Source organism: Macrosteles quadrilineatus, unplaced genomic scaffold, assembly GCF_028750875.1.
Source record: "Macrosteles quadrilineatus isolate MER2022 unplaced genomic scaffold, UCM_ALF_1.0 Scaffold_3__2_contigs__length_128488019, whole genome shotgun sequence".
NCBI classification, from domain to species: Eukaryota; Metazoa; Arthropoda; class Insecta; order Hemiptera; family Cicadellidae; genus Macrosteles; species Macrosteles quadrilineatus.
Genome location: NW_026542596.1, coordinates 28060070 through 28173290, shown reverse-complemented (window position 1 = coordinate 28173290; position 113221 = coordinate 28060070). Strand labels below are relative to the sequence as shown.

Here is a 113221-nt window from a genome sequence, read left to right as displayed (position 1 = left end):
TGGATTATCTTTATATTGGATAGTAACAGTCATTAAAGATTGAATCCATTCTTTTAATAGTCCAATCGCCTAAGCTAATTAGATATACACAGGACTACTGAATTAAACCATAGACAAAGATTTAAATATAGACCGTCAGCTGTGCTGCGGTTACCATAGGTTCTGGCGCACACCGCTTGGAGCACCACGGTAGTCACGGCGTACGCGCTACGTAAACTACAGCGGTGTGCGCAGGAACCTATGGTAACCATGGCAACCGCAGCACGGCTGACAGTCTATATTTCATTCTTTTTGTCTATGATTAAACTGAGGGAGAAATTCTTCATTTGAAAAATTAATTGCCTTTCTACCAAAAGCTTTGTATCACTCTCTCGGGAAAAAAATGTAATGTTTTTTACCAAGTTACTACTGTTCTACCTTATTGCAGTAACATTTATTAAGGATTAAATCCAAGTGTGTATATAGCTAAGATTGGTTGGGTTGTAATACAACGATAAGATAAAACGGGGTCATCTGTCAAAGAAATTACAAAAGGAAACCACATAGCACTTGATTTACTTTTAAGTTCAAAACACAAAATTATATGTGTCTATATATTATATTCATCTATCGTTTTTCAGTGGGGTATGTCTTTTTAAGGTTTATTAGTACTATATTTCTGGTCATTTGAATGAGCTGACTAAAATGCCAAAATATTTAACATTAATTTCTGTGTACACTTTCACAACAATGAATAACCAACGAAATTCGCTCCCCATGTATTTCTTATGGGAGTTGAATTTGGGGTTTCTTTTCCGAGTTTGTTCTCTTCTACCTGACCGATTTTCATCATTGAGGTCTCAAATTGAAGGTATGCACACACAGATTTCCCACAAGCATCGGAATATCATTTTTCTACAGTCCCACTCGGCTTAGAAAAACTTGAGACCCAGACTTGAGGATTTCGACTAAAAAAAGGTATGCCTATTGTGTGAGTAGAGTTTTGTAGAGTTTTGTTGAGTATATACACCTCTACTAGATTGAACACTATACACACTGGTAGAGGTGTATAGTCAATGTTAGAACCGTAGAACGCATGGTTTTGTACCGTACCACTCAAATCTGTATTTTTGCATGGTTTGCTTTGTAATATGATGAGTGACTTTAACATTGACGATTGCAATGCATGTTTTTCATGTTAAAAGCAAATAAAGACATTTCATTAACCGCATGAAAATTCTTGCATAATATGTCACTCATTTAGTAAGCCTGTCTGTATTATTTATAATTTATCTTATAGGTACCGGTACTGTACTTATTTATTGTGCATGTAAACCTTAATTGATGTATAGCTTGATTGCATGTATCTCTCTGATTACCTTGTTTACTATTTAGTATTTATATTGACATGATCTATTGCATTTTATGTATAACTAGCTTTGCCCCGTTTAACTTCACAAGTGAGCTCGTTCGCATGGCTCAATCACGTCCTGGTTGAAGTTCGTTCGCTAGCTCACTCACCTTTAGGTTGGAGCTCGTTCGCTCCGCTCACTTGCCTTCAGTTAGCTCGTTCGCTACGCTAACTCGCTTCCAGGTTGAAGTTCGTTCGCTACGCTCACTCACCTTTTGGTTGCAAATTGGCTGTAGTCATAAATTTAAAAATAATGTGCTGCACCCTGTTGGTACTCCTTGTAACTTTAATGCTATTGAACATCATAGAACAGAACCAACTTGTTTAATTGAAACAGCTGTTAAGAAATTCCTTTTAAATATAAAAATCATAAGGTAAACATGGGAAACTCCAGAGCCACTGGGGCGGAGCCCGAAAGCCCGATCAGAATAAAAACTACTTAGTTTTCCTATTTAATGCCCAAAGAATCGGTATACCGAACTTCAGCCTCCTAGGTAAATGGGAAGTGGGAGAATTAGTGATGAGTGAGTGAATGAGTGAGTCTGTCAGTGAGGGCTTTGCCTTTTATACACCCTGTCCCAAAAAAACTGAACAATTTTAAATTGTTATATAATACGTCCAGGCATACCTAGTCTACTTTGAAGGTGATCATATGATAACTGAGCTCATGAAGTTTTGTTCAATATCAATTGTAACTATCAGCTGATTCATTGTTGTCACTTGAAACTTGAAATTTAAAAACATTGCCCTGTCATTAAGCAGGCACCATGAACGCACGAGAGAAAGCGCAATGCGTTGAGTGGTATATTCAAAGTAAGTCAGATATTGCAGTGCAAAAAACATTTAGAAGACGCTATATTGTCGACGTCCTCCATCACGGAACAGCATTCGAGCCTGGTATGACAAATTTATGTTAATTGGAAGCGTGCAACATTTAAAAGGTATAGGTAGGCCGAAAATCCAAAATGAATTGATTGAAAACGTGCAACAATTATTTCTTCACGACCCTCGAAAGTCTGTTCCCCACACAACACAAGAATATCCTTGGAATGTCCTGGGGATATCCCAGTGGGATATGGGGGATATCCTCTGTATGTCCCGCAATGTCCTCGGGATATCCTGGGGAACTCCCTATGTCCGCCCAAATCCTGATCCCTGGGATATCCCACCAGGATATTCCTGGGATATCACTAAATAATAAATATTTCGTCCGAAAAGCACTTTTACCACTTAAGTATTTTAATTAAATAGCTCATAAAAACAAATTTTTGGAAAAATAGAAACAAAAATATTTTTGCCCAGACGAGTTTTGAACCGGGTAACTCTGACTTATGAAAGTCACCTTACCTCCTGAGCTATTTGTGATTGTTGATATTACTAGTTTTCAATCAGTTAAAGAGGAGCCGACGGCTGAAATGGTTGCAACACTTAAATATTTTTGATACTATGATTCTGTTTAGGCATCAAGTTGTTAAATTGTTTTTCTGGGAGTTGTAGAGGATACTGTAATAAGAATATAGATTATAATTGTTATATGATTAATTAATATTTCCCCTTAAATTTTCAACCAATAAATTTTATTAAATAAGTTTGAATTTAAATTAAAAAGAAAATATTTGCATTATTATTATTATTGTAAGCAGGTGTATTATTGTTATTATTATTATAAAATGGTAAAAATGTAGAGTTTGATAGTTACTATGCCCCACGGGGATATCCTACGGATCTCCAAAGGATGTCCTAGGGATATGATCGGAAAACATGATTCATTTTTATAAATCATTAGTAACGTTATTAGTTATTTTAATTCGAAATAGTAATGAAATACTTTTTAATAACGTTTCTCAAGCACTTGTCACTTGAAAAAATACATCCAATACTATAAAATATGTTTTAATATAGGTAGCCTACCGAGAATATCCATAGGAAGTCCCCAGGATATCCTCAAAATGCATTCGTTTGTGTTGGATATGTGCAATATCTTAGAGTGATCCTAGGCAGGGCCGTATTTCCCTAACGGCGGACACGGCGGTTGCCGGGGGCCTCGGCCTAGAAGGGGGCCTCACTTGGGGCCTCAAATATTATTTTCTTGATGAATTTATTTCACTAATCATCTTTTTCGCAGCGATAGCGGGAGCTGTTGATGAAATTTGAGAGACCGCAAAAGATCCTCGCTATTTCCCCGTTAGCGTAGGAGTTGTCTCTATTCGCCCGTCATCGCGGAAGAAGTCCAAGATTGTATCCCGACCGCGGGAGACGATGATGGCGTTTACACGGCCACGGGAAATGAACTTGATTTTGCCGCGATCGTGAAATACGATGACGTTTGCACGGCCACGGGAAATGAACTTGATTTTGCCGCTATCACGCAAGAAGACGATCACGTTTTCGAAACCGCGGGAGATGTTCATGATTTTGCCGCTACCACGAAAGACGATGATCACGTTTTTGTGACCGCGGGAGACAATGGTGATGTCCACATGGCCACGGGAAATGAACTTGATTTTGCTGCTATCACGCAAGACGACGATCACGTTTTTGGAATCGCGGGAGACGTTAATGACGTTTACACGGCCGCGGGAGACGTTCATTATTTTGCCCCTATCGTGAAAGACGATGATCACGTTTTTGTGACCACAGGGGACGATGATGATGTCTAGGATGGCTGAGGGAGATTTTCATGATTTTGCTGCGATCACAAAATACGACGATCACGTTTTCGAGAACGCGGGAGACGATGATGACGTTTACATGGCTGCGGGAGATGTTCATGATTTTGCCGCTATCACGCAAGACGACGATCCTGTTTTCGAAACCGCGGGAGACGATGATTGTGTCTACAAGGCTGCGGGAGATGTTCATGATTTTGCCGCTATCGCACAAGACGACGATCACGTTTTCGTGACCGCGGGAGACGATGATGATGTCTTCACGACCACGAGAGATGTTCATGATTTTGCCACTATTGCGCAAGACGACGATCACGCTTTCGTGACCGTGGGAGACGATGATGATGTCTACACAGCCGCGCAAGATGTTCACCATTTCTCTGAGACCACATGAGTCGTTCATGAATCCGCCGCGATCAGAGGAGACAGAGATAACGTCTCAGCGCTCACGCAAGATTTTCACCATTTCCCCGCGGCCACATGTCGAGACGTTCATGATTCCGACGTGATCGGAAGGGACTGAGATGACATGTCAGCGTTAATGCAAGAAATCAATGGACCCTTTTATTAGCTAGTCTCCTAGGACTCTTTCAATCAGATTGTTGGAAACAAAAGGTCAATTGATCGACTTGAAGCAATACCATGTGTATTTCTAAACCCTTAAGCTCCAACGTTTGAAGAGTCAGAATATAGAGTGGGGCCTCTCTGGTGAGAGCCGCCGGGGGCCTCATAGATTCTAAATACGGCCCTGATCCTAGGGACATTCTCAAATCCTGGGATCTATGTGGGAACTGGTCAGGATCCTGTGCTGTGTGGGGAAGCTGTATTCGGTAGCATATTTCGAGAAGTACTTGAGTTATTAGTGGATTTTACAAATAAATTATGAAAAAAGGATATCGTGGATATTCTAGGGATGATATGCCAAAGATATTCCTGTCCCTCGATCAAAAACCCTCAAAAAATTAAATTAATTATTGTAACGGGAATGTTCCAGGGATATTCCTATATCCCATGTGATATTGGAATATCCCAGGAATGTCCCAGGGATATTCCTATATCTCATGGGATATTGGGACGTTTTGGGAACTCTGTGGGATATCCTGAGGATATTCTGTGCTAAGTGGGTCGCTGTGCAGCATGTGAGTTAAATGTGTCAAAATTATAAGTTTATAAGACAGAAGTTTCCGATGTCCGAGAATTGAGGCAAAGAATAAATGCAGCCTTTACTAACATTACTGACGAAATGCGCCATAGAGTGTGGGCTGAATTGGACAGCCGTATTGACTATCTTTTTGCCAACAATGGCAACCATGTTGAAAATCATTAACACATATGATATCATACAAAACTTAGGAATATTTGTGTAAGTTAAAATGTTATTAGTTTATCGTGTGATTGTTAATGAACTTTTTATAAGTAAATAAAATTGATCAGTTTTTTTTTGGGACCCGGTGTATATTTAGATGTTGATAATGTTTAATGATCAAATAAATCTATCTATCAAACTGGCACGGTATACGTATACAGCACTAAGTGCTGTACATTTATCCTATAGTAGGAGTAGGCCTACTAAACACATTTCATTTATTTTTATTTTAAATGAACAATTCAAATATATAAATATATAATAAGAGAGAAAAGAATTTATTTATAAAAATAAATAACTCTGCCTTAAAAAATAAGGTTGCCAATGACACAGAAAAATAGTACACATAAAATATCGAAGGATTATACAGCTATAAGACTGATTAATTTTGATGTTTGCCATATAGATGATCACCTCTTAATGCTTTATCCATCTATCTATATATTAATAGGCAAGCATGTTTCTTTAAAACCTTTTTTCTCCGCTCGTGTGCATCGTAGGGAAAATCTACGCATACCGTTAGAAAGCTATTTTCCTGTAGGTGTGCAGAATCCCTTTATACATTTAAATAGGCTCAAAGATAAGCGCAAAAAATGAGTTTAAAAATTTGAAAAAATTTACATGGATCTTATGCGTTGCCATGCTGGTGACGAAATAACAACGAAATATAAACAGAAAATCAAAACAAATGGAAGAAACTCCAATCACATGTTTTATTTACAGTGTGGGGTGAAACATTAACATAAGTGAGTACATTACATATTTTTGGTCGAGTTTCGACCACTGGACATTACTCGTACTTATTTAATACGCAAGCACGATTTTTGTGACAATTACTCCTCCGAAACTACTGAACCGATTGACATGTTTTTGGTGTCATTGGAAAGAGCGTAGCGTGAAGTTGTGCAGGAAACCTTCTTTTTAAGGAAATAATTAGAGAGTTAGGCCCTGGGGCCCTTTAAAGTTTCGTATTTCTCCATAAGGATAACAAGGGAGATAATTTTTATTTACAGAAACATATGTTTGTTACTTGAAAATAGTCAAAGTCTACTACATAATAATTGCTGTGTATTATGACTGTTAATGTATACTACATTTCAATCAAGGATTGTGTGCCTTAAACTTGACTCATAATGGATCTCACTACTTTATTTTCATGCTGGGAATAGTAAGATTTTGTTGAAAATAAGTTACCATATTTAGAAAACTTTACTAATAATAATTTATGTCTATTTAAAATCACAAATCTTTAACATTAATAATTCATTAGAAACGAAACAGCTGATCAAGAAATCAAACAAATCATCTACTTTATGTGAATAATGTTTTTACACAAACATAGTTTTTTTTTACCAATAACTTGATTCTTCTTTACTTGTGGGTGTATTTTGAGTTTGCAGTTATGAAAGCACCAAGCCACAAGATCTTCACTTTTATCTAATTTTCTTTATAAACTAACAGTATTTATGAATTACTACATGAACTTTACAAGTTAGGTAATTAATTGTCAGTATGCCAAGGGGAAGAGTGGGTCCTTGAAAACAGTCGAAGGCAGAGGCACCCATCTAGAAAATCCAACTGAGTTTTTAAATATAGAGGTCAGTAGATTGCCAAGACACAGATTATACTAATAAAAGGAGGCAGTAGTTTTATTGATATTAATACATCAAAAAGGGCCTCATTAATGGCACAAGGCTTCATGTGATTAGAACGGTTAACAACAATGTAAAGTAGAATGTAAAGTCCTAACATGGAACAAGTGAGTAAGGAAATATTTTGATTTCGAGGATAAAAAAATTGCCCGTCTGAAACAAAGTTACCTTTTAAAATGGAAAGATGCTAATTTCTGTTATCTTTGGCATTTGCAGCACAAGCACTTTAATTAAAGAGCAGCAATGTTCTTAGCCAGACCAATTTCAGTCATGAGCAACTATATACTGTATATGTTGTTTTAAGTAAGGCTACATCTTTTAATAGTAGGATAAGCACATTCATTACGGAAAATTCTGACCAGGGTAATATTCCTGAAGGTAACTTTAAGACTAAAATCGTAGTATTTATGGAAGTGATTTTGTGAAAAAAAGTGTTTTCTTCAAGCAGCATTTTATGACCCTCAAAATATGCTACATAGGTATATGCTACATTCACTGCCTATTGGTTTGATATGATAAAATGTTTTGTTAAATGTGTTTTTAAAGATCTTAAAAAAATAACCACCCTGTAACATACTTGAACTTGAACACTTATTATTATACAGCGAGAAAATGGCTGGATTGCTTCCCTGCTAATGCTTTATTATTACTGTATTTAATTTTCGACGAGCCAATATATAACACGATGAATTTGTTTCCTGAATTCATATGTTTTTGCGGGGCATTGAGCCGCACAGGTTCACTAGTAAATAATAATTTTCAAAAAGGATCTGTCCAAATCATATTGTTTCCTAAAGTTCACAAAAAATGATAATGATAATGTTCCTCTAGAACCAATAAACAATTCAATCACCTCAATTTTTGAAATTTTGCTTGAAATATTAAAAGGTAGAATCATATTTTTTTTCCTTTTCTTCATTTACTTCGTTAGCTTGATATTGTACATTTCACAAACTTCACAGTTCCATTCTCAAATTAAGTGTTTAATCCTGGTGATTAATAATAATAAATGTCTACTACTTGTAAGTTAATGCTTCTTTACAAGGTGATGGGAGTGTTTTCAGTGTTTTGATGTGATTGAATTTCACATCTTCCTATTGGTACATTGCCTTGCCGTAGGATGCGCGGTAGCCAGTCGCTATTGGCCCGCCATCTTGTCTGTCAGTAGAATGTTTTGAAACAAAGTGGTGTAGTGAAGTGATGTTGTGTTCTTCAATATTTCATAAATCGATTAGTGAAATTTATTCTCGCTCTTGGTTCTGGATTATTTCGACTGCACATTTTATTAGATCAAATATGTGAATCACAACACATTGTTGTCAACAACGTAAGTTGAAGTGAATCTGTTTTACATTTCTTAGAACAAATCGTTGTGTTCCGCTGTGCAGAGAATTAAGATGGAGGATAAACTTCCCGTTCAATTGTCTTTATTTTTACATCATACATAATGATTCTAAATATTACTATATTAAACCAACTATGTTTTATTAAATTGTTCCTTTCCAAATACATCTTTATATGGTCTCTTTTAGGCCTAGGTATGCACTCTATCCTAATAGATTAAATCGTATGATGTGTACTCGGCGCTCCGCTTTCTTGTCATCTGACGTTTTTGCCGTTGGTGAAGTGCGAATTAATCACAATTAATTAAGTTATTAGGTGTTTTAATTATTAACTGTAGATTTTTAATGCCGACAATAATTTTAAACGGACATTTGAATTGTTTGGTTGATTTATTGATCATCTTCAAATTAATACAAATCATAGAGGGGAGCTGAATACACAAATGCCGACTGGATATCGTTCGTTGGCTATTGACCATGGATGGACACGGAAATATCAGATTGGCGGTAACTTAAATCGTAAGGTCACTTTACTTTTCCGTAGGGTGGGCAATAGGTATGAGAATATCAATCAATATCAATTCAATTAACTTACATGAAATTAGCCTGGTAGACATAATTTATATCTGCTCTGTTATGTTTTGTAGGCGGTAGCTTAGGCCCTATAGGCCTAAACTACTAAGTTATCTTGGGCCAACAAGTTTAGCCTATGCCCAAGATTCATCCTATAGACTGAGTTATTTGAATGATTATGATAACTTGCAAGACCTATCAAATTTGCTGCAAAGTTAAATTATTTTAATTCTTCACCTAACATAGCCTAACTTAACTTAAGTTAGGCCTAAGTAAGATACGATCCCTTGTTAGGGTAATGGCCTACCTAAGTGTAACTTACCTTTTTCATATTAAGCGAGGGTATTAGGAGTCAGGGCCTTGACCTAACTTAACTTATCGTATTTAAGTTAAGTTACCACAACCTTATAAATTGGCTTAATTTTTTACTTATTTTTACCACAAACTAAGAATTTTGTGCTAAACTGGAATAAGTATATAGGCTAACTTAAGTTAATTAACTTTACAGTAATTAAGTAAGATAAGTAAGCAGTTTCATTTAAGTTAGCCTAATTTTTTATAGGGAAAATAAGCCTGCCTAAGGTAACTGAAATTTAAAATCAACATACGCAAAGGATACACGTCCGGCGTGGATTAACTTAGGCGTCTGGCAGTGACGTCACCTGGTCGTGGGGGCTCGGAAGACCATTAACACAACGATACGGTGGAATGCCGTCGGTGTTCATTGTGCAGTGGATAAGTTAGAGTAGCCTACTCGGCTAATTTTCAAGAGGTACCTAGGCCTAAGTAGATTGAATCTCAAAGGTGTCACTAACTTTTTGTCAAAGATTTTGCTTAGAATACCATTTCTTCTTAACTTAGAACATCTTTTGTTAGAATTTGAGGCATTTATGATTTTATTTTATGAACAGAATTTAAACTTCATCCGGATTTTTTCATTACCGTATCAGCAAGTCTGGCTGGTTAGGTTATGACAGTACTTAACTGCCGGACGCCTAATCCACGTCCGCCATCAACATAAACTTAAGTTATGGTTGTAAACAAAAGTTAAAGTTGTTCGTAATTTCCCTAATTGGCTAAGTTATAGTACCAATATTTTTATAGTCTAGGCTAACTTAGGCCTATAAGTAGGTAAACTTAGTGGGAGTCCTAATTTAAATAAGTTAATTTAAAACAGAGCCTAACTTATGATAAAAACATGGGAATTAAACCCCCCTAACTTTGGAACACTGACCGAGGTAGCCTAACTTAGGCTTAGAATTTAATAGAAATGTATAGGTAATTTATTTAAAGCTTACGTTATGAACTTATGCCTAAGGTAAACAGCCCAAACGCCAGCAGCGGTGACTGCTAATTCATTTAACAACACTTAAAAACATTTGGAATAGGCTAGAGCTTATTTGTTAAACCGGGTAGAATTCCATATATCTGTTGGTTGGCACAAACAACTGAATGAAAATATCGATCGATATATTGATTATTTGATAGGCTATAAACCTATGCCCGGTACATCAACTATTCGTCTGTTGAAGAAAACAATTGTGACACCGGATTGGTCTATTTCACACATGTAAAGTTCGGCCAAAGTTTCTGTGCGCGCGACCAGATCTGGTTGGGTCTAGTCGAGAGGGTTGGCGGGGGTACTTTTGTGAAAACATTTCTGTCTTACTACTCACTCACCTCTACCCCCAGCACTGCCAATAGCAGGTACCCGTATGTTTTAGTTCGTCTAGTAGCAACCCATCCACGCGCACAGAAGTTTTGGCCGAACTGTGACTTAGTGACAGAATGTTAGTAGGTACCCGGTAGGTCAAGAATTTGTCACCTAGTTTTCTTCTTGATTTCTCAAGAACTTAAGTTATTAACTAAGGTACCTACAAACTAAGTCATTTAGAACTGTTTTAGATTAAAAGACATTTTTAAAAATATTAGCAAATCCTCTCAATAACTTTTAAAGTTATCACTTAAACATAAACCGACTTAGGCCTATTGAAAATTAGTCCTATGTTTCAAATAATTTGTAACACTAACTTAGAAACCTTGCTGACGGTAAACTTAGGCTAACTTAAGTTAAATAAAAGATTTTGGCTTCTAAGCAACTGACAGTAGGCCTACAGTAAGCTAAGCTTAATCTTTCCTTGTTGTTTCAGGTGTAAAATTGATACTGACGGCTAGCCTATCCTGCAGGAAACTAATGGCCTTTACTTGGAAAGTTCATGTGCATCGGTGGATGGAATATAAAAAATGTGACAAGTGTAAAGTGTACTAGTTTAAAATGGTAGCAATGCTGCCTACATTCATAAAGGACATATCAACTCCCCTTGTACCCGGGTAGGATTTACGTTTAAGAGCTTTGATGTAGGTTTAAATAAAAATGAGAGAACAGGTTAATGTTAGCTTATCAGATTGGGAAAAATGGATTTTAGACGCAATACGCAAAATCCGAGCCCAGAAACAGAGACCTTCTGCCGAGAGAATTTGTCATGCTGTGCGTCAACACCATCCCCACAGCGAAGAGGTGATAAGAGAATACTTGGAGCAGTTGGTCAATGCTGGAACAGTTCTCAAAGTTTTTAATAAAGGCCAGAATACTTATAAGGACCCTGGTGGAGTACAACAGACAAGGCAATTAAAAATAACCAAAGATTCTGATTTATCCAAAGTAGTATATAGAGCAGCTCGGGAACTTCAAGAACATGATGGTTCTAGTTTAAAAAGTATTGAGAAATACATTCAGCAATCACATACATTAGAACTATCTGATCCGGATGTTGATCTGAGTACTGTGATAAGATTATCAGCAAAGCGAGCAGTTGACAAGGGTTTGGTAGTGCTTGATGGTAAACTTTATAAGGCTGTGGAACAAGTTGCTGAAAAACCAAAAGTAAAGAAACTTAAAAGTGAAAGTGTTGGAACACCAAGTGATGATATTCTCAAACAAGAGCGCTCAGAAGACGACGATAAAACATTTAAAACGCCTAAGTCTTGTGCTAGGAAGAAGAGAACTTCAGACAAACATAATGAACCAGCCAAGGTATGTTTCATCTTTGTTCATTATCCGTTATGATTTAGTAACTTAGGCGCTCCTTGGCCTATTCAACTCACCGATACTGATGCATTTCAGAGTAGAGAATAAAGGGTTAAAAGTTGAGTACCATATACTTTCACTGATTAAAATCTATTTTTATAGCCTATATCAAACTTACCAGTAATTGAAACAGTTTTTATTCACGCTGAATTCAAAAATGCAATAATCTTTTGTCAGAAGGCAAAAGTGTTTAAAATATTAAATGAAAAATCACAAATTTAAGTGTCAATCAGCGGTTCTGATGGTGGTTTAGGCGAATTCTAATGGTGACTGACACTTAGGGGAGGAAAGTGTGTGTGGAGAGAAAAAAGCTGTTAAGTTATCTGTTTACACGCGATGCAAAACAAACAAAACCCCTTGGCCTGAACTACAACATGTAAACACAAATACCCCCGCTGCAGCAAACTTGCAGACTAAGCGGATTTCCATTTGCCTGTATTTTTAATTAGCCTACATTAGTGTTAACGAGTACCTAGGTTTGCTATTACAGGGAGGCTAATAAAATGAGGGTCAAAAATAAAAAAAAAAATTTTTACCCCAATAAACTCTGTTCCCATAGTCCGATCATGCTGGTTCTCAAACTCATTCATTCGAGTTTAATCCCGCCTTAAACCTTCAAACCGAATTTTTTATCAAAACTACCAGTACCTAAATTTAACTCAAGTTATTGATTTCACAGACGTGTATCGACATATATAAAAATTTGAAAGAAAAGTATTTTTGGCCTCTAAGTTAGGGACATCAAAATGAAAAAGTAATCAGTCCCGGCTCCAGGTCCTAATTTAACCTAGTACCGTACCATTTTAAAAATATTTATTATTTTATGTGAATTATAACTTTTAAATATCAAAATGAAACTGTTCCAACCTAACCCTACAACCTTTTACTTGTAACATTTCAAAGTCCCATTTTGATTTAAAAGAGTTTGAATACGAGGATGATATGTTGGGTTAAAAATAGGATAGAATTGGTTTCACTGGTAAACTACAGTAGAGCATCGAAAATCGTAACGTAAAAAATCAGAAACCTTAAAAATCCAAACTGCTCCTGAGGGTTTTAAAATATTTAGGCCTAATTAGCACTGAGGCAACAGATGTTTTACAATTTCGCAACAAACCATTGTAGTAGGTACCGAAGTACATTTACCTACTGTATATCCTAGAACTGTATTTTTAATCATGGTGGCCTAACTATGTGGCCATTAGGCATTTATAGTTTGTTTTGCCACACAATGTTGGGTTTTTGGACGTTTGTAATTTTATTTCCTAAGTAGGTAGGCCATGTATTCTAGGTAAAAATACCGGTAACAAGGATCGTTGTCGAAAAGGTTGTTATGAATAATTGGTTAGGAGCCTAAGTGCCCAAGAGATGGGCTAAGGGCCTATTGGCTGTATGATCCAGCGATTGCATCACATAGCGGTGAGAAATAACAGAAAGTGACGCATTGGAAAAGCAAGTTTATGTAATAAAAACGTTTTTAATCTCACTTGGTTAGAATTGACTTTCACAACGTGATCGGAAATGTTTGCGGTATTTAAACAACAAATAATGTACAAACATATCAGTGACAGCTAGAAAAAAATAATCTTGATCCGAACATCTGTTCTTTATTTCATAGATGAATAAGTTATGTGATAAACATTGGGAGAAAACATGACAAAAATTGCTCAAAACTGCGTTTTTGAACGTCAGTAATTTAATTTATGAAGTATTGAGGCCATATTTTAATGGCTAAAGACACTCTTGCCAATCCAGTGAATACATTTAAATGATTTGGATCTTGATAGGTTCTATCGTTTTTTGGGAGAAGGCAGTGTAAAATGCCTCTTTGGCTATGATTGACAGACAGACAGAAATAGAGATAAACTTGTTTCAGCTTCTTTAATGTATAAAACATAAAAATAGCCTAAATATTTACAAGTCTGAGCAATGTACAGACAAAACTCTAATTTTATTTATATAGCCTAGATAAGCCACGAATATTAGTAATTCTTAACTTTATAGGTAGTTTAAAAGAATGCACAATGCTATAAATCTAACAAAGTATGCCTAACTAGGCCTAAAAGAAATTAAAACAATTTTCAAATATTATTTTTTATTTTTATATATCTACAGCTATCATAAAAACAATGTTCAAAATGTAGAATACTTTACAACATTCCTGTATCGTAAATCGTGAAGTATTCCGTTGTAGCACAAGACCGTAGATGAAGTATTGATAAATTACAAACATATGACTAAATATATTAATATATTATATTACTTCATCTATGACAAGACATTTTCTTAGTGTAGGCCTACATTACCACGGTCATTATTACGGTCGGTAGATCCGTTTTGTTATTTTGTCGTAATGTGTAACTCAATGTTATTCGAATGTATCTTAATTTTACCATTGCCAGTATAGTTAAAATAGAGCTTCGTTCGATATTTTTCTCTTGATGTTATTTACTTGTGTTCGCCACATCAAAGACGTTCATATTGTTGTTGTTGTTGAATGTAGTATGTGAGATTCGTTTTGTGTATGCATTCAAAAGTCCCAGGTTATGTCATGCAGTTGAAAAATTATTTTGTAAAGTTTCTGAGACTTTTGGTGGTTTTAAAAAGATTAGTAGATATTGTTTTAATTTTGTTCACATTACTTACGCTCTTGGTCAATTCAAACCAATTAGTGTTTTGTTGGAATAATTTCCAAAAATAAGTTGAATCGTCATTTTACTCTGGTCAATATGTTTTTCGTAACATTTTGTAACTATATGAGGAAGTTACATAGTATTTTTTAGGCTGCTGCTCAATGCACTTTAGGAATATATTTTTTAGAGATAAATTAAATTTTTTGTACGGCTAGTAAACATGCACCATTTTATCATTAGTCTAATAACATTCAAAGGCTCTCTAAGAGTTCAAGAAAATAACATTGCAAATACTTCCTTTGGACAATTCAGTAACTCTCAATACATGTGTGTTGTAATTATACAATTTAAAAATTAACAGCTGTTTCATTAAAAAGTATTAGCCTATCCACACATGGCCAAAATGTAAACAGATCTGTGGAGGAATCTTTTAAAGGCTTCTGGGGCAGAACCCTAATTAAGGGAATTTACTTTGTTTTTCTTTTGATAACTCATCTACAGACTAAGACCTTTCTTTGGACACCTCTACCAAGTTTATACGCCCAGCCGGTCTCTTCTAGTGGAGACAAAGTTTCCAATGAAATATTTAGATTCCCCCATGTTAATCTTATGGGAGAAACCCCATCTTTGATGGAAGATCCAGCCCGAACTAATAAAAATAAAAATAAATAAAAACACTTTGCAAAAGTACAGATCAGGGCTATCCTTTTGACACTTCAATAATCAAAATCGGTCCAAAAATGAGGGAGGAGTTCTGTTCACAAAAATTGGCTTAGCGTATTATATATTTATATATAGTTTGATATATCTTCAACTAAATAGGCCCTATACACTTTTTATATAACAATTTGAACGTATAGTTTTTGGCCTCTGGGGCGGGGACATCAAAATGAAAAAGTAAATCGATCCCGGGCTTAGGTCTTACCCTCCACCTACGATAATAGCCACTTCCCTATAGGGAAATGGAAATTCACTAAAGCTCCAAACTTTTGAAAGGTTGCAATGAAAACGCGTACTAGAGGAACTAGTAGTTGGAAGATGATAAAGAGGTTGGTTAATTAATTTGTGAGCGCAGTTGGGATGGCGAACGAGGCAGTGAGGTATCTAGGTAGCAGTGGCAGCTGGCCTTGCACAATGTGGCAACACTGTGTCATTCACACGCCGCGCCGGCCGCCAGCCACCCGCCGGATACCGCGACAGTCGACAGTACCGCGTACATTGCACATTGCAATACCGCGCAACGAACAGGGCATTAAATGCCTCAATACCGATGATCAAAAATTCCAATGGTACACCGCACGTAACTGGTAAAGCAGTAACTACACTGAGCAAATACTGAAGGGCATACAATCGCCATGTATCTGTCAAATACTGTGGCAGTGCTACTGAGGAGACTAAAATAGATTTCAATAAAATGTATTCCTTCTGATAACTTAGAATGTGTGCATGTTCTTTAAACACCAGCTACTTCGTCTTGTAATACTTGAGGAGATTAGTTGCTCATGAACATGATTAGGTGCAAACATTGGTACATTATCAAGGAACTGCGTGTGTGTGTTATTAACTCATTGCTGTTTTGTAGTTCTGTACCACATGTGTACAAATAGCTACGCTGTAACTGTTGAAGGGAGGGGAAGGTGATAAGAGACGCCATTACTGAACTGATAACAACACGACTATGGACACTAGTGAAGCACGATTATCTTGGACGGGCGTTGAAATGAGTCTCTCTAGTTTGTTACAAGTTCGGTAAATGTATCGGTGACCGCGAGTGTATTGTGTTTGGAATTATGTTCATCAATGTGGACAGCTTTAAGGAATTTATTGAGGTAATGTGTGCTTTCTTATGAAGTAACGGGTGTCAAATGGCGCGCATAATATGGCACTGAATGTTTCCAGACGAATAGTTTAGTTTCTTATCTTTTGTTTTACAACCAGACGACGCATATGTGGGTGCTTATGTTTTCTATTGAACGTAGTATAACGTGAGATGTATTGTGTTTGTGTAACTTGTTACTAAAACCAGTTCTGTTGATCTTTTATCCAAGATCGTCAAATAAAATTAAAAGATAATCAGTTATAATGCCTATATGTACGGAGTTTGGACTGTACCTAGTTTTCAATCGTACCTCGCCTCCAAGGATTAGTTTTCAATTGTGCGTAATTACTGTATCTACTCTCGTGTGCACGGGTTAGTAGTTTTAACTAAAATCGTATTTTATAGTCTCGTAGTAACTGTATTCGCTAACGCTATTAAATTTATAATGGTCTTACATATTTGGGTTAATAGATGAAATTACTTCCTCTTGAAGATGAAGCCAAGAATAGTGCAAATACAACTAATCTTACTGGTATTAGCATAACTTACAGAAATGGATAAAAATACACAAGGTGTTAAAATAATTAGGCATAGCTCTTTGTTATTTAATATAAAATAAACTATATTAGTTAAAAGCTGTCCTTATTTGTAATTTCTTTGTGAAGATTACTGACATGGTTTTGGATTCTTTGACATTATAAAATCCACACATTGTAACACTATCAGGTGTAGGAGACCGCGTATTGAGTTTATCGAGTTGATAAGCAGTGTCTTATCTTGGAAGATAACAGATGACCTTAGTCCCTCAATAAGTAAGCCAGAATTATAATATTTTGTGGTTGATATCCATTAATTAATGTATTTATGATTAAATACACTAATAAATTTCCCTTTATGTAGAGGTTTTACAAATTTAACAACATCTTTAGGTTTAGGCAGCTACGTTGATCATAATATACACAATAAGCTAATCTATTTAATTGTTCAAAAACATATTAAGGCGAGATCTTGCTCTATTCTCTATGCAATGCTTTGATATTTCATACAAGTGGATCCACTGTTCGTCTTGTAGTCTTCTTCTCCTGACATGATAATCATATCGACACACTAGGTACCACAGCTGTATAGAGTTTAGTACATAGCAAAACTAAAATTTAAAATCGATATTTTAAAACCGAACTTGATTTGAAAATAAGGGTAATGTTTTGCACTACCCCTACACTTTTTGTTTATTTAACAAAGCCCGTTCGAGCGAGCAAATGTATGAACCGAATTGTAATATTTTATTTTGACTTTAATTATCTGGAAAATAATTGTCAGTAAACATGGGAAAGCATCGTGCAAGCAAGACTCGTGAGGAACGAGTTAATCTCTTCAACTATTATTAATCAGTTGAAGGTTTTTAAAATTGAACACTTAAACCCAGCCCAGTCACAAATCAGACATACTTTTCTTCTGTGGAGTCTAGGCGCGGCGGAAGGATTTCTCACTTGACCTACTTGTCGGCGGAGCCCCAGCGATGAACATCATTATGCACCCCTCCATTCATTTTCAATCCTCGCTTAACTACATCACTTAAAACTACCACTGTTCATTTAGGGTCGGTTCAATTCTGAACAATTAATGCTTTTGTTTGCTCCTCATAGTTTATTTGCATCAATATCAATACTAGGCCTATCCTACTTGGTACATTGTTTTGAAATGCTATAATCAGTAGACAGCTGAACCCGACGGAAGCCAATTTTTGGCCGACAAAATTATCCTGGTAAAAGAATCAGCTTTATTATTGCCAATTACGATGGGGAAGCTAATTGGCGTATTTTAATCCAAATATGAGCAGTTTTGTATAGTTTTAAACAATTTGAAATACCGATTTTACCCAGGATTGAACCGGGGAACTCTAATTACTAGGTGAGCACTGCGATAACTCACTATGCGGTTGATCTTGGCCAGTAACAAAACATGAAGTTAGTTGTTCATTCCTTTGGTACTGGAATTGTTTTTGACGGTCGCGGCCGGTTTACACGACCTATTGACCAGTACAATATCACTATAGTCCCTAATCACTTATGGTATTTAGTATTATCTTTGACTATGGACAGAAACAGCCGTTCCATTCCATGTTAAAGTTATCGCTAGTTTTAATAAAAATACTGAGTTGAATGGATCCACCGTCAATGTGGCTAGATGAAGCCAAAATTACTAATTTCTGCGATACCATTGACTATTGGATAGTCAAAGGCGATATTATTGTCTATGTGTATTGTGTTGTGGTGGGATGGGTGAGGGGTGTGTAAGTGACCAGGTGCTGCCAAAACAGCTGTCTAATTGCCGCCAGTGAGCATCTTGTCCCCCCTCTCGCCACAGACAAAGACACTTGCCCGCCCGATCACGTCTGTCGAGCCCCACTTGCGCGATTTCTCTTTTATTGTTTTAAGTTGGTACACTTGCCCGCATTCTGTACTAGACGCTACGTGTACTTGTACCTGTCTGTACCGCCGAAAATTTACGACTCGAATGAGCAATTTAGGCCTAACTACAATTCTAACTAGGTCCAGCTTTTAACATAGGAATAAAACTCCATAGTTCCATAGTTCTTCACTCTATAGTTCTATTCATAGTGAAATATTTATGTTAATTATATATTTATTGGAAATCACATTTATACATGGAAAGTTGTGGGTCATATTGGGCTTGAGTCCCACTGCGCGCGTACAGATTGGCCAATGGTTTAAGGGTCTTTTCTAACATACAGATTGACCAAAGGTCCTAATGAGCAGGGGCAAAAAATGGGGGAGGAGCTTACAGCAGTGATGTGTCTGGGGGAGGAGCTAGTCTATTCAAGTAAACTGTTTGTTAACGTTTTCTTATCTTACCAGATACAGAGGTGGTCTCTTTAATGCTATTGAATATCGTAGAACCAACTTGTGTAGTTGAAAAAGCTGACTACATTTTTTAATTCATTTTATTTATAAATACTCATTAGGTTAACATTGGAATCTATGGAGCCATTGGGGCATAGCCCGAAATTATTTTTGGTATAAGAATACGACTAGATATGTTAATCGGGAATGTGAGCTATCTTCATACCAAATTTCAACCCGATCCGACCGGTACCTAGTTAATGCGTGATTGGATATCAAACAAACGAACAGACTCACAAAATTTCACAATATTAGTACTACGATATATTGTAGTTTTTAAGGGTGAAAACATGATGTCTCATCATATCTCTATTATTTTCATTGCGTGAGCGATCTCTTCAAGGAAACTTCAGAAAGATTAATAATACTAATGACACATACTATGAACACAAAAAATCTAACGTGAACCATTTTCTTCTTTACATTTTATACAAAACTAGCTGTTGTACCCGTGCCTTGCAACGGGAATAGGACACAAAATAGAAACATTTTAATCTTTACATCTGTTGCATATAATAGTTACACATCCGCAAACGCTTTTAGAAACAAAATTCAACTTTTATGGCCTAAATAGAGAAGTTAAAGTTATAACTTTTAAATGTGGTAAGTAGTGGATAGTACCATTTTGGTTTGGATTAATTTAAAATCTTGTGTAGACTGATATGAAAAAACCTGACAAAATCTTCGAATAGAACTTTGACATACATGTTTTACCTTTATCTCCCTTAATTAAATATCTTTTAATTTACTATTGACATTTTAAATTTCAATTTTGAAGTTGCAAAAATACTAATTTTTACACATACAGACAGACACCATTAGATTTTTATATAATACTGTAGTATAGATAATACAAAATTTTCTTTTAACTTAAACATCACCGACTTACAGATAACCCAATTTTCGTATGGATGTAAACAAAATTGTACTATGGACATATGTTTTGATTTAAACAAAATTTCATTGTAAACTTGAACAAGTTCAGATGATTGACAACAGAATTCAGCACAAACTATGCAATTTTAAAAGCTAATATGACGAGATTATATGCTTTCACAGGATATCATCCAAATGGAATAATACCTCCAATTTGGAGTTATTATTTTCTTTTAGCGGCAACTGAAAATGTAGCTGACTGAATATTAATAACAAATTATTATTTATTTCAGGATTTTAAGGCAAAATGTTAAGAATTATTTGAAGTTTAGATTTTTAGCACAAACTAAGCAATTTTGAAAGCTTATATGACGAGATTATATATGCTTTCACAGGATATCATCCAAATGGAATAATACCTCCAATTTGGAGTTATTATTTTCTTTTAGCGGCAACTGAAAATGTAGCTGACTGAGTATTAATAACAAATTATTATTTATTTCAGGATTTTAAGGCAAAATGTTAAGAATTATTTGAAGTTTAGAATTTTTATTATTGGTTTACGTAAATGTTGAATAAGTGAGTAGATTTTTAAACTCTGTGGTAGAACATTTTATTCAGGTTATTTCACTTCCAATGGAATATCTTTTTCCTTTTTTAACTTTTGTTAAAATACTACTCCTATAATGATGAATATTGCTAGATTGGTTTTGTGGACTTAAAAATTAACATCGTGTGCGAAATACTAAGACAGATATTCAAGGTAATTTCCAAACAATGGGTATACACATAAAAACGTGAATGCTTATGTTTTGAATCTTGAAAGAACACTTCAGGACTTTTAAATGGTAACATTATCCTTATTGCTATAACTAGGTCAAACAAACTAACAATTTCGTAACCAACTCGACCTCCCAAAAAATGTAATTTGTGTACTTGAAAAGAAATTGATAGTGAGTTAATAAGCAATTAGTTTGATTTTATATCCTATTATTTGTATTAGATTACCGCACTGTTTAGTTTAAGCTACAGTTGAATGTAAAAACCTTATTTGTTTACTTAACAGTTTACATAAAACTTGGTGTTTTAAAAAGTAAAATTCGTCTCTTGAGCTTGGCCACCTCTGTTACTGGTAAGATTAGAAAACGTTAACAAACAGTTTACTTGAATAGACTAGCTCCTCCCCCAGACACATCACTGCTGTAAGCTCCTCCCCCATTTTTTCCCCTGCTCATTAGGACCTTTGGTCAATCTGTATGTTAGAAACGACCCTTAAACCATTGGCCAATCTGTATGTGGCCGTCCCACTCTGTGCACCAAGGCAGGTGGTCTACGTTCTACAAAGATTCTACGTCATAGTCGTGCAATATACCGGGTACGTTGCCCGAGAGGATGTGTGATTGTATCTTGCATTCGCGAAACCTTGAGTTTAACTAATTACCATGCTGTTATCTACACAGTAGAAATGTGTGTGTTGTGTTGTATTTCTTTGTATCGCTCTCCCAACACAGTTTTTAAATCTCGAGTTTAAAGGTTACTTGTCATAAAATTTAAATAAAACTTTTACCGAAGAGTAAAGGATTCACTCTTTATCTGTATTATGTGACATTTCAATATCCAGTCTTTGAAAAAATTCAGGTTTTGGAAACAGAAGTCCCGAAAATTTGTATTTTGACGGTGGTACACTTAGGTAGAGACTGGGTGCTATCTCTTGCAACAGATAGTCAATTAAAATATATTCTTATCACACTATGATCCAACAATAAATAAGTTCAGTTTATAGCTAGGCCTTGAGAACTTGTATAAAACTAGACATTCCATCCCCATGTCACATTTATAGCCAGTTTTTTTTTTTTTTTTAAATCGTCGTAGTTGATGTGAGCCACCTACAGATTGCGCTGATCTAAATTACTAAAATCTGCCGAATACACAATCTCAAACATAATCTTAACTTTAACCAACTTAAACTTAGGGCATGACTTATGATGAGGTATAGCAACTGTTATGACCCATCAACCTGGTCAGCTACAAAAAATAAGGTATAAAATATAATTTTAGTCACTAGCGCATTCTGTGACTGGCTCACACAACTCTATTCTTTTTCAATAAAAAATTACTAATTTAGCCTATGACTATGAGTAATGGAGGCATTCGGGTTTAGTTAATTTTAATAGTTTAACCCATGCTATGCTATCGATCCTGTATTTAAATGTTGTCTGTAATTTAATATGCATATTTGCTAAATCTGATCTCTTATCTTTAAAAACCAAACTGGTCTCAGAAGTTTTTTGTCCACGTACACTGTTTATTGTGAACTTAAGATACCGTGTTTTTTTCATTTGCGATCAGATATATAGAACATGCTTTGCTTGTGTGTGACACTGATAGAAGGCGCTAAATCGCTCAACCAATTAAAATACAGTATTTCTTTTTCACATTGGCATATCGTAGAATATCAAGCGATTTGATGATGGTACCTGCATAAATATTTCTAAATCTTTTGCGGTTCGCACGACTCGACACTTGAGTTTATTTTGTGTCATTAGTGTTGTATAGATTATAATGTTAACTAATACTAACCACACATAAAAGGTGCCAAATAACAAATTCAAAATCACGTTTCCATTTGAGCATTTTGGTTAAACAATGCTTTGAGTTTCGACCTTGACGATTTGACCTTGCGTAAACAGGTTTGGCAGTGGGCTTTTAAGGTTGAGTTTTTACGATCGGGGAAGTGACCTGATAACCGATTCTATCCGCCACTCCCATGCACATGGTGGCACGAGTGTTTCTGTATTAAGCTAGGCGCCCACCGGGCAACTCAGCGGGTGACGCGGCGCGGCGCGACGCCGTGTAAAAAAGTTGCCACGTATCCGTGCCATGTTATCTTATGGACTGACGCCCACCTAGCAACCCAGCGGGTGGTGCAACGCGGCGCGGAAAAAAAACTTCTTCTCGAATCCGGCAGTGAGAATTCGGTGGAGAATTTCTTCCTCTCGTGTTGCCGCGCCTCCGTTGAGTTGCCTGGTGGGCGCGGGGTAGAAGCACGGAAACGGCGTCTGCCCCTCGTCTGCCGCTCATTCGGGTGTTTTCGGAAAGTATCGCGAGCCCTTCGGGAGTGTTCGGGTCCGAATCGAAGTGCACTGTGCATCCCCTCCAAAAGAATAATTCTCCGCGCTGCCCCGCGCTTCCGCTAGAGTTGCTTGGTGGGCGCGAACCCTGGAGAAGCGGACGGAAGTTTTTCTCCGCGTCGCGCCGTGCCGCGCCGCGCCGCGTCACCCGCTGGGTTGCCCGGTGGGCGCCTAGCTTTAACCGTCCAGGGTTCCCCGCTGAACCACTGTTGTGCTATCTAAATGAGAGGATTTCTGCTTGGGCCCTGAACAATTCATGTCTCCTTGAAGAGGATGGAAATCAATACTCATGGGGACGTATCTTTACAGTTCCGATAGCATTACATTTGTCGTTGAAAATATGACTGTAAAATAGCTGAGTGATTGGAGACTTTTTCTGGTAATTTCGGAGGTTGCCGATTTGTCCGTGAGAAAGGTTGGAAGCGCTTTATGAAAGTTTAATAGTGATCCGAACTGTTATCGATCAAGAATGGTCTTCAGGAAAAATCAGCGTGGTCGTAAGTCTGTATCAAAGCTTGAGTGTTGAGTGCCATTTCATACCCATTCTCAAAATAGGCGATTTGTCACATATCGCCTATTACATTATGACCACGTTCATACGATTTTACTCTTTCGTCTACTTACTCATACAATTCACCGTCTCATTTTATTCTGAGGGTACGATCTAAGACTACTACGTCAATCAGTGTCCATCTTGAACCCTGGCTTAAAACTACCCCATATTCCACGATGTTGTGATACATCGAACACGGTTGGTAACTAGCAGAAGCTCTAGTGTGGTACGAGACATTCCTAGCTCCAGGAAGGTCAACGTCGTGACAGAGCGGCCACCACTTTCACACACTCCACTGACATGTGCTCTACAACTACACTCTACCGGCACCGCTCACCTAAACTGCCAGAGTCGTGCACATTTACTGGGAATGAACAATTTTACACTAGTGTGTTCGAAGAAGCCTAATCCTCGCTGGTGGGGTGTCGAACTACAACCTTTAGCTTCTAGGATGAAGTAACGCCGTGCGAGAAGTTATACTAAGAATAAATTATAATTTAGACATAAAATTGATAGAAGAGATCCTTTACAGTGCATATTAATGACATTAGTCTGTGACACTTATACCTGGTTTATTACTTCACATCTTTCTTATACCGTCATAACGCCGTGGAAAAATCTAATGAGGTAAGGTGAGTGTGCCCCTTCTCCGTCCTGCTTGAAACATGGCTCCACCGAAACGAGAGAAACATACTTGTCGTTGGTTCACACAAGTAGACAATGACAATGGTGATGCCCGTGAAACCCTTAAATTTTGTTCTTAGCCAACTTTATTGTATATTGTACAGAGTGCACATCAAACCGAAGACAGTTTTTCTACACTCTAACCTCGGAATCAGCCCAACCTTTTATCTAGAGGCAGTCACAATCTACTCTAAAATACAATTCCTGATTGTGAAACCTCTCTGTTCAACGGTATGACTCACTCGTGCTGTGACAAGACCGCTCCTAAACGGCGCCGAGAGGTGGCTAGGTGGGGGACAATTATGTAAACTAGTCCACTGAGTGTCGATACCATCGTGTTCTTTGTCCGCTCCTCCGCTGCCACTAACCAACATTGGTTCACTAACAGATACCGATACCAGATTGTAAGCTGATTGGTTTCCGGTTCACTACTTTCCCCGGATAGTTCACTGATCCGGTCCAACAACTATCGTCTTGTTCCAGAATTTCCACCGAGGGGGATTTCTATGAATATTGGGTAGAATGGAGGAATCATGTCAAAGGTTTACTGATCCGTTCCAACAACTATAGTCTTGTTCCAGAATTTCCACCGAGGGGGATTTCTATGAATATTGGGTAGAATGGAGGAATCATGTCAAAGGTTTACTGATCTGGCTCAACAACTATCGTCTTGTTCCAGAATTTCCACCGAGGGGGATTTCTATGAATATTGGGTAGAATGGAGGAATCATGTCAAAGGTTTACTGATCTGTTTCAACAACTATCGCATTGCCTCAGTCCACGTATGTGTTTTTGGCGACTGTGGAATGAAATTTGATAAATGATCAAAGTTGCTTACTGGTCTGGCTTTGGCTTAACAATCTCGGAGTTTCTACTATAGGGTATTCGGAGACTACGGGATAAATTTGGATCATCATGTCAAAAGTTAACTTTTCAGATTTAAAAACTATCTATTGGGTGTTTCCGGTGACTGTAATAAAATGGATACATTTTGTCAACGATTTACTGTTCTGGCTCAACAACAACTACCAACCTGTCTCAAAATTGCCTGTGGGCTATTTTCGTTGTCCGTAGAGACAGACCTGGCCCGTTTCAATCTATTTACTGTGTATCAGTGTACCGTGTACGATACAGGCGGGTCAGAGGGTATAGTGATAGGTAGTGGCGTAGTACAACCGTGTAACTGACCTTGTCGCTCGGCTACCCAGCGACGCAGGGGCCTCTTCGTCTTCAGCTGTCTTCCACTTTGCTGCTCGTCTCAGTCGTTTGGCAGTTGGCTATCATTTTGTTGTGCAGTATTTAGACTAGATCTACATCTTGATCTCAGTTAGCTTCTGGTGGCGAGCCAATCGTCTCCGCGCAACCTTTGAGTGGGTTAAATATTTTTGCACCTGCAAATGTTTCTCGCAACGTAATGACCATTCTTCCAAACAACAGATTAGGTTATATTTTTACGATTCTGGCATCCCATGGACACGGTGCGTAAATGCGAAGATAGTTGAAGGAGGAGTGTTAACTGAATATTATGATACTGTTGCTTTGTTACTGACCAAGATAAACTGTTTCTGTAGCTAGGACGGATGTGTCAAATGTTAAAGGAAGCTTTTCTCAGGAGTCGGGAGCTAACCGGCCGCTGCGACCTACTAATTACTAGACAAACACGATAATGAATATACATACAAAATAAACTCATCACTCTTTGAATTAATTTTTAAACAACTCATTTTTGTGTCATTTAGGTTATTTCGTGGTCATATAATTACTGTAGGTTCGATAGTTTACTTAGCTAACACATTTTAGGTTAATAAAAACAACCAACTGGGTTTTAACTGATTTAATGTTAACATGATTTGGCGTTGAATGTATGATAATTTTGTTACAAATACCGACAATATCGATCAAATTAAGTGACCGAACATTAATGTCTCGAGTACAGTCTACTGTGACCCAAGTGTAGAGTGAAGAGTATGGGGTCTAACAGGCGTTTAGCTGTCAAGGGGATCACGTCAGGCGCTGTATCGACCCCGGGGGAGGGGACACTGGTACCCCTAATTATGCCGCCCCCGCCCCCCACTTGACTAACCGTCGTTTACCCGCCAGAGTTGATAATTGCCAACGCTCTTAAAACTGACTGTGCTATTGGTATTTACCTTGACTTTGTATTGTGAAAAAATTGTTCCTCAGTTTGGAGAGGTTAATTTATGTGCAATATGGTTTCCAATGTTGTCAGCTGGTAGTTGAGTGGTTATGAAGATCCCTGGTTCGATCCCGAGACTAAGTCACAGATGCTCTTGTCTGGACTGTTGGGTAAATGAACTAGCTGATCCTCGTCAGTTATATAATTGGCCGGTCATCTAATTTATTTTTCACCTTAAAATACGCACCTTGGTGTGTCGGTATCGTAAAAATCTGGTATAATTTAAACAAATCGCACGCTTTACGTTGTTAATCTTAAATCATTGATGTTTTACGTACGTATAGGAGATTCCATCCAACAGGTACAAGTGCTGGCCGGCTCTCAGTTTTGGCGCTCAGTCAGCCAGCGGCATCGCCAGAAATAATCTTTCTTCACTTCGTAGTTCGCGTTGTTTACGAAAAATATAAATGCCGTTTGAGCCATCTTGATTTACTCATTGCATCGTTACTCGAGGATTGGGTTTTGTGCGTTGGGGTAGTGTTTTATTCTTTAGGGTTATGGTTATATATTTTCTGAAAGATTACTAGAGAATTCACAAATTAAAAATGTATATTAAAATGTGAAAACTCTGTACGTTTCAACTCATTACTCATTTATTGAACCAAAATAACAAATACAAAATTTGCATTGGTCATGTCAATTAATATCTTAGAACTAAAATTCAAAAGATTACCAAAGAGGCGTTACCGTATCAAAGACGTTGGTTACGGGTTACGCCGCTGTATTGCCATTTTTTAGATTGTCTATCATCCAATTGATTCGCACTTGACTGTAAATGTAAAACTGTGAAGGCAATTTTGTAGAACACTTTTTGTTTATTTGTTTTAAATTTACTTTTGTAGCCTATATCCTAATTTAGAACCAAATTAATGACCGATTTTTTGTTTTATTTTACTTCCTTTATTTTACTTTATTGTAAGTTGTTACACGTTACATGAGGAAATACTGCATTAGGTAATAAATGTATTTAAGCTCTTCGTTACTGTTACCAGTGTAATTGTATTTGAACCTCGTTTTTATTTCCGGATTATTTTTTGAGAGAAAGAAATGGTACAGTGTACAGTCTTTGTGGGGATTTTTTTTCCATTGTGTACATTGCTTTACAAGCCACGATTGTAATTTTTGTAATTTGTAATTTTGGAAATAAATATATTCTTATTCTTATTCATAACCTACTCAATGTATCAATGCACGATGTAATGGTATGAAATATGGAAACTGCCTCCTTTTAGATAGCCTCATCATGTAAAACAACAAAATTCAGATTGAATTCATGATTGTTCTTGCTCACATTTATATTGTTTCATTGTCTGTTGTTATTAGTCCAGCACATTGTTGAACGCGTTATGCCTAAAACGATGTTTATAAACAATGTTGGCCACATTTAGAAGTTATTGTTTAACCAAAATGTAGGTCTAATGTGTGGTTTCAGACATTTTCATTGTATGGATCCAAGATAAAAGATTTAGTAAATTTGGTTTACTTTCCAGACATCTATCTATCTATCTAGGCCTATATTTATATTATTAATACGTTCATGAAACGTTTGTGAACAATAAGGCTTTTTTTGTTTTAAGATTTAACATCGCATACCAAAATATATACCAACAGTAATACATACCAAAATGTTCGTCTGGGTGTGTAGATTTGCAAACTGACCTTACATTTTTTTTAATATCCCTTGGGTTCTGCCCCAATGGCCTTTAAAGTTCCCATATTATCCTTGTGGCGAACGTACAGTATTTGTTTACATTATGATGAGCTGGATAATTTCATTGTTGTTAACATTTTAGTTACAATTTCAGGAAACGTGTGCTACAAACATTTGCTGACTTGGTTGAAATGAAATATTTGTACTGTATTATATTTTAGTTTGGCGTTGATATGACAATGGTAATAAGCGAGAAAACCTGGACAATTTGATATACTAAAAATAAAACTGAATTAACACTGTGCTGCCAGGGTTGGTACGGTCATGGAAAACCTGGAAAAGTCAGGGAATTTTGTTGGTCTGGAAAAGTCAGGGAATTTTGGAAAAAATCTGGAATTTCTCTTGAAATACTACATTTTTTACAGATATGCTACATTTTGCATCTATGTCTCAATACTTGGTCAAAAACATCAAAGTTTGACGAAAACATCGTGAACCTACCATCGATATAAAAAAACATCGAACATCGACAGACATTCTATCATCACCCTCTGATTACTGGCTTTAATTGAACGCACCGAGCTAGTTAGTACCGTGATGCGCGGAAGGATAGGCCTACATTCATCGTTTCAATTTCAATACGATACTGAATACAATTCCTCATTGAATTTATACCAATACTGATTCAACCTTTAATAAAGTGAAAAAAACTGCACATGTAGGAGTTTATAAAAAAATATTTATCCTGTTAGTTCAAACATTTAATAGTTTAGTTTGTTACTACTTTTTGTCTCCGGTACAAGCATGGTAGTTATTTTTCCAATATCAAAAGTTTCTACCGATATAAACTGATGATATCGCAAGCAAAATATCGATATATATCAGTATCAGAAGCACCGTATCGTCTATCTGCCAGTGTCAAGTAAGGCCCCAGATTCCAGATGTTTAATTCTTTTCTTATTAGTTTTATGAGTAACTATTTAGGCCTACATTTTTCCTAATAATTCTTGATTCTGACTATTCGATATCGTCTTACGGTATACAGTACCTGGAAAAAGTATAATATCAGTCTGGAAAACCTGGAAAAGTCAGGGAATTTCATTTTCCAAAATCAGTACCAACCCTGGCTGCATTTCTTGATCAATCATTAAAAAAAAGGTTTGCAAACCATTGTAACAGAGGAAAGTCATAGAACACCACCAAGTAGAAGAAATAAAATAAAAATAATGTTTTTCCTACAGTCACCCGACAAAGTGGGCTTCCTTGCACAGATTATAGTACAGAAAGACTTACTTTTGCGCACAGTTTTTTGCAGCAGTATTCCAATCAATAAACACAAAACAGTGTGTTTTCATTATACACGTAATCCGTGTACGCTTGAAAATAAGTTGGTACACTTAAAGATATTACGTCGATCAGCTGGTGCAGCATTTCCCATTTCCTTCAATGTTTGGATTTAACCAGCGAGCACACAATTGTACATATTATGTGCTCGCTGGATTTAACCTAATAACCTAAAAACGTGTTGTATAGTGTTTGAAAGACTAATTATTTATACGAGAGGTTGTCCAGTGGTCGAAACTCGACCAAAAATATGTAAATGTACTCACTTCTCTATTTTCACCCCACACTGTAAATAAAACATGTGATTGGAGTTTCTTCCATTTGTTTTGATTTCCTGTTTATATTTCGTTGTTATTTCGTCACCAGCATGGCAACGCATAAGATCCATGTTAATTTTTTCAAATCTTTAAACTCATTTTTTGTGCTTATCTTTGAGCCTATTTAAATTTATAAAGGGATTCTGCACTTCTACAGGAAGATATCTTTCTAACGGTATGCGTAGATTTTCCCTGCGATGCACACGAGCTGAGAAAAAAGGTTTTAAAGAAACATGCTTGCCTATTAATATATAGACGAGTAATGTCCAGTGGTCGAAACTCGACCAAAAATATGTAATGTACTCACTTATGTTAATGTTTCACCCCACACTGTAAATAAAACATGTGATTGGAGTTTCTTCCATTTGTTTTGATTTTCTGTTTATATTTCGTTGTTATTTCGTCACCAGCATGGCAACGCATAAGATCCATGTAATTTTTTTCAAATTTTTAAACTCATTTTTTGCGCTTATCTTTGAGCCTATTTAAATTTATAAAGGGATTCTGCACACCTACAGGAAAATAGCTTTCTAACGGTATGCGTAGATTTTCCCTACGATGCACACGAGCTGAGAAAAAAGGTTTTAAAGAAACATGTTTGCCTATTAATATATAGATAGATAGATGATTTATAGACACTGTAGGAAAAATATAATGTGTAACACGAGTGCAAACTGCACCTAACCTTTTAGAAAACACTGAAAATAAGATCAGATTTTGAAAAATGATTAAATATTTTCAAGAAATGTTGATTATATTTTAACTATTATGTACATCGTGAGTATTTCCATAATCTTTGAGTCGTCTCCAATTAAGTGTTTAACTATCAAACAAACCACAGTAAAATGCATGGCGTTAAGTACAGTTGGTGAAAAATATATACGTAAATAATAGGCTACATTTCGGAAAAAATAAATAATCTAATGCATTTTTAGTACGGAGAGTTATCTACAATATACTCGTATGTTATGTTTAAATTCGTGTCAGTACTCAATTAATATTTTTTAATGGTTCTACATAAAAAGGACTAGAACTCATCCATTCATAGAATTATAAATGGTTATTTCCTAAAACCTTAAACCGAGGTCAAACCTACAATCGAACCTAGAGTGATTACAATCCGCCGCAACTCGAGGGTTACATTTACGCCGGGAAGTTAACAATCGGTGAGTCAGGGGTGTACGTGTAATGGTCAGTTACGAAATGGCGCGAAACCCGAGTGTTTTGGAGGGAAGGGGTGGATAAAGCCACCGACCTGAGATCAATAAGGCCGCGTGGAGCGCGAACTGTCACTCGCTCACCCGCGCAAACTCTTTCATACCAATCCGACACATTGCCCTCTTTGTTGGTTGACGGGTTCATTTCATAGTTTGATCGCAACGATAACGAGTTGGTTAAATACCAATGCGTCAAAATTAGTTGGAATATTTAATTTTTACTCATTATTTGTTTCGAGTTCGATTTAATAATTAAATACAATAGATTACTGCACCGAGAAAATACAACTTACAACTTCAGTTATTTAGTTTCATGTTTTAGATTAATTGAGAATTATTTGTCACTTTAAATTAGATTTAACGTTTATTACTTTGCAACAATATTTACAAGTATCAACAGTTAAAAGTATTAAAAGTAAAACAAGTTTAAGCAGGTTTATACGTGACCCAAATCCAAGTGGAAAATACCCACTAAAATGGTTATTGAAGTCGTCCACTCCTTATTTTTCTGACCTGTGTGTTGTAAACAAGGACCAACGATGATTTGACATATATTACGGTAATATCGGTTCGTAACATTAGTTAGTGTTGATTGACGTCTCATTGCAACATATCTCCAAGTAGAATGTGCATCTACTGCTACTGAGTACTGACCAATCAATGGGTCCGCGCAGGTAGGCGCTGTGCCTGTTATCATTGTTATCAGTCGTGAGAAGGCGCCCGGTCTGTATCGACCTCCCCCCCCACACACCGTCTCCTTCTCTTTGTTTACACTCGTGGTTTACTAATGAGCGAATTCTGCGCATGTATCAGTCACCGGCCCCGACTCTGATGCTGTTTCGATTGATCGGCTCCTTCCCCACATGTGTGCTGTTGATTAATACTATGAATGTTGATTCAAAAAATGTAAAACTACAGTAATTTTATCATTTTTTGGGAGCGCGGTGTTTTTTGACGGGGTTTTCCCGAATTCAAGCAACAGGCAACAGGTGTGCCAGTTATTTTTTATTGAACTTGGATCTGTTTACATAGTGTGTATTGTTATAATTATAAGTGCCAAACTCCAATCCGTAACCCTTTATATTCCACCCACTAACCCCGCGTCCAATAAAAAATAAACGGTATCAGCAATCTAACACATACGTTCCCATAAGCTTGTCAACAACCTTTATTTTGGGTAAGCTGTGGGAGTTACTATGATATTTTATAGGGGAAAAATCACAAAAGGTGCAATAACATTTGAATCGTAATTGCTACAGCAATACAGTGGGGGGTTTCACTATCTATTTTTTTTTTATTTTGTGTAGCGGTGCTACGGTTGTGCTTCGGTTTTTTGTGTAGTCTTCTTGTGTAGGCACGTAAGCGGCGGTGTTGGCTACGATACAAGCAGCACATTTATAACGCTCATCCATGTTTCCCTGTCATTTTAGGCCAAACTGAAACATGACTCACCTGAGCGGCGAGCGGCGTTTTCGCGAAAGTCGGGTTTGAACCGCTCGCCGCTCAGACGTATCGTGGCCACCCTCAACAAGACGTATTGCAACTATTTTTGCTATCTGAATATTTTTTGCCTTTAAAGAAAAACTTAGTTTTTAGAAAAACCTTAACCCTAACTTGGTCCCATACTTTTCTGGTGACTGAAGTGTTTTAAAACTTCCGTACTGATCATTCCACAAACATTCCCTGGACTGCACCTCACGTATCGACCCGTATCGCATGTTTGCTGCTGTTTCCCTGTCATTTTAGGCCAAACTGAAGCATGACTCACCTGAGCGGCGTTTTCGCGAAAATCGGGTTTGAACCACTCGCCGCTCAGACGTATCGTGGCCCACCCTCAACAAATTTACACGCAACTAAATGAGACCCGATGTCAGAGCGGCGCCGCTCGCCTCTCACCGCTCGCTGCTCGTATCGTATCCGGGGCCTTAAAAATCAAAATTTTGAAAAAATGAAAAAAAACACCTGGAGATACTACGGATTAGTACCTACATACCAAATTTCATAATAATCGGACTACATGTGTAGTCTGTAACTCTGTACACATCCACACAGACATCACTTTGAAAACCACTTTTTTTGGTTCAGGCCCAAAACGGATGACGAAAACGATACTTTCTCCATATTACTATGTATATGGGGAGAAACTAAAATGTATGTTAGTTAAAAGCTAAATGAGCTAAGATTTTTTTAGGACGCTAGGCAGAGCCCGGTGTAGTTTTTCATATTGCTTCACACAGTGGCTACACATATAGGGGTTGCGCCAGATAATATCCATTGGTGTTTTGGCAAAGAGATTTGGTAAATGAGCTAAGAATAACAATGCTAGTTGTGTGAATAAAGGAGTGTCAACTGCAGACTGAGCGAATTTCCATTTACCTGATTGGATTTGCACTAAAATGTCTTCTTAAAAAATATCACATTTATTCCTTATTTAAATAGGATTAGTTTAAAGAGTACTTAGGTTTGCTGCAATAGGTAGGGTAAATGTGTTTTTTTTTGTAAAATGTTAATACTGTAGTTAAGTAATAAATGAATGTATTTTCCGAATTTAAAAAACAAGCAAACAAAAGTTTGCTAAACAAAATAACAAAATTTTTGCATAAACAAAATAATTTTGTTATTTTTAGGAATGAGGATGGTAAATATGACTTGATAATGGACTTCGTTTCCGAAACCTGTCGTCAGTCAAAATAAAATAAATTGTTAAAAAGGGTACTTTGTTAACTATGTTTTAAATTTTGATTATATATTAGTTTTAAACATGCAAGAAAATAATAATATATGATATATTTCAATAATAATAATAATAATATATAGGAATTTGAACGGATGGTGTTTTTGGCCTCAAGGGACCTCAAAACGAAAAAAGTAAATTAGTCGCGGGTCCAGGTCTTACCATGAGTTCTGTACAACGGTAATAGCTTATTCCCTATACAGTATGGGAAATTCGCTAAAATTCACTCTGCCAATTCCTATAACTAGGAGACTGTACCGTTTAACCTATATACTTACAAATATCCATCAATATTGTGGGTACTTAATGTTTACGAGATCACAAAAATATTTCTTAGACTTGAGGAAGTCAGGCAAAATTTTTTTGTGATTTTTAACTAAAAAAAATTACTAAAATTTTGAACTGTCGTTGATTATTAATAAAGTAGTTACAAATAGTCATGGGTTCGTAATATACCAATTTTTTAAATTGTAACTAGCAGAGTGTGTCCTTTGTACGGGTTTGGCGTATAAGTATAAAATGCTTGTTGCAGTTATACTCGTGTTTTTCGTTGTATAAAAAATTTGGTTTATTATAATTTACGGTATACTATAGTATAGCACATCTACCATAGCCATAATGTTCTGCCACTACACTTAAAATGACCACTTAGTGGTTTGAATACCAGAAAACAGGGTGTCTTTAACATTTAAAACATAGAAAGCCGGTATGTATTAAGCAAAAGTTGTATTTTTGTTTCAGCTTGAACAGTAAAAACAGTAAAAAAGTTCCCTGTTTTCTGGTATTCAAACCACTAAAACAAACAACAGAATATCTAAACCTCAATAGTGTAGCATATGTTTGGAAAGCTTATAAAATGGCACAGTTTTTAACATATTCGGACACTTTCTTGTATATAGGGTGTGAACAAATACAATAGACCAATGTTTTTATTTTTATTTTTATCAACTTAATTTTTATCTTTGAATCTATTTACAATGGAGTTTTAACAACTGATTCTCCGTCATTTTCTATTATTCTTATTCAAAATTTAATGTAGAACACGAAAATGACATTGTCTACTCAAATCCATTTACAGGTAATTGAGAAATAGCTGTATAAAGTTTGAAAACATAGTTATTTTTGAAAAACATAAAATAATTCTTTGGGAAGCTAATTTTTTTACTTGGAACCTTTTTATATGCATCATTACACTGCATTTACTTTGTACTTACGCCGAAAAAATTTTGTCACAATGATGACCAGCCACCTTGTATATAAGCTATTAATAGACAAGCATGTTATTAAAAATGTATTAAAAAGATTTTTTCTCAGCTCCTGTGCATCGTAGGGAAAATCTACGCATAGCCTACCGTTAAAAAGATATTTGCCTGTAGATGTGCAGAATCCCTTTATAAATTCAAATAGGCTCATAAATAAACCTAAAAAATGAGTTTAAAATAATAAAAAATTACATGGGCCTTATGGGTTGCTAAGCTGACAAAATAAAAATAAAATAAATAAAAACAAAAAAAACAACAATAAACAAATAAAAATAAAAATAAATAATTGGAAGATAACATGTTTTATTTACAGCGTGGGGTGAAAATAGAGAAATTTGCACAATATATACTTTTGGTCGAGTTTTCAACCATAGGGCTCTAGTTCAACTGTAAATTTTATTTTTTTCTTAATTGTTTGGCTTTGTGGATTTAACCATATAGATTATACAACTTGTCCTTCTGACAGCCTATTATGGTGTCATCTTCCCTCATTTGGTCTACGCAGTACCAACATGGGGATACGAGAATGATAGAACTAGATTTTTATTTCGACTCCAAAAGAGAGCAATTCGAACTATCTTTAAAATCAGTCCAAGAACTTCTTGTAATGATTTCTTTTTGTGTTCACGCATTTCAACTATTCCTTGCTTGTACATTCTTGAAACACTCTCTTTTTTGAAAAACAACTTCTCTATCTTTGCAACGCGCAGATCTTGCCTATATTCTCTGCGAAACTGCCTCAATCTCCAGATACCTAAACACTCTACAACTTTTTTCAAGAAACATCAATATTATAACGGAATCCTGCTCTTCAATGCTTTGCCAAATCATATAAAAATTGAGTCAGACCCTGTAATTAAAAAAAAAATCTCTGGAAATTACTAATATCTAAATGCTACTACCGTGTCTGTGAGATTAGGCTATTGCTGACGGGCAGTCATGGGCATAATGGGTGAATTAAAAAAAAAATGTAAAATGTAAATAGCTTATGGCGTATTATAAGGAATTTTGTAAATATTTTATGTATTACTGTTGACATAACCAATGCATGTAAATTATGTAAATCTGGTTGAATAAATGACTTATGACATAATAACTTAACTTCCGAGCTTATTAATTTTGAATGTTTGGTCCGCTTCAAAAGGCAAGTAAAAAAATTACACTTGGCCAAGAGATGCTACAGTATCCGTGAATGTGTCGCTGATGGGTTTAATTAAGTTTGAAGAATCTTGTCACTCGTAAATCTAGTTTGATTAAAGCACAATTGTTTTTTTTATTATTTTAGACGTAAAGATGTATTTTGTTTGACATGACTAATGCAAATCTGTATTTGTTACTTTGGTTGTATAAACGAGTAATTGAGTAATTAATGTTGGCATAAAAAACTATGAATTACTCTCCTTGATGCACAATCCTACTATTTTGTTTTGTTTGGTTCTATGTGTTACCAAATACCGTAAAAATACGTTTTAAAACATTATATTTCCAGAAATCTTCTCGGGGAAGGCGGGGAATGTTGGTGCTGTATTCTATAGCCATGTGTTTGATGCCCGGGAAAAGCCATAACAAGGTGGTGAGGGGAAGTGTGTCATTGAACCCCACCCCTTCACTTCCGGTGCACCCCCTTCCCTCCCTTCACCCTTCACAACATCGACCATGTGAACACCTTGAGTCATGAATCACACCACGTGACCTACATGTTGCGAATCATTTTCTATTTTGCACTATTTTCTACTTTATCATTTATCCTTACTTTTTAGACCTATGGTTCGGTTCAACCTAAAATATGTGGATGGATTTTTACTTTCTCCCCCTGTACCATAAGTAGGGTAGAAGGGGGAATTGGGTTCTAAGTTTTTAACATTTTATTATAAAATCAACCCTTCATATTAGAAAGAATTTTTTAATCTGAAGTGATTGTTAGTAGTTTTTTACATCATTTTTTTTTTTTTATGTTAGTAACCTTTAAATTTAAACCAGTTAATCAATAATTTGTGCGACCTTTATGTTTTTTGATATTGTAAGTGCCTAACAAACATTGCCCGAGAAACCTTGGCAATATTATTAAAATTATAATTGATATAAAATATTTGCACTTACCTACTTAATTGCACAAAGTATACTTACTATAGTGATTTGCTATAGTTGTGGAATTTTAAAATTATCTTTGAAGGGTTGTTTTTACAGGTTGAAAAAAAATTAGTAGGCAATTGCCCCCTACGTGAAAACCTGGGCCAACTATATATTTTTTATGTTTATAACAACAAATCTGTTGATTCGTGTTTTAATAATTAAGTATTTATACTTTTAACAAATATTTTTTTTAGTATGACAACTGGGTATTTTACATTTGAGAAATTATAGCTTAGTATCGGTACCCAATTACCTTTGGGAAATTTGCTACTATTTAATGGGGACATTTTTAAAGTTATAACCTCTTGTAAAACTGTATGTGTAAAACTTAGAAAAATCCTACTAATCTTACATGTTTTAGTACCTCTATTAAACTACACTTAAATACAATTTTAACAACCCTAGGTCATAAGGATTTATTACTATTAGATCTTTGAAAATCTGTAAACTTTTTCAAAATTAACTTTAACACACGATAAAACTGTCAAAAATAATGATAGGTTGGTGAAACTTGTCTTAAAATGTTCCTTGTAGTTTTTCTAATAACACCAATTTACCCACTACTGTATTTAGATCTAGTCTAATGTTTACCAGGTATAGTACCCAATTACCTATGAAAAATATATATTTTTTTAGAACAACATAAGTTGTAGGATGAAAATTGGTGAGATGATGTCTATCGGAAGCCTTTAAATGAAGGGATAATAATTAGAAAGTGTTTCTATTTTGTTTAGCCTACACAGTACATTTTACAAAACCTAGTACAGTATAGTCCCGCAAACTCGGCGTAATGTGGAGTAGAAGGGTGCCAAGTTTGTGAAATACCGGGTTATCGGGAACTAGGGTTAAAAATAAGAACAATACAATTTTAAAGCTTTCTAACCGCCTTTTTTATTTATATTTATTAACTTAAGTCATCAGATATAGTACAACAAATCCTTGGTACGAGTTGTGAATGATTTGACTTGAGGTGGCTTGAGTCCATGTTTAACTCGGACTCAAAAAATCACTAATTATCTGAGCCAGGTGATGGCCGAGCTATCCAGACTGCCGGAAAATTATACAGAAAATCCATTTCTCCTATTTGTTTTGATTTTCTGTTTACATTTCGTTGTTATTTTGTCATCAGCATAGCAACCCATAAGGCCGATGTAAACTTTTGTCAAATTGCGAATTAATTTGTTGTGCTTATTTTTTAGCCTGTTTTAATTTTTAAAGGGATTCCGCACTTCTGCAGGGAAATATCTTTCTAACAGTATGCATAGATTTCGCCTGTGATGGACACGAGGTGACAAAAATGTTTTAAAAGAGGTTTGCTTGCCTTAAAAGGGTTTAGGCCTACATCACTAATTTTCCATAGAAAATTCTATGTACAAGGAGAGAAAGTGATTTTAAGTCAATTAACTCACATAATGAGTCACTGACAGGTTGGCAACAAAAGCTATTATCCTTGACATGAATAGCAACTACACAGCTACTGTTGGTCTGGTGCATAACTTTGAAATATTATTCAATGAATACCTTTGCGATCGTTTACTAAACCTCAACTAATATTAGTTTATTTACAGTTTTGTTTAATTGATTTGATTAAATTGGATCTAAATATCTTTATGCCAACTAATTTAAAAATATTAGATCCGATATATATTAAAGCTCGCCAGGTAATCAACAGGTCACCAGTTTGATCCTGTAAGAAACTCAGTAGCTTTTTGATATTCCAATCTGGCTGGCATTGATGGCTAAAGCAACAGCAGATCTTTGGCTGCGTTTACATTGGAAGCACGCTTGGGCAAGTTAAATGGTGGTTAAATGGCAGTTGCCGATGGTGTGGTTATACTAGAGCAGAGCAACCAAGAACAAGTGGTCGCCCCCGCTACGATCAGTAGGACTACATCATAGATCAGTCAAAATTGAGATGTCAGATGATGCGGACATTGTGCTTGAAAATGGAGTTAAATTTGTATTATTAGACTCCGAACGTGTTGGGGGGAACGGAAAACTTTAGGAGTCAATGTAATGTTTGTATAATTAATTATTTTATAAAAAAAAAACATAACTATACCGACTAAAACAGTATAATTTTAATAAGCCTAGAGGAACTTAATATTTTTTATCATAGCATTACTACAGGTCTATTTTGATTGAAAAATAGAATTCAATATATTTTGATTAACAAGTTAAAATTCATTTGCAAATAGCGTACAGCAATGATAATGCTGTAACTATATAAAAAAGTTATAAAAAATAACTGTTTCAATCAACGCCTCGGTATCCATTTTGAACAATTAAACAACTTATAACAACACTTAAATATAAAAAAAAAACAATAGTTTTCAGATACACAACCTATGCTTCTTTGTCAGTGAACCTCAACAAACTGAGGCACGCTTGCTTAAAAACAAATTTATTTGTTTCGTGATTTGAGAAGCGCAAGCTTGTCCCAGAGTGCGCTTGCTAGTGGCGAGCACTGTAACCATGACTGGTCAAGTCGCCACCGGTTTCCAGTAATCTGCTACAATTTTGTTTCAAAGGGCAAGCTTGGCCAAGCGTGCGCCACCATATTACTTGCCCAAGCGTGCCTCCAATGTAAACGCAGCCTTAGGACTAACAAGGGTATTAATGAATCTCTTCTTATTATTTTTGCCTCCTTCGTTCCCTTTTGGGGTTAAGACAGCATAGCTGCATCCCTATCTTCATAGGTTATAATACAGGGTGAATTTTAAATGAGTTCCCCCCCTACTTTTTTCTACATTTCTTAAGGTATCAACTTCGGACCACGTCAGATCATTGTAGTGTAGTAAGTACTTCATTTTGACTGGATAAACATTTTTGGCCGCCATCTTGGATCCGCCATATTGGATACAAAATTTTTTTTCAAATGTAAAGGTAGGGTTGTGACCCATTGTTTCAAACTAGAATTTTACGCTGATTACAATGCCGCAATTAGTTTAAAAAAATCTTAATCCGTTCTAAAGTTATGAGGACTTTTTATAACTTTATTTTTAGCCCATTTTAACATTGTGCATTTACAAACTTAGGCCATAATCTCAAAATAGTGCTAGATAAAGATAAGTATACACCACCATTTATTGTCGACCTATTATCACTTGGTTATGACGGATGTATTTTTTTGGCCGCCATCTTGGATCTGCCATTTTGAAATGTGGTAAATTAATTTAAATATGAAGGTGGTGTTGTGACCCATCATTTCAGACTACTTTTTTATGCTGAATTCAATGCCGCAATCCGTTTTTGTTTCTCAGACTTTCTTGATGAAATATTAAAATTATCTTACTTAAATTTCCAATATTTCAAAAAACAAATATGAAAATGCAAAACGGATTGCGGCATTAAATTCAAGTTGAAGAAATGTAGAAAAAAGTAGGGGGGGAACTCATTTAAAATTCACCCTGTATAGTAATCAATATAATACAGTAGGGCTATAAATAAACACAAGTACTCTTTAGTTGTATACAGACAGGGTGGCTGAAAAGTAACTTGCACCCCACCTTAACTTTTAAACCTTTTGAGATATTTGAAATTGGTTTAAGGCAACCTTCTTAGAAATGAGGGGCTACAATAATTATGGCTAATTTTGAAAATTTTGCTCCTAGTGGTGGTAGGGGGTAGTTTAAAATGTTCAAATGGCAAGTATAGTCGAGTTTGGTATAATCATTGACTATTGGATACAGAAGTTGTATTTATAGTCAAAGATGTAATCTTACAGGTCTTGACAAAACTAAACAATTGACGTAAAGAGAACCAAAATCAGACCACTCATCACAAAATGGCACCCTAAAACGTTTCAAATCCAAATAACCATGAGGGTGGCTGAAGATTAACTTGCACCCCCTTAACTTTTTAACTATTTGAGATATTTGAAATCGGTTTGCGGCAACCTGTTTAGACACAAGGGACTAAAATAATGATGGTTAATTTTGAAAATTTTTCCCTTCAGCTAAGCTCAAAAATTTCAAATAGGAAGTATGGTCGAGTTTGGTATCATTTTCCAGGTCTTAACAATACTAAACAATTAACACAAAGAAAATAGAAATCGGACCACTAATAACCAAATGGCAGTAAAAAAATACTTTTAATAACCATTGTCCTAATCATTTTTAGCTGCCATTTTGTTATTAGTTGTCTGATTTCTATTTTATTTACGTTTATTGTTTAGTTTTGTCAAGACCTTTAAAAGGATACCAAACTCCATACTTTCTATTTGACAATTTTGAGCTAACCCTCCCCTTCCCCCCACCCACACTAACCCTAAGGGCAAAAGTTTCCAAATTAACCATCATTATTGTGGCCTCTCATATCCAAACAGGTTGCTGCAAACCGATTTAAAATATCTCAAAATGTTATAAAGTTAAGGGTGGTGCAAGTTAATTTTCAGCCACCCTCATGGTTATTTGGATTTGAAACGTTTTAGGGTGCCATTTTGTTATTGGAGGTCCGATTTTGATTTTATTTATGCCAATGTTTGGTTTTGTCAAGATGTGCAAAATGATACCAAACTTGACTATACTTGCCATTTGAAAACTTTGAGCTACCCCCCCTACCCTTGCAACATTTTCAAAATAACTATAATTATTGTAGATCCTCATTTCTAAGAAGGTTGCCGCACACAGATTTCAAATATCTCAAATGGTTGAAAAGTTAAGGGGGGGAGGTGCAAGTTACTTTTCAGCCACCCAGTATATCCTACTCATTGTTAACATTTTCCCTATAGTAAGAAAGCTTTATATGAATAACAAACTACGAGATACATTAAACAGTCAAAAATCCGAACCAATTGGGACCAGACAGTGTTCAGACTATCTATTTGTTCAGATTTTCAAACTTATCTTTGAAATACTGACTAGGGCTCTGCACTTACGCATATGATCTATTGAAATGCTTAAATCAAAAGGGGAAAAAACACATATTACATTCAGAAAAAGTCCAGCCACTGAAACCTTATTTAAAAAACAGCCGATTTTTGGCTCCTTCAGGTTAGTGACTTGTTTTATGACAACCAAATCCTTGATACAAAATCTAAAATTCCAAAGTTGTCAATAGGCGTTTTTATTTTACCATCTACTATTAATCCAAAGAGTTGAATAGATGAGTAATACCATAGACTAACCAACACAAGTAGACTTGTCATCCCATTGTAAATTTTGACGCACGTTTTTCGAGTCTAGTTCATGTACGGTGACACTGGGTGCTAGTGTCGACAACATTTTGTTTCTATTATTTTAGGGTTAATTTCTTGATTTGTGCTTCACTGTTTGCTTATATAACTAGGAGACAAGTTATTGTTTATGATTGGATTGTATTATTTGGTTAAATGAGGTTTTAAATGACTGTAATAACGGGAAACAAATTGTAAACAAAACACGACCTCTACATAAACCGTACAGAACTAACAATAAAATTGTCTTCAGCTGTTCCATAAGGATGAGAAATCTACTTGGGGGAGTATGTTTTATCTATGGTAATACCAATGGTTATACGGTACTGTGTTCATGATAGAAATGTTAGTGTGCTAATCATATCGCCACTCTTGTTGCAGAAGACAGCGTTACCCATATGCAGCGAGTGCCTGGGGACAGCAGACAAGAACCGCGCTGGGGAGGCAGAGGCGCTCAGTTGTTGCGCCAGCTGCGGAGTCGGCGTCCACCTCAGCTGTGTGCCTCAGTCCAAAGACCCCAGCCTGGCACCACTATTGTCCACGTGGTATTGTGAGGACTGTCGTCTGTGCGCTGCCTGTAGTCAGTCCCTAGAACAGGTACATTTTAACTAGATAACAGAGTGTTTTTGTTGTTGTCATTAATAGTAAACATTTTTCGTCTTCTGGTTAGGAGGTTTCTAAATGTGAGGAGAAAAAACAGTAGTGAGGATAAAACACAGTGTAAAGCGAGAATTGTTAGAAATAAGTTTATTACACTAAAGAGATTGATGAAATCATAATAAGAAATGTAAATTAAACCTTGAGAACAGAATTAGATGACATCTCCAACCTTACTGTTATAAGTTGTATAAAATATGGTCCAATGGTATGTGAGGAGTCTGCAGTGAATCCTTAAATAAATCAAAACCCAAAATCAATAAAAAATTTAAACATTGAGTACAGTTATAATATAAATTCATAAAAAATATCAGTGGTTCATATCAATATTACCCACTGCAACGTGTGACATAATAGGTATTCTATGTAACCATGAATACGGGTTGTGTACAGCTACAGGATATCTCTGATCACCTGCAAATGTCATTAATATTTCATTGGGGTCCCAGATGTCCCTGAAACCCCCAGAATTTTGTAATAAATGTATCTATGTTTTATATAATTTATTGGAACTGTTTTAATTCTTTTACCAAGGAAATAATAAATTATTTAAGCCATGACATTTTAAGTTGATCATTTTAAACTTTTCTTGTCTTGAGTTTAATCATGATAATTAAAGTTGGAGGTATCTGGAAGCCTTGTTGTCATCTTAATTTAATTTAAATAATAACTGTGTAAAGCCAACAAACTAATGCTTTAGAATTGGTTAGTTGATAAAAATATGTGCCTTGTATGTAGCAAATATTTTATTTTCATGATGGGTTAGCCCCTGGATCAAGATAATGCAAATATAATAGGTTTAATTTACCTGTTGCGTCGATTGATCCTAAAGCTATAAAGTAACTACGGCCGTTTCTTGCTGCTAAGCGAGCACATCTTCAGGTTGTAGGAACGTTAAAATACGGTCTTCTCATCCGTGGATGGAGTTGTCAGCACATTTAGGACACATAACACGAAACACGTACGACAGTATTTACAATTAAAAAACTTGGCCAAGTAGTCCGAACACGAGTTGCGTAACTGGCAGATGATTCATGACATGTCATGAAGGTAAATTTAACCTTTTATATTTTTATTTTATTTGACTTAAGAGACAAAAGTAAACATAACAAAATTCGCTTCTGTAGCATAATTTATATGTATTTTACTCATAAATAGTTTGGTAAGAATCCCTCAAAATCCCTAAAAGCCCAACTGGTTTTGGTATGGTAGATGTTGCAGACACCATGTAATTATAATGAAAATTAAACCTGAGGCACTTGAAATGATAATGTGTAATAAATAAAGCTTATTGGATAAAAATTCAATTGCCATTGTAATAACAAACGTTGTTGACAGACGTGTCTGGTGCCATGTGCGACGTGTGAGAGAGTCTATCACACAGGCTGTCTGCAACCTCCTCCTGAGCGCAAGCCCAAGTCATCTTGGAGATGCACGTATTGTCTGGAGCCTCATGACAAGCCGCCGCCTCCCCCTCCCCCGGCTCACGAACCTTCGCCTCCTGCCAATACACCAAACTCTTCACACAAGACCCCTAAACGCAATAAGGAGCTCAGAAATCAAAGGTAAGCTATAGTTTGTATCTGGTTTGATGTGCTTTTAGTACGGGTGGTGGTGTGTTTTTTTTATTATTCAGTGATGTGTTTTTTTTTCCAAATATATGAGTGGATACACCTAACTTTAAGGAGAGTTAGTTCTACCATGTTGTATGGTAACGATTTATTAACCTAAGTTCCTAAGAAAGGGGGTAACGTTTAGTTAAATTGGCATAACTTTCATGAGCACATTTATGTTACTGGACAGTTAGTAAAAGACAACATAAGGGATAATTATTGATATGCTAGTTGGTCATAGCATCAGTAAATATCAGCTCACAGAGTAAGCTACAACTGTATCACTCAAGTTCGATTCAAATTCTTCAAGAATCAAGAATTTATTACAACAAATTGCAAAAAAGAACATTTTGTATTGTTGAGGTAAAAATGAGGGTAACTTAGGCTAAGAAGTCTGAATAATCTGCAAAGATAAAATGTCCAGTGGTTAGCATATTAATTAAGATTCAATAACTTAGGCTACAAATAATTTAAACAACAGTGTAAGTTACACATGTAAGGCCTACATCAGTCAAAAAACTAAAAACTAATAGTGTAGTTGTAAACATCAGTGTAGTTGCATCAGTTCCATCACAGTACAGTCTCAGTTGCATCTGAAACTTGTCAGTTAACTATCTGTCAGTTGGTTTCAGTCAGTCTTCCATCACTTTATTTACCGTGATGTTACAGTCAAGATTATTTATAGAATATCAATAGTTCCTTCAATATTTTAGGATGACACAAGAATGAAAAGTAAAGATCAGTAATACACAAGAACATCAGGCGTCCGAAAAATCCCAAAATATCAGTTGGAAGAAATCTAAAATTGACTGACGGATGTTGCCTGAGCAACTGACAGACCTGCATCGGAACTGCGCTGGAGGAGCGTAGAAAACGCAAAAGGAAATCTATTAAAGAATACATTGTTTGACTGTGACGTGACTGATGTGACTGAACTGTGGTGGAACTGATGTGTGTGAATCGACGTTAATGCTTGGAAAAAAACTATACAAGCTTATATTCAAAAGAACTCATTGGCATTTTTTTTAAATGTCGGAGTTGAATGCTTATAGTTATTACAGAATAGTCATGATTTTTGTTTTACAAGTGTAAGTGTAATTTGATAATATTTTATTTAGCATTGTAGGAATTTAAAGATTTGTAACATTTTGACATATTGCTACAAGTTTGCTATTGTGGTATACCGAGTACCGTCTGTTGCAGGTTGGCGGCGCGAGGACTGACAGGACGCAAGGGCAAGAAAGCCAGTGTTGTGGAGGAGAGCAGCTCTGAGGATGGTAATGAGTCCCCTCCTCCTCCTCCAGCCCCTGTCCGATCCTCACCCTCCCCTTCCTCTCCCGGTGGGGGTCCGGCCAGTGGCCAGCGGGAAGAGACTAGCGATCGAATCTCAAAAGAGAAACAAAAGTTCTTTAGAACGAGTGCATTCTATGCGATGCGCCAGGGTGGTGTGGGTGCGGGCGCTCGTACTGTGCGGGACTCGAGCTCTAGCAGTAGTTCCTCCGGTAGCAGCAGTAGTAGTAGCAGCAGCAGCAGTGACGAGTCCAGTAGTACCTCCGACACGGAGCAGAATACCAAAGTGCAAGTCAGGACTCATAGTGAGGCTAAGAAATGTGATATTATTGTTAGTGAAAAAAATAAAGTAGTTAGGGATGTAGTTAAAGAAGTGAAACCGCCGGTGGTGAAGAGTGGAGATGTAGAGTTCCGCAAATCGGTACCTCTGAGGTCCGCGACCAATCACGATCGGTGTAAGACACCCAGTATTGGTCACAAAATAACAGAGACTCTGCCTAAAAGTGCCGGGTCGAATAATCAAGCTGATACTCCTGCAACTGCCCTCGACACTCCTGTGTTTTCTAACCTTTATAAGTCATCATTGCCAGACAGCTTTACACCACTTTCCACCAGTGCTTCTAAAGCACCAGCACCTCGCACAGGGAGCCCCACTAAGTCCCCCAGTGGATCCAACGGGAGGTTAACTTCAAAACCCGGAGGTAACATGTCTTCATTGATCAGTAGTTTGTCCAACAGCTACTTGAACAAGTCATCGTCATCACCAGCAAACAGTCACTCTGTTACATCATCAAAAACTGACAAAGTAAACAACCATAATTCTTTTGTCGAAGAGAAGGAAAAACCCTGGGGGTTTGCGGCTGCTGCAGCCCAAGAGAAGGCAGATATTTTTGGTTCAAACACAATCGAAGCCTTTACTCCCCTCAGTGGTCTCATCAACCCCAAGCATTCGGTGACTACTCCACCTTCATGTAAAACTAGCCTGAGCACCTTGTGTTCGCCTCTAGGAGCTACTCTTCACACACCACTGACTTCTACGTTGAAAGCTCCCTTAGGAGCTGCTCTGGACAAACCCATGTCCACAACCAGCTCGTCTGGAACAGCACCAGCAGACGACAGACCGGTGAACAAAGAAATGTATCGGCCCGGTCTTGGACAACTCAAGGGACTGTTTGACGGACTAAGCCACTTGTTCACTACTCCGGCTCACAGCCGCTTTAGAACTGGAGCAAATACACCTAATTATAATCCTGGGAGGCGGAAACCCCGTTCCGAGTTACCAAAGAGAAAATATAAGACTGTTAATGAAATTAAAACGTCGAATAAAGTGCCTAAAACGGGAACGATCCCGCCCTCCAAAGAAGTTGTTGTACCTTTAACTCCTCCTGCTCCCTTGCAATTACCACCTCCCCCCGAAGTTAAATATTTAAGCCCCTCTTTTCTCGTTAAAACGGCAGCAAATGCTAAAAAACATGAAACAGAAAGAAGACGTATGTTTAAAGAAGAAGGTCCCCACATTGTTTCCGACAGTACGTTGATGTTGCACAAAAAGCAAGCCCAAAAGAGAGAACTTATCGCGGAAGCCACTCTCCGTGACCACCACCACCCTGTGCCTCCATCTCATTTCCGAGCACCTTCTCGGACCGACCACCTCAGGCCGACCGACTCTAACCGCTCGGGTAAGACACTACCCGCCCCCTCCTCCCGTCTGCTTGCCTAACATGCACCCGGTTGTGGTGGAATATACACTGTAACATTCTCCCCTCCTTGTAGCATCCTTCCGTTTGTGTTACCAATAGACACGTCCCATTTTTCATTTTGTCAAAATATTTTGTTTCAATAATTTTATTTTAAACTGTTGAAAGGAAGATGTCATTCATTTCAGTCAAGGTTTTTCATATATGTCATGTTTTAAGACTTCATTTTTGTTCAAAATCCTTACATCGTTTTTGGCTTTCACAAGGTGTCTTATGAAGGGAAGATTTTTGGTTAGGTGGCGTAACCTGGACGGACCCTCCCCTCATTTCATTCATGCTTGCTGTTATTTTGCTTTGTATATATTTAAGAATGCTTAAGCTATTTCCAACTCATATTTTGAATCATTTTTAAATGTCTTTCCTTGGTCATATTATTTTAGCAAGTTAGAATAAAATGTGTTAAGCTGCAACAACTATTATTTAAGGTGAATTTAGTAAATATTTGAAAATTCTACTTTTGATAATTTAAGACACATCTGAAAATGTTTAAGCCATATAATCCATTCACCATAATCTATTTTGTATACATACAAAAAATAAGTAATTCTTAAGGTTTGTTCAGTTTCAATCTACATCTTTCCTAAAAACATTTTTGAATACAATTGTTTGGGTATAAAATCTATTTGAACTTTGTTTGTTTGTTTTATGAAACTAAAGTATAATGTCAAAAGACTCTACATTTTAATGTACATTTTTCAAGATAAAACAAAAGACTTAAATATAATATTAGTTTTATGAGTAAATTTTCTAACTGTGATAAGGATTATGCAACATTTCTGGGCAAAGTGAGGAAACGGGAAACTCTTCTGTATAATATTATCAGGCAATAGTCATCTTGTAATACAAGGAAGAAAAAGATAATAACAAGTTACATATTTAACACTTATATAAAACTTAGTATTGCTAGTAGCCTGAATTATAACATTTTTTAGACTTTTCCACATCCTCTAATTTTTTAAAATATATCTAAATGGTACGATAAAGTAAGATTATTTTACTAGGTTGCCTAATTAAATTTTAAATAATCCAATCAAGTCTGTGTTAAGCAAATTTTGCTTAGCATTAATACTGTAGCCCATTAGTGTATGATATCAATCATGGTAATGGTTTTTTATAACAAGTTATTGCTTCATAACGGAAGAAGGTTTTTTAAAAGATAACCTACTAACTCATGTAAATAAGGTGTAAATGGGTTTGTTAAATATAGTTTCATAGTACGGTTATTTAAATTATTAAAAAATTAATTATTTTTGCACAAGCTTAAATATGTTTTAGTAGTATAAGTAATCGGATATGACCAAATAAGTTTCAAATATATCCATTAAAAAAATGACTAAAATATTAAAAAAAATCTATTTCTATAAACCACTTAACACGTTCGCTACCAATCGCCTCATATGCAACACTGCGGTCATTGCTACCTACCGAGGTATACATTTTTATATTACACATAGACCAAGTGTCACTTAGTTAACAGTACACGCAGACCACGGAATAATGATTCAGCAAACTAGCAAAGTAATAAACTGTTTTGCCAACTATCGTATGACGTTACTAATCATCATATCCACAGACCAAGACGCACATATGCGACAGACAGCCCTGTAGACAACTGCAGAGAATTTAGGGCCTTCAAACAGACTGTTACAAAGATATAAGGTTTTTTAAGTCCATGGGTAGAAACCAGCCATCGCAGATGTGCATCGCTGGTCCATATGAATGAAAAATTTAGTAATATTGTGTTAGTGAATGTGTAAAACAAATTGTCTAAATTTAAAGTTGGCCTACCTAATTTTTTTAATGAGCTTTATCCAGTAATGATTTTCTTGATTTAGAACCTAATTTTTTCAATGTGGCATTTGTGCCATATAGTTAATTTACACTACCGTATTTCTTCTTTGTTTAAAAACTTTTTCTATATCTTTGTCAAAACTGTTTGATGTTGCGTATTGTCAAACCAATTCTAAATCATCTTAAAACTTACACTCCAACCCCTATCTCTGGTTCTTTGTCGATGTAGTTAAATTTGATGAGTAGCAATATTGTAATTATCACTATTTAAAATATTTATATTCCAAAAATTCTTTGTTTTTACATCAAGTTAACAATAATACATACAGTAATTCAGAAATTAAAAATTGTGGGTATCTAGAGGCCATTCTTTTGGTAAAATTGAATAAAATATACCTGCAATGCTTCAGATTAATTCCTTTTAACGTTCATGTTTTAATATTATTGAGGCTTTTTTTTAATCAGCTAACAAATGTTCTAGGATGTTATAAGTTTCTAAGTACCTATGCAAAACTGAATAGGTTATTGGATTATTTATAGCTAAATTTGATTTTGCCTTAGAACAATATTGTCAGTAAGCATTTAACATTTTTGAGAACCAGCTTCATCGTGAAATGGAAACACAGGAGTTGTTTGATATCATTTCACACAATCAACCTTATGTTTTGTGGTCATGAAGATTTCAGCTTTATATCACCTTGTCAGTGGCTAAGGATCTAATGTAATTTTTTTTTCTTAAGACAAGTTTTGTTTTATATTTTATATGATGTTTTGTCACAGTGTTCCAGAGAATCAACAGCATGCAGGATTTGCCACAGTTTGTGTCACAGAAAGATGTGGAATTGTTCAAACAAGCGATTCAGCAGCGTATCAGTTCGGTAAGACAAACAACCAATTATTGTTGGTTAAAAAATTATAGTAACTGGTTAAACTCAAGAGGCTTAAAAAATCACTATAAATAACAGGGTGTCCAGCGAACGGGAAAACCGAAAAAATTGTACGGGAATATTATAACGCCGGAACTATGCGGGAATTATACGAAAATTCTGTAATAGGCGGGAATTTGTTTGGGATTGATTTTTAATTTAAAATATTCAACAATTATTGAGAGTCAAATAGAACACATGTGTAAAGTTTTTCTCCAACTGGAAATATTTATTAGCGTGAAAGCAAAATCAACAAAGACGACAGGCTACAAACACCATTTACTCGAAGCCGTCCAGCCCAGGACCAGGATTCGAGCTACTTTGTCAGAGATCGGTTCCCGAACGACAACGCAACGCGTGAATACACAACTCTAAAACTAAACTCTATGTCTAGTCTAATGTCTTGGCTGTCTGCTACTCTTGTCTAGATTGACAACTCAGTCAAACATTTATTAAAAAAATTATTACAAAACCAAGTATTAACTATTAAGTTAAATGTTTGGAAACTAGGGTTTGTTAAAATTGATTATTACAGTACATCTCTATTTTATTTAAGGTCTATTTATTCAAAGCACCATGTACATGAATCGTGCCATACAATCTTAAAAAGGAGCCCATCAAGACCCTCAGAACCGTTCAGACTATACTTCAACAAAAGGGAATTTCTAATGAATCTACCCTTAAAATAAACTCTTAGTTAAATAAACAAATGTACAATTGTTCTGATGACTAGACTATTTTTAAAGAATACATATAATAATCATTGTATTTTGTTCATTCGTGATGGTTTGTTGCAGACGGTGGAGTCAGCTGAGCCTGTGGCTACGACGTCCACTCCAGGTGGGTCGCTGCAGACTAGGTGTCCAGCGGCCATCGAGTTTGGAACCTATGAGATTCAAACCTGGTACTCCTCCCCCTTCCCCCAGGAGTACGCAAGGTAACCACTACACAGAAAGATATCACTAATGATTGTTTACCAGGAGGATTGTGTTGTATGGTAGGAAATTAATGTATAATTAACTAAATTTATGTGACTAGATGTCATTTAAATCGGCAAGTAGTGGGGATAGAAAGCAGAAAAATAATTCAGTTCTGGCGGGGAACATCCCTCTTGGGGTGGTGATAATATATAATTCCAAGAATGTAAACCGTCCAGACCCCAAATTTTGAGGACCTTTATCCGTAATGACGCTGTGATGGCACTAATATTCACCTACCAAATCTATTGCATTTACTTTGCCCTAAAGATACGTTAAATGTCCTTCTACATTACCTAAACAACTTATCACATTTGTCTTGTTTGTTTGCCAGATTACCAAAGCTGTTTCTGTGTGAGTTCTGCCTCAAATACACCAAAAGTAAGGCAGTTCTGGAGAGACATCAAGACAAGTGTACATGGAGGCATCCCCCCGCCACCGAGATATACAGGCGTGATGATCTCTCTGTTTTTGAGGTTTGTGGTTGTACTAGTACTTAGTTGACCAAGAAATTTCTTAGAATTTTTTTTCTACCCATGTATTACAATGTTGTGTTTGATATTTTATCTTTACCGTCCAGTTTTCTAAAAAGTTGGCTAACCTAAAGAATTCTGAAACCGTTCCTTACAGAAACCGTGATCTTACTGGTCAAAGTCAACCAATAGTAGATTTTCCACCATACTACCCTTTTTGTTTGAAATGTTCAAGGCACAAATATTTGGCACTCTTAGGGAAATTTTTTCCTGGTTTTTATTGGGAAGGAAATCTAGCGATATAATTGCAATATTGAAAGATATCTGTGAAGGTTGTGCAATAACTGAAAATTTGCAATATCTCGTTAGAAGAATTGAATGAGCCATGCAGCAACTTTTTCGGTATTTGGTATTATTGACTCTCCTATCCAACATGGTTTAAAAGTAGTAATGATCATGTTCAACAACCTTCAAAGAAATTATCATCAGATCTTCTACAAATCATTAGGGGTGGGCGAGTACTCGACCTTCGAGTAATTACTCGAGTTTTTTCAAATACTCGACCTCGAGTCGAGTAGTAATTACTACTCGAAAATTGCGAGTCGAGTAGTTATAAATAGTGCCAATTCACGATTTTCTACATCCATATTTAATAAATTATATTTTGTTTTGTGTTGATGCCTTATTTAATCCCCATTCCTACAAAAAACAACTATCTAACATCATATAGGTTAGACAAGCGTAAACCAAATGTTCAACAAACACCCATCGTCATTCGGCAGAGCTAGCAAGAGGACTACTACTTTCACTTTCCTACAACAGTCAACAATACGTCTCGATAACGATACAGTAAGTTGAAATAAAGCATTGAATGAATCTATCGAATTGCAATAGTCGATAGTCAACAAGGGAGTCTCGTGACTAGTAGGCCTAACAATGGCAGACGATTCTTGAAGATATTATAAAGTACAGTATCAGATTTAGTTTGAACTGCCATGAAAATATTTTATACCAAAATATAGAAATAACAAAATATTTTATACCAAAATATAGAAATACAACAAATAAAAATAATCTATTGTAGCATAATATTTTTTCAAATTAATCGGTATTGGTGTTTAGTTTTACAAACCGATAAGTTACTGCAAGGAACATCGATGCATCTGAATGACGCAATCTCATTGGGTCTAGGCAAATGGCAGAAAGAAAAGATCAGTTCCACTTTAAACTCAGTGTTGCCAGATGGACGATAACTTTTGTACTTTTACAACTGTGGTATTGGCGTAAACAAACTATAAGTATAATTTTCTAACGAGTTTACAGAAACATGATTTAAATTAGTCAAACTATTAACTTTTTTTACGAAATAAAAGCTATAACAATTTTATGATAATTTTGCCGACATTCACCATAATGGTGTAATGATAAATATGGCAACGTCAGCCCTGCAAAACAGCTGTTTGATGGGAAAACAAAGCAGAAGCAGACAGCAGGAGCAGACCGACTAGAGAGAGAGAGAGAGAGAGAGAGATAAAGATGGTGACACATAGCAACAACAAGAACATAACAAAACAATGGATTGGAGTGAAGTTATGTCATGTCAACGTCAGTTTTGAATGTTTTTACTTTGAAGTGAATTTGTAACTTAAAATAAAATTGATTTTGGTAGTGGAAGTTTAATAGAAAGTAAAATAAACATATTCTGTTTGTGATTTTGATTGTGCAATTTTCAATCTGGTCGCAGAAACATGACAACTACAGTTTGAATTGTAACTTAACCTAGAAAATGTGAGTTTCCTTATAAAGAAAGGCCAAATTAATAGGCTATACCAGGCTACAGTGAAATGTGTTTTAATTTTAAATTAAGTGTTTAATGTGGGATTTTATTTCGAGATAATAGGCCTACTATGTTTTTATTTGATATTTTCAGTCTGTCAGAGACAAGTTACTTGATCATTTTTATAAATGCACTGAGTGAAGAGGATAGCCCTAGTACCCATAACCTTCAAACTTCAGACAGATGAAGTGCTTATCCAAGTGATTACCTATTTTAAAATTGATGTTGTACCTCATTGATGTTTTTAACTTGTGATACAATATGTAGTTTGATAAAAGTTTTCTGTTAAATAAATAAATTTATTTTTATAAATTCTGTTTCTTATTTGAATTGAAATTATTCTTAAAGTTAGGTACCTTATTAAGTTAGTTAGTTAGGTTGATTATCATGTTAGTGAGGAGGAATTAAAGGCAAGAAAAAGTAAAACACACAATAACAAGTGATGTGTAGGCCTAAATGATTTAATGCTGCAGCCAACAAGTAGTTTAGGCCAAATTTTTTATTAGGCCTAAGGTAGGAGGTACTAATAATTAGTAACCATATAACTTAGAAAATTTGGTATAAGTACTTAAACTACCTATTTAGGCCTAGGCAGGGTTTAGGCTAGGATGAAATTTGTTTCAGCAAAATACTGCAAACTCTATGCAAAGACAAAAACTAAGTTAGGCCTAACTGTAGAAAAAATATTATTAAATAACTTAAGCATTTAAAACAAAAAATTCCAGTGGGCTAATATTACATTTGTTTGAACATTACATCTTTCAATTTTATTTGTAGAAAATTTGCCATAGGCCTAGCCTGCAAAACAATGTAAACTTAGCATTTTTAAGTTGTGAATAGCAAGATGCTAAAAATACTACCGCAGCATAAACCCTGGGCCTAGGCCTACTTAACGCGCAACTACTCGACTCGACTCGATACTCGAGTTTTTACTCAAATACTCGACTCGACTCGACTCGAATTGAAAAATCACTACTCGCCCACCCCTACAAATCATATCCTATTTGTGTTAACTAGACCTATCTCTATAACCTATTTCCTAATTTTTTTTACAACACACTATTGTGTTACAGGTTGACGGGAATGTGAATAAAATTTACTGTCAGAATCTCTGCCTTCTAGCCAAGTTGTTCCTAGACCACAAGACTCTCTATTACGATGTGGAGCCGTTCCTGTTTTATGTATTGACCAAAAATGATCACAAGGTATGTAAGCTACTATTTTACAGATTGTTTAATGATTTAGTTAAAGAAATCACAAATCATGGACGTTGCCACGATCATGGAAAATCGTCCTAGGGTAATTTTTTTTGGGCAGCAAGTTTTGGCTTAGAAATTTTGAATTTTAACCTGAAAAACATGGACTAGTCCTTGAATTTTACTTCGATGGGACACTGGACACTCTGTACAAGTTTTTATTAATTTTTAATTGACAAAAAACATACTATTATTATTATCGCACAATAAACCATCCTAAAGGTATGAAATAAGGATCCAACCTAGGGCAGTTTAACCAAAATTACGTGAACAGTAAAGATACTATTGATGAATCATGGACAGTATCCTACATATGTTTATTGTACACAATAACTTTATTGTGCTAGGATGGACTTTTTCCCATTTAAATAATAATATTCTTCAATTTTTGTTAGTCTCTGACAGAATTTGAAACTTGTACATCCTTATACGTGTTTGAATTTAAATAAACACTAAATATACTCTGCTAGAAGTCTTCTAGATGGTCAAAAACTCAACCAAAAAATGTAATGTACAGAGTTCTCTATTTCCACCCCACACTGTAAATAAAACATGTAATTGGAATTGCTTCCATTTGTTTGATTTTCTGTTTATATTTCGTTGTTATTTCGTCACCAGCATGGCAACCCATAAGGCCCATGTAATTTTTTTTTAATTTTACATCCATTTTTTGTGCTTATTTTCAAATCTATTTAAATTTATAAAAGCATTCTGCACATCTACAGAAAAATATATTTTCAACAGTATGCGTAAACTTTGAAAAAAGGTTTGAAAAAAACATGCTTGCCTACTAATATATAGAGATCACTTGTAAAATTAGTTTAAGTTGAAATATCCAATTTTAAGTCAATTGTTAAGTGCCTTAACAGTAACACACTTCATTTCCTGTTTGTAGGGTTGTCATCTAGTGGGGTATTTCTCCAAGGAGAAGCACTGTGCCCAGAAGTACAATGTCTCTTGTATCATGACCATGCCTCAGTATCAGAGACAAGGATATGGCAGATTCCTCATAGACTTCAGTAAGTCTCAAGAACATTATGTTCAGTAAAACTAGGGATGGGCCGATTCCGATTCTCGATACTTCGCTTCATTGTACTCAATACGGATTCTGAAAAGTGAGGTTAATTATGATACAAAATTCGACTGACGTTGAAAGTTGTAAAGAGTAAACACATCATAGTTTATTTGGAATACTCCGAAGTCAGAATAAATAATTCCAAGTTCATTAGCTCACATTTGTAATATAATATAAAATAGTATGCCTTTGCCTTTTGCAATGTACAACTTGAAGTTGAATGATAGAGGCTTATCACTTGCCGCCATGTTGTCAGATCGAGGGCAATGTTGCCAGATTGGCCACATGGTACAAGCATTGAATATATAAATACTGTATAATACAAAGTGTACATAGTTAATGGTACTAGTATAAATCACATTTGTTAACTCGTGATAGGCTTTATGTACATTTCATTAGCAGCTAAAGAGCTTGATAGCTTGCTGATCATAGTGTATAATATCATTGACTATTAACACACTTCGTGAGTATATATAATCAATGGTTGATCCTTTAACCCTCTTAGCCCACCACATATTGGATGGGTTTTCTGATGCGCATGAATGTCTCCCGCCCAAAATCAGGCGACTTTGTTGGCGCTAAGTTTTGTCATTATTTTTATATATGCGTGATCAATGCCCAAGCTTACTTATACCAACTGTTCAGCTAATTCAGGGCTTCATGGTGACTATTGGAGATGGCCGTTTATCGATGTATTTTATGATTGTCTATATGTTGTTTCTCTCTGACTAAACTAAAACAGCTGTCGTGAGTTTGCGAATAGTGAATTGTTTATGTTTTGTTTTTGATTGCTATGCCTGGTGCGTTGTGAATTGTTCAAAAATGGGTTATGATCTCAGTTCCAGTGATGTGATGAACTCCATGACTTTATGTGATTCTTTAGGCAATATAAGTGATATTGATTATGACAATATTGAAGATGACTTTGATATTGACTTTGAGTTTATAACTCAAGCAATAATATGGAACATTCAATGAAGGACCAGCAGATGTATGGATGCTTATGAAAACAAAAAAAAACTCAGTGAACATTTTAGGCCTACCTAAACCGGTGTTTGTTGTTTCAATTTAATTTAATAAAATATCTTAAAATGTATGTCTTCTTGAAGTACCTTATTTTCCTTATAAGCTAACGTAATCTATGTAACCTTATTTAATAGAAATGCAGTTATGTTTGTATTAAGATTAAATAAAAATAACACGCTCCTTTATTTATAGGGATTGCGAGAAGCACACATATATGTGTTATTAAATGAATTTATAACAGGTTTAGGTATCGGTATCAAGTGCGGAAATCGATGCGCAAATCGAAACCAAAGTTCTGGAATCGGCCCATCACTAATGTGATAGGTCCCTCAACTTGAGGTTCCCACTGTTACTTTGGGTAACAAAACGCAACTTTATTAAAACCCAAAACAATACAAAGAACACCTAGATTAACACTTTAACCGAAACACCGGTCTGTGAGACCGGAGGGAAAATTGATTTTCCTGTAGTGGCAAAACTGCTGGACGTGCATACCCCTAACCCTCAGTACCTTAGCCCCTCCTACTCTTCTCCCTACCCAACCCATCAGCATCAGTCCCCAATCAGGGGTCATTGAGTGAACGTCTCCATTTTGAAAATGTGCCGGTCTCTAGTGCCGGATCTTTCGAGTAATGTATAGCGCGCTGCCAGTCTTTGTAGGCAGTTGTTTATGCAAAATTGCAAAGGCTTCTTTTTTTCCAAAAAACCCGTAAAGTGTGCCTAGACTGTGACTGAATGTAAAAGACAAGTTCAGATAAGAAGATTTTTATTTTTTAATTTATGTCTCCAGTATATTGTATGTTTTATGTTTTTTAACATTTTATTACATTTTTTGTAAATTAATATTACTTTTATAATACATATATTTGTACGAAAATGTATGTTTTACTTTCCTTAGCCCGCATATACTAAAAAAATGCTAAATCTAAGATTTTACATGCAATTTGTTGATGAAAAATCGTTCGGTCTCTGAGACCGGATGTTTCTATTTACGTAAGTGTCACCCATGTTTCGGTTAAAGTGTAAAATCAAACGAAAAGGTAGAGTAGACTGGAACTGTATAAATCATTTAGTTAGAAACTGAAACCCCAATTTGGAAAAGACTCCAAAACCTCAATTTAGAAAAAACCTTAACATGGTCTTACCTGGACCCAAGGCCAAGGGCAGGAGCTCCCCCAGAGTACCCTGTCCTCCGGTACACCACACTCACCACTCCACACAAAACTCTCCCCTTGATCAAGTGCACTGGCCTACTTAAAGCAACAGCCTTCTGTAGGTCAGCACAACAAGTTATCGTTTAACAACAGTACCAGCCTACTCACACAACATTGCCAAACACTTCATCCTTCCATCACACTAAGTAAAACACTATTGGCCAGAGGTGTTTGATATGAAAGATATCTTTTTAGAGTGTAGATATTTGGCTATCTAGGTCTGCTTTCAATTTAAACTCCAAAGCCTGTTCAAGCTTGAGCTAGAAATAGTTATTTGTGTAACTAGTGAGCAAAGTGGCACTTTGCTGCACACGAGAGCAACGTTTACTCGCCTGCGGCTCGTGCGGAATGATCTCGAGTGCAGCAAAGGCCTTTTGCACTCGTGTTTCACATTATATTTTTCCTACAGTCACTATAAAGCATATAAATAATTAGTCTTTCAAACACTGTACAACACGTTTTTAGGTTCAGCTGGCAACACAAATAGGTGCCCTAGAGAAAGTAGTCCCCGGTTCGTATCACTCTGCTATTTTTTCCTTGGCAAGCAATGTGCTCCGCGACTTGAGAAAATAGTTCCGTATATTTTTGTAATTTGCAGTGGTTTCCGTGCCTAAAAAATGCTTTAAAGGTACCTATTTTCTTGTTTATTAAGATCGTAGGAATGTTTTAAAAACGTTTAAAAGAAAAGTTCAGAAATACCGAAAAGAGAACATAAACTATAAACACGAAATGACAGGTTAAATCGTAGTTATAATAGTCAATCAGCTGCTCATAGTATTATTATCTTTAAGTGTTGCCAACCCATTTCCAAGCGTACACGGATTATGTGCATAATAGAACCACGCTGTTTTGTGTTGTTTCGTTGGAATCCTGATGTGCGCCAAAGTATAAACCGTACGACAAAGTATAAATATGCAGCAATTAGCAGCTTTCTGTATAAACAGTACAAGGAAGCCAACTTTGTCGGGTGACTGTAGGAAAAATCTATTGTGTCTCAGCAAATCACACTCAACTCAATTATTTCAATTTTATGATGTTTTTTTTTCAAGGTAATTTTACTAGTTTTGCTATTTTTTTTTGTCAAGTAAGTTAAAAATCCTATTTACCAAATTGAAAATTAAAAAGAATTCAGGTTAAAGTTATGAATGTAATAATTTGTTTATAATCAGACAAAGAGCTCAAATAGGACACATAGGTTGTTTACATGTTTTGGCTTGTATCCGCCATTGTCAAAACATTGTAGTTGAATGAAATTCATGTCATTAATTATTAATAAACATACACACAAATAAGGACAGGACGAAGACAATTACGAATAAAAACTACTAATAGGCCTATTACAAATTTGGTAAAAAATATGGTGGGATTTAAATTTAAGTTTTTTAAGGTTGTTTTTAAAAGTGTAAAAAACTCAAGTTAGCTGCTTGTTGCAGGTTACTTGTTGTCCAGAGAGGAAGGCCAGCCCGGGACACCTGAGAAGCCATTGTCAGACCTGGGCAGAGTGTCGTACCATGCCTACTGGAAGTCAGTCATACTGGAGTACCTGCACAGGCACAAGGACGAGCCTTTCTCCATTGCAGCCATCAGCAAGGAGACTGGTAAACAAGCTGAAATATAGTCTGATTGAACTTACAGGGTATCCAACCCACTCATTTGTGGAAACCTTAAAACTGTGAACGAGTTGTGAATTTTGTCAATCGTTAAAACATGTGGATTGAGCCGCAAGTTTTGTGGTTAAACCTTAAAAGCGGACTAGGTAAATTACAATTTTTGACTACTCAACAATGTTGTTATCAAGGATGTGTTGATTCTTTATACTTTGTGACTTCATGGATTCAATACCAATCCCAGTACCTTTGATTGTGGTGAATCTTGATCATTTATTGTGTTTGATATAACATCATGATAAATTCTTGATAATTTCTTATATAACTCTATTAAGGTAATCTCTTGTCATGATAATTCCTCTATTAAGGTAATCTCTTGTCATGATAATTCCATCGTCAAACTTTGCTGATGGCTTACATGTACGCTGTAATATTTTGAAGAAACTAGTCGGCCTATACAAGTTCCTCGAACCTTAAGATCTTTAACATCCTTAAACCATTATTATTTTTCATTTAATTTTTGAATGCTTTCAATAATTATCATTTATAAATAAACGATACATTTAACTTTTCAAAATTATTCTGTTAATAATTTAATGAATCTTCCTACATCGTTTTAACAGCTTTTTTATGTTTATATTTAAATGTGGTCTGGAATTGGAATAACATCTATTCATGCTAATGGCTGTTGTTATATCACAGCAATGTTATTTCCACCACGATTATGCCTGTACCCCATCCAAGTTCCATGAACCTTAGCAATGTCACAAATAATATGCAATATGACTTTGACAGTGATTAAACTGTGAACTTCATTTGCAAGTTTGAGTAGAGGCCCTGTCTACAACGTAATTATGTAGGTTATTATTTGACTATGTGTTCTCTGTACAGGTGTGTTCAGCCACGACATCAGTGTGACATTACAACAGCTGGGGATGGTGGCCAAGAAAAAGAGCGGGGAGATCATCATCACAGTGGATTGGGACATGGTGGAGGCACACGCTCGTCGTGTAGCCACCAGCCGCTCTCGGATACACATAGAGCCCGAGTGTTTGCGGTGGACACCTCTCATCTCACACATTGCCAACCCCTTCAAGACCATCGAGGTAATAACTCTACCAAACACAAGAAAAGAAGAGTACAGCTCGTGCCATCTAAGCTGGCACTTGGCCGATCGCTACTAGCCTAGTTCAAAAACATCATGTGCCGTCCTGCGGGTTGCGTCAACTGTCCTCGCGACCCACGTGAAGGCGCTCGAGTACATGCAACCACTGCAACTTGTTAAATAATGTGTATAAAAAATTCTCTTACCTATGTTTTTAATAAATCGACGACAATTGAGTTCCCAAGTCTGCTAATCTTAGTATAAATAGCCGCATGAATATTGAATAAATGATCTGATTAATATCACAGACCCACTCAAACAATATTTATAGCGGCCTCTTGGCTTTTTATTATTTATTTCGTCCAATATTTACAACCCTATCACAATCATAATACATAAATAATAGATGAGAGAACTATTAACACTACAATCATTTTTATAACACAGTCATAATAAAAATAACAATAAAATATATCAAACAAGTATTGTTTATAACCGAATAAAATTTTGAAACAATATACACTAGAGAATTATTTTACAGTACAATTATATTTACAACAAAAATATATTTATATAAAATCACAATAACAATAATTAATTATATATGAAAACAATAGAATATATAAAACCGGTAATCTTTTTAACCCAATAAAAAAATTATGACACAAAATAGACTAGAGAATTATTTTACAGTATAGTTATATTTACAACACAAATATGTTTATACAAAATCAATCACAATTAATTATATATGAAAACAATAGAATATATAAACCCGGTAATCTTTTTAACCTAATAAAAAAATTATGACACAAAATAGACTAGAGAATTATTTAACAGAACTATTATATTTACGATACAAATATATTAATATAAAATCACAATCTCAATTAATTATATATGAAAACAATAGAATATATGACACCAGTAATCTTTATAACCCTATCAAAATCATGGTGATGATAATAATAACAAACAATTATTAATCATTGCATGAAAAATGCATTTTGAGCAAACGTTGATAACATATTCCTACTTAAAAAACGTTTTTACTACTTCATTTAACATGCAATAATAAACATCCTCTTTTATTGTTTATAGTTCTTCGATGCCTGACATGTCACTCAAGTCTTCACTGGATCCCTCATCGTCGCTGCTGCTGCCCACATGAATAATAAAATTCTCGGTAATTTCGTCAATTGCTGGCTCTTTTGCGGCGTATTCCATTTCAATATTCATCACATGTCTGCACCTTGATTCCCAATCCTCCCTTGTTATCGAGGAAAACTTTTGTTCACACAGCCTTTGCACATCAGACAATTTAAACGTTGTGTTGTGTGAAGCAACGAAGTTTTTTACGTCCGCCCAAATCATTTCAATTGGGTTTAAATCTGGATGATATGGAGGAAGACGCAAGACGCTGTGACCTTCTTTCTCCAGGATCTCATCTAGTGCATATTTAATGTGTCGTGGCTTATTATCTTGGATAATTTTGTATAGTTGAGGTTTTAACATGAATGGGTCGTAGGAAATATTTCGTTCATCTAGCCAAATTTGCATCTCTTCCTTTTTGCTATTTGACGTAGGCGCTTTGTCTAGTTGCTTGTTGTGATATCCCGCATTATCTATCACCAGGACTGAGTTAGGCTGCAGATTAGGAATCAACTGATTTTTGACCCAATGCATGTAGTTTGCGTGGTTCATGTTGTCGTGGTAATCACCTGATTTTTTCCCAGCCTTCCACATCGCCAAAGCGTTGGGTATAAAACCTTGGTCCCCTCCAGCATGCACTATAATTAACCTCTCTCCCTTGGATACTGGAGTACGTAAAATGTTCGTGGATCCATCCGACCACATTTTCCCAGATATATGATCAGAGCACACATAGCTTTCATCCATATATACAATAGGTCTACCCTCTAATCTAAACTTTTTCACAGACTGTAGATATGCTATTCTCTTTTCCCTAATCTCTGATTTTTCTATTAGGATCCTTCGGTTGTTTTCCGATCTCTTCCATGAAAATCCTATTTTTTTTAAGATTCTACGAACGCTTTGTTCACTCCCTCTAAAATTAATTTTGTCTCGTAGAGAGTTCTGAAGCAATTTAGCCGTTGGCAGCCTTTTTTCGGAAATGTAAAACTCGTAGACAGCCCGTCGGACAACACACTCATCAAAATGGTCTAAATCAGTTACGGGCTTATATTTTTTCCTATTTTTTTGAGGAGTGATGAATGATTTGTTTTCGTTACCTTCACTCACTTTAATGGCGTCCAATTCTCTGTTTATCCTTGACACAGTACGAAGCGACACTCCAGTTGCTGCTGCAGTCCGCTCTCGTGCCTTCTGCATCGGTATTGTAACTCCACTATTACACTCTTCTTTCATAAATTTAAACACATTTGACACAATTTCCCTGCTTTGGCTACTTAATACTTTCCCTCCGATCCCTACCTTGGATTTAAAATCAGTCATTTTACACTTATAACCAGACTTAAAACACGTTAACAACCACTCCGGCACTCTGCTAGTAACGCGAAACACCGACTAACTAATTTAGAATGATAAGGAATGTCAGAATTTGTCATAACATCGTCCCCCCTCCTATTAGTCATCCACCACGCCCGGGCGTCAACCCCATGAGTCAGCGGAAATGTTTGCAGAACGGTCTTTTTCGTACCTCCACCCTCCTCCCGCCTAAACTGCCCGCGCTAGGCCAAGTGCCAGCTTAGGTGTCACGAGCTGTACAGTTTGAGTATTGTTAAATATTACTTTGGGATAAAGCATGCATTCAGTGCTATCAAAAATGTCTATAGTTATAACTGGATCAAGTGGTTATAATGCTCCTCTTCAAATCTGAAGGTGGCTAGTTTGATTCCAAGCGAAATCAATTCTGAGACCAGATAACATTTATGATAGAGGTCTAATAATTAATTATACTACCTAACAAAAACTTGACGTTAGATACAGTAGAACCCCTCATATCCGACCTCGGAATAACCGACACCTCGGTATATCCGACCTAGTGTCTGACCAAGGCCAATCGCGGATGTTGCCGTAATCGTGGCAGGCGATCATCATTGTTGTTGATGACGGGTGTTGCCGCCGTCGCAGGAGACGATTACCAAAGTCGCGTATACTGTAGGTTATCCTCCTCCCGAGATCCAACCTTTTGGTCGTTCTGACCACGGCCTGGTCCCGTAATGGTCGGGTATAAGTGGTTCTACTGTAGTAACAAAAAATACAGAGGCGTAGTTAAATGCTGAATCGACTGACTAATTCCAGGGAGAGGAGAGCAGTAAGGTGGATGTGGAGAGTACAGACCCTACAGATGAAGAGGCTGAAGACACTAGTGAGCCTGTGTCACGGGGGAGACGGGGCCGTGGACGGGGCAGAGGACGGGGCCATCGCAGACAAGCCAGTCTCCGCCACCTGCAGGATACTGTGGGCACATCAGACACTGACCATAGTCCCAGCCCAGCACCACGCAAGCGCAAGTTTAAGAACAGGTTCGTGGCTAAAAGGGTTGTAAATTTACGTAAGAACTATCTTTTATCTTTCTTGAGATTTTGTTCTACTGTATGCTCCTCAATTCGGGTGGCAAATGCCCTGACTGTTGAGATAACTAAACATCCCTTGTCATATGGACTAACTGGAGGCAATTTTTAGTTTCTCCCCCTATATATCATATAAGGAGAAAGTATTCTTTCCGTCAAAATTTTAGAATTTTGAGGGGACATATCCGTTTTGGTTTGCCATGAACACAAAAAAGTTGTTTTCAAAGTGATGTCTGTGTGTGTGTATGTATGTCTGTCGTAATGTTTGGATGTGTACAGAGCTACAGATTTTGATGAAATGTGGTATGTAGGTACTCCATATATATGTTATGCAGGATCCATGGGTATCTCCAGGCGTTTTTTTATTTTTTTAACTTTTGATTGTTAATAGTGATTTCCCCATAAAATAACGAAAAACTTGAATTTTCTCAAAATTGGCCTGATAAATTTTTATAATAATTTAATATGTTGTAGCCCTTTAGATTCTAAACAAAATGGTGAAACTCCCAGTTCCTGTAAAAATAACGGTTCAAAAGTTATTTCGACTCATGTTATTTTCCTTTAAAATAAGAGATTTTCAGATTCTTGATGAAAACCGGTTTTGATTGAAATTAGTATGTGATTGTCCTCAGGAGGCTAGATGCTCTAACTCATCAAACAATTATGAACTACGAAGCAAATTTCTAATCCCACAGTATACTAGATATTTCAATTACAATCACTCACAGTGTTTGAAGAAATATTTTTGGACGGTATAAATGTTCAGCGACTGTTTTAAAATTAACGAAATTAACATTGCTCTTATGTCGGGCAAATCCAAGATGTCCGTTAGCTTTCATGGGCTCCCTTGGCGAACAATTCAAAACTACAAAGAACATTTCTACTCTCACAGTATACTAGATATTTATATTAAAATCACTTTGGTGTTTGAAACAATATTTTTGGACGATAAATAACTCTTCAGCAGCTGTTTGAAATTATCCAAGATGGCCGCTATGAAAAGGTTTTGGCCGACATTTGACTTTAAGTACCGATCCATCCCTAGTCAGATTGCTGATACCGTTTATTTCTATTATAAAAAATATTGATAATGAATATGAAGCCTACAATACTGCTTAGTAATACGAGTGCCGTTCAAAATTAGGTTGCTTTAAGATGAAAACTCTCTATTTAGCTCTGTGTTATAGTATGCATAGCTTTATATGCCTAGTTAGTTTTAGCAAATATTCCAACGTAATGCTGAAAGCCTTTCATAGTCTTTGTGAATTGACTATTGCCTCTCAAAACCAATCTCATTTCACAATGTTATAATAAGTCTGTATGTTTGATTGTTACAGGCTAATGACCAACTTCTTCAAGAAGCGAGAGATGACGTTAGACAAGGAAGACACCGAGGAGGATGTAAGCCTGGCTGGTCGCAAGCGCAAACGCAAATCCTACGACGAGTCTGAACCTGTGGAGAAACGGTCTCGCAGCGACAACTCTGCCAGTCTCCTCAAGCCAAGTAGATTCACTGGCAACACTCCTCCTATCGCTATGGTACCTATCTACAATTCACATTTAACTTAATATAAATACCATTTTGTATTTTGCAACGGAATGAGCCAACTTGTGGAGAATTCTTTGTGACTTCCATATGAAATTATATGAATATCCTTCTTTGTTGAGGTGAACTTAACCTCTAAAAGACTAATAATAACAAAATATTTTTAAAATGCAATAAAGTTAAATACCCCAGCCACAGCAAACCTGCAGACTAAGCGAATTTCCATTTGCCTGATTAGATTTACACTAAAATGTCTCCTTAAAAATATCACTTTTATGTTTTATTCCTTACTAGCTGTGTGCCCGTTAGGGGTGTGCGAGTACTCGAACCTTCGAGCTTTTTGGTCGAGCTTTTCATTATTCGGCTCGGCTCGAGGCATTTTGAAAAAGCTCGAAGTTCGAGCCGAGCTTTTAATACTAAGTCAAAACTAAAAAAAACACTTAATTTGGGTCGTAATTGGAAACAATGTTATCACAATTCTACGTTGTTCAATCATTCGAGGTTTGATAAGCACGAACCTCAGCTCAGTCAAGACGCAATGATTATCGATCGTAATTTTGAGGAGATAGTAAAGAGACAAACTACCACCTATCGCGTTGTCTTTCTAACACAGCTATTCGTATCGTAATATACAACGCAGTGCAAGTGCGTGATTGGCTCGTCGCTATGACGACACACGGTTGCCGTGACAACCTACAGTGCGCACTGAGCACTGCGCCTTGTGTGGGAGGGGAGATTATACCAACAAACAATTTCAGGAATTCTATTTTGGGACGGATGAAAGATAAGGAAGAAACAAAAAGTGGTCACGTGTGCAAATGTAGTGGGCGACACAATAAGGCTGTAAACAAGTATCAATCGTCGTGTCGTGTCGTTGTTCCTTGTTTGTTTACTTTTTCAGATTCCTTATCAAACGCCCCTATCTGCTATCTCTCTTTCTCTCTCTGCTCTCTCTAACAATGTACTGATTAAACAGATTGTGGTTGACGACTTTTCTACTTATAAGTTTCCCTGCGGTTATTTTAGTTCAATCAATCCCATAACCTTTCTAATGTTTATCAAAATAATTAATTATCTGTTTTGTATTTTATTTCCTTTACCAACCCCTATTTACCATCTGTATTTTATAGAATAAAATGTTTGTTTATAAAGTTTGACTGGCCACACAATTTTGTACCTATTTTATTTTGTATAAAGTAACAGTTACTTTGATGATTATTTAAATATCAATAAGTGGTGCGTGCTGTAATGAATGCTTTTTATTATCAAAATAAGTAATGGATTATTAATTTTTGATAATACATGGGTCATTGAATACCATAATGTGATGTAGTTTCCTATTTGTAACTTGCAAATAATAATAATTGAGAGTTAATCCTGGAAAATGAAAAATAGTGAATGCATTCATAACCCTGTTGTCAAAACAGCAACGCGGGTGTAAGGGTTTATTGTTTCAGAGGCTAGGGTGTTTCAAGGACAAAGTGCTGGGCCTCCCGGCTCAGGGGGGGAGGTGTGGTGGTGGGACTGAGAGAGAAATGGGGGAGGAAACTGGTTTTGGCTATTTATTGATTAGTTCACCGACCCTTCTAGATAACAGAATTTAGTGACAGTGTTAAATCATCGTGTTCATTATTTCATTTCTTGTTTACTTTGTGTGTTATTCTATTAATTTTAGTGTTTTGGTCTATTTCCTCTATATGTCAATTATATATTTTTTAATATATAATTTTACTTTTTACTTTGTCTCTTCACCTTTTTGGATCCAAACCAATCATGTTCTTTTTGATTAATACATTCATAAAACAAAAATATTTTTCCTACAGTCACCCGACAAAGTTGGCTTCCTTGTACTGTTTATAGTACAGAAAGCTGCTAATTGCTGCATATTTATACTTTGCCGTACGGTTTATACTTTGCCGCACATCAGGATTCCAACGAAACAACACAAAACAGCGTGGTTCTATTATGCACGTAATCCGTGTACGCTTGGAAATAGGTTGGCAACACTTAAACTAAAGATAATAATACTATGAGCAGCTGATTGACTATTATAACTTCGATTTAACCTGTCATTTCGTGTTTATAGTTTCGGTATTTCTGAACTTCCTGGACTTTTCTTTTAAACGTTTTTAAAACATTCCTACGATCTTAATAAACAAAAAAAATACATTTAAAGCATTTTTTTAGGTGCGGAAACCACTTCAAATTACAAAAACATACGGAACTATATTCTCAAAACGCGGAGCACATTTCTTGCCGAGGAAAATAGCGGAGTGATACGGACCGCGGGTACTACTTTCTCTAAGGACACCATTTGTGTTGCCAGCTGAATCTAAAAACGTGTTGTATAGTGTTTGAAAGACTAATTATTTATATGATTTATAGTGACTGTAGGAAAAATATAATGTGTAACACGAGTGAAAAAGGCCTTTGCTGCACTCGAGATCATTCCGCACTCGCCTGCGGCTCGTGCGTAAACATTGCTCTCGTGTGCAGCAAAGTGCCACTTTCACCACTAGTTACACAAATAACTATTGTGCATGGAAAACAACAAGAATAATCACGTGTTTTTATATTTATTTATTTATACAAAATGGAATAAAATATTCATAGTAGTTACAATATACATATTTAATCGAATTGCTAGTTGTTTTGTTGTCATTCGAGATAGCGCTGTTCTGTTATGAAAGACAATCTGATTGGCTCAGTCTGCACTGCATATCTCGTCAGGCCTTCAATCATATCCTTTTATTTCTTGCATCTTAATTTAGTTCAGTTCAGTTCTTATCGTGATTATCTACTATTTGATGTCTTGACAATTCTCAATGTTTTTAGACATATTAAAATAATATTGTGTTTATTTAAAAATTGACTGAACATTATTATTATTATGCACTTTTTGAAGAAAAATGTTTAATAATTTATTTTTTTGATAATGTTCAGAATTCAGAATTATGTTTGAAATTCCAGATAGGGTTAGTTGCAAAACATTTTTTGCTGAAAATAAAATTATAACACTCTCTAATATTTTCATTTTTTACAATTTAGTTTCCGTTAAAGAGAATCTGAATAAATTTGTTCCTTGCAACTCAATCCATGGGTATATCACCAGACAATCCAAAGATTTATATATTCCTTAAGCCAGGCTATCAAAATTTATCAAAAGTTATAAATACTTGCAAATAAAACTATTTAATAAACTTCCAATATATTTTAGAAATCAGGAAAGTATTCATTTGTATAGGTCAAAATTAGGGATGTGTCGGTTCCACTTTTTTTCGGTTCGGTTCCGGTTCGGTTCTTACACTGGATCGGTTCTCGGTTCTCGGTCCCGAGTACTTATGCTATAAATTCATTGATCGAAACAAAACAGTTGTAAGTGGCAGTACCTAAAAATATTGAAAGTCAAGGAAATGAATAATCAGATTTTATTGACAGAAATATTTTATTTAAACACCACGTAAGGATTCAATGTTCAAACCTAAACACAAGTAAACAGTAATTATTTGAAGACTTAATTCCTTAATTGAAAAGTACATATTGGCGGCAACAATTAACATTAAGAATTGGTAATTGCAGCGTAAGTTAATTATTGCAAAACGGTAATTTTACAAATCAATAACCAATTAAGCAGAATTAAAAAGAACAACAATTAACGCTGACCAATCAATGTTACAGTTTTAAATATTGGCTGAAAAGTGAAAAGTAACAGTTATATTTGAAAGATGTAAACACGGTAAACCCTTAAGCATAATAATTAATAATTATTACAAACAGCAAAATATTAATACAAAAATTGTAAACAACATAAATATGAAATGAGGAGTGATATTTGTAATCATAGCACAGATTTGATTTGTAATCAAATAAAATGCATAACCATGTTAGGCCTATTTTTTTTCAAACCGTCCATAACAAGAATGATTTATTCTAGGTTTCGGTTCAAAAATACCAACATTTTTACTCTGTCAGGATCTAACCTGTTTCGTTTTGTGTCCGAAATGTTTCCCGCAACACTAAAAAGCCTTTCACTGAAAGTTGTGCAAGGTGGCATGCACAAATATTTGTACGCCAACTTACGCAGATGTTTGTGGGAGCTTACTGACCAATACTCGGCGATTTTTTGGCCCTGTTTAGGGTCAAAAGTTTTTTCATTCAAATAAGCGTTGACTTCTGATTCCAAGGACTTTTCCTGATCTCCATCACCAGTATGTTCTTCCTGGCCAAACGCTTCCATGTACTGTGCCCAAAAACCTTTCCTTTTCAGTTGGGTAGGCCTATCTTCTTGTGGAGCCGGTGGTGGTGCTGCTTCCGACGTCGGAGTTGAAAATGTCTTCATTTCCTCCAGGACATGAATCTTTGCCATTTCAAAATTATCTTTCTTTTTGAACGGTGTTGACTTGAACCTGTTAATGACACATAATCTGTATTTATTCTCTTTCCCAAATGTTTTGATATAAGGTTAGAATTTTTTACTAGATTGCTCACAATAGCCTAAATTTATTTTTTTAAATTGGTATTCATTATAATTTATTTTTTATGGCATTTAATATGATTAACGAACATTTTAGGTCTAGTAATGGTATGCTGATTAAAAATAGGGGAGGATTGGGACAATCAAAACGAATGTTTTAAGAACGAATAAGGAATGAAACATTTAAGTCTATTAATATGTCAAGGAACAACACCATAATTAAGTTTATATAATACTTTAATCAAATTAGTTTTCACTTGTCAGAGTTTTTAATTTTTAGATTTGATCAGTTATATATGAACTAAACTTAGGCCTAAGTAAAAAAGAATTCAGTAGGTAACTTAACACTTGTGTAACTAACAAAATGTGTTATACCTGGGATCAAGTAGTGTCGCACATGCATAAGTTCGATTTTCCTCCATGTCCATAAATCTTCTCTTCAATGAAGCTAATAAGTCATTTTTCAGACCTTGTAGTCCTGATCCCTGAGGTGCACGAGTTTCCAATACATGTTGAATTGTGTGTATCATTGGTATAATCTGAGAAGAATGAAGAAAATGTTTCATAGGCTACATTCAAACCATAATAAAAAAATATTTTTTACATCCATTTAATTAAAACATGGTCAACATTGAACTTTTCAGGTAGCCTACAGTAAATTTAAACCTAGCCTATTTTACTTATACGCTGAATTAAAAAAAGATGAAAACTTTATGTTTATCTATTATTTAGTCCCCAAATCCAACATCTTAGAAAAAAGTTGTTCCTCTGTTAATGTTATATGGTAGGCTATAACTACAAACAGTGTCTATAATAAAGAAACATGGACGATATTTAGCGAAATATTTTCAGGCCTACCAGTACTTACAGATGTGGTAAGTAAAATGCACAAGATATTTTTTTTACCCTGCCATCAATCTTTTTTTATCATAGGCCTAACTCATTTAAATTTAAAGCTACCGGTAGCTAGTCAGTTTAGGGATATAATATAGTAAAACTTAATTATTTCTTTGCAAATGGTAAAATGATTCAAACTCAAATAAGAAAGCCAATACTGTACCTATATTTTCTTGTTAATGAAGTTCTTTGTGTTAGCCCTATAAATCAAATTAAAAACAGAGACTAAGGGACATTTGTGGTCATGGTTAAGAAATGTTAGGTCTAGGTCAGGTTAGGTACCTTGACTTATCGTAGTTTTCAACAGAACACATTCATAAGTTGAGTGGATAGGTTTCATACTGATAGGCCTGCCTACTTGAGCTTTGAAAATGAAATAGGCCTAAGAATAAATTTACTTCTGATTAGTCCAACAATTAGGCCCTATTTATTTTTTGAAAATATTTAAGGTGGGTTAGTGTATAAAGGAAAAAGTGTAATATAACTTAGGCCTACCTCAGAAATTGTCGATGTTTCCTTACTAAGCTGCAAGGTTGCATTCTCAAAAATTTCCAAGATGTCGACTGCATACTCAATAGTTTTCCAATCTTCATTGGTAATTTCAGTGGACAGCTTAGTCTCAGGATTGCTCCCAACAAGAATTAGAGCTTGCTTCTGTTCATGCAAGCGTTTTAGCATGTAAAAAGTGCTATTCCATCTAGTTGGTTCGTCTTGAATGAGTTTGTGACTTGGGACACCTAACTGAGCCTGGTAACTTTTCAGTAACTTAGTGTTTTTCGCAGAATGCTTAAAGCTACCAACAATTTTCTTGCATTTGGTCACAACATTAGAAATCCTGGCATTGTTAAAGAAACCATCTTTGATCACTAATTGAAGTGTGTGTGCCACACAGGGGATTGCTGTGAACTCGGACAAATTCAGTGCACACGTAATATCGGGACCATTGTCCCTAACCACAGCAACTACCTTTTGCTTGATACTCCATTGATCCAAAACCTTTATTAAAAAGGTCAGTAAATTGGTTCCAGTATGGCTTACTTCTGGAAAAGGCACAACCTCTAAACACCTATGAAATCTGGCGTTGTTAGAAAAAAAATGGGCAGTAATGGCCATAAAATCTACTTGAGCGACATTTGTCCACATGTCGGTAGTAATAGCCACACTTTCTACCTCCATCATCTCGGCCTGCACTTTCTTCATTGTTTCTTCGTACATTTCAACAAGTATTTTATTAGTAAACGTTTTCCTCGTAGGAATTGTATATCTAGGTTCCAAGTAATTTAAAAGACGTCGAAAACCTTTGTTTTCCACCACAGATAAAGGTTGAATGTCTAAACAAATCATTTCTGCAACCAATTTATTTATGTGTAACGCTCTGCTGTCGGTTGTTTTGAATTTTTGCATCCTGTCAGCCATAGTTGGTAAGGTGATTTGCTTCGACCTTTTTAGTTTTATCCGTTTAGGATAACTAGGCCTAGCACCCCTGGGTGATGTTGTCGATGAGGACAGATTTTCTTCCATTTCCTGTAATGGATCAGGGTCATCTACATCTTCAATTGGTGAAAATTGTGACTGATGTAGGCCTAGGCCTAAAGGATCTCCATGTGTAGGTGTATCAACATCAAGCCTCAAAGGTGTGCTTGAAGATGGCCTACTCACAGTTAGTAATCCTACAAATGAACCCTCTGATTGGTCGGAATTAGAAGAAATAGGCCTACTTGTATCATCTTGGCATGTAGGCCTAGGCCTTACCTTATTTAGGTCATGTTCGATATCCAAAGTAACACTAAATTGAGACTGGCTTGAAGTACTACTAGGCATAGGTCTTATCTCTGAAGTCATAACTTGGCTGGAAGCACCACTAGTACAAGGCATAGGCATCATAGGCTTACCTGACTTCTGCAGAAATCCATCAAGAGTTTTAGCTTGACCAATACTCTCGTTTTTAGAGCTGGGCTCAGGAGCAAGATTAATTTTATGAGTTCTTAGGTGCTTCATCAAGTTTGAAGTGCTTTTAGAGTTTGTCATGCACCCGCCTCTTGAAATTAATTTTGAGCAAATATTGCACTTGGCAAACTTATTATTAACCTCGTCGATCTTGAAGTAAGACCAAACAACGGAAGACATCTTAATAGGTAGGTATAACCTCAACTCTGATCACCAAACACTGAAGGAGATTTAACATTGCACAATGCACACAGACCGGCTCCTCTACCCGTGCATACGCATACGCAACACAGAGAAAGGGACCTAGAATCATGGTGGAAGGAAAATACATAGGTGTGCTAATTCCCGTCATATTCTGACGTCACTCGGATTGCAAACAAAAGATCACTTGATTCTTGATTGTAACTGTCAAATTAGTATATTTGTTATTTGTTTTGATTTGGTTGTTATTGTTTTTATAATATTTTCAAAATGGTTGAATGTGTTCATTATAAAAACAATAACAACCAAACCAAAACTCTCTCTGTTTTAAGCTCTTTCCACCACCTATTGAATCTCACACAATTAAGAATGGCTTTACGATATGTTAACAGTCATAGATGAAATAAAAGTGTGTGAACAGTTTTTACAATAAAAAAATAAAAATTATATTGACTTTTATTTCATATTGATTGAGAGTAATGCTTGCCACTTACCTGTATGAACTATCCTCCCATTGCAATATTGCATTCCTTTTTTCTTTTTTCAATTTGCTGCAGACGGCTGCACATGACGTAACTTATTCTTTACCTGATACTTCGCATCAATTATGTAAAAGTCAAACAACAGTTTTAAAAAGATAATAAGGAAGGAGTAGGAGGTTGTGGTAAATAAATAGATCAATATTGTTATTTTATTTGTTCCTTCCTATTTGTTGAGTGCTGATGCATAGTCGATTCAATCAGCTGTCGGCGTCGGCTTTACGGCTTATCTTCAGCTGTTTGATCTGTTGACTTACGTAAATTGATTGAATAATTCATATGGAATTGCACAATACCTACACAAAAACAATTATAATTATAATAATATTTGCTCTTAAATTTTATATTCACTATTTAATATAAATGGTATTGAACAGTAGTAATTTAAAATGTAATGGTGATGCAAATTAATTAGAACGATCAGATCCAGGAACCGGGACCGAGGAATCGACATTTTGGCATCGACCCTCGGTTCCGGTTCCTTTGCTAAGAACCGGTGGAACCGAGAACCGACTTTTGGAACCGATACATCCCTAGTCAAAATTATCAGATTGGCTTACAAGTCGTGCTTTTTATTCAGTTGATGAGTTTTTGCAGAATGAAGATTTTTTAACGCTTAAATGTGAGGCCAAGCAGTCTTGATGATTCTTTGTTCTTGTTATGGTCTTTTCCCTGTTAATTTTAAAGTTTTTATTATTACTGATGCTTTATCCTTTTAACTTTATTTTAACATTTTCTGTAGAATATTTAATATTTTATTTAACATATGTAACAAAACATGTTGACCTTGTCTATTGTAATGTTTATATTACCAAACGACAATAAAGATTTATTATTATTATTATTATAAGGTGACGCTAGGAAAAGCTCGGCTCGAAAAAGCTCGAGCTCGAAAATATTTTAAAAAGCTCGGCTCGGCTCGGCTCGAGGTTGAAAATCACTATTCGCACACCCCTAGTGCCCGTTCTACGCTCGGGGATCTTATAGTAGTCAGTTGAAAACTTCTTATATTAAGAACAGCAGTTATTTGCATATTTGCAAATATGCTGGCAAAACTATTATATATAAACCTTCGCAAATTCAGTATCTGACAGTTCAAGCCAAAATAAATGCTTCGCAATTAAATGTCACCCGGATCGTGTTGGTCCATATGTTAAAACCAATGATTAAACTAAAAAATGCTTTATAGATCCATGAGGCATAGCCCTAAGGTAGGCATATAATTGAAAGTTACTTTCCACAATGGTTAAACTTATTTAAAGTACTACCTTGTAAGGAAGTTTTCCCTTTTGAAGAAGAAAAGTCCCTTTCACACTCCTACTAAGTATTTCTAGCTTTTTCCTTAGAGGGTTTTTTTCCTGGGTTAGTGACAACTCAGTGACTGCTACAAACTGATCTGGTTTATTATGCACTATTTACAATATTTACAAAAGTTTCTTTGAAACATAATGGCCTTGTAGTACAAAGGCAACTATCAATTTAGCGTCCAGTGCTCAACGTCGTACTGTCCCTTGTGATCCTCTGGAAAGCCGTCCCAACGGCGTACCTCCCAGAGAGCAACCTATCCTTGCTGTCACCTCTCGTCGGCTGTCTGGCTCCAACTGCCCAGCCTTCTAATAGTGGTGTAGACTCGGCGCAATGTGCAGCGCTGTCTCCTGCTGACACCTCTCGTCGGCTGTCTGGCTTCAACTGCCCAGCCTTCAAATAGTGGTGTAGCCTCACCACATGCAGCGCTGTCTCCTGCTGACCGCTCTCGTCGGCTGTCTGGCCTAAAACAGAATCTCCTATTATAACCCGTCCACTATTGCACGGAGTGGAAGGGGAAGATTCAAAGAATGGCTGGGGGCTCAACACGCCCGTCCAGCCAGTGCGGGCTCAACACGCCCGTGCACTAAGGTGCTGGGGCTCAACACGCCCATCTCGTACCGGGGAGAGGAAAAGTACTGGGGGCTCAGCACGCCCGTCCTGTACCGAAGAAAGGAAAAAGTACTGGGTGCTCAACACGCCCGTCCTGTACCGGAGGGAAAGGTAAAGAAGGAGCGCTGGGGGCTCAACACGCCCGTCCAGCCAGTGCGGGCTCAACACGCCCGTGCACTAAGGTGCTGGGGCTCAACACGCCCATCCCGTACCGGAGAGAGGGAAAAGTACTGGGGACTCAGCACGCCCGTCCTGTACCGGAGAAAGGAAAAAGTACTGGGGGCTCAACACGCTCGTCCTGCACTAGAGGGGGAAGGGAATAGTACTGGGGGCTCAAAACGCCCATCCAGCACCCAGGGAAGGGTCACTGGGGCCTCAACACGCCCATCCGGTGGGGTCGGGCCCGAAGGCCCAACTGACTTATCTGCTTAAGTGTCCTCCCTTATATACACGGATTTTACCCCCAAAGGGTGGGGGAAAGTACTCAGTACTGGGCCCTGGTACTGAGCTCCTTCCCCAGCACATTGTCCTGAGAGAATTTACCTGAGTGAAAAGTACTGGGGGAAAAGTGCTGAGGGAAAAGTGCTGAGTGAAAAGTGTTGAGGGAAAAGTACTGGGGAAAAACGGCACAATTCTATGTATAGCTTGATCACTTCGTTACAACCTGAACCTTACCATTTAATACTTTATTCCGGTTGACATTTTCATTATCAAAGGTGCTCTTGTCAATTCCGCGAAACACTGAGAAATAAGGACATTAATGCGTTACCAACAGACATACACACAAAAATACAGAATTTAATTAAGGAATTTGTTACGCTTTAAGCATTACAAAGTACATTTAAAATTAGTATTTGAAATCTTTGTTAATGTCATCAAATTTTATCATAACAATTTATATTTGCTTGGACCGAAGATTACAGGTCGTCGAAAAGGTTGTTATGAATAAATAGGTAGGCGTACGTACGTACCCATGGGCAATGGGCCTATTGGCTGTATGGTCCAGCGATTGCATCACACGGTGAGTAGAAACAGTGACACATTGGAAAAGCGAGTTTAACATCATCCGTAAACCTCTGTTACAATCACACTGCAGTTGTGATTTTTTTACAACCGCCATTGAAGCGCCGTCAATGAGTGGAAACATTGTTTGTAAGCTATTGGCGATGATCATTAAGTGTCCCAGCCCTATACAACACTGATTCAAGGTCTTCTTTCTGGTTATCAAAACTCAAGAACAATTTTATCCGCAAAGAATTTCTGGTTACTGGCCTGGATGATGCCTGGTTATTTAATTTTATTTACGGTTACACTATAATATTGCACTTGCGATTAATTAAATACGTTATGTAAGAAAAACGTTTTTAATCTCACTTGGTTGGGATTTGCTTTCAAAACGTGATCGGAAATGGTTGCGGTATATGTAAACATCATATGTAAACACATGACAGCTAGAAAAAATAATCTTGATCCAAACAGCTGTTTGTTATTTCATAGATGATTATGTGATAAAAGTTTAACGAAAATTTGACAAAAATCGCACAAAACTGCATTTTTGAATGTCTGTAATTTTATTTACAAAGTAGTGAGGCCATATTTTAATGGCTAAAGACACTCTCGCCAATCCAGTGAATACATTAAAATGGCTTGGATCTTGATAGGTACTCTCGTTTTCATGGAGAAGATAGCGTAAAATGCCATCTTGAGTGTTACAGACAGACAGACAGACAGACAGACGGACAGAAATAGACATAAGACTTGTTTCTGCTTCTTTAATGTATAAAACGTAAAATAACCTAAAAATATATAATTCTGAGCAATCTACAGACAAAACTCTAATTTTATTTATATAGATTTAAATATAATTAGTGGAAAGTAAATGAAGATACGTCTTATAATACTTAAATTAAAACATATATTTACGCTTATACTGTTACTCACAAGACGGTAAATATACAAAAGATGGTAAGTGGTGTCCAATCGAAATCGATCACCACTTACCATCTTTTGTATATTTACCGTCTTGTGAGTAACAGTATAAGCGTAAATATATGTTTTAAGTGTTATAAGACTTATCTTTACTTACTTTCTGTAAATTTAATAACACGTACAATGCTGATCAAGAAGTCATATAATTAGTTTAACGAGTACTTAGATTTGCTGCAACAGGGAACAGGGAGGGTAAAAGTGGTTTTTTTCTTATGTTCAGTAAGAAATAAATGCATTTTCCAAATTTCATCAAAATATGTTCATAAACAAGCAAACTACAACTGTTTACTTGTTCTCCATAAGAATAACATGGGAATTTTAAATGTACAATTTTTTTGAATTTTCTCCGTAACCATTAGGCGCATAATAACTCTTCAATATACTAAATTATATGTTTTTTAAGCTCTACAAAATGGTTCGGAAAGAAAGTGCTAATTTTTATGTTTTTTGGGTCAAAAATGGGAAAAACTAATTGTTATCCCATAAAACCCTCCGTTCCCATAGTTCGATCATGCTGGTTCGCAAACTCGTTTGAATAAATGTAGCTTTACACATTTATACCAAATTTCATCAAAACCGGATCATTTTTGCTTTAATTATCGTGCTAACGGACATATATAATATATATATGAATTTGAACGGATTGTGTTTTTGGCCTCTAGGGACCTCAAAACCAAAAAGTAAATCGGTCCTGGGTCTAGGTCTTACCATGAGTACTACGGTAATAGCTTATTCCCTATATGGGAAATTCGCTAAAACATAACAAGTAATAAAATAGTATACATTTTTTCTTCTTCTCTAACATACAGTCACACACACACATGCACCTTCTGCTGCATCTGGGCCTAATGCACGCCATTCTGCCAAGCCACGGCCATCCAGTCAAGGTAGGAAATATTCTTTCAGCGCCACCTTCATTCGGGATTTTGGTTTTCTATGGATTTGATGAGGAAGGTATGGAGTTCCATAGGCGGCATGCTGTTACTATAAACTATTCATTATAAACATTTGTTCTGTGATGAGGAATGAGATGCGTGGACGAGCCAAAGCGGGTATCCCTTGCACCTCTTTCATTCAAAAATTTAAATTCTTTGCAAGATAATTTGGATTTTGAAGATTGTTGGCAGATTTGAAAGTATTCATATTTTTCTGATGTCCTCTATATTCAAAATGGATTCAATAATGTAATCCTCTTTAGGGAATGAGGACCACTCCAAGTCACAGCTTACTGTTACAACACAGGCCTATGTTGCTGTTTTATTTTTATTTTTTTTCTAAATAATATGCTGTTTTCTAATAATCATTCTGTCTACTAATCTGTCATCTGTCGTTGCAGGCAAAGTCATTTGGTCGAGGTCGTGGCAGAGGCAGAGGTCGAGGACTGGGCAGAAGTCGCGGCAGAGGGCTTGGTCGAGGGTTTGGCCGTTCAGTCAACATCACTTCTGCGCTGCTGCCTAGAAGAGGCCGACCTGGCCGTCCTCCCAAGATTTGTAAGTGAAATTTTCTTTAAGAATAATTTTAGGTACTTCTCCAATATAGAGAGGCCAAAACTAGTACAGCTCGCTGTAGCAGTTGTGCTTGGTTAGTTTTTAATTTTTTTTTTACTGCTTCTTAATCAGTAATCCTTAGTCCTATAAAATTCAGTTTGAACATTGATATTAACTCCCATCACCAAATGCCCTCAAGATCCATTTTTGACAATTTAACATTAGAATAAAGAAAAAATGGATAATGATAGCCAATTGATTAACCTTTGACTGCTGCGCCCTTGACTACATCTTGAGTGCACTTTGAAGGCTGTGCGGGAGCTCTAGAAGCTTTAGGTGATGCTGGGTAAGTAATGTCTGTATATTGTAACCCCCTATGGCATGCCATACTGTGGTGGCCTCCCCTAAGGGGAAAATACCCAAGTTCAGTCATTTTAATTCAAACAATTGAGCTAAATGTTGAAACCTCAGTGCAACAACGGTGTGTTTAACGTAGTATTTCCTCTTCCTGTGTGAGTGACTACAACGTTGGTTGTCACAGGTGTCACCAGCACTGAGGGAGAGATGCAGCTCATCAGCAATGCTCCAGTTCAGAGACTCAGGAAGGTCAACAACTTCTCTATGGCAGCCAAACTACGCTGGCAGAAGCGACACGCCAAACTACTGCAGGAGAAACAACAAGCTGCCACTGCAGTCAACAAGTATGTACAACTCGTGTCTTCTGTTTTTTTTATTATTACACTTACCCGCTTTGTGTTTGCTGGTTACCATTTACTTGGGTTCAACTTAATTAGATGATAGACTATTGTGTGTTATAAACATCAGAGTCATAAACTTCAGTCATCTTTTGATGAAAGTCAACATCGGATATGTCTCTTGTAATAAAAAAACTTATCACTAACCTAATCTTGCACACGGCAAGAGATTCGATAGTTAAAAACTCACAGTGAAACTTACATGTATAGAGTACTTACAGCTACAGAGCTGCAAATTGTGAAATTCTGTTCACAAACGATACCAGTAAGTGGCAAGGAGCTTCTTTGCGGCGTACAAGCAAACTAAGATTTATACGCAAAAACGGCCCTTACTTTAAAAACAGCCCTCGTATTAAAAATATTGTATACTAGCTGTGTGCCCGTTCTACGCACAGGGATCTTGTATAGTCAATGATCTTATCCTAGTCAGTTGAAACCTTCTTATATTAAGAACAGCAGTTGGTTTCCATGTTTTCAGATATGCTAGCAAAACTATTAGGCTATATATAAACCTTCGCAAATACAGTATCTATCTGACAGTTTTATTTAAGCCAAAACAAATGCTTCGTAATCAAATGTCACCCGGATCGTGTTGGCCCATATGTTAAATCCAATGATTAAACTAAAAAATGTTTTATAGATCTATGAGGCATAGCCCTAAGGTAGGACTATAGTTGAAAGTTACTTTCCACAATGGTTAAAAGTATTTAAGGTACTACCTCAACCTCACAATTCAACACTTTATTCGGGTTGACATTTTCATTATCAAGGTGCTCTTGTCCTTTCCGTGAAACACTGAGAAATAAGGACATTAATGCGTTACCAACAGACATACACACAAAAATACAGAACCTAATTAGGGAATTTGCTACGCTTTAAGCATAACAAAGTACACATAAAATTAGCATTTGAAATCTTTGTTAATGTCTTTAAATTTTATCATACCAATTTATATTTGCTTGGACCGTAGATGACCCGAAATGCTGTCGAAATGACGGCTTACTATATGAAATGAAGTACTATAGACGATTTAACTATTGACTATATATATATATAGTCAATGGTAGCAACAGAAAGTGACACATTGGAAAAGCGAGCTTAGCATCATCCGTAAACCTCTGTTACAACCTCTGTTCACTGCAGTTGTGATTTTTCACTTTACACTTTACACAACCGCCATTGAAACGTCCTCAATGAGTGGAAACCTTGTTTCTTGTTTCTAAGCTATCGGCGACGATCATTAATAAATTAAAGTTTCCCAGCCGTATACAACACTGATTCGAGGTCTTCATTCTGGTTATCAAAACTCAAGAACAATTTTATACACAAAGAATCTCTGGTTCCTGACCTGGATGATGCCTAGTTATTTAATTTTATTTACGGTTACACTATATTATTGCACTTACGATTAATTAAACCTGTTATGTAAGAAAAACGTTTTTAATCTCATTTGGTTGGGAATTGCTTTCAAAACGTGATCGAAAATGGTTGCGGTATTTGTAAACAACATTTGTAAATATATCGGTGACAGCTAGTTAAAATAATCTTGATCCAAACATCTGTTTGTTATTTCATAGATGTGATAAAAATTGGACAAAACTTGTCAAAAATCGCACAAAACTTCATTTTTGAATGTCCGTAATTTTATTTACAAAGTAGTGAGGCCATATTTTAATTTCTAAAGACACTCTCGCCAATCCAGTGAATACATTAAAATGACTTGGATCTTGATAGGTAATCTCGTTTTCCTGGATAAGATAGCGTTAAATGCCATCTTGAGTGTTACAGACAGACAGAAAGACAGACAGAAATAGAGATAGGACTCGTTTCTGATTTTTAATTTTTTTTTTACGTAAAAATAACCTAAAAATATATAATTCTGAGCAATGTACAGACAAAACTCTAATTTTATTTATACAGGGTGAATTTTAAATGAGTTCCCCCCTACTTTTTTCTACATTTCTTAAGATATCATCTCCGGACCACGTCAAATCATTGTTGAGTAGTAAGTACTTCATTTTGACTGGGTATCCATTTTTGGCCGCCATCTTGGATCCGCCATATTGGATACAAAGTTTTTTTTTCAAATGTAAAGGTAGGGTTGTGACCCATTATTTCAAACTAGAATTTTACGGTGATAACAATGCCGCAATCAGTTTTAAAAAATCTTGATCCGTTCTAAAGTTATGAGGAATTTTTATAACTTTATTTTTAGCCCATTTTAACATTGTGCATTAACAAACTAAGACCATAATCTCAAAATAGTGCTAGATAAAGATAATTATACACCACCATTCATTGTCGACATATTTTCACTTGGTTATGACGGATGTAGTTTTTTCAGCCGCCATCTTGGATCCGCCATTTGAAATGTGATCAATTAATTTAAATATGAAGGTGGTGTTGTGACCCATCATTTTGATCTAATTTTTTATGCTGAACCCAATGCCGCAATCCGTTTTTCATTTGCATCTTTGGATTTTGAAATATTGAAATTTTAAATAAGAGTATTTTAATATTTCATCAAGAAAGCTTGATACCCAAAAACGGATTGCGGCATTGAGTTCAGTATAAAAAAGTAGTTCAAAATGATGGGTCACAACACCACCTTCATATTTAAATAAATTGATCACATTTTCAAATGGCGGATCCAAGATGGCGGCTGAAAAAACTACATCCGTCATAACCAAGTGAAAATATGTCGACAATGAATGGTGGTGTATAATTATCTTTATCTAGCACTATTTTGAGATTATGGTCTTAGTTTGTTAATGCACAATGTTAAAATGGGCTAAAAATAAAGTTATAAAAATTCCTCATAACTTTAGAACGGATCAAGATTTTTAAAAACTGATTGCGGCATTGTTATCACCGTAAAATTCTAGTTTGAAATAATGGGTCACAACCCTACCTTTACATTTGAAAAAAAAACTTTGTATCCAATATGGCGGATCCAAGATGGCGGCCAAAAATGTATACCTAGCAAAAATGAAGTACTTACTACTCAACAATGATCTGACGTGGTCCGGAGATGATATCTAAATAAATGTAGAAAAAAGTAGGGGGGGAACTCATTTAAAATTCACCCTGTATAGATATCAAGAGTTCTGTTCATCCAACAACCGTCTTTACAACAAACACACATATTTTTTTATATGATGATGTTTTCTTAAGTGTTTGATTTTTCCACTACAAAGGGATTTTCTTAAATGTAAAAAAATTTACAATTTGTGCCCGGGACCCCATGTCATTTATTGAAGACCAATGAAGGGCAGCTGGATCCAATTTCAAACCGTCAAAAAGCTATTGCATTTTATCTCAAAATTCTACCCTAAAGCTCAACAACAATTTCAATCATTCCGATTCTCAATATTTTTGTTTCATTTTGTTCAAAACGGCTGATAGTTGTTTGACCATGGATGAATATTTTTTTGTAAAATATATATTAAATTTTGACTTCATCTAAAATATATGTAGCCTACTGTAGATATTGTAATTTTTGAGAGAGGTTTGTATGTATTGTGTGTGGTACAGACCTGTTGAGAGTCTGGAGGGGATGCCATGTTTGTCGCCAGAGGTACACTCAGCTCCACCAGTAGCACCTCCACTGTCTCCACCCGCCTTGCTCTCCTCAGCCGTGCTGCCCAAGAAACGGGGACGTGGTCGACCACGCAAACTGCCTTCACCTACTCCACAGGTACTATCTCCCTCCACTAATGCCATTTTCACAATTTAAAAATTATAATCTTTACTAGTAGGTCAAAAGTTTGTTTGGTATGAACATTTTTTATTCACAGTATCCAATATATCTATTACTCAAAAGTTGTTATTTTAATTTAGTTTTGTAGGAAAAAGTACTTGGCAAGTAATTGAGAATACATTTAATTAAAAGGAATGGATACAAACTAACTTACTCAAGAAATAAGTTTCAGGCATTTGACAGCTCAGAAAAAATCACATCTCATATTCAATCAAAATCAAATAAATCACCCTTGTACTGTAAACGCACAGTGTACTATACTATTAAACACCTACGGTAATAGTTTTTTTTTCACTTTGAATAGTCTGTCATAAGATAAAGATTCTATAAGTGTTGTTTATTATTTTATTTTAAACCAACAGAGTAACGCAAAGTAGCTACAGTGTAAATTCTTATTTACTACAGTTTTTAATTTGTCTGTGTGTTTACAGAAAATGGAAGAAGATTCAAGAGAGGTTAAAAATTTGAACGTTGAACCAGTTGAAACAGTCAACAATTCTAGTCCGGAGACGTCAGAGGAGATTGCAGATGTTGCGAAGAAGGAGTTTGAAAGCAAAGAAATGTATGAATCTCCGATTGCCAGGGAAGAAAAGAGTGAAGAGGATCAAAGTGATGAACCAGCCTCAACAAAAGAAAAGGAAGAAGAACCTGAAAAAATGGAGGTTTGTGAGGAATCTGATAAGGAAGATTCATCTCCAGTTGAGAGTCAACCTTCACCAAAGCAGGACTCTCCTTCTGAACGACCTGCCTCTCCTGTCGCTCAAACACCTCCTCCACCTGAACTGAAGGAGGACAGTCGTCCACCATCACCCCTACTGCAGCCGGTTAGTACATTCTCTTATGGATAGACATACATGAATTTTCAGTGAAAAAATATTTATTTTCAATCATATTTTAGAAGAACCTGTATTGCTGGAAATGTCAGTGAGCTGCTTCACTTGCCTATTTCATAATTTTACTTGCAAAATCATATTGTTAAGTATGTTACCTATTTTATAATATTGACTCGCCTTTGGCTCGGCACCACTCCCCTTTTTATTTGAGGCACCAAGGGAAAGTGCCTCGGGAAACAGGATGTTTTCAAAAAATGTTTTCTGTGTTAACAACGAATGATAGCTTGGCAGTTGCAAATTTCATATAGGAGTTTTTGATTTATCGGGGCATCAAACAGGCCTTTACATGTTAAGAGTCCCGATGTAAATTTGATGCTCTAATGGAATACTTAAATTCTCTAATGCATTAATTGTAAAACTTTTTTAGTTTAACTAATATAACAATAATGATACAATCTCAGGGGTTAAGGGAGTAACAATAATTTAGATAGTCTTAGGCCGGGGCCACACGTGGCGGATCATCCGCGCGGCTTATGATCGTACGATCATAAGCCGCGCGACGATGTCCCGGCCACACGGGGCGGATGAACCGCTTCCGGTTGAGGTTTCCCAGCCTACGTACTGAGATTCTAACATGATTTTATTCACTCGTTCTCGTTGTAGTCATGGAAGAAACACATATGTTAGTTTGTGCATTAGAAGCGTGTGGTGAGCTAGAGCCTAAAGCAAACCGAAATCATTGGGTCCATCATTTCATAACCGATAAACCATTTGTGTTCCAAACCTTGTACGAGCACATGCGAAACCATAGTTCGGAGTTTTTTTTGTTACTATCGCATGTAGATAGCATCGTTTTAGACGAGCTACTTCAATTGCTTTGACCGCATATAACTAAGGAAGATATACTGATGAGAAATGTACAACATGTATCAAACATTTTACACCTAGAAACCGAAATGCACAAGCACAAACTAAAAAAATACCACTACAAATGATTGAAAATGAGCTCCAACCGCGCGGACAATCCGTATCGTGTGGCCACTCTCATAAGACTACGTGTGTCATCCCCTCCAACGCGGCTTATGATCGCGCGGACAATCCGCGACATGGCGCGGACAATCCGCCCAGGCGGCTTAGGATCGCCCCGTGTGGCCACTCTCATTTGATTCAATGTGTTGTCGGACCACGCGGATCATCCGCGTGGTCCGTCCGCGCGGATGATCCGCGTCGTGTGGCCCCGGCCTTAGGCCCCCTGCTGAGGGAGGGGGTTAATATCATTGGTACGAAGAAAAATGGGCCTCCTTTGGGGGGCTGACCTCGCTGCAATAAAATTTTTAAATATCTTGAACGTCTATGAACAGTTTAACATCAATTTCCTAAAGAGGGAACTTTGAAGGAGGGGGGCTTAAGATGGGATTGGTCACTATATATTTTTTCCATTTATTTAAGCTCATGACCACTCACTCTATTACCTCCCCTGTAACAGCTGATCTAAGTACTCATAAAATTAAATAATATTCAAATTGGGAATAAATCATGCAATATTTCGGACAACAATTTAAAAATACCCCCGTCGCAGCAAACCTGCATACTAAGCGAATTTCCATTTACCCGGCTTGATTTCTACTAAAATATTTCCATAAATATAAATGACTAGCTGAACCCGGCAGACGTTGTCTTGCCTTTGACTATTTATAATTTAAGTACCGTTACGTTTAATTTTCAAGATGATCTCGTTCGCATGGCTCAATCACGTCCTGGTTGAAGTTCGTTCGCTACGCTCACTCACCTTTAGGTTGGAGCTCGTTCGCTACGCTCACTCACCTTTAGGTTGGAGCTCGTTCGCTGCGCTCACTTGCCTTTCAGGTTAGCTCGTTCGCTACGCTCACTTGCCTTCAGGTTAGCTCGTTCGCTACGCTAACTCGCCTCCAGGTTGAAGTTCGTTCGCTACGCTCACTCACCTTTTGGTTGCAAATTGGCAGTTGTCATAAATGTAAAAGAAATAATAGTGCTGCACCCTGTTGGCAATCCTTGTAACTTTAAAGCTATTGAACATCATAGAACAGAACCAACTTGTTTAATTGAAACAGCTGTTAAGATTCATTAATTCCATTTCTCATAAGGTTAACATGGGAAACTCCAGAGCCACTGGGCCGGAGCCGATTGGACGGATCACGAAATTGATGGTGTATAAACCTATTCCATGACATTCTACACGTATGTACCAAGTTCCGTGGCAATCGGTTCAGCGGTGTCCGAGTTTATCACCCCCAAACAAACAAACAAACAAATATATATACAAACATCCTCTTTTATACTTATAGATTTATTCCCAATTTAAATAACATTCGAATTAACAAGTGCTTAGGTTTGCTGCTACAGGGAAGATGTTGAGATGTGTTTTTTTCAATTGAAATATTGATAGCTTAGTATGAAATAAACCAAATTGCCAAATTTGATTAAAATATATCCATATTCAAGCAAACTAGAACAGTTTATTTATTCTCCATAAGAATAACATGGGAATTTTAAATTTTCTCCGTAGTCAATGAACATTCAAAAACACTTCAATATACCAAATTATTTGTTTTTTTAAGCTCTTCAAATTGGTCTAGAGAGAAATTTAGAAATTTTAAGTTTTTAGGGTCAAAAATGAGAAAAACCCATTTTTACCCCATAAAACCCCCCATAAACCCCTGATCCCATGGTCCGATTATGCTGGTTCGCGAACTCGTTCGAATAAATGTAGGTTTACACGTTTGTACCAAATTTCATCAAAATCTGATCAATTTTGCTCGAGTTATCGCGCTAACGGACACATATATAAATATATATATATATGAATTTGAACGGATGGTGTTTTTGGCCTCTGGGGACCTCAAAACGAAAAAGAAAATCGGTCCCGGGTCTAGGTCTTACCATGAGACCTACGGTAATAGCTTATTCCCTATGTGGGAAATTCGCTAAAATCTAGATCGTCAAGAAACAGTTTAACACAACTTGCTTATATGGGAGGGGGGGGGGGGCTAAGATGACATCTAACTTCCGTCATCCAACCGAGTTAGCGAGTTCCAGAGTTAGCCAATTCCTACGTCCCTTTCTAAATTATATATTTTGAATATCGTTGTTACAGGTCGAGAACAAAGAAGAAAAGTTGACAAATGAAAATAATGAGGTTTTAAAACCTGAACAGGAGCAGAACAGCATGGAAGTTCCTGTTCATCATAGTCCCACTGTAGAACAAAATCATGATCCAAATGAAGAAGATGAAGAAGTAACAGTTGTCGACAAGGAAGATGAAATTAGTAAATCATCTCAAAGATCCAGAGCTCCAGATATGCCTGTACTGACAGAAGACGTGCCTGATGATTCTTGTTGTAGGATGGAAGATGATAGCAAAAAGGAACATGATAGCCTTCAACAAATTGACAGCGTGAAATGCCGACCTGGTGAATCTGAGACAACAACGAAAGAAGATAAAAGTGCACAATCAGAACCCATGGTAGATCTGACACAAGGAGACGAATCAATGCATGAGTTTGACCGTAAATCAGATAAACCGGAAGGAGAGAAGTGCAAGCAATATGACAGGTACATTCCACCTCCCAATGACAGTTACTATAAACAAGAGAGAAATGAAAAGAAAAGAAGTCATGAACCTGAATATCCAAAGAAGAGTTATGATGAACAAAAGAGAAATACTGAAATTGAACTTCAGAAGAGACACTATGAAGCAGAATATCAGAGGAAGAGTTATGAAGATTACCAAAAAAGGATGAGTGACCTAGAAAACCTGAAAAGAATAAATGATTTAGAGAATCTCAAAAGAATCAACGATCTAGAAAATATTAAAAGAATGAATGACTTTGAGAACATAAAAAGAATGAACGATCTAGAAAACATGAAAAGAAATCATGACCAAGACTATCAACGCAGATTCTATGAACAGCAGGAGTATGCAAAGCGAAACTACAATTCGGACTATCATAAAAAGTATGAGCAGATGGAAATAGACAATTGTAAAAGAGAAAGTGGAAATAGGGAAAGTCCCAATAAAACCAGGCATTCTCCAAAGCCAGAGGAAAGAGAGCATAAGAGAAGCAAGCAAGAAAGAGATCTCAAAATCAATACAGTATCTCCTGCTCCTCCAAATAAAATTCCCGACAAATCACCACCACCTATTGTGGTTGTCGATGACACAGAGCGAAGTACAAATTCAGAAGATAAAAAAGTGGAAGTGGATGTTGCTAGTGGAAATACAACTCCCAGATTGGACCACAGTGTCGAAGGTCAACAACCCGCAACACCAATCAATCCTGGGTCTGTTAAACAAACTCCTCCACAGCCGGAGATCCCAAGTATGGGAGTTTACACTCCAGACTCTACCACAAACTCAGTACATTCTCTTCACGGCTACGGTCAGTGTGACTTGGATGTCAGTCAGCTGGGACTAGAATCTCCCACAAGTATATCGTCCAATGACATGCCACCATCCGTCGGGGCACCTGAGCCACCGAGACCTCCCTCGTCCCAGGCCTACACAGACTGTGCCCAACAAGGTGGACACCCAGTGTTCCATCATCATCACGTCACGTCTTCTCCTCAGCACTGTCCACCCTCACTACCGCAGTATCAAACTGCCCCGTCCAAACAGTCAAGCAGCCGTAGCAAGTCCTCCCAGAGTGTAAGTCAACACCACTCTCGTAACAGATCTACACCCCCTGCTCCCTCCCCAGCCCTCCACAGATCTACCCCACCACAGCAAACATCTCGACACCACCAACAGAGCTACTCCCATCACCACCCCCATCACTCAGTAGTGTCTCAACCCAACTACATTGTACCTCAGATGCAGACAGGCGCCTATGTTCCTATGACGACGGTGATCCAACACCGGATGACCCCAGGTTCTCAACCGTCTCCCAGTCAGAGAGTCAGTTCTACACCGACATGCTCAGTCGCAGGTCCCACAAACTTCTACATCCAGAACATCCAGCCGGCAATGCATCCCCACACACACACTCCAACACCGAGCACCACCTGCTCAGGGGTGCCTCAAACTACCCAAGGTACTCCTTCTTGCAGCCTAGCCAAGCTGCAGCAACTTACCAATGGTTTGGATATGGTCCCTCCTGGCCACTGCGCAAATATGACTCCTCCTCCTCCCATGAACCTCACTCCTCCACCCACCTCCCATCCGACAATGACCCCTCCTCCGTCTGCTCATCAGATGCTGCAGCAGTCCAACCTGGCAGCGAGCTACCACAAGTTCTACCCTGGTAACATGCCTCCGTCTAGTGGCCGCAGCTCCAGTCGGTCCTCCGGTGTCCAGATGCCTCCCACGAGTAGTTCATCCCGTCCCGGTGTTTCACCCAACGTCACACTCAACCCCAACCTGATGGGCAGCTCCATGTACCAGTTCAATGGCTACCGCATGGCCGGACAACAGAGCCCGGCTACTGTAACCGGTTATATCACAAACACTGGATTCATCAACCAGGGTCAGATACCAGTACAGATGGGAGTGATGAACATGGCTCAAAGTCAATACGCACAGGACCCTGCCGCCATACAACAGAACAATATTTATACTTACGGCTACATCAACAGCAACCTTATCAATGGCACTTTGAGGCGTTAAATCATCCTAAGTTGTAAAGGGGACCAATTTTTATTTGTCCTAAATTTGTCTTTCATTGTGATTACAACAATTTTGGTGGTCAAAGAAAAAAATAATCAACTAAAAATTTGAATTCAATTTGATTTCACATTTTGGTAAAATTTGTGACAAAATTAAATTAGGTTTTTATAATACCATTGAATCTTTGAAGTTAAATGTTGCTCCAACATGTATGTACATTATTACCGATTTAATGTTTTATATTTGTTGATTTAATGTCTCAGCCTTATAAATGGATAATGTTAAGTCACTTATTGTTAGTGTTGCTCGTTATTACAGGGTTAATATGTTATTAGTAAATGTTCTTGTTAACTGATGTTCAATTAACTTATACATTGTAAAGTTTAAGTTACATGTTTTTTTTTAGTTGCACACATCTTTCTCCTGGTTATTTTTTTACTGGTTTATTTTGTATTAGATATATTTTGTATACTTGTGATTTATTAACTTAAGTCTTAATTGTGTGGTCTCTGCAGTTTCAATGTATAATTTAATTAAAATTTATTTTTGTAACCCTTTTTAACATTTGTTTAATTTTATTTTCAGAGCCGTTTTCATTATGGTTTGTTGTGTAATCACACATTTGATTAAGTGTTGTACATTGCATTGCACTTCATTGATTTACTTTAGGGAGTTTTCCAATTTTTTCTTATAGAACCATGGATATTGAGCAGTTGATGAACTCTTCAATTATTTTTTTTCTTGTTACTTTTTATAGTATTGCAATCTTGTTACTTTTTTTAGTATTGCAAACCCAAAGGATTTTTTTACAGGGGACCGATCCAAATTAATAATTTAATGAGTCAGATTTTCACAAGATCACTGTAATGTTCAGAGTTGCATGATAATGGTACAATCCAGATAATGATAAAACAATTAAATGAGCTCAGAGACGCGTTGACTTTTTTACAAAGTTTGACTCTGTCTTATAGTGTTTATACTAACTATTTGATTGTTAGGTTTTGGTGTTGCGAGATGTTTAAGATAGTGTTGACATACATCACAGTACTCTGTAAATACTTTATATTCCAGCACTGTGTCATGTATTATAGTAGTTTAGGAGAAAGTGATTTATTTTTGTCACTCAAATATCAGTACAACTCAGTGTATGTAATAGGCTAATCTCTCTCTTCTATATTATTTATTTTTATAATAAGCAGTCTGTAATTTTTAAGTTTTCTATTTGCATGTACGGCAGCTAAAAGCTTAATTTACTTTTAAAATGCGTTGAGTATTCTTGTGTAACTTTTCCTCTTCAAAACTAACTCGGAGAAGAACTGTCCAAATTGAATAGCAGTCTATAGTTTGGGTCAGTAAATGTGATAAATATTCTAGAATGAAAGATTGTTCGGTTTAATCTTGATAATAGAATTTGTAAAACCACTAAGAGATGGTTATAGTCAAAAGTATGATAATGTAAATATATGTTTTTGTGATGTAAGAATAAAAATGGTCTGTTGTTTTTAATATAATTCTATGTTAAGTCTGTGTAATTATAATTCTGGTCTTTGTTACTGTAAGATCAATTTTGTAGAAAAGTATTATTTTTAGTATAATTTAAATTTGATGAGTTTTATATGTAATTTATCTTAAAATTCTTGCTGTATATAGAAAAGCTAAATTATACAATGTTATTACACATATTGAGACATTTTTATTTTCTTGTTCTCATGTTAAGTCTATCTATGGACGAAACAGAAATGTAAAACTTTATACCATCTGCAACCCCTGATTTGTTGCTAATAAATAAGTTAGACCTAAACAAAACGGGGCCAAGATGGGATCCTTGGGGTATTCCAGAAATTGTGACTGTTTCTCTAGCGGTAGAAAAGGAGAATTTCATCTAGAGTTTTCGTCATGAAGATAAGAGGAGAACCGTCTTAGCCGTAAGCTGTGTATTCCACAAGCAGACAGCTCATAGATGAGATTACTGGTGACCACTTTATCCCCAAAAGTGTTGGCAATATTGTTTCGATCGACCAATCGGTTGTCTTGTCAAGCCTATCAGCCCATGTTGTAACTTGTATTTGCTATCGATTAAACACACAATAATAAGACTGAGGAAAATAAACAAAGATGATTGATTAATATGTAATGCAATACTAGTCGGGAGTCTTGGTCTACTTTTCTTCTATATTAATCACACTAATATTATAGGTTTGAAGAGAAAGGGCTTATGGCCTGAAAATAGGGGAGAGAAAGGATAGGATAAGCAGGCTTACCTTAAGAAATGTAGGCATCCCACTTCATTCATTACAGAACACAGAAGAAAACACAAAATAAAATAAACACTGGATATTTCGAGGCCACTGGCCCCTTCCTCAACATGGAGAGTCACATTAGATATTTGCTCAAAATATCTAATGTGACTCTACATTTAGACTCTAGGCCTATTTAATACAAAGAAATAATCACAACTGATTTTAATAAGGTAATGAATTAAGTACAGGTGGTGTATTTTAACATTAGGTATATGGAAAGTTCCCTTTAGAAAGGAAATACTGTACCGCAAGGTTTCTCGTCATGACAGAACATTAAAGGCGGTGACACACTATCGATCTTTTCCCCGAACCGAGAAGGGAGGTAAATACAAGCATAGATATAGATAAAACCGGACTAATTTTATCTATGATACAAGCAAAATTTCAATCCGAACGAGACCAAGACCAGACAAGTTCTAAGTTCAGTTCTACCGAGCGCGGCAAAGGGAGTTTAGAGAGAGATTGAGAGCGTGTAATCCTCAGAGAAAAGGTTTATAATTACCTGTAAGTTTGTTACTGGGATAAACAGCCACCCCACCAGTAGCTGACTACCTGCAGCGGTATTCTGCTAGTTTTAAATTACTAATTGTATTGTAAAACTGAATGTCATCAGCCAATGCTCACAAATACACAAAATATCAATGTTCTTCATCTCAAGGCTTAAAATGTTGATTTTATTAGTTTTATTTCGCATGCACTGAATATTTATTGTTCAAAGATTTATCATACTACTCTTTTGAGTACTTTTATCATAGTACTCTTTTGAGCTATGAATGATTTTCCCTTAAAAAAGTTTGAGAAGGGAAAACCCAGTCCTAGGAGTATTTTGTCTTTCAATTAACTCCCTTACAAGAGTATTAAGTATTAAGAATGTATTTAGGCCAAAAAGTATGTGACAACACTACTTAAAGGCCTATTTTGCTTGGAGCGATTGCAGCGATAGTCGCGTAGCGATAATCGCTCCGCGATAGCAGCCGGGCACTGCTCTGACGGAGTTTGCGTGTTGTCCTGTTTTGCTTGGAGCGACTATCGCAAGAGCCGCTAGCTACAGTCGCGGACCACTGCCCCGGGGACCAGTCTGAGCGATAATCGCGCCGCGACTGATGCGCAGCGACTGTGCGCAGAACCTCAAAACAGTACAGTTCACTCAGTAGGCACATGTTAGTGGTTAAATTAACCATAATTTAATGTTCTCATTTTTCTATTCATGTTGTGCTGTTACGATTGTACTGTTTTGGTTATATTTCCTTACACATTCATTTCATTTTCTACATTAAATTTTAGAAGAAACAGGCGACTCTTTCTTTCCAGCAAACTTGCATTGTCATTGCTCAAATGTTTGTGTTTAAATTTGTTAAGGTAATCCACGTCTATTCAAATTGAAATATAAAACGCTTGACTGTTCCAAGTTGTTATGTGTTATTTACGTATTGTGTGTGTTAATACTGTGTCAGTTTTTGTATGAATACATTTTTTTTACTCCAGGGCCGATTTTCCGACATCCATTAACTCTTATTGATATTACTATTTTTTTATTTATATAAATATATTTTTTCATTGATATCACTACAGTTTTCTATTTACATCCTATCTAGTGACTTCTAGTGATACGTATCCGTCCCAAATCCTACGTATCACTATGCATTTTCTATCGATCGTCCATTGATACTTCCACTAGGGTCGAGTAGAGCCTCGTCTCCTAACTCCTCACTGATGAGATACTTTAATACATAGGAGATAACTTACAACACGCACTCATGAATTCACCATTGTGAGTGCTGGTATTTAACTAACTATGAAAAATCGCGTGGCGACCGAAAATCAATCGCTCTAAGCAAAACGGTCACCGTATCAGCGATAGTAGTTGAGCGATAATCGCTGTGCTACTATCGCTACAGTCGCTCCAAGCAAAATAGGCCTTAAGATGCTTACGTGACGTAGGAAGTTGTAAAGGCGAGTTGTTCGGAGTGTGGGATCTGTTTATGACCAATAGATTAAGGTATTTGCAATCCAATAATGCTAAGGGAAGGGAGGGATACAGGTCCGAGACGTAGGAAGTGGTAAAGGCGAGCTGTCCGGAGTGTGGGAACTGTTTATGACGATTAGATTAAGGTATAGCAATCCTATAATACTATATGGAAAGGGAGGGAAACAGGTACGTGACGTAAGAAGAGGTTAAGGAAATAGTTAAGGAGTAGGAAGCATGCCCACGACATAGAAAATGGTGAAAGAAGTAGTAAAGGCTAGCAGTGCAGAGTGTGGGCAATGTTTGTGGCAAATTAGATCAACGAATCTAAAATACTAAAATGCTATGAAAAGTGATGAAAACAGGTCAACGATGTAGGGAGTGGCTTAGGAAGTAGTGTATGAGCATAGTGTCAGAACCGTCTTTGGCATTTAGATTGTATCTTCAATCCTAAAATGCTATGAGAAGGGAAGGAAACAGGCCCCACGACGTAGGAAGTGGTGAAGAAAGTAGTAAAGGCTGGCAGTGCAGAGTGGGGGGACCGTTTGGGCAGTTAGATAAATGTGTCTAATACAGTACTTAAATGCTATGAGAAGGGAAGGAAACAAGGTCTATGACGTAGGAAATGGTGAAGGAAGTAGTAAGGCTTGCAGTGCAGAATGTGGGAACTGGGAACTGTCTTCGGCAATTACATTATAAATGTATCTGCAATCCTAAAATGCTTTGGGAGGAGAGGGAAACAGGTCCACGACGTAGGGAGTGGCGAAGGAAGTAGTAAAGGTGAGCAGCGTTGAGTGTGGGAATGGATTAATGTATCTGCATCTTACATCTTACATCTTACATACGTCCTCTTCATCGCAGTCGTAGAGACTAGAGAATCGTCATTTACTACTTTCTCACTTCTTATAGTAGCCCTATGTAGTAGTTGTGGTCTTCATAGAACTCCTTGATGGTGTAGTATGGTCTTTGAAGGAGGTAGTTTTTTAGTGCAGCAGTGAATTTTTTTGTGTTATTTATTGTTTTGAGATGTTGTGGAAGTAGGTTGTAGAGTTTTGCTCCCATTGCAGTAGGGGTTTTGTTGGTTTTATTTAGTCTGTTTTGTTGGGTGTTATAGTTTGATTTTGATCTGGTGTTGTGGTTGTGGCATGTTTGTCTGGTTTCAGGCGGATTTTGTTTTATGAAATTGATGGTGTTAAATATGTATTGGGAGGTTAGGGTTAGGATTTGGTGTTTTATGAAAAGGGGCTTGCAGTGTTCAAGGTAGTGGGATTGGTCTATGATTCTGGCTGCTTTCTTTTGAATGATTTGAATTTCTTTTAATAGGCTTTCGCTGGCACTTCCCCATGCAATTAGGCCAAATTTCAGGTGTGAAGCGAAGATTCCATGGTAAGCCATCTTGGTGGTTTCTTCGTTAGTGATTTCCCTGAGTCTTCTAAGGGCATAGATAGCTGATGTCCTGATGAGAGTCTTCGCTGGAGCCCTTCCAAGTGGGGGTGCCAGTTTAGTTGCTGGTCAAGAATGATGCCGAGGAATTTGGTTGTGGGGTTGGCATTTGTTGTGTCTTCTTGGGTTGAAGGATTGTTTGTTGGTGTGAATTTGGTTTGTTGGTTTGAATTGGTGTGATTTTTTTTGCAATGCTAAAATGCTATGGGAAGAGACTGTAGACTGTAGGTTAAAATGATTACGAAGCACGAATCGATGCATATTTCGATACATGCAATCGGTTACAATAGAAATTTTCAACTGAGTCGACAACAGCTGATTTATTTTACTCCATAGAGGCTAAAAACGATTTTTACTCCCTAAAGAGTAAAAATGCTACTTTATGCCCGCAATGCATGCATTAAAAACGACTGTTTTTACTGCAGTTTGAAAAAAAAACAATATAATATGAACCCTTGATGACTCCGCTCAATTTTGTGGATGCCTCTGCGAACGCCACCAAGTCTTATTTGGTGAAATATATCAAATTGTGTAGGCTTTCTCGATTTTTTCATTTTTAATATGTACGCAAACCCAAGTTTAAATAGTAAATATTTAATTTCCACCAAATCAGTAAGTCTTTACACTGAATTGCAAAATTAAATTTTAACAGCAATTGAAACATCCAGCTGATCATAATGTAAACAAGGACGTTGACGTTTTGACAGAAGACGACAGTGATAACAACAGCAATTTTACGAGTGCAGTCAGTGCAGTGCCATGGTGGAAGGAAAAAACCAATGTTTTTTCCTTCCACCATGGTGCAGTGCAGTTCGGATGTTCCGTGTTCCGTTCCGATACCAATTCTGCTGTCCCGGGCGCGGTGGTGGGGGGCCGGGGTCCTCCATGAACAGTCTCGTGGTGGTCCCTCGTCCCTTGTTTCACGATCGTGAAGACAGCTATCGCCAGCTGTCGACCCTACATTTTTCCCCCTCCCACAACGATTTCCCCTCTTCGCCCTCTCGACCAATCAGATAACGCCTAGGTTTGAGCAGTACAGTCGATGCACAAAAAAAATACCTCGCATTTGAATTTACCTTCTATGGATAATTAATAGTTTTCCGAACTAAAACTAATAACTGTGTATATGTAATATAGCACATATACGCACCAAAAAGTATAAATAAATCGAAACATATAAATTTTATCATATATATGTTCTCAGCATACAAGGAGTGTTTGGACGTACTTGAAACTATGTTGAAACAATATTCGACCAAATATTATTGTTTTAAATACATATTAAAGAATTATTAAAAACCATATATAATATATTTAAGTTAATTTCAGCCTGAAGTCCAGCTAACGAATTAGCACTCAGCGTACTAAGAAAGTTCGGACAAACATTTACCTATGTTGTGACGATATTCCCCAAAATTTTATCATTTTAAATTAAAGTATACACTTAAATGTACAACATATTAAAAAATCATTAAAATCTAAACATATATATTTAGGTTAATTTTAGCTTAAAGTCCAGCTAACGAATTAGCGCTCAGCGTACTAAGAATGTTCGGACGAACATATACCTATGTTAAGACGATATTCCCCAAAATTTTATCATTTTAAATTAAAGTATACACTTGAATGTACAACATATTAAAAATTCATTCAATTCTAAACATATATATTTAGGTTAATTTTAGCCTAAAGTCTAGCTAACGAATTTGTTCTCAGCGTACTAAGAGTTTTCGGACGAACACTTACCTATGTTGTGACGGTATTCCCCAAAATTTTATCATTTTAAATTAAAGTATACACTTGAATGTACAACATATTAAAAAATCATTCAATTCTAAACATATATATTTAGGTTAATTTTAGCCTAAAGTCTAGCTAACGAATTTGTTCTCAGCGTACTAAGAATGTTCGGACGAACACTTACCTATGTTGTGACGGTATTCCCCAAAATTTTATCATTTTAAATTAAAGTATACACTTGAATGTACAACATATTAAAAATTCATTCAATTCTAAACATATATATTTAGGTTAATTTTAGCCTAAAGTCTAGCTAACGAATTTGTTCTCAGCGTACTAAGAGTTTTCGGACGAACACTTACCTATGTTGTGACGGTATTCCCCAAAATTTTATCATTTTAAATTAAAGTATACACTTGAATGTACAACATATTAAAAAATCATTCAATTCTAAACATATATATTTAGGTTAATTTTAGCCTAAATTCTAGCTAACGAACTTGTTCTCAGCGTACTAATAATGTTCGGACGAACATTTACCTATGTTGTGACGATATTCCCCAAAATTTTATCATTTTAAATTAAAGTATACACTTGGATGTACAACATATTAAAAAATCATAAAAATCTAGACATATATATTTAGGTTAATTTTAGCCTAAAGTCTAGCTAACGAACTTGTTCTCAGCGTACTAATAATGTTCGGACGAACATTTACCTATGTTGTGACAGTATTCCCCAAAATTTTATCATTTTAAATTAAAGTATACACTTGGATGTACAACATATTAAAAAATCATTAAAATCTAGACATATATATTTAGGTTAATTTTAGCTTAAAGTCCAGCTAACGAATTAGCGCTCAGCGTACTAAGAATGTTCGGACAAACATTTACCTATGTTGTGACGATATTCCCCAAAATTTTATCATTTTAAATTAAATTATACACTTGAATGTACAACATATTAAAAAATCATTAAAATCTAAACATATATATTTAGGTTAATTTTAGCTTAAAGTCCAGCTAACGAACTTGTTCTCAGTGTCCTAATAATGTTCGGACGAACATTTACCTATGTTGTGACAGTATTCCCCAAAATTTTATCATTTTAAATTAAAGTATACACTTGCATGTACAACATATTAAAAAATCATAAAAATCTAGACATATATATTTAGGTTAATTTTAGCCTAAAGTCTAGCTAACGAACTTGTTCTCAGCGTACTAATAATGTTCGGACGAACATTTACCTATGTTGTGACGGTATTCCCCAAAATTTAATCATTTTAAATTAAAGTATACACTTGGATGTACAACATATTAAAAAATCATTTAAATCTAGACATATATATTTAGGTTAATTTTAGCTTAAAGTCCAGCTAACGATTTTCTTACCATGACCCCGAATGATTGCACCAAATTTTATTACTGATTGTACTAGTATATATGGTTGCTTTTAATAATATAATATAATAATTGAAATAAAAGTGTAGAATGTTGGCGTAAAATGGCACCAAATTCACGAAAATGGTGAAATAATGTTATACATTTAAGATTTTTTCTTACCATGACCCAGATTGATTGCACCAAATTTTATTACTGATTATACTAGTATATATGGTTGCTTTTAATAATAAAATATAATAATTGAAATAAAAGTGTAGGATGTTGGCGTAAAATGGCTCCAAAGTCACGAAAAGGGTCAAATAATGTGACACATTCACAAATTATTTTTACCATTACCCCGAATGATTGCACCAAATTTTATTACTGATTGTACAAGTATATATGGTTGCTTTTAATAATATAATATAATAATTGAAATAAAAGTGTAGGATGTTGGCGTAAAATGGCACCAAAGTCATGAAAATGGTTAAATAATGTTATACATTTAAGATTTTTTCTTACCATGACCCCGAATGATTGCACCAAATTTTATTACTGATTATACTAGTATATATGGTTGCTTTTAATAATAAAATATAATAATTAAAATAAAAGTGTAGGATGTTGGCGTAAAATGGCACCAAAGTCATGAATATGGTTAAATAATGTTATACATTTAAGATTTTTTCTTACCATGACCCAGATTGATTGCACCAAATTTTATTACTGATTATACTAGTATATATGGTTGCTTTTAATAATATAATATAATAATTGAAATGAAAGTGTAGGGTGTTGGCGTAAAATGGCACCAAAACTACGAAAATGGTTAAATAATGCGACACATTTACAAATTATTTTTACCATGACCTTGATTGATTGCACCAAATTTTATTACTGATTATACTTGTATAAATGATTGCTTTTAATTAAAAAAAATATATAAATATATGCTGCGGGGTGGGGACCGCGTCATGTTGCATATTTTTTTAATGCAACAGAACCCTGCATTACAGCCCAAAAGCATTTTTCAAATTACACATTTATCAATTCAGTTTCTTTAAACAAAATTATAGAGATTGGTTGAAATTCATTAATTAATTCAAATAATTTTTTGATATTGTAATTTTGTTTAATGCTTTTGAGCTGCCCTCTGCATTATGTGCTTCTGCGGGATATTTACCAATATTTACATTTTCTTTGCTGTTATATCATTATTTCATCATCGAGTGGTGATGTTGCAGCATCTGAAACATAACTAAAGTATCTTTGATTATAATATACTATTTGTAAAAATCTAATGAAATAAGGTGTTTTTATAAGTATACACAGTTGAATTATTGTTTTCTTAATACAGTCTGTCAGAATGAATTATTATTGTATTCCGTGATACTTCGGACCATGACCAACAGGCGGCTGGTAGCCCTGCTGAACACAGGGCCGTCGATGCTCTGTCCCTGCATGGTGCATAGCCCCAAGAGCTCGGAGTCCAACAGACCATGTAAATTTTGCCATGCAAATTAATTAGTTTTCAAAAAGCCAAGCACAGGATCTTATGGAACTAAACCATACCAATAACATGAATTGCTGGTTTTATTATCAGCCAGCCAAACCTATACCATTAGTAATGAAGTAAATAATTATTATGAAAACAAATAATTAACCATTGGCACTTAAAGTAATTGTGGTTAGCATACGTTCTTGCGTCCACCGTTAGGATCACTGTGTAGTTAATGTGTATACGCTCTACGTATAAAGGCGACACTGCTGGCGGTGGACGCCAGAACTTAATCTAACCACAGCACTGCTGTCAGTCTATATGTAACTCTATTTGTCTATGCCTAAGCCAAACTGTCCATCAGAAATTGGCCGACAATCTCCATCCCTCTGTCATTCCAGTGAACCATGTCTGGTCGACGGCGATGTCCGGATCCCATTACTCTACAAAATAAATTATTGTGAATTATAAGAGTATTGCTACATGTTCCAAATTTAAATTAACTATTACTCTACATTGTTATGTTACATATTTTTTTACAATTATCTACATTGTTTTGCTTTTTATATTCTTGTATTCAACTTTTTTAGAGTGGAGGTGGACAAGTGTTATGAACCCTTTCGGGTTGCGTTTTTGGTTACGAAATAACTACAAAAACAAACGATATACTCATAAGCTGTTCATAAAAATATCAGGTGTCATAATAAGATTTGCCATATATGAACTATAACAAAACATTAAACATATTTGGGCCAATAGCCTTGCACTTAAGCCCAGTCCTTGAGTGTAAAGTTATTTTCTTCACTTTAGTTCAAATAGTAAAAAGCCTATATGGAAATTGTTAAATTTCTACGTTCACATAATTTGTCAAATTTTATGTATTTACAACCTACCTTTCAAACCAATCCGTCATCATACTGCCATCTGGTCGGATGAATAGATGGTCCAGGTCAAGAACTTTTATTTTATCTATTAACAATAAAATTTATCTTAAATGTGCATTACAGTACAAAAGTTCCAATTGAACGTAGGACGTTGTGGTATAACGTCAAGGAATGCCACAATATACATAATAACTGACTCTGAGTGTGTTTATTATATTTACGTAAAACATCGCCATAAAACATTATTTGACACATTATTTGACCATTTTCGTGGTTTTGGTGCCATTTTACGCCAACATCCTACACTTTTATTTCAATTATTATATTTTATTATTAAAAGCAACCATATATACTTGTACAATCAGTAATAAAATTTGGTGCAATCATTCGGGGTCATGGTTAGAAAAAATCTTAAATGTATAACATTATTTAACCATTTTCGTGACTTTGTTGCCATTTTACGCCAACATCCTACACTTTTATTTCAATTATAATATTTTATTATTAAAAGCAATCATATATACTTGTACAATCAGTAATAAAATTTGGTGCAATCATTCGGGGTCATTGTAAGAAAAAATCTTAAATGTATAACATTTCTTAGCCATTTTCATTACTTTGGTGCCATTTTACGCCAACATCCTACACTTTTATTTCAATTATTATATTTTATTATTAAAAGCAACCATATATACTTGTACAATCAGTAATAAAATATGGTGCAATCAATCAAGGTCATGGTAAAAATAATTTGTGAATGTGTCACATTATTTGACCATTTTCGTGGTTTCGGTGCCATTTTACACCAACATCCTACACTTTTATTTCAATTATTATATTTTATTATTAAAAGCAATTATCTATACTAGTACAATCAATAATAAAATTTGGTGCAATCATTCGGGGTAATGGTAAAAATAATTTGTGAATGTGTCACATTATTTGACCATTTTCCTGGTTTCGGTGCCATTTTACGCCAACATCCTACACTTTTATTTCAATTATTATATTTTATTATTAAAAGCAATCATCTATACTAGTACAATCAATAATAAAATTTGGTGCAATCATTCGGGGTAGTGGTAAAAATAATTTGTGAATGTGTCACATTATTTGACCATTTTCGTGGTTTCGGTGCCATTTTACGCCAACATCCTACACTTTTATTTCAATTATAATATTTTATTATTAAAAGCAATCATATATACTTGTACAATCAGTAATAAAATTTGGTGCAATCAATCTGGGTCATGGTAAGAAAAAATCTTAAATGTATAACATTATTTGACCATTTTCGTGACTTTGGTGCCATTTTACGCCAACATCCTACACTTTTATTTCAATTATTATATTATATTATTAAAAGCAATCATCTATACTAGTACAATCAATAATAAAATTTGGTGCAATCAATCTGGGTCATGGTAAGAAAAAATCTTAAATGTATAACATTATTTCACCATTTTCGTGACTTTGGTGCCATTTTACGCCAACATCCTACACTTTTATTTCAATTATTATATTTTATTATTAAAAGCAACCATATATACTTGTACAATCAGTAATAAAATTTGGTGCAATCATTCGGGGTCATGGTTAGAAAAAATCTTAAATGTATAACATTATTTAACCATTTTCGTGACTTTGTTGCCATTTTACGCCAACATCCTACGCTTTCATTTCAATTATAATATTTTATTATTAAAAGCAATCATATATACTTGTACGATCAGTAATAAAATTTGGTGCAATCATTCGGGGTCATTGTAAGAAAAAATCTTAAATGTATAACATTTCTTAACCATTTTCATTACTTTGGTGCCATTTTACGCCAACATCCTACACTTTTATTTCAATTATTATATTTTATTATTAAAAGCAACCATATATACTTGTACAATCAGTAATAAAATATGGTGCAATCAATCAAGGTCATGGTAAAAATAATTTGTGAATGTGTCACATTATTTGACCATTTTCGTGGTTTCGGTGCCATTTTACGCCAACATCCTACACTTTTATTTCAATTATTATATTTTATTATTAAAAGCAATTATCTATACTAGTACAATCAATAATAAAATTTGGTGCAATCATTCGGGGTAATGGTAAAAATAATTTGTGAATGTGTCACATTATTTGACCATTTTCCTATATACTAGTATAATCAGTAATAAAGTTTGGTGCAATCATTCGGGGTCATGGTAAGAAAAAATCTTAAATGTATAACATTATTTAACCATTTACGTGGTTTTGGTGCCATTTTACCCCAACATCCTACAATTTTATTTCAATTAGTATATTTTATTATTAAAAGCAACCATATATACTTGTACAATCAGTAATAAAATTTGGTGCAATCATTCGGGGTAATGGTAAAAATAATTTGTGAATGTGTCACATTATTTGACCGTTTTCGTGACTTTGGAGCCATTTTACGCCAACATCCTACACTTTTATTTCAATTATTATATTTTATTATTAAAAGCAACCATATATACTAGTATAATTAGTAATAAAATTTGGTGCAATCAATCTGGGTCATGGTAAGAAAAAATCTTAAAGTATAACATTATTTCACCATTTTCGTGACTTTGGTGCCATTTTACGCCAACATCCTACACTTTTATTTCAATTATTATATTTTATTATTAAAAGCAATCATCTATACTTTTACAATCAGTAATAAAATTTGGTGCAATCAATCAAGGTCATGGTAAAAATAATTTGTAAATGTGGCACATTATTTGACCATTTTTGTGGTTTTGGTACCATTTTACGCAAACATCCTACACTTTTATTCCAATAATTATATTTTATTATTAAAAGCAATCATCTGTACAAGTACAATCAGTAATAACATTTGGTGCAATCAATCGGAGTCATGGTAAGAAAAAAATCTTGAATGTGAAATATTATTTGACCATTTGGTAGTTTTCGACACCATTTTCGCCAACATCTTATACTTTTATTCCAATTATTATGTTTTATTATTAAAAGCAGTCTTTATTCCAATTATTATGTTTTATTATTAAAAGCAGTCATTTACACTAGTACAATCAGTAATCTAATTTTGTTCAATCAAACAGGGCCAAGGTAAAAATTATGAATGTTGGTCATAGTGTAATGAAATAATAAACCACTGTATTTGTGTTCTTTTAACAGCATTTTTTCCTAAAGATCCTTCACTTTTTAAATTTACATATTTTTTTATAAGAACAATCCTGTATACTTGTACAATGTGTAATAACAGTAGGTGCAATCAATCAGTAGCAAGGTGAGGTTCGTGGTCTATTCTCATAAATAACAGACTATCTATCTTGGGGCCAGGGTGACGGAGTGGGGGAGCCGCCGCAACTGCTAGGCGACAGCTGGTGACAGCTATCTTCACGGCCGTCCTTGTTTCTTCGTTTCGTTTCGTTTCTTGTTTCTGTTTCTGCCCTGCCCTGACGGACGGAGTCGGGTGGGTTCCATAATATCGACAACCTTAGAAATTGATCGAAACTGAATTATTCCCAGTTTGTCGACACTGGAATATTCCCACTTAACCGACATCCCAAATAACCGACGTCGCAAATGATCGACACCACAAATTGTTGACATCCCATATTGTCGACAATGAAATAGTTTCACTATGTCGACACTGAAATAGTCCCAGTATATCGACAAGCTCCCGTTCTTCGGAGCTACTCTTGAAAAGGAGTTGTTCTAATTCATCGTTCAGTTCCTCAACTCACGAGTCGCAATATTTGAATAATTTGATTCCGAATTCCGACCGGACGGACATCTACAAGCTGCTGGCCATTTATGGACTAAAACTTTTATATTGTAAATATTTATCTTTTTTATTTCTTTCCTTGTTTACAAGAAAATAGATGACTCGAGTGTTACAAACAATAGTTTTTAAGGAATAATGTGAAATAATTTTTATAGGATAAAAAACTTAAAAACATTACCAGGCACTAACTTAGGTAAGTCACTTAAATGATAAGTCAAGAACCAATATTTTATTCCAGCTTGTTCGTAGGCTAATTCTGGATCATAGAGCAATATTATTGCAAATGTTTGAATAGGCAAATCCCTAGGCTAGGCTATTAGGATTGTCTCTTATCCCCACTGACCCAGTGTCAACTTTGAGAATTTGATGTAAAAATATTTGGCTGCACTTTAGTTTAGGCTATGTCCTACATTTATTCAAATGAAAGATATTAAATACATAGACTATTTAGTATTTTGAATATTGCATTCCTTTAACTAGTTAGGTTAGGTTTTACCCTAATTAACCAAACTTGATATAGGCTTAGGCCTAAGTTTATCGAATGAAATAATCAATATGTCTGGGACGTGTGGCGTCGTCCTGTAATCCAGCTACTAAGTTAGGAGGTCACGAATTGTGGATATTTATAGGCATGTACTGTGGATTCGATACTCCCTGGTGTGGACTAACGTCCGCACGAGTGAGTACTTACTACGACTCTCCTTAGTACTATCCTGATAATTAGACCAATTTGTATAACTTAAGTTAGGCCTATACCAAGGCAATAATGTGGTTCGGATTCCACTATAAACTGTAGGTCCCTTAGTTGCCATTAGCTGTATGGGCTATTAATTAACAGCTGTGTCTAAGGAATGTCGGTCTTTTAGTCACTAACAAGACTACAAGATCGCGCCACTCATCCTACACTCATCTCCATTCATACTTGGCTTAAAATACCTTCTTTGTATGGTCGCCAAGTAATAAGAAAGAAAGTATTAAAGAAATATATTCATTGGAATGAGTGTAGGATGTAAACTTAACTTAAGTGCTGTAAAATATTCTAGAGAGGTTTGTATTTGGTGTAAGACTAGTCTTGGATTATATCATTCATTGCTGACTTCAATGTTAATTTTATAGATGATCCTGGAGCAAAGGCTGTAATTTGACCTGAGCCCAAATTGGTCTCTAGTTTAAATACCCTATTGTCTTGAACCAATAAGTTAAGAGGACTAACCTTTCTGGACGACATTGCCATCGACATCACTGCAGATGAGAGATATAGAGAGACCAGAGTTGTGTACCCTGGAGGCTATTACCATACTGCCGTGATAACTAAGTTACCGGTATTCAAAGTTCAAATCGGTACTTTGGTAAGTATTATCCGGAGGCTACAGATATACAGCGCTTTGCGGCGGTTATGTTAGGTTGGGTTATCATAAATGGAAAGAACATTTTTATGTCCTAGGCCATATTTGCGTGGGTTTATTCTTAACTGTACAATACCTTTTGTTTGAATTGGTTGCGTTTATAAATTTATTTTATGGACAGAATTTAACCTTCATTAGATTTTTTTCATTATCAGCAAGTTTGGTTGGTTAGGTTAGGTTATGACAGCAACTGCCGGATGCCTAATCCACGCCCGGTTACCGGACCCGTATCCTCTGCGTAGTATTTTACGTACCGTACTGAATCCAAATAGACTACTATTTTTCACCGCAGATGAATATTACTGAAACGGAATAAATTGCCGCTCAAAATGTTTGAATAGTCAAGGTAGGGTGGATGACATTAACAAGTAGAATGAACTGTGGGTGACATTGGCGTCGTCAGCATCAAAAGATTGAGGGGGACAAATGTAGGAAGGGGGTGCCCACTGGGGGGCTTGAGGGGTGCTCCACACCCCCCAACAAGGCCGGGGGGTCCAAAAATTGGTAATTTTCAAAGCAGTTTGGTGACTTTTTAAAGCCATTTTTAACACCAAAAACCGTGCCCAATTGTCCATAAACTCCCATTTCACCTGTTGTTTGTCATGAGCAAATAGACAATTTAAAAATTAAAGACGATTGCATTAATGAATTTAAAAATACGCTGTAGACTAAGGCCATATCCTCCTAAAAGCCGTTTGGTGACTTTATACAGCCAGTTTTAACGTCTAGAACTGTGTGCATAACCTCCCTTTCCCCCCTTTATTTGTCATGAATAATTAGACATTTTTAAAACTAACTATGACGATCGCATTCATTCATAAATCTCAAAAAATACTGTAGGCTACGGCCGTATCCTCACAATATATTGTCGTCAGCATCAAAAGATTGAGGGGGACAAATGTAGGAAGGGGGTGCCCACTGGGGGGCTTGAGGGGTGCTCCACACCCCCCCAACAAGGACTATTACGTTACTAGTCCTGTAAATAAGTGTTTACCGGACGAGTGTGGTCGTTCCCGTGCGAGACGAAGTCGAGTACGGGATTACCATACAAGTCCGGTACACACATTTTGGACGAGTTACGTACGATAGTTTACGCCATACTACTTAATCCGTACAAATCCTTATATATTTCCACCAACTAAAGGACTAAAAATCACTAGTCATGAGAGGTTATGTTTTTGTTTATAACCACTAATTGCCACGAAAATACAGTATAATCAGCTGATTGGTGTCCGGTAAAACTCATTGCAGAACAGTATTACGCAATGAAACCCCATTTGAATAAGCTGGCGGCAAACAGCTGTTTTCTGGACTAAATCCATGCGTGGAAAGTTCATCAAAATAATGTAGTGTGGTGTAAAAGCTGTTTACTGACTTTCTAAAGCCATTATTAATGTCTATATCTGTGTCCAACTGTCCAAAAACCTCCCGTTTCACCTGTTATTTGTCTTTGTCATGAGCAAGTAGACATTTTAAAAATCAAACTATGACGAACTTGCATTCATGAATTTCAAAACATAGGCCTACTGTAGACTACGAAGCCATATCTCCCAAAAGCCGTATGGTGATTGGTGACTTTATAAAGCCATTTCTAATGGATAGAACTGTGAACTGTGCCCAATTGTCCTAAAACCTTCCATTTCACATGTTATATGCCATGCAAGCAAGTAGATATGTTTTTTTAACCTTACTTTTTTCTCCATTTCTTAGATCTGTCACAATATGTATAGTATCGAATTCAATGACGTTTGAACACTAATATTTAAACCCACAAACTTACATTTTTACAAGCAGGTTTTTATATAAACAATTTGTTTTTGGCCTTCTGCTCGCTTCATTTGACAATAAACAGTTCAAGGTTCAAATATCAACTCTTCCAAAAAGTATCAACTAACCTAAAAGAACTATAACCGATACTACCGACAGATACAGCACACGAGGAGAAAAGGGTTAACGTAGGCCTACATATAAATGTATGTAGTATCAACCACTGCCGACTGACGGTGACGGAACGGACTGAAAGTCTGACTGAAACGCGAGAAGACATTCAAGACAAGCGTCTAGGCATCCATAGTGCAACTCGAGGATCGTGAATCAGAACACCCCTCCACCACCGCATCATGTCGTACGCTTCCGAATCACACAGCGAAGCGAGCACCTTGCTTGCTGGAAGCGATCGATCGGGTGAACACGCATTCTGTATGATTTTTAAAATTTGGGATGGGGGACCAAACTGACTTTTCAAATATTGGGGGGGACGCATCCCCCATGTCCCCTATGGCGGCGACGCCCGTGGTGGGTGAAGTTACTTTAGCCTACAGCTGATTATTTTCAACAACAAGCAATTGGAAGTAACAACCTTATTTACTAAATATGATTCTGTCTTTGCTCATAGGATTGGCCCCGATTAATATTAATGACTGATCATATTTATCAGCGTTCCAATGCTCTAAGTCATAGCCTCCTCTACATATTTTATAGGCCTGCCTAATGCCTACAACTGACTAAATTCTTTACCCTAGGGGGCGAGCAGAACTTCAGTACCGGGCTCAAATCCTGGCAGATGACCAATGGATTTTATTATTTATTTTTATTATTTTCTTTTGTGTGAATACCACAGCCCTAGACCTAGGCTGAAGTGTGAAATGTGAATTAAATTCCGGACTAGTGCCTGTTGTGTCATAGGACAAAAACAATGTGTGTAGCCTATACAGTTATCACATTAGTTATAAACTAATAACTAGGCGGCCTGTGCGTAAAATTACACATTTTAACATAATAACAGTAATAATAAAAAGGTTGTTTAAGTCAGTCATTCACAGTTTTCAAAATGAAGCGCATGTGAATTATTTTTCCAACTGTCAAAGTGGCCTTCCTTGCACTTATTATAGCACAGAAAGTTGCTATTTGCTGCAATTTACTTACTTTTATTGCACTCTTTTTTTTGCCACACTCCAGTATTCCAACCAAACAACACAAAACAGCAAGGTTTTATTAGACACATAATACATACGTACACTTAAAAATAAGTTGGCTACCCATTCAAGATATTACGACTACGATCAACTGGTAAAGCTTACCATTTCACCAATGTTTGGATTTAACCTAACCTATAAACGTGTTGAACAGAGTTTGAAAGACAAATTATTTATATGTTTTATAATAACTGTAAGAAAAATATAATTTGTAACAAGTGCAAACTGCCTTTGCTGCACTCGAGATACTTTCCACACTCGCCTACAGCTCGTGCGTTTGAACATTTCTCTCATGTGTAGCAAAGTGCCACTTCGCCCACTAGTTACTATAGTTTTTGGTGGAACATGAGGATAATATATAATCTGTATGCAAATTAATATTTTTTTATAACAATTTAAAACTAGGCCCCTACTTAAAATTTATTTGGATTGCCGTACATCTCGTAACATGTTGTTTTAATTAGGATATAGCTTGCATTTTTACAAATTGGGAAATAACAATGAATTAATGTTTGAAGCAATTTATTTTGTCCAAACCAAATTATTGATAAAAATTCTAATATTTATATTAACTTGACCCAGATTGCTAACAAATTTTCTTCTACTAGCTGTACCTATTTGATTATCGCAAATTTAGAAAGGAGTCTACGCTCTTGTATTATTTGTTAGACTAAAATTATTTGTATAACGCTATTTTTTATTTTTTGCAATATTTCTGTACAGAGCTGTAGCCTACCAGTAGAATGGGGGCGTTGTAATTAATATCCTCCCAACATTGGAGGATACAGGGGAGAGTTGCCAGAGGAAGAGGAGATGGAGGATGGGGCAAAGTAAAGACGAAGATTGAAGAGAACTAACTTATGGTAAGTTTTGCCATTTCCTTAAATTTAATACTTATAAATCCAGGGCCGTGTCCTGAAACCTATGTCGCATAACTCTCCTGAATTCCTAGTATAACGAGCATTTTAACTGGAGAGGTGCCCAAAATTTGCTTTTGTTTTTTAGGAAATGTAGGCTATATTTTTTGACAACATAATTATAATTAATTCTTAATATGTCATAGTGTTTACATTTGGTAAGTACTGAAACAAAAATTATTTTAAGAGAAATGGAAAAGCGTTGCCAACAGACGCAGTTGAAACAAGTAGAACAATTCTGATAGATCAATAAGGTATTTAGTACGAGCGTGGTTGAATAAGTCCTTAGAAAAACATAGAATAACAGTTTTGGGATAAATTTGATTTATTTTGTTATAATCTCCTTTTATTTAGCTCTATACACTTATCTTAAAGTTTCTCCAACCTCCTTCAAATGCTGTTCAAATAAATAGTAAGTTACCCTACAAACTTGAAAAGCCTACAAAATACTCTTCTGTTTCAGTGATGACCTCATCATTTGACATAAAACGTTGCCCAACAAGCCAATTTGTTATCTTAAGAAATAAAAAAGGTCATTCAGGGCAGTTGACAAACAAAATTATTTGACGGTTTTCTTTGCCGCCCTGTCAATCCAGTGTGTGGCGGAGGGTGGTGGGAATAGGGGTGTTACAAAGCCAATGTGCGAACAAATTTTAGTAGCCATGGAGCTGTGGACAGCTGAGCACCATGTATTTTTGAAGTGGAAGTGTTTTTAACACGTTCAATGCGGGCGTAGCCGATCGGATATGGGCCGAGCTGTGTTCAGGTGCTGCCGTAACATATCAGATACGCTCGGCAATGCCTTTCGTATATCTTTGTTTTTCCTCTAGCGTCGGTCGAAGGCAGACCTATACTTTGTTAGCGTGTAGTGGGTGACTTGCTTTTGGTTGTGTTGTAGGTTGGTAGTAAAATTTCCCCATAAAATCCCCGTCTGGCAAACTTAAAAATCAACTTAGTGTCCCGTCCTTCTCCCTCCTATTGGCAATACAATGGGACCGGCTATATTCCAAGCAGTGCTACTATCTGTGGGTGTTTAGCAAACTACGTCAACTCTTGTCATAAAACAGGACATCACCACATGTCATTTGATATTCGTCATACCGAAATATGAAAGCCAATCACCCGGCAATCGGGTTTGTTCGACGCTGCGGGCTGCGCTGCACTGGGGCTACACCTGCCGTTTGATGGGCCGCAGCGTTGCCATACCTGTGTAGCTGTTCAGTAGACGTTTCAATGTGAATCAAAGAAGAAAAGTCCCAACTCGCAACATCATTTTGGGTAGCAACTTTAGAGCTACTAGTTCAGCATTGAAACTAAAATCAACAGGTCAGTCCGGACGCCAGAGAACTTCAAGAGAGTGAGGGAGGAAGACTATGTGTTGTGGTTGAAAGTGTGATTCATCGCTCATAACGCAATTTTGTCACGTTTAATCAAATCAATCACTTGTTCTGAAAATGAGATGCACTTTGCTTAGCCACTGGGCTTCAACTGTTGCACGATTGCCGTTTGTATGAATAAAAAGTGCAGGTCATATCATAAAATTCTTCTACTGAGTGGCCAGACATGTGCAGAGCTACAGCTTATCTACGTGCAGACCCACAGCAAAATGTTGTTTCAAGTTAAGACTTTTCCCCTTGGACCCACGTTGAAACGTCTACGGGACTACCCCTGAACAGCTACACCGGAATTGCAACTTTTAAAAAACACTTTCACTACAATTTCATTGTGCTCAGCTGTCCACAGCTCCATGGCAACTAAAAATGTCCGCACGTAGGCCTTGAAGCGCCCCTATCCCCACCACCCACCGACAGGCACCGTCTTCCGTGTTTGCAGGGTCATCATCTTTGTCTCCCACGGTCGGCAGTGGTTAAAATTGTGGGCATCCTCGGGGCAATCGTGAAAATCTTTCGCGGTTGCGAGGCCTGATTATCGTCATCCCGCGATCGCTGGTAGTCGTAAATTTCGATCAGGCAATCTTTGTAGACGCTTTCGGCTATCATGAGAATACAAGTTAAACTTGGATTATTGTACCCCCTATTTCTAACAG

At 36.2% G+C, this 113221-nt stretch overlaps 2 protein-coding genes and 1 long non-coding RNA gene across 5 annotated transcripts; 2 read left to right on the top strand and 1 right to left on the bottom strand.

The window, feature by feature from the left end:
* Positions 1-8236: 8236 nt before the first annotated feature.
* Positions 8237-92550, top strand: LOC128990800 (histone acetyltransferase KAT6A). Of its 3 annotated transcripts, none has more exons than XM_054413384.1 (19): positions 8237-8404; positions 11144-12027; positions 43114-43329; positions 44728-44954; positions 46206-46279; positions 50621-50718; positions 51564-51703; positions 52078-52219; positions 55127-55258; positions 56205-56328; positions 60058-60222; positions 61123-61337; positions 64622-64845; positions 66231-66432; positions 79740-79893; positions 80432-80591; positions 84180-84342; positions 84837-85229; positions 88372-92550. In XM_054413384.1, exons 2-19 carry the CDS (start codon positions 11368-11370, stop codon positions 90877-90879), a joined length of 5997 nt encoding a protein of 1998 aa, XP_054269359.1. In that variant the 5' UTR covers positions 8237-8404; positions 11144-11367; the 3' UTR covers positions 90880-92550. The 3 variants fall into 3 exon arrangements, with proteins under 3 accessions (XP_054269359.1, XP_054269357.1, XP_054269358.1); XM_054413382.1 differs by having other exon boundaries at positions 46206-47971; XM_054413383.1 differs by lacking the exons at positions 8237-8404; positions 11144-12027 and adding an exon at positions 16229-16543 and having other exon boundaries at positions 46206-47971.
* LOC128990801 (zinc finger BED domain-containing protein 4-like) lies at positions 71211-73072 on the bottom strand. Its single transcript, XM_054413385.1, has 2 exons — positions 72306-73072; positions 71211-71452 (listed from the first exon to the last, which is right to left on the bottom strand). Exons 1-2 carry the CDS (start codon positions 73023-73025, stop codon positions 71270-71272), a joined length of 903 nt encoding a protein of 300 aa, XP_054269360.1. The 5' UTR covers positions 73026-73072; the 3' UTR covers positions 71211-71269.
* A 13335-nt stretch (positions 92551-105885) lies between the features above and the next one.
* On the top strand, positions 105886-111114 carry LOC128990452 (uncharacterized). Its single transcript, XR_008490528.1, has 3 exons — positions 105886-106069; positions 106993-107225; positions 110981-111114. It is a non-coding gene; the product is annotated as an uncharacterized LOC128990452 (long non-coding RNA).
* The last annotated feature ends 2107 nt before the right edge of the window (positions 111115-113221 follow it).

Bases quoted from the DNA above. Each gene is read 5' to 3' on its own strand.
- LOC128990800 (XM_054413382.1), top strand. From the start codon at position 11,368: ATGAGAGAACAGGTTAATGTTAGCTTATCAGATTGGGAAAAATGGATT. The intron at 52,220-55,126 runs GTTTGTGGTTGT...ATTGTGTTACAG, and splicing joins ATGATCTCTCTGTTTTTGAG to GTTGACGGGAATGTGAATAA. The intron at 64,846-66,230 runs GTTCGTGGCTAA...TGATTGTTACAG, and splicing joins AAGCGCAAGTTTAAGAACAG to GCTAATGACCAACTTCTTCA.
- LOC128990801 (XM_054413385.1), bottom strand. From the start codon at position 73,025: ATGTACGAAGAAACAATGAAGAAAGTGCAGGCCGAGATGATGGAGGTA. The intron at 71,453-72,305 runs GTAGGCCTAAGT...CATTCTTCTCAG, and splicing joins AAACATCGACAATTTCTGAG to ATTATACCAATGATACACAC.